The sequence below is a fragment of the Microcebus murinus genome, chromosome 6 (genome assembly GCF_040939455.1).
Source record: "Microcebus murinus isolate Inina chromosome 6, M.murinus_Inina_mat1.0, whole genome shotgun sequence".
NCBI lineage: Eukaryota > Metazoa > Chordata > Mammalia > Primates > Cheirogaleidae > Microcebus > Microcebus murinus.
The window spans coordinates 108691247-108831314 of record NC_134109.1 but is presented as its reverse complement, the minus strand read 5'-3'; the positions used below and the strand labels follow the sequence as shown (position 1 = coordinate 108831314).

The window sequence follows — 140068 nt, the reverse complement described above, 5'->3', positions numbered from 1 at the left end:
CTTTTACGTAACAGCATGGATGAAGCTCACAATGTTGAACAACAGAAGGCAGACACTAAGTACGTACTGTATAATTCTGTTTATGTGAAGTTCAAATACAGGGAAAACTAATTTATGACGTTAAGACTGGGGTGGGGGGAGGGTGACTCCAAGGGAGCCGGAAGAGACGGCTGGTCTAATGTAATCAAGAAAATGTGGCCGGGTGCGGTGGCTCACGCCTGTAATCCTAGCTCTCTGGGAGGCCGAGGCAGGTGGATCCTGTGAGTTCAGGAGTTCGAAATCATCCTGAGCAAGAGCGAGACCCCGTCTCTACTATAAACAGAAAGAAATTAAGTGGCCAACTAATATATATAGAAAAAATTACCCGGGCATGGTGGCGCATGCCTGTAGTCCCAGTCACTCAGGAGGCTGAGGCAGGAGGATCGCTTGAGCCCAGGAGTTGGAGGTTGCTGTGAGCTAGGCTGACGCCACGACACTCACTCTAGCCTGGGCAACAAAGTGAGACTCTGTCTCAAAAAAAAAAAAAAGAAAGAAAAAAGAAAATGTACAAACCTGATCTAATGAAAATATAAAAATTGTGAATCCAACACTTCAAGAATAAATACTCTTTTCAAACTTGTATGAACATTTACAAAAATCGCTATTCTTCCAAGCAAGTTTTAATAATTACCAAATAATATCCAGTCCACATTCTGACAACAACGCAATGAAATTAGTAACAAAAACAAAAGTGTCAGGAAAAAAAACACATGCATTTGAAAATTTAAAGGCATACGTTTAAAATAATTCATGAGCCAAAGAACAAATCTTTCAGAAATAAAATATTTAAAACTAAGTGACAGAGCAAACACTATCAAAATTGGGGGATGCTGTTAAAATGGTACCTAGGGGGACATTAATGGCTATAACTGCATATATTAAAATAAAGAAAGTTTAAAATTCATAGATTCAGAACTGAGCTCAGAAGGAAAGCACTGCGAGGTGCATGGTCTGGTCGGAGGGAGCCTGTACCTAGCGTCCCTACAGCGCCACCAGAGAGAAAATCATGATGTTGGTACCAAGGGGTCCTGGGACGCCTCACAGAAGAGTCCCACGCTCCAGTGTGTTCATGAAGGCAGCGAGGGGCCTCGGCGAGAGCTCGCAGTGGGCGCCGAGTATGCCTGCACACCTGCCAGACTCCACCTCCGCCAGCGCCGCTGTCAGGCTGGCTCCGGCCACAGGCCGGCTCTTCGCCGTCAGTATGGAGTGAAGACTCCGCTTGACTCCAGGTAACACCTTGCTCTGGGAACATCCGATAGGAGTGGCACCTACCAGCTGTGCGCTGAGACTGTGCCTGGTGCCCATCTGACCTGCTCCAGGTGACATCCCCTCTCACAATATCTCAGGACCACAGCAACTCAAGATGAAGGGGAGGAGACACCTGGTGGGACGAGGTTGGGAGCGATAACACTCTTCACGTGCACTTGGACAAACTGAACTGAACCAGGTGGAAGGTCCCTTAGTTGGGGTGGTATTAATGTCACTGCTGTATATGTCCATATGGAAACATGCATGGTTGTATGTACATGCAAAAAATGGTCTGAAAAGATACATACTACCCTAGTAGGAACGATTACCACCGGGGAGAGCTTTGGGGTTTCGGGTGATGGTCAAAGGGAGTTTCAGTTTATCAATATGTTAGTACAAGAACACATTCATATGCTACTTGTAATTTGATCAAAATTCATTTTAGAAAGAGACTTAAAGGAATATAAAATGTTAACTATGGTTTTTGTTGTCTGAGGGAATTATAAATAATAAATTTTTTTTTCTACAAAACGTCTGTGTTTTTCGGTTCCTATAACAGCACTAACGATAGCGCTTTCTGTGACACTGGAAACGTTCCCCAGCTCTGCCGTCCAAGCAAACAGCAGCCTCTAGCATGTGTGGCTGTCACACAACTGAAATGTGGCTAGTGGGACTGAGGAGCTGAGTTTTAGATTTTGTTTCACTTTAACTAAATTATAAATTTAAATAGCCACATGTGGCTAGTGGCTACTGTATTGGACAGTACTGATCTATAATGAGTCCATAGTACTTTGTTGCCTTATTTCCAAGTGCTATTTTTCCATTTTTAAAAATTCAGGTATAACAAATACAATAAAGTACACAAATCTTAAGTGGGTAGCTCGATGAATTTTTACATAGGTACACACCCATGGAACCACCACCTAGATCAAGGTACAGAACCTTTCTGCCATCTCAAGTAGCTCCTTTGAGCCCTCTCCTAATCCTAGGTAGTAACTTCCGACATTATTCCGACTTCTTTCACCAAAAGTTAGTCTTGCCTGTATCCGAACTTTTTATTAATGAAATCATGCATTACATATCCTTTTGTGTCTGTGCAAGAGCACTCAGCATGACATGTAGTTGGAGTTTGTTCTTCTTTGTGTAATATTCCATGATGTGAGTATGGCACAGGTTATTTCCCCTATTCTACTGTTGGTGGATATTTGGGTTGCTTCCAATTTGGAAGTTTTACAAATAAAGCCACCATGAACATCCTTGTGCTTGTATCCACCAAAATACTCTTCTGTCTTTTGATGGATATAAGCACTCATTTCTACTGGGTATATACTCAGGATGAAACTGCTAAGTCATAAGGTATATGTATCTTTTTTTTTTTTTTTTTGAGATAGAATCTCACTCTGTTGCCCAGGCTAGAGTGCTGTGGCATCAGCCTCGCTCACAGCAACTTCAAACTCCTGGGCTCAAGCAATCCTTCTGCCTCAGCCTCCTGAGTAGCTGGGACTACAGGTATGCACTACCATGCCTGGCTAATTTTTTCTATATATTTTTAGTCGGCCAATTAATTTCTTTCTATTTTTAGTAGAGATGGGGTCTCACTTTTGCTCAGGCTGGTTTTGAACTTCTGACCTTGAGCAATCCTCCCGCCTCAGCCTCCCAGAGTGCTAAGATTACAGGGGTGAGCCACCGTGCCCAGCCAGGTATATGTATCTTTAACTTTAATATATTGCCAAACAGTTTCCTAAGTGGTTATAGCCATTTGCATTGCCAGTAGCAACAAAAGAGAGTTCTGGTTGAAGCATGCATTATTTTTATAATCACGGGGGAAAAGGTTACTTCGAGAAATGAGAGACAGCAGGAGAAACCATTTTTATAGACAAATTAAAATTAGCAGGAAATTTAACAATATATAAAATTATATTGTCCCTCACTTAATCTGATTTATAGAGGTAATCGGAGGATGTTCAGCTTGGTGGCTAAGAGATCTGGCATTGGAGTCAGACGACCAAACAACAAATCTCAACCCTGCGAATCGCCAGTCGTGTGACCCTCAGCAAATTACTAACCTTCTCTGTCCTTGTCTGCATACTATTCCTCCAAGCAAGTTTTGCCTGCAAATTAGAATAATATCATCACCTCATAGGATTACTGTAAGGATTAATAAAATATGCTTATAAAATCCATAGTATATGCCTGGAATATGGTAAGAGTTCAAATGTTAGCTACTATTGGTATCATTAATAATTATACTATTAGGTGGTAACTGTTAGCATTCTTAGTCTAGATATTTGATAAGGTACCTTTATTAAGAAGCATTTGATAATTTCCCATTCCCATTCTCTCCCCATTTCAACACTGATCAATTCTTATGAAGTTCGTCTCTAATTTCTATGATCATGGCAGTTTTTCCTCTCAAGTGGTCAGATGCTTTGAATGGCTTTTAGACTCAATTTAAGAACCAGTTTGCAAGAGTGTTGCTAAGAGAAAATGCATCTAATTTGCCAAAACCAAATTAACTCCTAATACACATGGGGCTATGTTAAGCAGTAAACAGTTAATAAAAATATAAACACTTTTATTTTCCTTGTCCCATGTGGACTTAAACTTAATTATTAAACTAACATTCACTTGTCCAAACAAAGCACATATAATTAGCACAATTTTAAAAATCATACCATCTTCAAATTACTTAAATTACTTATTAAATCACAGGATGATACAAATTTCCAACTAATTTAAGCCGACAAGTTGGTTTCCTTTTCTATCTATCGTGGGGTCTTTGGACGGCTTTTAAAAATAATTCATATAAAGTCTCAGCAGCATTGGTCATATTTTGAATGAAATGCTAATATTGCAAGACATTTAAAAATTTAATCTCTATGCCAGCCACAGCAAATGTTTCATTATCAATATACTATTATTCTCTATTGAGTCCCAAGGCAAAATCTTGTGAGTGGGTGTGCTTCAAATGCAATCAGTTATTTGACACATTACAATTGAAATAGCTCTGCTTGCTCCATTCTCAATTGCTGGGCAGAATTTCTCATATTGATATCTTTCTGTTGGAGATTTACAAGGAAAAGGTGTTTGTTAGGTCAGACTTGACAATTCATGGTCGAGACAAGAGGCCTTTTTTATGCCCCGGTACCTGGGCTTGGCTTTTTGCGGAGTATGCGCCTCATCCCTGATAGGACAAGGGCCCCCAGTTTCCCTTGCTCCATGCTCAGGCAGCCACGGTCCTTTCTCTGCAGGTGATGTCTCTTGTTGTACGGACCGGACCGCAGTTCTGAGTGCCTCATAACTGGGGCCCCGATGTTAGCAAATCTGGGGTAAGGCAGTCATAGCAAGGTTCCATTCCCTTCCCTTTACCTACCAAAATGTATTTTCCCCAGATCCTGGAGGGACAACTGAGATCACACCACCACCAGGGAGTAACAGCTCAAACATGTATTGACTAAACTAATCTTTGGTGATGTTAGCTTTAGTTGTGGTGTTACCTGAATGTTATGGGTAGTGGGCTGCATTCTGGACAAAAGATCTGGAAGCAGAGGACCCTACCCCCACTGCTTCTTTCCCAAAGAAGCCCCACCTTCCTTTGCTCTCTTTTATTAATGGACTTTCTGTAGAGATCTTCCAGACAGTTCTCATTCCAGCTGATCTTCAGGAAATACTTAGAGGTGGGGGAGGCACTTCTTTCAAATCACCTCTCCGAAGACAGGTTTCTGATCTGATTCAAGGCCATGTCCTGGGCATCTGGTTTCTGTAGCTCACAGAATTACTGCTCCTGATAAATTGCTCTGAGTTCTGAGGCTACTGCTGTCATATTGCATTCTCTGACCATACCCCAGGTCTCCCAAATCACATTTATTTTTTTTTTTTTTTTTTTTTTTTTTTTAGGTACTATCTATTTTAGAAACCAAATCACATTTAGACACACACACACGCACTCACACACACACACACCTCGTTAGACTCCATTCCCACGTAGTATCCAAGTGAGTTTCATGGCAAACACACTGGAGAGAGCTGGGCCGGCACAGACCTGAAGCATGCAGTCAAGGCTGCAGATGGTGCATTGAGTGAAAGCTTGGGGGTCCTGAGTGAGGGATGGAGGTTGGGGTCACAGCTCCACACCTCAGCACCTTCTCACAGAGTGCTGCCAGCGGCAGCCAGGCCTGAGGGTGGAAGTAAGGGGAGACACATTTTAAACTGGGGTGTGGGGTGGGAGGGAGGGAATGGTGAGCCCCCCATCCCTGGATAAGTACAAGCCAAGGTTGCAGGCCCACCTGATAGGAACACCATAAAAAGAAATTAAACCTCAAATGGGTAGTTGAATTGGAACAACTGAAAAGAGAACAGAGAGGAACGAGGAGGAGGAAATGGAATAATAAAATTTAAAAGGAGATAGGAAGTCAGGCCAGAGGCTGAGGACCATTCCAAACATTTGGACAGAAGCTGGAGAGCTCCTTAGAGGGCTGGCATCTCAGTGGGCAGGCAGCAGCATCCCAACACTCTGGCCCTGACCTCGAGCACCCACTCCTTCCTGTCCTTTGGGCTGAGCCTGTAGGCCTGGCTTTGCCCAGGGAGCACAAGGTCTAGCTGAGCAGTATTTGCTCATCCATTAGGAAGCTGGGCCCTGGACAAAGAAGGGGTAGAATTCTCAGCTCCTCTGCGCCTTCCCTAGTGGGCACTCGGTACCTTAGGGGGTCTCCAGGAGGACCCCCAATCCTTAGGACAGGGACGGACAGGAAGGAGCACTTTTCTGCACTGGAGACCCATGACTAGAGGATTGGGTTGGACCAAAACCATTGAGCACTCAGTGGCCCAGCCAGGCCTATTCCCAGATGCAGTCATGTGGGTGGAGTCCTGAACCAATCCTAGGAATTGAGCCAGTCCCTGCCCCCTGCTCAAAAGCAGGGTTTGCAGGTAGAACAAAGCAGCCGTCTTCATAACAGATGATACTCCTGAGCTGTGTCCCAGGCAGTGGGGTGGGATGCAGCAGCAGGGCTTGAGTGGTGACCAGGAGCAGGGCTCTCAGGCTGTGGCCCTCAGAAGGGAATTTTTCTCTGCAGGAGCTTTGCTGGTCTGGGAAAGGAACCTGGGCTCAGGCTGCTGGAAGTGTCACAGCCACCACCTGTGCGAGGAGACAGGCCTGGGGCTAGGGTGGAGCCCTGGGCATCTGGACTTGGGCCTGTTCCCCAGCCTGGACTGGTCTACTTAGGGAGACCTGATACCCACAGAGGGTGAAAGAGGAGAGGTTGGAAGCAGGAAGAAGGGTGGGGAGGAGTGGACTCTGGACACTGTCTGCTCCTGTCTGTTCCTTTCCTCTTCCACCCCACTCTTCCCATCCCGCATGGGGGGATTCTCCGGAAACACATAGGCGCCTGGCCCAGCACTTCAGCTCGGCTCCCGGCTCCCTCTGTCTCCTGTTCCCCAGCGAGAAGCCCCATTTCAAGGACTGAAATGAGTGTGCTTTCAATCCTGATTCCACATGTGCACCCACCTTAGCCCACCCCAACAGCTGCCACCCCCCGAAACATGCTTGGCTCCCACGTTAATCGTGCCAGCTTGTTCTGAAGAATCCACTTTTCCAGTTCCCCCTGTTCTCCTCCAGGTCATTTACTGCTCTGTAGCTGGTGTTATTTGACTTGTGCAAGCCACAGCAGCCTTGTTCCTATGACTCCCGCCCCACTGGCTTCTGAGAGAGCTGAGAGGCTGATGCTGAGACTCAGAAACTAGGCAGTTAGGACACCGCACAGCCACACCCCGTCACCACGACATTCCCAGCCCGAAGAGGATGGTGTACACACTCAAGTGCAAATGTGCGAGCACACACACTCCCGGAGCTCCCAGTTCGGTGTCTGCACGCGCCCACCCCCCCCTTCTTATGACCTCTCCCCACTGCCTTCCAGCCCCCACCCATGTGGATTCCTCACCCCACCCCGAAGTTGGAGGCCCCCAAAGCAGGGCTTGTGCAAACACCTCACGAAATGACAGGACAATCAGACAAACACGGAATCACACGAAGGATCCCGACAGGAGGCTCCTAGGGGTTCCTTCCTTCTGTGGTTTCCTCCTTCGCCCCTCGGCCCCCTCTCTGTCCTCCGACAAAAAGCCACGGAGCCCAGCTGAAATCGATGCTTTATTGACAGTTTACATACGGACGAGTTTAGAAAAGGGCACGGTTCCGGGGCGGGGGCTACTCCGCCCCGGCCGCGCTTGTGCTGCGCTTCCCAAGAGGGCTGGTCCCGAGGACCGCACCTCCCCCCACCCAACCCCGACGCTTCCCTTCGAAACGAAGAAAGGGCCCGGCCCGCGTCGCCGGCCGCCTCCCCCCACCCCCCTACACGGTCACACTACAGAACACAGACTTTTCTCCTACACAGCTCGTCTAGACTACAGGCCGGCAAACACCGCGCTCGCGGAAGGGGCGGGAGACGCGAGGGCGCGGGGCTCCGCCGGGTCGGGTCCCTGCGCAGTCCCGCGCAGCCTCGGGCCTCCGCGCCGGCCCACGTCGGCCTCCGCGCGGCGCTTTCCCGCCGGGCTGGGCGCGGGCCGGCGCCGCGGGGCGGGCCATCTCGGAAACCCGCACGCTGCCCACGAGACTGGCCGGACGAGCCGGGCCTCCGCCGAGCCGGGGCGCGGCCCCGCGCGCTCAGCGGGAGGGCGAGACGGGTCGGGTGCGCTCCGCGCCGCCGACGCTCGCCCCGCTTTCCCGCAGGCTGGGACGGAGGTGTTAGCACCAGACCCGGAATGTCGCTGTCTTTGAAAACAACGAAAATGTGAAAACCTGGCGCGGGGCTGACAGGCGCCCCAGGCACCCGGCTCGGCGGGACAGAGGATTCGGTTCCCGCGGGCTTTGAGCTAAAACCTAGGGGTTGCGGGCTTCTGGGACATGCAGCCCTGAACGGGCGGAGTAGGGGGTCGAGGCCGGACCCCACAGCGCTCCACCCCAGGGACACCCACCGGCGATTCGGGGCCCTCCCCCCAGGTTCCCAACGTCTTCTTCGCCGTTTCGCTGGCTTCGAGGACAATCGCGACGGGAGTGGAGGGCACAGATTCCGCTCCGCCGCAGGGGTGTCCTCAGTGGGGCAGGGGCGGGACACTGCCGGAGAGGAGGACGACAGCCGTGGGCGGCGGGGGTAAAGTCGGCCCCTCCTGCTGGAAGCCCCTAGTAGTCAAGAATGGGGAGCGGTAGGGGCGGAGTGAGGGAGGGGGTAAGTCCTGTCGCCTAGGCTTCTGCTCTCAGGCACCCAGGTGGGGTTGGGAATGGGCTGGCGCCCGAGGGTCAGCCGGCCGTCTGCCGGTAGTTGCCGTTAATCTCCTGCGCGATGTTGACAGCCTCCGCGCCCAGGGGCAGCCGGTCGCTGTACTCGGAGCCCGCCTCGAACTCCTCCTGGTTGGCCTTGGACTGGGACTCCGCCAGTGAGCAGGCTGCCAGGCTCTCCTCCCTCTGCAGGCCTCCAGTGGGGGCCGCCTGCTCCGCGTCCTCGTCAAGGCCCTCCCCCGGGGTCTCCTCTGGCTCCTCGCCGCCCGCCTCACCGCCGGCCGGGTAGCTTTTCTCCGACTCGAGGTAGGAGGCACGCGGGTCGAAGTCGGCGGCGATGCGCTTCTCCATGGGGTCCGGGGCCTGAGGCCGCAGGATGAGCCGGTACGGCTTGCCGGGGTGCTTGGCCAGCAGGTGACAGCAGGCGGCGCCCAGCAGGGGCACGGTGGCCAGCACCAGCAGGAATACGCTCACCGCCACGATGACCAGCAGCGACGGTAGCTCCTTCTTGGTGGCAAACACCACCTGCACGTGGCAGGCCTCGCCCGCCAGCGCCAGACACACGGAGTAGTTGGTGCCCGGCCGCAGGCCCCGGAACCAGTAGGCGTTGACGCCCTCCTCCACCCGGGACCACTGCACTGCCGCCCCGCCCCCCGCGGGGCACAGGTACAGCAGGCGCAGGGGCCGTCGCCCAGGCCGCCCGGGGCCCCCAGCCCCGCCGGGCCCGGGGCCCCAGCGCGTCGCGAGCGGTGTCAGCTGCACCCGCGCCTCGCGCTCCGCTACGTCCAGCGCGATGACACCCAGCTCGAAGACGTGCGGCTTGAGCTCTGTGCTCTGGTTAAACGCGTGGTTGGACACGTACTGAGAGGGGTCCCCGTGGCCACAGTGCTGCTTCTCCGCCGGGTCTTCAGGAATCTGGTCTTCGGCCTCCTCTCCCTCAACTGCCTCCTCCTCCGGCTCCGCCTCCCGCTCTCCGAGGATGCTGACCCTGGCCAGGCCTGGGCCTTTGATTTTGCCCTGGGGTTTGGAGGGCAGGACGCTGTTGCCTCGGGTCTTGGCTGCGGACTTGCGCTCAGAGGTCGGGACCTGCCCATCGGGGTCTCCCCCCGCGCCAGGCGCATGCTTTGGGGGGCCGGCTGCTGCCACCGCTACGCGTACTGATGTGGAGTTGGCGCCCAGCTCATTGTATGCACTGCATGTGTAGACGCCGGCCTCCTTGGCGCTTAAGAGCGGCACCAACAGGGAGCCATTTGCAAGGGCCAGGAAGCGGGGGGTGGCTGGGGGCGCCGGCCAAGCGGGTGCGGGAGTCGGGGTTGGCGCTTCGGTCTGCGTCGTCACGTCCCCGTCTCCTTTCCCCTCCCCCTCCTCCGCCCTGTCCCCATCGACCTCCCCGCTGGGCACCGGCGGCTGTAAGACTACGGTGCCACCCGGAATCTGGAGTTGCCACTGCAAGCGAGGAGTAGGATGGCCGTCGGCTAAGCAGTGCAACAGGAAGGCCAAGCCCGCGCGCAGGGGGGCGCCGGGCGTCTCGGGCTGCGGCTCGGCGCTCAGACGCACGCTGGGCGGTGCGCAGGGCAGGGCGGGCAAGCGGAGCACCAGCACCCCCTGCAGCGCGGGAGGCGAGGCGCACGCAATGGAGTCCGGCTCGGGTAGGGCGACCCGGGTGCTCGCAGCCCAGGCCTGCAGCCACACAAGGCCGCATCCGCAGTGGAAGGGATTGTGATAGAGTTGCAGGTGTGACAGCGCGCTGAGCGCGTCAAAGGTGCCGGGCTCCAGAGTACGCAGCCGGTTGTTGTTGATGCGCAGCGAGCGCAAGTCGGACAGCGCGCCGAGTGCATCCCGGGGCAGCGAGCCCAGGCGGTTGTGGTTCATTTTGAGCAGCTGCAGCGCGCTCAGGTTACGCAGGTCGCTCCACGGGAAGCTGGATATGAGGTTGTGGCTCAGGTCGAGGTTCTTAAGCTGGCTCAGCACGGCCAGTGACCCTGACTCCACGGAGCGCACTTCATTGTGTGCCAGCCAAAGTGAGGTGACCTGCGTGACGTCGGTGAAGGCGCCGCGCCGTAGCACGGTGATCTTGTTGGCCGACAGACTAAGCGTGGTCACATTGGCCGGCAGTCCTTCAGGCACCTCGCGCAACTCCTTGTAGGCGCAGTCCGCGAACTGGTGAGCGTACTTGTCCACGCAGGCGCAGGGCTCCGGGCACGCTCCGGCCACTCCTAGCAGCGCCAAGGCCAACCACAGGGCCCAAAGTGGTGCCATCGTGGCTCCTGCAGACGGAAGCCGGAGGGGGGGAGAGGGGAGAAGGTGATTCACAGAGCCCCAGGCGCCTTCACCTATCAAGGACAGCCTCTGCAAACCAGTCTAGCTCAGGTCCCAGGGCTCCTCTATGCCCAGTAACCTCCTCTATGCCAGGATCCTCTCTTGGGCAGGAGTGCCAGGAGGTCAATAACAGTCTCCAAGTTCAATGGATGCTCCCTCTCACGCCCTGACTTTCTGCCAGTGTCGGGTTACATCGCTCCTTGTCCCCTACCTATCCCCTCACCAGGGAGCTGGCCCCTCCAGACTCCACTGCTTGCCGGTGTGCAAGCCCTCTGCACTGAGCCCCTCTTGGTGTTTCCAAGCCTTCGTTTAACCCGGTGAAAAGGATACACAGAAAGGATATTTTTGTCCATGACTGGCCGTCCTCCCTGGAACCCTTTGTCCCACACGCAGCACTCACACACATGCGTGCAGGCGCACAACAATACAAACAGACGCTGGGGCTTCGCCATCAAACTGCCAACTTCTGCAGGGGTTTGGAGGACCCAATTCTCTATCAGGGGCTTCACAACACACTTCGTAGACACACAAACACATAGCCCCCCAGACACGGATGCAATATACCCTGGAGACCTCTTTGTTCTCTCAACCGAACCCAGCATCTGTAAAGTGTTTTTCACCCTGGTACAAAGTGCTTTCCCATCCATTGTGAGAATTGAAAGACACAAGGACACAAGTTCTCACACGAACTGATCCACACACAGGAACACAGGAGCGCACTTGTGCCTGCACACAGCCCTCCTCTTCTGGGATCGAACCGAGCAGATAAGCAATACCGACAACTTGCCCCAGTGGCTTGAGGCAGGATCTGGGGGAGCGGACCTCCATGCTCTTCTCGGGCTATACCCTAAGTCGCCTGCCCTCGGCTGCCTGGCCAGCCTTCCGCACGGGGAGGGAGGTCCTCCTCCATGTCTTGGCCAGGTGCGCTCAAAGAACTGTCACTAAAGCTTCCAGCTGGGGTCAGAGGGCCTAGGCAGCTGGGGGGAAGGGCAGGGTTGGTTAGAGGAGCCCCCAGCCAACAAGTCATGGGTGGGGGTTGCTACTCGCTAATGAGGCTAGAGAAAATTCAAGATTCATGCCTTTCTCCACTGCTCCACCATGCCTGAGGGCCCCCCATAAAACCTTATCCCCAGTCACACAAAGGCACTTACACAGACTCCACCTCCACCTGGGGCTGCCTCAGGTTTGGCGGAGCCCCTCCCACACCCTATCTTTGGGAGCCCCTTTCCCCCTCCAGTGGGAAGACCCCTCCCCTCCGGGTTGCTCCCAGATGGCACCCTCCATTTTGGCGCCCTAGGCTGGACCTACCCCCACTAGAGTCGAGGTTGTGGGGCGGTTCCTGCTGCTTACCGGCTGTTCACTGACTCCCGGTACGCCCTCCTTGGGCTGCAACGCCTTGTCCAGACTCAGTGTGTGGGAGCAGGGACCACAGTCCAAGGACGCTTCCAGCATCTGTTGCTGCGGCTGTGAGGAAAACCGAGGAGGGGCAGAGAAAGGAACAGGCGAGTTTGGGGACTCCCTGGTCCCGAAGTCACACTTCTGTTTTTCCTTTTGCCTCTGTTCTGCACGCCCCCACCCCTTGCCTCCCAGCTCTAGGGATGCAGGTTGGAGAGAATCCTGGCGCGCTCCCGGCTTGGCGGGCACGCGCTCAGCCTCTCCCACTTCCTGCATCTCTACATTTGTTAAAGCCATACAGACCCTCCCTGAGGTCGAGGCGTCGGTCACAAGGGCGGTGGGTCCCACACCCACTGTCCTCAGCTGGGCTCTTCCCAGCCCACTGCACCCCCATAACCCACGTCCCCTATATTTACACACCCGCTGACATTGTCACTATCCCACATCTCACTGGCCCCTCATGTTCAAACACATTCGCACACACAGACCCTCCACAGTGGACCTGCACACGTTAGAATTATCCATCGTCATGTACTAATCTCGCCAATGTGCTGTGCTCGCGCCACCTTCGCACACATTTTCACAGGCACACCGTCACCCGGGACACTCGCCGTTCGCCCTCTTGCATGCACACACATTCACGCGCACTCACCCTCACGCGCCAGTCCCGCCAGCGCCCGTGAGCTCCGCTGCTAACCGAATGCGATCCGCTCTTACGCCCCGCAACACGTGAGACAAACCATCTTTGAGGAATTTGGGGGAAGGGAAGGCGCGCGGCTCAAGGGGGGAGGCGCGTCTTTGCCTTTAAACTCTTTCTGCAAACGCAGGCGGTGGCGCAGACTCGAGCGGGACCCGCCGGAGCTGCGCGCAGCCGGGCTCTCGCGGACCCTTCCCTCCCGCGCCCCTGCTAGCGCCTCCTCCCCGAAGCCTCGTTCAACACGATGCATAATTGATAGTGTTAGCAGAGCGCCTCACCCTCCCTACCATTTTTGCCTGGATCTGGGCTGACACAAGCCCTGTTCTCCCCCGCCCCCCGCCAGTCTAACCCAGGGACGAGAACGCGCGGCCCTGCAGGGAGCGCGGGGAAGGGACGCCCCCTCCCTACCCCACCGCCGCCCCTGCCCAGCCTCTCGAGCTGGAACTCTTTTATGTCTCGTCTTTTGTGGCTAAACCAGGGCCAGAAGCCCACTCCTTAATGCGCTGGCCTGTGCGCGCCGCAGAGTGGGGTGGGGCGGGGGGAGCTGGCCCGAGCGCGCCCAAGCTCCTCACTCTCAGGTCTTGCCAGCTCCGGGCGATGGGGCACCGAGGCTGCAGCCGACGGTGGCACGGACAGGGATGGTTACAACCGGCTGCTCCCCTCGAGCTTGAGCACCGCGGGCTGGGACTTAAGGCCGGGCGTTTCTTCTCTCCCCCCAGTATCTTTACAGCCTCGCAAACACACCAGCAACGCCCCCCCACACGCTATCCTTCAAAGCCGTGGTGGCCCGCCACCGCCCCCCGTCTCACACCCTCGCACAACAGCCGGCCGCAGCAGACTCGCTGCTCGCGACTCTCGCTCCCTATCTCTGACGAAACCCCGACATTTCTTTTAGTGACAAGGGGGCGGAGGCAGGGGGATATCGAGGCATTTGGCTAAAACCCAATTTCCTCCCTCCCCCCCTGCACTGCCTCCGGCAGCCCGGGAGAAAGAGCTGCCGGCCAGAACCCGAAAAGGGGACCGGGCCCTGGGAGACACGCCGAACCCCCATGCCTCCCGCCCTTTCGGGAACACCGCTCTCTGGGCACACGTGGTCCCCGGCCTCACCCGGGCTGTGGGGATCTCTCACGGTGGGTCGATGGCGCAGGTTTGGGGTTTTTGCGGAGATCAATACCACTATTTGAGTGCTGAACATTTTAATGAGCTGGGGGGGGCGAAGAGAGGGAGACTGGCGAGGTGCGCAGCATCTAAAGAGACCACCCGGCCGGTTCCGAGGCTCCTTTGTAAATTAAACATGAACAGACGGGTGCACGCACGCGCCGCGTCCCTGCCTCTCTCCTACTCCTGCTGTCGCTACACGCGGCTCAGCAGAGTTCCGAACCCAGAACTTCACTCTGCCTGCTCAGGTCTGGGTGCCCGGCCCAGGGGGAGGGTGCCCCTTGGGGGAAGGTGACTTTGAGAAGGGCCATAGGGTAAGGGCTCTGTGACCCGGACCCAGCGTGACACAGCGGAGAGCGGGTCCCTAAGGTTTTTAGGGCTTTCTGGGCCCTGGAGTGACGCAGGCGGCTGGACTGGCAGGGCTTTCTTTGTCTACCAAGCGAAGGGTGGGGGCGTCCTGCCGTCCGCGTCTCAGGAACCCTGAGGTCCGGGGAGCCTTGGCCTGGAAAGAGGGATCCGAGAAAGTGGGGCTCCAGTAGCGGGGACTTAGAGTCCAATCCCGGATGGGAGGCCCAGAGACTTCTCGGGCCGCAGGAGGGGCGCCAGGCACGGAGGCAGAGAGAGGTTCCGGCATGGAGCTCAAGGCTTGTGGACCCTCCCCTCCGTTTTCACCTCTTTTCCAGTTCTTTTTGCCTTCCGCTGGGACGCGCCGGCAGGCTTGGGGGGTGGGGGGACAACTGGGAAGGGACGAGGGACTGGAGGACAGAGTCTGGGGAGTGTAAGGGAGAATGGGCCCGCTAGCTAACTGCCCAGAGTTTCCCTGGACTGCAGAGACCGTCTCTGCAAGCCACCGGTAACCCCTTGGGACCCGCGGACCAAGAAAGACCCCTTTTCCTTGCTTTCTTGAAGGCGTTGCAGAAGCCGGGGATTCGGCCAAGAGACAGGGCTCCAGGAGCCTGGAGGGCGGCTGAGGGCGCGGTGGCCCCGGCGGCGCTGGCACAGTCTCCAGCAAACGCTTTTGTTCGCCGAGCCTACCCTGGGGGAACGACGCCCCTTACTCCGCCTTTGACGGAGCCCCAGTGCCCGCCTCGGCAGGCTGGAGCCCGAGTCGCCCGGGCAGAGTCCGCGGAGGCCGGGGCGGGAGCTCGGCGGAGGACGGCGCGCCGCGTCCGAGCCGCCTGGCGCGCGAGGCCGGTCTCGCGGCTAGCGTTCGCGACGACGCCCCGCTGGGGCTGGGAGCCTGGAGCGGGCGCCCGCGCGGCCGGGGCTTTGATCTTTAAAGAAACAGGCTCCAGTCGGTGTGTGGGAGTAGGGCCGGGCGGGCGGGGCACAGGGTTCCAAGCCGAGAGCGCGGAGGGCCCCACGTTCCGAACCCGCCGACCCGAACCAAGGCTTTGTAGCAGGGCGGTCGCGAGCCCAGGCAGACCCGGGAGCCGGGACTGGAGCCCCTGGCCGCTTTTTGTAGACCGAACTCTAACTTCAACATCGCGGACCCGGGAGGGGGCCGTGGAGGGATTGAACCCCGCCGCATCCCGGACTTGCTCCCCGCGGCCGGTTCGGATCGGGGCCGGGCTGGTCCGCGCGCGCCCCCTGCTGGACACCGCCCGCCGGCGCAGAGGCGGGCAATGGCGGCGGGTGCGGGGCGAGCCAGTTCCCTGGGTCGCGCTTAACAGAGGCCCCGCGGCCTGCCTTCCCGAGCCCGCCTAGCCCGCGTCCCGGGAATCTGCACCTTCCCCTCCCCGGCTCAGGTGCCGCCCCTGCTTCGCGTCCCACAGTGTTGCCAGCGCCTCCTCGAGCGACTGGTGCCTGGCACGCACCCTGAGCTCTGCGCTGCCGGGACAGGGGTCCCTGTGCACCTCGCCACCTGCGCCACGCGGCCGAGCACCTCCTCCGAGGCCCAGGAAGCCGCTGAGAGCGAGGGGCAAAGAAAACGGAAACGCCGGGAATAACAGATGTTTGACCGAATGTTTAGGACAGGTAACACTGCGCGGCCGCAACTGCGTTTAGAGCCGTATGTGCCTGTGTATTTGAATGTGGCACGTGCATGGTTTAAGGGGCTTGCCTCTGAGCAGGAAAGCCGCGGCGGGCGGGCATCAAACACCCCCAGCTCTGCAGCCTGCGCCGCCGCAGGCCTTCCGCGCCGCTGCCCTCCAGCCAGAAGCTCTTGAAAAGCTCGCTGCTTCCCACTCTCAGCTTCCGCAGCGCACACAGCGCGTACACGCGCACGGCTCCCCTTTTCTACTTTCCTTTTCTAATTTCCAGCCAAAAGATCACCCCTCAGGGGAGCCAGGCCCCGTTTATGCTCCCCCAGCCCCCAGCTCTCCTTCTCGTGCACTCTGTGCAGTGGTTAGGAGGACAGGTTCTAGCATCAGACTCCATCAGGTACTAGCTATGTGACCTTGGCCAAGTTACTTAACCTCTCTGTGCCTCAGGATAAAAAGAGTACCTATGGTTTTGGGTCACTGGGAGGATTAATGAAGTCAATGTATACAAAGCACTTAGAACCTGGCACTCGGTGCTCAGTAAATGAACTATTATTTTTTTCAGCAATAGCTGAATAGAATTAGCCATTATTATTGCCTTATAGAGTTGGGTACAGGCATAAGATGTTCTGCTGCACGCACCTCTACAGGGTTGTATCCTACCTTCCCCCCAGGGGAGGATCTTGGCTGTGGGCCCAGCCCTTTCTCTTCACCACCACCCCATCCACACACACAATGGGGCTAGGTAGTCATCAGAATGACTATTGTTATTTGTAGAGGTTTCTATATTCAGATACTTCAATCCAAACTCTGATGCTGTGGCTGTCCCCAGCGTGCCTGTCTGAGAAGAGAGACCTGCAGCTGCAGACTTGGTGGACAGTTTTTAATTAAAATCACATTCTGTTTAAATATTTATTGGGCAACGTGACTTTATTTTCTAGGGAAAGACAAAAATCCACATTTGCCTACAGGAAGACTGTTGATTTCAGAGGAAAGGAGCAACCTGTGGCAGTTTGCTGGAGGCCACCAGGAGGACTTTCCTGAATGGCTCACATGAAGCTCTCTATATTATTAAGAATCTGGGACCCAGCCCATGACCTTCCTCCCAGTGCCCTCACGAAATTAGCTTAACATGCTGGCAAGGCCTTTTATTGCCATCGAAATTAACAACAGCTCTTCCAGTGGCAGCTCATGTAATTTCCCGGGTTTGTGCTTGTCTCCCTGAAGGCGGCAACTCCTGCCTGGGAGAGGCAGCATGCCTGCATGCAGGGGCAGGTGCTGGCAATCCGCCCCAGCCCAGGCAGCACGGGTCCCCCCAGAGGATCCCAAGGCAGTCAGCCCTTTCATAGCAGGACTTACTGTGCTAAAGGCTGGGACAGGGTGACACTGGGGGTCATGAATGATGTTTCCATCTGCAAATAACAAGATTCCCACCTCAAAGGGCGGAAGCTATGAAGCGTGCTGTCTCACAAAGCAGGAAGCAAGGCTGGCCTCAGGCCGCGCATTCGGCAGCTCATTGCCATCAGCAGTCCCAGGTCCTTCCGGCTCTCTCCTCTGCCACCTTGACAGGGCGTCAGCCTACAGCTCGAGTCCCTTGGTGCCACTGGAGGACTTCAGCAGCAGCTGGGATAACATCCTTGCAACAGACCAGAGGGGTGGAAAGACTGCATTCTCTTTCACAAAACCACAGCCTTTCCTTGGGTCTGGACACATATTGGTGTAGGACTATTCATCTCTGAACCAGTCACTGGTGAAGGGGATGGAATTGATTGGCTCAGAGCAATCATCTAGCCTGAAAATGGATATTGAGGAGTCAACCCCAACATTCACCACGAGCAAGAAATCCCCTGTAAATAGAAGGGCTGGGGTTGCATGTTCAGAGTAACCTAATACCGTGTCAGAATGAACTGAAATGAGAGTGACCATAATTATAAGGAACCATATTAGGTACTTCCTTATCTGGAACTTACTCCAGTCTTTGTCCACAGACTGCGACCAGGATCAGCGTCAGGGCAGTGTGTGTGACCAGGTCCAGGAAACTCTCTTTGGTAGATGTATAAACCAGAGGATCCTCTGCTTTCCCAGAACTGTTTTATTTATTTATTTAAATTTTAAAAATTGCTTAAGAAATGGGCTCTTGCCCAGCCTGGCCTTGAACTCTTGGGTTCAAGTGATCCTCTGATCCTCCCGCCTCAGGCTCCCAAGTAGCTGGGCCTAGAGGTGCGCACCACTGCACCCAGCTCTTTCACAGAATTCTTAAAAGGATGAAAATCTGTTCTTGGAAATGCCTGTGTTGGGATCCAAAGCTATTTTGGGAGCAGTGGAAGCTTCAGTCTTTAGTTGGATATTTATGAACAGGAGATGTTTATGAACTCAAGGATGTCCCTACATGACTTCCCATCCTGAACATGTCTCCCAGTCCCATGGCAGAGAAGAGAGGCACTTTGCTGTCAAGGCGGGAAACAGGAGGAAGAATTCTCCCTGGTCTTCGGAGGAATGTGGGGGCAGGGCAGAGCAGAAAGCCCCGGCTGGGCTTGGGGCTCTGCCACCTGAAAGCTTGCTCCGGCTTCACAGACTTGCTGTGTGATCTTGAGCAGTTCCTTGCCCTCTCTTGCCTCAATTTCCGATCATGCAGTGGCAGAGAATGGACTAGATGTGCCCTGGGGCCTTCCAGGCCTGCTGTTCTCTGAGACCTTGGTTCTTGGGGTGCTGTGGCTTTAGAAGAAGCCAGTTTGCAGGTTGAGCTGGGGTTTCTGGGAAAGCAGGCTGCCATTTGACGGGGCTTCCTGCAGGAAGATGTCCCGGGAAAGCCTGGGACCATTGCGCCCATGCGTCCTCGTGTCCCTCAGCAGTGCCTGTGTTTCCCCTCCGGTCGCACTGTTACCAGCCTCATCTCTGGAGGCCATCAGCACTCTGGGCCCAGGAGATGAAACCTCCTTGCCGGACTGCTGTGCGCTGCTCTGTGGGCAGGGGCGTCCTGCTTCACAACACTTCCCAAAGGCCCTTTGCTTCATAGGGTTCAAAGGCAATGGCAGTGATATTATTAGAGATTAAAATCTGGTCGCCGAATACTTCAGGAGCCTGGTGCATCAACCAAGCAAGAACAAGGCTGCCACTCCTCTCTGCTCTGCGATGCCCAGTTCTCCATTGCCTGGTGCCGTCAAAGGACATGGAGAGAAGCCACCATAATTGCACATTTAGAGACTTCCTCCCCCTTGTGTGGCTCCCAGCAGAGTCCAGGAGGGAAGGGCCCAGGGTCTGCTCCTCCTTCAATCCCCAGACTCAAAGCTCCCGCAGGGCTGCCCAGGGCCTTCTGCTCCACTGTCCCCATCAAAGCCCAGAACAGCACAGGGAAGGCACGTGGCAGGATGAAATGAAACTGAATTTCCTCTCTGGGACCTTCAGTCTCTTGCTCTCAATAGGCTCTTTTCATTTGTTTTTGGAAATGATTTCCCAGAAGCTGACCCGAGACAAGGTTTTGCACACAAGTGGTTGATTAAGGAAATTCACCTGAAAAAGCCAGTAGGGAGAGGGGAAGCAGGAGAGGAAGAGAAAGAAGCCAAGCAAGGGCATGATTTCAGGCTTAGTCTCAGCCTCTCTGGCCTGCAAAAATGACACCTCAGTTTGTCCTGGCTCCAGGCAGTCAGACACTGGCTAAGGGCTGCCCCTGGGGGACGGGATACCCAGGCGTTTCCCTCTGTCTGTGCCTGTGAGCAACTGGCCCTAGTAGCCTGGAAAGATGCTGTGAGGCCTGCACCCACCGGGAGGAGGGCCAGACAGGGAGCGGTATGACAGCCTTAAAGGGTCCCAGACCTGGTGCATCAGAGCTTGAGACCTGGAGGTCCCTTATCCCCACCCCTCCACTTTACTAGATGGAGGGGAGACAGAGGCCAAAAGAGAGGTCACAGAGCAGGCGGGGCTGGGAAATGCCCCCAGCATGTAGCTTCTCTGAGATCCCCTCCCGGGCAGTCTGGGTCAAGGACATGCAGAGTTGGTGGCCATGGTGGGCGTGCTGGTCAAGAGGCCCTTGAGACTCTTGGCAGATGTGGCCTTGCCATTGGTGAGGACAGCTGTTTCTGGGGTGGGACAAGTGCCATTAGTTCAGGTCTCCTGTATTAACCCTGCAGTGCTTATGGGCACCAGAATCAGAGGCCTGCCAGCGTGTGGGCGAGACGGAGGCTGCGCCCTTGACCTGGAGTTATCTGTAACAGGACGCCGGGCCCACATCAGGCCTCTCGGAGAGCATCTCCAGCCGGGCAGCTGGCCGGGGCAGGGATTTGGAGGGAGGAGAGCCCTACCTGATGTGAATCTTGGCAGGTTGCTAAGGGACCTGCAATTTGGTACCCAGGTAAGGCCAGTTCTAATGGCTACATCTTGGGGACAGCCAGGCACAATTCAGGGTAAGGGGGTCCAGAGCAGGAGAGCAGGAGTTAGGGTGCTGTACCTACTTTTCCACTGGCTTTCTGTGAGACTTTAGAAAAATATGTCTCCCTTCTTGGCCTCAGTTTCCCCTCCTGTACTGTGTGGCTAAACATCCCTCCTACCTGCCTGCCTTATCTTGGGCTGGAGTCTGTCACATTTTCACTCCTCAGGCCCGTCCCTACCAAATGCAAACTGAGGAAGGATGCCTCAGTGCAGTGCCTCCCAGGAAGGACAACCTCCGGGCTCAGTCCTCTGTGAAGTGCCCCAAACAGGCTCCCGGGACGCCCGCGGAGTCGGGTTGGGAAGGGTGAACGCACACAGCGCAGCGTCCGCTGCAGCTCCTCTCCCTGAGTCCTTATCTCCAGCCCCAGCTGGGAACTTGACATATTTATTTGCTTCTCCCAGGGCCCCCTCTGTCCAACCCACATCTCCGCCACCGTCTGGTACCCAGGAGGGGACGAGTAGGGAGCGGACTGCCATAAATCCCTCCAGCCGGCAGCCAGCAGGGTGACCCTGTCTGGGTAGAGGAGACGGTTGAGGTGGGTTGGAGGGATGAGGATGGAGGCACCAGGAGAAGGAGTTGGGGATAGATTCACCCAGATCCTAAATGAACCAGGAGAGAGAGAGAGTGAGAGGGGGAAGGAGAAAGGAGGGGAGAGGCAGGCAGTGCTTGTGGTGCATTCTGGGAGTTGCGCAATGCCTTCTTCTCCAGAGTGTTGGATGTATAGTGTTATTTTTTATTGTGTTGCTGATTTGCTAAATTTTGTCCTTTCTATATGTGATGTCATTTAATCCTCACACTTTTAAAAATATGTATCACACCCCCAATTTGCATATGAGATCACAGAGGCTAAGCAGTTTGTCCAAGGTCACACAGCAAAGGTGGGATTTGAACCCAGGTCTCTCCAGAGTCCATATTCTAACTAACACATGCACAGTTCCTGCTCCACGCTGACTCTCCTAGTACACCACTGTGGGCCCAGCTCCATCTCCTGGACTGACTTATTGTACAATGGGTCTGCCCTGGGGCCAGCCAGGGCTGTGAGGCCATAGAACTACAGGAGAGTCAGCTCTGAGTAAATCCACCCGGCCGTCTGCACTCAGCCTGTGCAGCCACGCTGTCTGGACGATCAGACAAGCAGCAAAGGATTTCACAATATCTCCTGCCATACTTGTCTGACTGGCTAGCATTTTGGAAAATGTCTGTGGTTAGCTAGCTAGCTTTTGTCATCTACTTGGCTATCAAGTTTGGGATATTTATCATATTTACGAAAGGACTGTAGCATAGTCCAGGCAGCTGGTCTGAATTTAAGGAAGTTCCTTGAGCCAAGAATGAAGGAATTTTCCCTCACTTGCCAGCAGGTGCACCGTGAAAGGGTAGACAGACTTCGGAACTTCCTGTTTTTTGTGTTTGGTTGGTTGGTTGGTTGAGGTTTTTGTTTTTGTTTTTAGTATGGAGAGAGTCAGTCAAGATCTAGGCCCTTCTCTAAGCAGAGTCTCCACAAGCATCTGCTTTATTCAGGTCCAATGTGCCTGGAGCTGACACTTGGACTCAGAGACAAAAATAAATGATGGTACTGGCCCCATCCTTCCCCAAGCCCCGGCTCAGCTTGGGCCTGTGCCTGGGACCAGGACCAGGACAAAAGCCACCACAGGGGGCATGTCCTCAGAGATCTGCCCACACTCCCTCCATCTTCCTCCAACCTATCCCTCCACCGCACTCCCCCCCAACAAGGGGCTGGCACCACCCATGACCACTTCTCACCTGCATTGTAACTGGGGCTGGGCCTTGCCCTCAATCACACACCCTCAACAGAGGCAATACGCTTACCGAGGATGTCAGTTTGTTCTGGGCAGGGAGAGGAGAGCAGCTAACAATCTCAGTTATTACACTGGTTTCTGACCCTCCAAGGGACCACAGTCCATAAGCATGTCTGTGTAAGGAGGAAGTAAAACAATCTCTATTTGCAGATGTCATGTTCTGGTATCTAGAAAGTCCTAAAGAATCTACAGTGTATCCTAGCACTCTGGGAGGCCAAGGCCGGCAGATCACTCCAGCTCAGGAGTTCGAAACCAGCCTGAGCAAGAGTGAGACCCCATCTCTACTATAAATAGAAAGAAATTAATTGGCCAACTAATGTATATAGAAAAAATTAGCCGGGCATGGTGGCGCATGCCTGTAGTCCCAGCTACTTGGGAGGCTGAGGCAGCAGGATTGCTTGAGCCCAGGAGTTTGAGGTTGCCATGAGCTAGGCTGACGCTGCCACAGCACTCACTCTGGCCTGGGCAACAAAGTGAGACTCTGTCTAAAAAATAAATAAATAAAAAGAAAGAATCTACAGTGTATGTATGGTATTAAAATTTCATTGGGGGGAGGCTCAGTTGTCGAAAATGGCTCCGTAGGAGGAAAATAATGAAAAAAAAAAAAAAAAGGTTGAGAAACACTGCCCTAAAAGAAAAAATTAGAATTAGGATAAATTTAAGCATAGGCAGGTAGCTTTTGGGGACCTGCCTTGCACATCACCTGGGACTGACAGACTAGGAAGGCCCAGCAAGGAGAGAACAGGAAACCTGTCCCCAACACCCGGCCATGCACCCTGCAGTGTGGGCCACAGATGGTGCCAGTCTAGACACAGGCTCCCTTTGGACAAATCCCAGCTCTGCGGCATACAAGCTTAGTGACCTTGACAGCTCCTCAGCCTTGCTGCCCCCCTGTGGTCATCTGTAGAATGAGGATGCGGATGTAACCACATATGGTGGTTGAGAAGATTCAATGAAGTTACTTGTGCTAGAGGGTTAAGTAGTGTGTAGCACACAGCTACCTTTCTGTCCTGCTAGCCAGGAGCACCATCACCTGCTTGTGGCAGTGGCTGTCACTCCTGGTGAGGTCTGCCCACTCCTCAGTCCCTCCATTGGCCCTATTGGTCAAAGGAGCCGGGCAGAGCCCCTGACAGGTGCCTCTGGAAGAGGACTCTAGGGAGAAGGCAGGCTGCACCCGGGGTGCCACATTAGGGGCCTCCTCAGGAGCCCTGCCCATCTGTTCACAGTTTCATGGACTTTTCAGTTGCTAACGTCACAAAGACCCATAGCAGAAGAGTCTAATTCCACTCCTAACTAAATTCCTCACTACTTAAGCACCAAATGTGACCTTCCATCGGGTCTAACCCAAAGCCTAACCTCAGGCCTTGCCTGGATTTTAAACCCCCACCCCATCCTGACCCCGGTTCTAACCTGGGCCCTAACCTTAGCTCCAACTCTCGCCCCTGACGCCCCTGACTCCACGGGCAACCCAGTATTTCCCCTAGTTAGGTCATTCAAGTCATAGTCACAGTTTTGCTATATCTGTGTCTCTTCTGAGCTTGTAGTTAATTGATATTTGTCCTAAGTAGACCTTTAAAGAATCCCACTTTCGTGTCATTCTGAGTAATGCTATCCTAGAAATCACACTTTTGATAGGTTGGTTATTTTGTTTCTAATAGACGTTAAAATAAATATAAAAGGTTTAACGTTTTAAAAATGTTTCTCCATGTGCCACCTGCCTAAAGTTATCTTTCATGCACCAGAAGTAAGGGATGCGCTTTAGAAGGGTTGAGCTATATATAACAAAAATTAGCCAGGCGAGGTGGCTCACCCCTGTAATCCTAGCACTGTGGGAGGCCGAGGCGGGAGGATCCTTTGAGCTCAGGAGTTTGAGACCAGCCTGAGCAAGAGTGAGACCCGGTATCTAATAAAAAACAATAGAAAGAAATTAGCTGGACAACTGGACAACTTAAAATACATAGAAAAAAATTAGCTGGGCATGGTGGCGCATGCCTGTAGTCCCAGCTACTTGGGAGGCTGAGGCAGGAGGATCGCTTGAGCCCAGGAGCTTGAGGTTGCTGTGAGCTAGGCTGACGCCACGGCACTCACTCTAGCCTGGGCAACAGAGTGAGACTCTGTCTCAAAAAAGAAAAGAAAAGAAAAGAAAGGGCTGAGCTGCCGGAGCCTAGGCCGCCCACACCCGCGTTGCACATCCGCGTTGTCCACCCTGTCCACCCACGTTGCACACCCGCGTTGCACACCCGCCAGGCCCAGTGGGGCTGCAGTGCCCTCTGCCGGCAGGGCCTAGGAGCAGCCCCAGCTCGCTCCCCTCCCCCCCCACAGGGTCCCCGGTGTGCCACACCCCCGCCCCGCAGCGTCGCCCGCGTGCCACCGCCCCTCCGGCCTGGCAGGGTCTCCCGTGAGCCAACCCGCCGCCGGGCAGGTCCCCGTGTGCCACACCCCCGCCCCGCAGCGTCGCCGGCGTGCCACCGCCCCTCCGGCCTGGCAGGGTCTCCCGTGAGCCAACCCGCCGCCGGGCAGGTCCCCGTGTGCCACCCTCTCTGCCCGGACATTGGGTGCACCTCCGCCCGGGCGCACGCCCACGCTGCGGAGTTTCTTTGATTGTGAGCGCGAAGAGAGGTGAGAAAGGACGCTCCTGCTCCGCGCTAGGAGCGCGGCTGGGGACAGCCCGGGGTCAGCGCAGGGGACGGCGCGCTGCGGCGGGGCGGGGTTAGACCCAGGCCTGGGGAGGCCGGCCTCGCGGTGAGCCCGGGGTGGGACGGGGGCGCGGGGCGCGACAACCGCCGCGCGGGGCCAGGCAGCTGGGCGTGGCGCAGGTGGAAGCGACGGCCGCGTCAGGGTTGGAGTCAAAGCAGATTTTTCAGTGACTTTCCCGGGGGTGTGAGTGAGCCCTCGGGCCTCGGAGGTGCTGGAGCGGGAGCGTCCCCGCGTTCCGTGCCCACCGTCGGCGCCGAAACCGCCACCCGGGTGTGGCCGGGCACAGCGCCACCTGCTGCCCGGCCGCTCGGCGCGGCTCCCTCCCGCCCCAGCTCGGGGCAGAGCTGAGCTGTCTGCCCGTCCCAGGTCTTGCTCTTCACTCCCCTGAAGACAAGCCCATGCGTTGTTGTTGTTGTTGTTTGCTAAGATCTAGATGTTTATTTTCTCATAATTTATAAAATTGTTGTCTTGATTGTATATGAAATAAGATCTTAAATCTGTGTGGTTCTTTATATATTAAAAAAAATCTATCTTCACAAACATTTTCTCACTGGTTCACACAAAGAAGTAAAAAATGACCCACATCATCCCATCTTGCCCAGGAGTGCCCGAGGATCCAAGAGAGTTAAGCGTTCCAGACCAGGCCAAGGCCACTGAGTGAGGGTGGGGGCTGTGTCCTGACCTCTGGCCCAGGAAGCTCGTGGTTAGTCAAGGTGTAAAAACCTCAGATGTAACTCAAACATGAAACACAGGCGCGTATTTGGACTTGGTCTTTTGGTCAAAGGGTCAAGCTAAGAGAATAAATTCCAGGACTGGAACGTGGGCACTGCCACAGTTGGGTGGGGTTCAGGGTGGTGGCACTGATCCATTCCCATTACCTGGCTGCTCACCCAGCCAGGGGAGGGCAATTCCTATAATGCTTGTGCCATGGGAATTCTTGCAGGTATTAATAAAAGTTCCATCCGTGACAGCCAAGACAATGCATGACTCAAACATTGCCAATGTCCTGGGCCTCCCCCAGCTCCCTTTTTTTAGGGTTTTACTATGTGTTGCTCTAGGGACACAGACAATAGTACAAGATTATCCAAAAGACCAGTGGTGAAGTTCCTCCAGACCTGTCTCTGGTTCCTGGCTTCCTCTAGAAGGCAATTCTTTTATTTATTTATTTATTTTTTTGAGACAGAGTCTCACTCTGTTGCCCTGGCTAGAATGAGTGCCGTGGCGTCAGCCTAGCTCACAGCAACCTCAATCTCCTGGGCTCAAGCAATCCTTCTGCCTCAGCCTCCTGAGTAGCTGGGACTACCAGCATGTGCCACCATGCCTGGCTAATTTTTTCTTTATATATTAGTTGGCCAATTAATTTCTTTCTATTTATAGTAGAGATGGGGTCTCGCTCTTGCTCAGGCTGGTTTTGAACTCCTGACCTCGAGCAATCCGCCCGCCTCGGCCTCCCAGCGTGCTAGGATTACAGGCGTGAGCCACTGTGCCCAGCCAAGAAGGCAATTCTTGATGTTGAAGCTTCTTTCTCTCCATGTGGTTCTCCCCTTGGAGATGACTCCGAGGCAAGCCCACCCTGGGTCTCCCCACTTGGAATTGGGGGTTCACATCCTTGAGGTCCTCAGCACTGAGCAACAAGGAGCTCTCAGCTCTCCTAAGTCCTCAAAAGCCCCCACAAGGCACCATTGCACTGGGCGAGCACCCACTCACCCGTGCCTGGAAGAGCCCCCTCCTCTCCAGGCAAGAGGCTGCTCAATGGCTCCTCCCGGGTGGGCCACGCAGTCGGTAATTGGAGCGTCAGGCATTCAAGAGTCACATCTTTATTAAAGGCTGAGACAGTGGAGATAGGGCAGAGTGCCCCTCAACCACATCTGAAGCTAGCAAGCACGGTGCGACTGGAAGTCAGCGGGTGCCGCTGCCGCGGCTAGGCCGGGGGGAGGATGACAGGAGGAGCTGCCCAGGTGCTGCCTTGCCAGCTGCAGAGACTGTCAGCACAGCCGGGGGAGGGGTCCCAGCCTCCTACCTCCCCTTCATCCATCAGCCTGTTTCCATAGGATCCTCAGAGCCAACACTGGCTTTAACAGTCTGGCATCAGAATCTTATTTTAAATGCATCTGAGTTCCCTGTGAAAGCCAGCACTCCCACAGGGGGAACAGGTTCCTACAGATTCCTCAGTGGATCTTCAGGGCACCTCCTGGATGGGGCTGAAGCAGGGTACACAGATTTCACTGATGTGAAGGCTGAGGCCATCAGCCATTGAGGCTGGAGGCCTGGGCTGTTTGGGAAGCATCCCAGGATCAGGGAAGAGAGGGAGGAGGACGGGACAGTGGTTCTGCTAACGAGAGGGACAGGCTTGACCTGCTTGCGTTCTGCTGCTGATGTCTGGTTTGCCCACAAGGTTGGGGAGCAGTGGCATAGAATGGGAGCTAGGGTTCAAGGATGAGAAATCTTTTTGTCCACTGCCTCAGAGGCCTGTTGTCTACTCCTGAAAATCTAGGATGGCAAAGCTGGATGGGGGCTCTAAGACCAGGCAGCCCAATCAACCCATTTTACAGATGGGGACACTGGAGCTCAGGAGGGGGCCTTTTCCTAGGTCACACTCAATGCACACAGGCAAGAACAGGGACAGAACTTTCTCTGCTGTTGCACACTGCTTCCCCTCAGCAGTGTGGTCTATTAGAGCAGTGGTTCTCAAACTTGCACATGCGTCAGAATGATCTGGAGACCTGTTAAAACACAGATCACTGGGTCCCACCCCCAAAGATTCTGACTCCAGGGGTCTAAGGGAGAGCCCGTGGGCCTGCATTTTTAAGAAGCTCTCAGGAGATGCAATGCTGCAGATCCCTGGACTACAAGCTGAGTGGTGCGGGACATTCCTTGGGAGGACTGAGGGTGGAGGCTGTGAAGGGCCATGCTGGTAGGGCCATGCTGGTGGCCTGATGACCAAAGAGAAAGCCAGACTAGGCAGAGGCATTTGTGTGGCCAGGAGGAAGGAAGCAAGCTTTGAGGGTCAGACTGTGGAAGTGGGCTCAGGCATGGCAACCATCTTTGATGATGTGAGGAGGAGAGGGGACGTGAACAGAGCTGGCCTCCGGGCAGGCAGAGGCTGGGAGAACCCAAACTCAGGAGTGGCAGTTTGGTTTGAAAGGCACTTTGGGTTCCTGCAGGGTTGCTGAGGCTGCAGTCAGACCTCAGTCCGCTCTCTGTGGGAGCTGTCAGCAGGTCCCTTGAGGCAGTGGCTGGGGTCTGGGAGGAGCTGCAAGGACACCCAGGTGGCAGCAGGTGGGAGGGCTGGGGCAAGACTGGGGCCACTTAGGGAGCCCAGAGGTCGTGCCTTCCTCAGTCAGGACCTCCCTGGTTCTGGCTCCAGGAGGGAGGGGCCGGGGGTCTGGTCTGCCTCCAGGGTGGTGGGTGTTTGTACTTGGAACCTTCGTTGTAGGATTTTTAGAGAAGAGGAATTGGATCCCAGAGAAAGGGAACTGATTCTGGACCAAATAACAACTGAATACTGGGTACCAGGACCTAGGAATGCTGTGATGGGTGAGGCCTGGCTCAGAGAAACCCCATCCCTCTCTGCCCACCAGAGAGCCCAAGCCAGTCATCCCTCCTTTCAGCTCTTCTGGGAGGCCCCTTCTGCCAAGCCGTGGCCAGCGAGAGGAGTAGCGATGCCGTCGGCCCGTGCTGAGGCGGGCCCCTTCAGTAGGCTTTCAAAGTAGGAGCTCAGAGCCTGCAGTCTGAGGTCCGGCTGGGCGGGGGGCGACACAGCGGACTGCAGGCTCAGGTAGCAGCTGTACCTCTTCAGGCCCCCCTGCGGGTCTTGGCGGTATGCGCGCAGCAGCTCCAGGAAGCTCACGTTGTGCAGGGCCAGGAGGCGGGCCTCGGCCCGGGTCAGCATGGACACCCGCACCAGCGGCTGCAGGGAGACGAAGCACTGCAGGTTACTGAAGGGGTAGATGTGCTGGGCCAGCTGGGGCCCCGGGGAGACCTCGAGGAGGTGGCACAGGTCCCGCATGGCCAGCACGGTGGCCATGGCGCTGCGCTCGCTCATGTTTCTTGCCAGGTAGGTCTTGGCCAGGTTCTTGAGTTTGAAGCTGCTGGCCCCGGGCACGCACTTCTGGATAAGGGGCAGGGCAGCCAGGAAGCCCGAGATGGCCTCCTGGAATTCCCACAGCCTGTTAATGTCCTCCAGGGCCCAGAAGAAGCTCAGGAGGTCAGGCCCCCACAGCTTGTAGCAGACCAAGATGGGGCGGCGCATGGAGCTCAGGAAGCAGATGAAGTGCTGCAGCCCCACCTCCAGGGAGACGGCCTTGGAGTAGATGCTGAAGAAGGCCTCGGGCTCGATGACCACACGGAACTTGCTTTCCCGATTTACGGCTGCCAGCTGGCTAATCTTCTGGGCTGGGCAGGAGAGAAGGGCAGGGTGAGGGCCTGGGGGCATGGGAGCTGCTGGGGTGGAAGGAGGGGGCACCCCCAGGGCTGCCGACCCACCACCTAGAGATCCCACCAAGGAGCCTGCTGGCAGGAGCCAAACACCAGCCTCCCAACGCAGCTCTGCCCCTGGCTCTGCTGGGACAGGGGTCCGAGGGGAGGCTGGGCTGCCTCCAAACACCGTGCTCACCTGCCTGGGATCCAGCTCTTCCTACCCCACCACCGGCCCAGAGTTTGCCAAACCCTTCAGGTCCCTCCTGTCTTCTACGACTCCACCCGCTGCACCAGAGATCCCAGGCCCTTCCACCTTGCCCTCTACTGCACGCACTTGGGTCACTTAGCTGAGGAACCCAGCCTGTCAGAGACCTGGGAAGCACACAGCAGGCTGCCCAGTCCACTGCGCTCAGAGCATGGCCCAGAGCCTCCTGCTGCGGTCTGCAAATGACTTTCCTGTACCATGAAAACACGCGCTGCCTCTGTCTGGCTGGGCTAGCCCCGATGTTGAGTCCATGCCGCAGGGCACGGCCTACGGCTCCGGCTCAGGGAGGGGCAATGTAGGACTAAGGCAAACACTGGAGGGAGTCCGGGGCTTCTGAGACAAGGGGTCATGGCTCTCTGTGACCTTGGCTCTGCTGGCAGCCATGTGCAGCCACCTGTGGGATGGGCACTGTACTCAGCAACATGCAGGCACAGCCAGAGGCCTTGCTTGGATGACTGGTGTCAGAGCCATGGCTCACATGTTGTGTTTCTGCCTAGTGCTCCCTAGGCTTTCTGTCTACGAGAAGGACTGGTCACAGGTGAACTTGTGGAGGCACCTGCTCCCCTCACCCACACACACTTCTCACGCTGGTCAAGGCAGATGTCCTTGTTCAAACCACCAGCGAGACCCCTGGGGGCCCAGGTGAGCCGGAGCGCTCTGCCCAGTCTGGCTGCCATCCTTGGCCAGAGCTCGGGCTCTCCTGGGCCTGACAGATGGCTCTGCCTGCACTTCTTTCGGCGACTCAGGGACTAAGCTAGAAAGGGGTGGGGGTTGCCCTGAGAAAACCCACTTTCATTGTCAATCTTGAGGTCAAAGAAAACCAGGGGCCTGTCTTCCGCTTGGAGTTCATCGAGGTTCGCTTCCAGGACCCTGAGGGAGGGGCCCTCCAGCTGGAGGTCACTGGACTCGCTGCTGCTGTCGTCCTGCTCTCGGGAGGACTGCAACACAGAAAAACCCACAGGTCAGGGGCTCAGAGGGCCAAGGGAGCATACTGGCAAGGGGAGCGTGTGCCAGGAGCAAGTGTGACACGTGTGTGAGTGTGGGGCACACGAGCAAGCTGGGATGGCCTCATCTGCGTACACAGAGGGCGTGTCACTGGGAAAAAGAACGTGTGAGGGTCAGGTGTGTGAATCAGGGCACACTCCTTAGTGAGGAGGTGAGAGGGGGCGTTGGTGGACATGCACGTGCGGGAGTGGACATGGGTGTCAGGCATGCGTGTGCACGTGCAAGGAGGTGCGAGCGGAGCCCCTGCGGTGACAGCCTGTGGAAGTGAGGGCGTATGCAAGTAGGGAGTGCACAGGGGAGGGTGCTGCTTGTGGGGCTCTGGAAAGGGGCCAACGGCCACAGTGCCAGGGCCCGGGACGCCCCTCCTAATTTCATTTTTCTGAGCAGATTCAGAAAAAATATCACAAACTTGGGACAGGAGGAAGGAGCCTCAGCTTGAATCCCAGATGACTTTGGAAGGGGCCAGGAACCTGGCTTTTCTTGTCTGCAAAGCCAGCTGAGGTCCCTGCACAAAGGGGAGGGGAGGGCTATTTGGCTTCCTGAAGGCCCCCATATAGGCGGACACGCAGGTCTGTGGCAGTGAGAGAGCAGAGAAGCTCGGAGCCTGGAGCCTGAAGCCCTCTTGTCATTTATCATGGGCCGGGCTGCTTAGAGACGCCTGGGAGTCCCAGGCTCCTCCAGGCAAGGCCCCTGAGCCTCTGTTCTCTCCCACACTCAGGTCCTGGCAGGAGCACTGAAGGCCAGAGGAGGGGCAGCAGCTCCAGCTCTGAGACCTTCCCAGGGGCTGGGACTACAGAGCCTCTGGTGGTAATAAGCAGAGTCACTTGCTCATCATCTGCTCAGCTGCCACGCCCAGGTATTTAGTCTTTGGTGACCAGCTCAGAACCTCCTGTGAATGCCACCTGTGGAATTTAGCCAGAGACCAGGAGAAAGGGACATGGCTAGTGTCACAGGGCCAGCTGGGACAGAGTCCAGGGCAGGCCAGCACTAGGTCTTCTTTATGGACTGCAGCCTCGGTGAATTCTAGCCTCTGGCTAACATCCCTGACCTGGGAGACAACTGGCATGTTCCCCTGGCCTACACTCTTCCACTGTCCAGGTGAAATATTTGTTTTTAATAAAGCGTTAGCCAAGAGAAAGGCTTCACTGCCCACAAGTGAGTTAACTGTGGTGGATTTCCCTAGAATGGCGAGTGCGACTGGACTTGCACCCCACAGCCTGCTCCAGGTCCACCAGCTTCCTCCCAGTCACTGCCAGAAACACCCACTGTGACTCCACCAGAGCTGCTTCTGCCCCTTGTGCGTAAGGGTCACATAAGTCTGCCCAGCGTCTTGCACCTCCAGACTCTTGAGTCGGCCGTGCTGTCCAAAGCTGACTTCATGCGTTTTGCTCCAAGTGACCCCACCCTGCTATCTTGCCTTCGCGACTCCGTTTCCTCTCTGTGAGGAGCCTTCCACAAGGAGTCTTCCTCCAGGCTGCTAGCTGGGGGGCCGCAGTCTCCACCGTCTCCCACTCTGGGAGAATCCAGTGTTTCTCTCTCCAGGCTTCCCCAGGGAGCGGTGTTCTCACGTGGGCTGGTGCAGGGGCTGGGCTCCCTCTTGCCAACAGCTGAAGAGCCCTGTCCTTGCTGAGTCCATGCTGCCACCCTCTGGCGAGCACACTGGGCTTTTTCCTCTTCCTTCGGGCTTTTTGGTCCAAACATAACTGCAACAGTCCCTTTGTGGCCCCAAGTGCCTCCACCTGTCTCCTTGTGGCAATGTCCTTCAGGCCTTAGAGCCAGTCTTCTCACCTCCAGATCTGCTCTTCCAAGAGTAGAGTTCCCCAGAGAGCCACACAGCTGTCTGTTTGGGCTGCCTCTCCCATCTTTACACCAGGGTCATTGTGGCAGCCACCAGAACCTCATTTTGAGAGCCTTCCATTGTCCTGGGGCCAGGGAACTGTCCTTTGTCCTGAACTTACTGAAGCTGCCTTCAGAAACCCTGCTGGCTGCCTTAGCAAAAGGATACCCTCTTTCCACGGAGCGTATCAGTGGAGGAAAGGCTGGATCTTTCAACCCTGACTCCTCTTCCTCCAAGAGTCTTGCCCTTGGGGACTTCCAAAAAGTATGACTACTCCATGGAGAACCCACGACTCTCCCTTGGCCCACCTTAACCCCCAGCAGTACAGCTGGGGGTACCAGGGCATTTAAACAAGACTTTTCTGAAGACTTGGTTTGCCATCAGGGCATCTTCCCTCACTGGTCACCAGGGGACAATCTCTTATTCTGCCCCCAGCCCCCATTGCTCAGCTTCATTCCACAAGTCAGGATAACTAGGTGGCAGGAGTGAAGGGGAACATAGAAAAGGACAGTCATCAGAAAAGGCTGGGATTTGCTTGGAAGAGAAAAGCAATGGGGGCAAAAGGAAATGAGCAGGGAGCAGAGATCCTACCCATGTGGGAGGACAGGGAACGAAGGGGGAAAGCTCTGCATGCCATGGAGTGGGACACACAAGTGCCAAAGGACAGGGGAAGACCCGCTGCTGGTGGTTGTGAGTCGGAATCCTGGAATCTCTTTCATAGGGAAAGGAATTTCCCTTGCATTGAAAACTGCAAGTAAATGCTGGAATGTCTTTCTTTAATATACTTGGTTAATGGACTATGTTTCCTTGAATGCAAAGCTGCGCTCACACTGAGCCTCGTGGGAGCCAGGATTTTTTGGGACACACATGCAGCCAGGACACACATGCAATCTGTTCGCAAGCCCACCCATCCTACTTCTCGCCGTTGCAGGTCTCGCAGCCCAGCTGCGTTCCAGCTCCACACGGCAGGTGTCACAGCTGCACCGCCGGCGTTCAGAGGAAGCAGCTGGCTTGACATTTTGATCACCTTCCAAAAGTCTAGGAGGTTCATCTGGGAAGATTCAACCTCTCCTCTCTCCTGCCGTCTCATAGCGCAGCATCTAAATGTCACCTCTGTTCGAGGCCGCTGCGCAGACAAGCGAGCAGTATTCTCTGACGCAGATGTGCAGCTGAGCCCCCATTTCAGGGCTCCCTGACTTTGGCTAGGCATTAGTAGCTTTCAAAAACTCTGGAAGCCCAGGCTGCACCCCAGACTGATTCATTTAGACTCTCTGGGGGTGGGACGCAGGAGTCTGTACTTGTTCAAACTCCCCAGTGTATATGCCAATGTAACCGAGCAAGCGAAAAGAAAAAAAAGAAAAAAGAAAAAAAAGAAACTCCCCAGTGTACAGCCAGCTTGAGAACGACTGTCCTAATCACCAACTCATTCCATGTTTACTCATCAGCCCAACAGACACAAGCCAAACCCTGACAGTCAGCACCCGGCCTGTGAAGATATCTAGTATCTGGCATTGTGCTTATCCAGAGCCCCCAGCTCCTGACGGACTTCTGGGCACGCACGCTTCCGCTACCCCTGGGACCAGCTTGGCAAGACACACACACTGCTGCTTTGGGCAGATACAAAACCCAGCTCTTGCAAAGTCTTGAAGGCCCTGGAGATACCACGCGTGCTGTCAGCTAGCCTGCGGCCTCTGCCGCCCTTCCGCCTACTGCCGCAGCCCCTCGGCCCGCACCCCAGGCGCACACGCGCCAGCCGCGGCCCTCCCCGGGCCAGCCGCCTCCCTTCCTTCGCCACCACATCTGGTCTGCCTCAGGCTGCCCCTCGCCTGGGCCCCCTCCTGCTTCCAATTGGTTCTGCTGCTGCTGCCACTGAGGCACCGGAGCCAGTCACCTGTCACAAAAATGGGTGAGAACACCTGTCTTCTCTGCTCCGTGTCCTAAAGCAGGGGCCCCACGGCAGGGGCGTTGCTGACCCACACCTGCAGTTTTTAAGAAGTCCTCACACCAGGTCTCACACAGCCAGGCTTGGGACTTGCCCCCCACCATGACTGCGCCCTGCTGCCTCTCACTCCTCCTGTGCCACCCGTCTCCCACCAACCCGAGACACAGCTGAAGCCCAGGGTGCGGCCCCTGCGCGCCCTGGTGTACTTGGGACACCCTAGCAGGCCAGCATTCTGTCTACACCCTTCACTCACTGTGACGTCCACAGGGCGCAGAGCGGGCTAGGATGGGGTCTGCCAGCTGGGGGTACCTTGTGAATATCACCCTGCCCCCCTCCAACCCGGGGAGCAGCAATTTGCAGTGGGGGTGCTGAGGGTGCTCTAGGAGCGCCAGGAGTCTGGAAGGGACCTGGAAGGTGGGCGAGAAATGCACAACGGAGACCTAATTTGTTGGGGTCTTCAAATATATTTTTGACAGTTTGGGGCTCCTGTAATGGTTAACTTTTAAAACATGTGTCTAAAGAATACATACACAAAAGCAGTGGTCCCCTGGCTCTTTCCCTATGTCCCCAGGTCTGTTCTCTAAAGTAAGCAATTCTTCAAAGCTTGAAATGTGTGTATACCTCCTCCTCACTTAGCCTCAGACCTCCCCTGCGGACTTCCTCCCCTCCCCTCCCCGGTAAATAGGGCTGGTTTAGGTTCCTCCATTTGATTCTCCATGACTTCCAGTGGGACCACTAGCACGGACGCCTTCTCCACCCCTCCTTCCCAGGCTTCTACCCTCACCCAGGGCCAGTGGGAGCTTTAATTTTATCAAGATTCTGAGGAAGAAGTGCCCAGATTTCAGAAGAGTCCAGACCCTGGGAAGGCAAGACTCAAGAGCTGGCTGGATGTGACAACAGTCGAGGGGGCAGTATTCTGGGGGGCTCTGGGGCCGTGTAACTGGGCAGACAGGGGAGCAATCCCTGAGAGGAGAGGAAGGGACGGTGAGTCTGAGGGACCTACAGGGCATCCAGGTAGGATGTCGGAAGGCCACTGTCTATGCTGGCAGGCGGTGCCAGTGCGGGGCGTCGGCAGCCCCTGGGCAGGAACTGAAGCAGGGGTGTGGCCGAGATCACCCGGAGACTACACAGACTAAAAAGAGAAGAGGCCCAGAGCCCGAGCTGGAGGGACACCAACATCTCAGAGAACGGAGACCTGATAGGAGAGTGAGGGTGCCCAGAGCTGCAGGGGAGACCTCCCGGCCCCAAGGAAGCAATCTTCCCAGTGGGAGAGTCCCACGCAGCTCAAGAGTAATGACTAGTGGGAGCCTGGGCTTAGAGGCATGGGGACGCCCCTGGTGCTGGCGGGCAGGGCTCGCTGCCAAGGCGGGCAGTGCAGGGCAGTCGGGAGAGGAGGGCGAGGAGGGTGCTGAAGTGCAAGAGGGCGAGGCCTCGGTGTTGCACAGCGTTAGCAGACACAGCAGCTACGGACGGGCAGCTAGAGCGAGGCTCCCCAGGGGTGGGGGCTGGGCCATGACCACAGAGTCCTGGAGGGAGGCGGACGTCCCTTCCACCCTAACGGAAGGGACAGGGAAGGGGTGTGATGGTGACAGGTAAATCTGTGATAAGAGGCAAGATGCCAACCGTCCCCACGCCATCAGAGGGCTCCTGTCTTCTCCCTGGGGCAGAAGGTGCAGCCACCAGCTGTGGTGAGGGTCGGGATGTTGGCGGAGCAAGGGGGTGGAGAGCGAGCTGGCAGGGGAGGCGAGGAGCCCCCAGCCCGTAGGGGCAATCCTTTGCAGTTTCCCAGCAGCTTGGCTTTTCTCCAGCAGAGCTCAGCCTCCTGCTGGCAGCACAGAGGTGGCAAGTGACTGAATGCTTCCAGGATTTTCTGCGAGGCAGGGAGCTGAGATCCTGGCCAAAGACTGGCTGAAATGGGGGCTGCGAGCCAAAGGACAGGAGGCTGCGGGCAGAGTCTGAGGGCACAGATGAGAGACAGACAGCGCTGGGTGATGGCAAGGAGCAGGGTGTGGCCATGGGGCTGGCAGCTGAAGCAGAATGGAGGGAAGCTCCTTGAGAGGTTAGGGAGCGGGCTCAGGGTGGGGGGCGCAGAAGTGGCCAGGGGAAGGCAGGGCCTGGGTGGGAGAAGTCACCTAGGAGGTGGGGCTCCAGTCTTCCCTCCGTGAGGGAGGCAGGGGGCGTCTGAGACGAGCTGGAGAGTGGTGTCCATCCCAACAGCTGGAACCTCAAGGGCACAGGGGGGTGGTAAGAGATAGACATGGAGGGAAACCCCGAGGGCCTCTGAGGTTCTCCCCAGAGAACCAAGTTCCAGTGTAGGGAGGGAGGAGACAAAACCACCTGTAGGGAAGGGCTCAATCCGTCAGGGAGCTGGATGATCATGGAAGAAGGGTTCGCAAGGGTGATAGTTCAACATGTGTTTATTGAGCAGCCACGTCTGCCGGGTCTCAGGCTGGGCATTCCCTGTGGTCATGGGCTCAGATCCCGGCAGAGGCCCAGGGACTTGGGGAGAGGGGTGGGGTGTGGAAGGCTATGCCACCGGTGAACACAGGAGCGTCACAGTGAGAGGGAAGCTTCCTACTTGGGCAAAGAGGCCTGTAAGGGCGGCCCGGATCTCAGCCACGCCCTTGGCCTTCCCCTTGTAGCTGGAGAGGACCCTGTTCTCCCAGCCCAGAGGTCCACGTCCATTCATTCTTTGGTTCATCCCTTGACCAAGGGGTAATGAATGCCTACTACGCACAGGGCTTTAAGTGCACGGGCTGGGGCCGCTCAGCACCTAGGCAGGACAGCAAGAGAGAGCGCTCAGGGCGCTCAGATGCCTTCGCGAGCAGGGCCTGGCCCAGGGCGTTGGGGGCCTCTTGGGAGGGCGGGCCTATGGGAATGTAACTGGAGAGGCTTCTGGTGGGACTTGGGGACTCTGCACGGGGGCTCTGTCAGAATCCCCAAGGGGAACTGCTGCCCCAAGAGCCCGGGGTGCAATGCCTCCCCCTGAGCCCCCCAGGGAAGAGGCACCAAGCTGGGACGCCATGGAGGAGAGAGGGAGAGCAAAAAAGCGGCTGAGCCACTGGGACAAGTGGGAGGCTCGGAGGGCGCGGCTGCGGGACCGCCTGGCCCCTCGCACACGGAGGGGCAGGCCGATGGCCCTGTGCAGGTGGGCAGGCTGCTCCTGAGCGAGATGGTTGGGGGGCCCTGCGGGGGCAGGGGAGGTGGCCTGGACCACCTGGGAAGACCAGGGCCATTTGGGGCCATGATGCAATTGGAGGGGCAAGTGGTGGGCGCGGCGAAGGCGGGCGGCTCTTTGAACTCTGCGCAACGGGTGGCTGATCCCGCGGTGGACAGCAGCGTGCTCCTGGTGCTCCGCAGGCTGGGAGACGCGGCTGGGAGACTCGGCGTCAGAGATGGCGGCTTGGGGAAGCCAAGTTGGGGGGCGGCATGTGCCTCGGGGCAGGCAGGAGGCTCCTCGTGCTCTCAGCAGGGAGTGGGCTGGCAAGAACCGTGGTGGCTGGGCACTCTCTGTGGGCTCCGGGCACTTTCCAACACAGAACCTCAGACTGAGGGCTGGAAGGGGCCTCAGGGGCCACCCAGTCCCACCTTTCACTCTACTCAGATCCCTGTTCCCCAGGACAGGTAAAACCCAGCCTCCAGGAACCAACCTCCGGGGACAGGACGGTCACTACCCTTGGGGACACTTGTGTCACTATGGGATGACTTTAAAGTTCTTTCTTACATGGAGTCAAAGCTCGTTTGTTTGGGCCCTATCCAGGGCTGCCCCGCAGTGTCACACCCCTGCACTGGCCCTCGCTGGCTGCGTTTAACCAGAGAATGGATCTTGTCCAGCCCTCCGCAGGGAGAACTCAGAGGACAGAAAATGCATAAGGAAGCTCCAGACAAAGGCCTTGGACATGGCAGAGAAGAGACAGGGCTCTGAAAGGAAGCGTGCTATACAACACACATGGCTACTGAAGGCTCCTGCCCTGCATGCTGGGAGGGCTGGGGCGGTCCAGGCATGCGGCTGGCATTTGAAGACTGTCCCCAGGACAGCTTAGGACTCATCGTCTTGCTGGGAAGTCACCCCAAGTGCAAGGCGAGTCTGACAGTCACCTGCTGTGGCTGTGACCCCTGGGACCTGGAATGGGAGCAGGCAGGAGTCCTGGGCGGAACTTCTGGGCCACTCACCGAGTGTTCGGCGTCTGAGTCTTCCGAGCTGCTGATCACCACGACGCGCTCCTCTGAAACAGGGCGGGGAGGCAGGTTAGGCGCCGCCCAGGGTGCACGCGGAAGGGTGTGGTGCTCAACTGGGGGGGTCCTTGCGGTCTAGGGGGCTGGGGGCTGGTGGGTGCTCTGCGGGGACGTGAACATTCATTGTGTGTGCCAGTGCGCTTGGGCTTGACTTATACATAAACAGGTTTCCATCATTCCTGTCACGCCTCACCTGTGCATGTTTAATTAAGCTATTGGCCCTGAATTCCGAGTTTCCTCCCTGCACAGGAGCTTAACCACCACCTTGTGTGGGACTTTTTGCACACTGGTGCAAAAAGCCTGTGAGCTGGGATGTGTGAAGTTAAAAGACGATTCGCCCAGTATTCAAAACCCTGGGACTGCCAACAGCATGTGTGGGTTAGGGGCATCAGCGCTCAGCGTGTGACTGTGGCTGGAGCTCAGTCTAGGACCTCGAAGGAAGAACAAGGCTGTACTTGGGGTGAAGCGGATCCAGGAAAAACTCTTTCGTTCCAGAATTCTTTGGGTTGATTTCATCTCCTGCCCAAGGACTCTGACTCCCTGTCTGGTGTAGTCCACAAGAGATATCTCAGACAAATGGGATCCTCAGGTGGGTGGCCTTTGCGGAAAAATTTGGGGAAATGATGGGCGTGGACTCTGGGAACGTGCTAGGCATCCACCAACAGGCCTTTCTTGGGGAGACACGCCCTGCGTAGAGGCATGGCACCGGGCGCTGTACGGGGAATGTTTTGGGCAACGACTCACGCAACTGTGAGGGTGAGCCCCTCAGCCTCCGGCACTGCAATTATGGCAAAGCACACGGCGACTATCAGATCCTCACTACTAGGCAAACTGAGGGCTGTCCCTGCCCCATTCAGTGGTAGCCCAGGGCAGGACACACAGGGCCTTCTGCTGGCCTCGGTGTCCCAGGTGGGGTCAGAACGCAGAAGAGGGCCCCCGCGCCCAGACCCCAGCGGGTAGCTCACAGGCTGCTGTGCTACCCACCTCCCTACCTGCCTCCCCAGGGCTGCCGGTCGCATGGTTGCTGTTGGGCAGGTTGAAATCAGTTTCCGTGAAGGGGCTCCTGGGGCTGGGCAGCCTGTCCAGGCAGGGTGGCGAGACTGCCTTGGAGGTGCTGGGCCTGGGCTGCTCTGGGGAGCTCAGGGCCAACCTTGCCTCCTTCTCCTCCTCAGACTCCATCTTGATGAGCTTCCTGGGGCACTGGGTCTGGCAGGACTTCCTCTTCTGGGGCGTGGCCGTATTGGAGACCTCCTGCAAGTCGCAGGGCCAGGTCAGGTGCCTCCAGGGGGTGGTGGGCAGAGCCCATGACCCCTTTGTTCCTACTGGCCCTCTGCCATCACACCCTCTCCTCTCTCTCGGCCACGCAGATCATGCCTCTCTTCAGACCAGAAGCCCTCCCAGCCTGGTCCCAGCTGCCAACCACTGACCCCTGCTGGTCTCTGACAGCCCTGGGCGTCTCGGGTCCCAGTGGGCTGGGAGTGGCTCGAGCATGAGCCTCTTCCAGCCCAGAGGGAGTTCCCTGGCGGTGTAGCCAAGAGCAAGGGAGGCAAGGAGAAGGTGCAGAGTGGACACTTCCCGTGAAGAGCGGATGAAGGCTTGGATTCTCACTGCAGTGCCCCTCACTGCTCGGTGGAATCTGGGCCTTTGGGAGGGGAGGCAGGGGCGGCCAGAACCTTACCTCTCCATAGGAGGCATCTCTGATGGAGAAGGCAAACGTCGGCACAGGGTGTGCCCCCGGCACCGACTGCACCACTGCCACGGGCTGGGCTTCGGCCAGCCCCAACGCCTGGGCCGGTGCCTGCATCTGGACTCTCTGGGTCTCCTCAGGCTGCAAAGTCAGGAAAATAGAGTCAGAAATGCCCAGGCAGCAGGCCCAGGGCAAGGGACTCCAGACCTGTGGTTGGCCCGATCCCAGGGCCTCACCCTGTCACAAGTTCAGGCTCCCTGATCCCAAGCTCAGAGCTCACTGGGGGCAAGAAGTCCTTGCCAAACGCTGGGTGATGTCCCCTCCTTCTGACTCGAGTTGCTGGTGCCAGGGACACTTCAGTTCTTGCGTCCTAACAGCACTGGAGGGTACCTCAGGGATCACACTGCCAACTCCCCCGGGGACACGCTCAACAGCCAGTCCAGCTTACACACCTCCAGGGACAGAGTGCTCACTACTGCTGGAAGCAGCTCCTCCAACAGTTGCAAGGTCCTAACAGTGAAAAACCCTCCCAACTGAGCTGCACCTGGCCTCCCCGAGACCTTAGCTCTGCCTCGGTCACAAGTTGGACAATTACTCAAAACTCATCAGGCTTCAGTTCCTGCGTGTAAAATAAGAACAACAATGTCTATCTCATACGGTAATGTGGATGAAATGTGTTAATAGTAGTAAAACATTTAGAGGAACACCTGGCACTTAACGATGGTGACGATGACACAGATGGTGATAAATATTGTTTTCATTTCTATTCTGTGCCAGGCACTGTGCTAAATGCTTCATGTATCCATCTCAAATGAGGGAAGGCAGTTTCTCAAAGAGTTAAACATACAATTACCATAATTCTATGACTCAGCAATTCTCCTCTTAGGTATACACCCAAAAGACTTGAAAACAGATGTTCAAACAAAAATTTGTACATGAATGTTTACAGCAGCACTATTCACAATAGCCAAAAGGAGCAAACAAACCAAATATCTACCACCCGATGAATGGATAAACAAAACGTGGTACAGCTACACAGTGGGATATTATTCAGCTGGATGATACATACAACAACATGGATGTGCCTTGAACACATTATGCTAAACAAAAGAAGCCAGACACAGAACACATGTTGTATGATTCCCTTTATATGAAATATCCAGAACAGCTAAATCTATAGAGCAGAAAGCAGACTGGTGGTTGCCAGGAGATGGGGGAGTGGAAAATGGGGAGAGACTGCTTCTGAGTATGGGGTTTCCTTTCCGGTGATGAAAATATTCTGGAATTCTAGGTGGTAATGGTTGTACAAGATTGTGAATGTATGGGAGGCTGAGGCAGGAGGATCACTTGAGCCCAGGAGTTTGAGGGCAGCATGGGCAACATAGCAAGACCCTATTTCTAAAAACATTAAAAGATTGTGAATGTACTAAATGCCACTGAATTGCACACTTCAAATGGTTAAGCTGGTGAATTTTATGAAATATGAATTTTATCACAATAAAAAAATTATAGTTTAAAAAACAGGTGCACTCTATTGCCTATCACAGAGCAGGAAATGGAGACACAGGGACGTGAAGTGACTTCCCAAGGTCACACCCCTTAGCAGCCTGGACTGCTATGAATCAGGGTTTTCTAAGTGGAAGTTCCCCTCCTGCCCCTGCACGCCATCCGTCTTTTTCTTCTGTCGCTGGCCCTTCCTGTCCCTTCCGCTGTCTTTCTCCCTTATGTGAAACTGAAGCACACGCCAGACCATTCGTTGAAAATGAGAGAGTGGGCCGGGCGCGGTGGCTCACGCCTGTAATCCTAGCACTCTGGGAGGCTGAGGCAGGAGGATGGCTCGAAGTCAGGAGTTTGAGATCAGCCTGAGCAAGTCTCTACTAAAAATAGAAAGAAATTAATTGGCCAACTAATATATAGAGAAAAAATTAGCCAGGCATGGTGGCACATGCCTGTAGTCCCAGCTACTCGGGAGGCTGAGGCAGCAAGATTGCTTGAGCCCAGGAGATTGAGGTTGGTGTGAGCTAGGCTGACGCCACGGCACTCACTCTAGCCTGGGCAACAAGCGAGACTCTGTCTCAAAAAAAAAAAAAGGAGTTTAAAAGGTTTTGCCCTATCCTTGGTGTCTGGCTCTGCAAACGGCTGGCATGTAGAGGACCGTCTTTGCATGCAGGCCGTGAGCTCCCCGGAGGCAAGGCTGGCTCCTCTCCGGATCTGCCCCGCCCCCGCAACACCTCGCACCAACATGAATGAAGCAGGGGACACACGGGAGGGCTCAGTAGAGGGGAAAAACATGATAACTGATTTATAGTTGTTTTATAGCTTTAAAATAAGACATTTATTTTTTTCACTAAAGTATCGTAACATCATTACAAAAAGGGCCTACGAGAAAATAGAGGGAAAAGACTCAGCGCTGCCGCCTCAGCCAAACACTCCCACTGGTGTGCCCGCTGGTGTGCTTTCTCTTCCTGTCTTCCCGGCACATGGCTGCAACGAATGCAAACAGACCAGCAGTGCCAGGAAGGACAAGTGCTGGAACTGGAGGCCTGCCTCCTGCCTCCTAAGGCAGAGGCATGGTCTGAGAGGCCTCCCTCCTGGCATGGCTGGCGGAGCCACTTTCCCCAGGCCCGGCCCATCTCTGCCCGCTTCGCCCGGCCTCTGCACTGGCACTGCGCTGCCACTTCCTGCCCTCAGCGCCACCACAGCCCCAGCTGGAGACTGAAGTGAAAAGCAGAGGCTCTGCAAAGGGGCATTCCTCTGACGCCCCAACTTCAAACCGTCTCTTAGTTGTCAGTGAGAGGCCACATCTGCTCTGGCTTTATCAAGACAAAGCCATGTGAGCTCTTTTGTTCATTAACCGGCTGAGTGTGTGGATCCAGGGCACTTTATTATTTCATACTATTTCTTTGCGGACATTATCCACTGTAGCATCATTTGTAATAGCAAAACAGTCTAAATATGCATCAGCAGGGAACTGGCTGAATAAACCATGCAACATCCATTCGGTGGACCACTATGCAGCTATAAAAAGGTATCAGGAGGCCGGGCGCGGTGGCTCACGCCTGTAATCCTAGCTCTCTGGGAGGCCGAGGCGGGCGGATTGCTCGAGGTCAGGAGTTCGAAACCAGCCTGAGCAAGAGCGAGACCCCGTCTCTACTATAAATAGAAAGAAATTAATTGGCCAACTAAAAATATATATACAAAAAATTAGCCGGGCATGGTGGCGAATGCCTGTAGTCCCAGCTACTTGGGAGGCTGAGGCAGCAGGATTGCTTGAGCCCAGGAGTTTGAGGTTGCTGTGAGCTAGGCTGACGCCATGGCACTCACTCTAGCCTGGGCAACAAAGCGAGACTCTGTCTCAAAAAAAAAAAAAAAAAAAAGGTATCAGGAAAGTATCAGGAAGCTCCCTACCTACTGACAAGAATTCCAGAACACATCGCTGGGTGGAAAAAATCTAGGGTGTAATACCATGTATATATGGTATTATACTACCTTTGTGCACAAATAGAGTGGAAAAAGCAAGTACTTATAATCATATTTGCTTGTAATTACATAAAGAAATTCTAGAAGGACACATCAGAAACGAACAAAGACAGGTGCATGGGCGTAAGAACTGGACAAATGGGGCATGAGTGCGAGTGAGACGCCAGCATTTTCTGTATGCCTATTTCTGACCATGTGATTGTATTATTGATCAACAAATAAAACGTCTTCTTTTACTTTTTGAAACTATGTGTATGGGGATGCAGCACCCAAGGCAGTTAAGGGTTGGCTTTTAGTCTTGTTCCTAACTTGCTGTGTGTGGCATTGGGTAAGTCACACCCACTCTCTGGGCCTTACTGTCATCCTCTTTTTTAAAAAAACAGTTAGGCTCCATGCTTTCTCCTAGCTCTAAAACTCTCAGACTGTAAGTCCTGCCTCCTCTAGGAAGTCTCTCCTGATTGCCTCAGCCTACTGTAAATCATGCCATGACAAAGCTAGGAAGGCATACTGCCCCTCCTCCCATCAGAAGACCTGCTTTCCATGGAGGATTGGTCAGTCCTGGGTCCAGATCCTTGACAGGCAGGTACACGCAAACCCGAGTGACCGGGCTGGGGAGGAGACTAGACGGTAGGTCCAGGAAGGAACTGAGGGACCTCATCCTGATGGAGAGGACCATGCGTGCAAGCGCCAAAGGGGGCAAGTCAAAGGGATGCCACCGCATTTCCACCTAGGGAAGCACTTTCTAAGTCAGAGCAGTCCAGACGTGAGGCAGCTGCCTCAAGAAGGAGCAAGCTTCCTGTCCCTGGAGGTGTGTGCATGAAAGGTGGACAGCCGCCGGTCAGGGGTGCTGCAGAGAGAATGCCAATGTTAGATGGCATATGGGTGCCTTCCAACCCTGACAAACTATGTTTCTTAGATATGTGATGGCCCTGGAATCACACCAGCAGGATCCAGGCTGCTGGGATTGAGATCTGACTACTGGCCCCATTCCCTATTCCTCTCTAAGAACCGTGTGTGGGGAAGTAAGACAGAAGATCCACCTATGTTGACCCCAGGAAAAGGCTAACACATTTAAGGTTGGTGCAGGGAGGAGAGGTCATCTGCCACATCTATCAGGGCGGCTGCCGGTGACCACCTCCTTCACCACCTGTCCACCTCTGAACCTGGCCCAGGGCCCATCAGGAGCAACTCTGGCATTTAGGAGGCCAGAGTCAGCCAGCCAATCCTTCTTTAATGTCCTCCCATGAAAGCTCCAGTCCAGCCACTTGCTGTCTCTCTCTGAGGCACTCTCCCTGCAGATTCAGGGACAGCAGGACTCACAATCTGCTGATCTGCTGGGCTCTACTGCCTCCCCTTCAGACCTCAAACCCCTCTCACCGAGTCAATGTCAGAAGAGTCCCTGAGAGTGCTGGTAGCCTCTGGGCTGGCTCTCCTGGAGAGAACTGCATCTGAAGAACACAGAGAAGGTCACAGGCAGGTCAGGGACACCTCAGTGAGGAGCAGAGGGGCATCCTGACCTGAGATAGTGACAGAGAGAAGGTCCCTATTGCTTTTCCTGTTCTCCAGGGCATCTCACAGCACGGGGGAGCTGGACACAGCACTGGACAGCTCCAGGGAGAGGCTGGGTTGGAAGGAAAGCTCTCTCAACTGCGGTGGGCATAAACCCAGCCAGAAGGGAAAGAGAGGTGGCCTTAGAGTGTGCTTGCTTTTAGCTCCAAAGCCCAAGTGCATTTCTCTCCACCCCTGGGCCACCACCAAGGTGAAGTGTGGACAACCATAAAGCTCACTGACTCTCTGCATACACGGAAAGCTGTGTGATATTCTTCCTTACCTGTAGTCTGGTTTTTATTTAAATCTAAAATCAAATTTTATTTTAGTTGATTTAATTTTACTTTATTTAAATCTCTCATGCTTCAGAATAAAATAACTCTTCCCTCTGCCACTGCCAAGTTACAATACCCAAGGCTTGCTGTTTAAACTCTGTGGGGTCATTTCCTGGATATGGGGTAACAGTCACTGCCTAGGTGGAAAAGCACAAGTCTATGCCCACTCTAGGATTGTCCTTTATGAGCCTGCGTCCACCAGCTCCAGGAAGAGTAAGCCTGCTCCATTATTGGCTGCTGCCCATGTGCCTTCGGATTTTGCAGCCTCTCCCCCCTTTCTCAGTAAGGGTACACTGGCTGCTCAGAGCTCAGATTCCAACTTAGAGATTTAGTCAAAGAGCCCTGCAGGCCCTCTTGTGCACACTCTCTCCACTCATTTTGAAAGCCTCCCCTGATGTCTCCAACTCACGCTGAGCCGCTAAGACTCCTGGATTTGCATTGCAGAGCTGGGCAGTCTCATCTCCTATTCTCCAGCTGTGATGTGGCCCTGGCTCCTCTCCAGGTTGGACTGGACAACTCTAGAGATCAGGAACTGATCTGCTGTCTCCTGACCTCCCAAGTGCCCAGAACTAGAAGGGGCTTACTTCAGGTGGCATGTCAACCCTGGGGACAAGGGATCTCCTCCACTGAGTTACTGCATGCTTTGGGGCAAGTACTCAACCTCCCTAGGAGTTTTTCTTAGCCTCCCTCTGCCCTAGCCCCACATCCCAGTTGACTTGTCTGTTTCTGGGCACAGGAAGACTTCAGAGAACCTCCTGAAGTGGCCGGTCCCTCAGGGCTAAAATGACGATGGGATGGATTCTCAGTTTTGCAGTTTCTTAACTTTCACACGTTCCACAAGGGTTATAAGGTCACAGCTAATCTACACGGTTTATAAATTAGTAAAACGTGCCCCCTCTGCGTGGCTGCAGCCCATGTTAGAGCCTCCTCTCCCCCTGTACTCTGCACTCTAGAGCCTAAGACCTGACCAACCCAAGAGACTTAGGAAAAACCCAGTTTCCTTTTCAATGGAGATGATCTTTCCTGACTCTCCGTCAAGCCCTTAAATGCTGAGCAGGCGCCCACGAGGGTGGCTTACCTGTCCTCTGGGTGATGCTGGAGATGAGGTCCTGCAGGCGCGCCCTGAACTCGTCGAACCCGTCGGTGCGCACGGCGGCTTGCAGGTTCTGGGGCTCCTCCCGCTGCAGGCGGCAGAGCGCCTCGCGCAGGAAGCCGTGCATGTCCAGCACCTCCTGGTCCGATGCGTAGCGCTTCATCCTCCGCACGAGCGCGCCGCCGGTGCGGATGCGCTGCAGCACGGCGTCCAGGCTGCCCAGCCGGCTCGCCATCGCCTCATAGTCGCGCTGGTAGCGCTCGTTCACCGCCTCCAGCAGCTCGCGCTCCTGCGCCAGCACGAGCGCCACCACCTGGCGCACGCGCGCCTGGATCAGCTCCTCCGTGTCGGCGCGCGCGCGGGCCAGCTGGCCGACGGCCGCGCTCAGCTGCGCATGCGCCGCGCCGAAGGCGCCGTCCCGCTCCTGCAGCGCCTGCGTCATGGCGTCCAGCTCCTCCTGCCGCTGCCGGATCTCCGCGCTGATGTCGCACTTGAGCGCGCTGTGGTCGCTGTCCAGGAGCGCGCACGAGCAGCACAGCGGCTTGCGGCAGCCCCGGCAGTAGATGCTGCGACACACAAAGCCAGCCCGGTCACGGCTCCTGCCTTTCTCCCTTACGTTTTCGTTGTTAACTTCCTCCGCCCAAACTACCACACTTGGAATCATGGTATGTCCGAATGCGCGCTTTTCCCAAGTCAGTGTTTGTGGTTGTGCTGCCAGCAGTATCCAAAGTACCAATCAAACATCAGAGTATAAAAAGTTACTACAGGCCGGGCGCGGTGGCCCACGCCTGTAATCCTAGCTCTCTGGGAGGCCGAGGCGGGCGGATCACTCGGTCAGGAGTTCGAGACCAGCCTGAGCAAGAGTGAGACCCCGTCTCTACTAAAAATAGAAAGAAGTGAATTGGCCAACTAATATATATAGAAAAAATTAGCCGGGCATAGTGGCGCATGCCTATAATCCCAGCTACTCGGGAGGCTGAGGCAGGAGGATTGCTGGAGCCCAGGAGTTGGAGGTTGCTGTGAGCCAGGCTGATGCCACGGCACTCACTCTAGCCTGGGCAACAAAGCGAGACTCTGTCTCAAAAAAATAAATAAATAAAATTTTAAAAATATGTTAAAAAAAAAAGTTATTACAGCAATGACTTCAACATCAGTGAAACAATGCAAAGATACACAAAAAGAAAATAATCTCTTTCCACCATTTCTGAAGTCCCCTTCTCCACCAAGGCACCAGGTGAGCATCCTGGAGTGCACCCTCTGCACCTCTCTCCACTCAAACCGCCTCACACAAACACTGACAGCGCTGGGGCTCGTGGGTTTTCACGATGTGACACGTATCGGCCCTCCCATGTAACGTTAGCAAGAGCCCCTTAGAATTATTGAGCTCCTCGTTTCACAGATGAAGAAACAGACTAACCGATGTTATAAAATTGGCCCAAATACTTACAACAATTTTGGGGGTTGAGGTTTATTCTAAAGAAAATGGCCCTCTCGAACTCCTGACCTCAAGTGATCCTCCCGCCTCGGCCTCCCAGAGTGCTAAGATTACAGGTACGGGCCACCACGCCTGGCCTGTAGTAACATCTTATACTCTGATGTTTGATTGGTACTTTGGATACTACTGGCAGCACAACCACAAACACTGACTTGGGAAAAGCGTGAATTTAGAGACATACCATGATTCCAAGTTTGGTAGTCTGGGCAGAGGAAGTTAACAATGGCCCTATCATTACTTTGTAATTTCCTCCTCTAATTTGACTTTCATTCAGGATATCCCTCTAGGTCTATAGGCACAGATCTGATGCATTCTCTTTGATATCCCCGTTATACTCCAGACGGGCCACAGTTGAGTCAATCATTTTCCTTTTTTTTTTTTTTTTCTTGAGACAGAGTCTCGCTTTGTTGTCCAGGCTAGAGTGAGTGCCGTGGCGTCAGCCTAGCTCACAGCAACCTCAAACTCCTGGGCTCGAGTGATCCTTCTGCCTCAGCCTCCCAAGTAGCTGGGACTACAGGCATGCGCCACCATGCCCGGCTAATTTTTTATATATATATATCAGTTGGCCAATTGATTTCTTTCTATTTATAGTAGAGACGGGGTCTCGCTCTTGCTCAGGCTGGTTTTGAACTCCTGACCTTGAGCAATCCGCCCGCCTCGGCCTCCCAAGAGCTAGGATTACAGGCGTGAGCCACAGCGCCCGGCCTAATCATTCTCCTTTTGATAGACATTCAGGTGATTTCCTGTTTGTGCATTTTATTTCTTTTCTTTTTCTCTATTGTTTCTTTGTTTGATGCTAATATGAACAATGCTTTAGTAATATCCACATTGTATAGCCTAATCATGGACATATTTTGTTTCTATGTAAATAGATTACAAATAATAGGACTGCTAAATCAAAGAATGTGTTTACATTTTAATATTTTTATTTATTTAACATATTTTAGCTAGCAGACACTTCCATAGCATTTCGTATGTGTCAGACACTATTATAAGCATTTGACAAATCTTAACTCATTTAATCCTCCTAGTAATCCAATGGAATAGGTACTATTATTATCCCTATTTTAAGGATGGAAAAACTGATACAAGTGGCAAAATATGAATAAATTGTCCAAGGTCACACAATAAGTAAGTGGTAGAGTACAGATACAAACTGCAGTATGCAGAATAATGGTCCCTAAAGATGTCCATGTCCTAATTCCCAGTACCTGTGAATATGTTACCTTACTATGGCAAAAGGGTCTTTGAAGGTGTGATTACATTAAGGATCTTGAAATAAAGAGATTATTCTGGATGACTTGGGTAGGTCCAATGCAATCACAAGAGTCCTTATAAAAGAAAGAGGGGTGAGGCGAGAGGGTGAGAGGAGATATGATGACGCAGAGGTCAGGGTGACACTATGTTGCTGCTTTCAAGACGGAAGGGGGATGTGGACCAAGGAATCTGGACAGCATCTGGAGTTTGGGAAAATCAAGAAAATGGATTCTCCCCAAGAGCCTCCTAAAGGAGCGAAGCCTGCTGACACCTTGATTTTGCCTCAGTGAGACCCATTGCAGACTTCTGACCTCGAAAACTAAAAGACAATACATTTGTATTGTTTTAAGCCCCTAAATGTGTGTAAGTTGTTACAGTGGCAGTAGGAAACTAATATAAAACCCAGGCAGTCTGGCTCAGAGTCCACACTCATTACCATTGCAATGCTGCTTCTTCAAATGTTACCAGGAAAAAATATTGGTAGTTACTTCCCCAGAAATGTTGCTGGAATTTGCCCTCACCAGCAATGGTAACAATAAGTCAGCCCACCTGAGGCCAGGAGAAAGGGTCTTGGCTGGGACAGCCTTGAGACCAACTTGTCCCGGAATGACCCTGCTGGCCAGCCTGACTGAAATACAGTGCTCGGCAAGGAGAACCTTAGTTAGAAATTCTAAGCAGTTGCGAAGGGAACCGATGACTCTGCAGAGGGCAATTTGGCAGCATCCACCAAAATTACAAGAGCATTTATCCTTTGGCTTAGCAGTGCTCTTTCTAGGTATCTACTCTGCAGCTCTGTCTGCACACATCCACAATGACATCCGTACCATTTATTCACTGCGGCACAGTCCGTAATAGTAAAGAATAGCAAAGAAATAACCCAAGGGTCCGTCACTAGGCAATTAGTTACATAAATTAAGATGCATCCAAACAATGGAATACTATGCAGCTGTAAGAAATTGACGAAGCTCTTTATGTACCGATATGAAAAGCCTCCATGGAGAAATGAGGTTAATAATAGGAGTATTGAAAGGATTAAATGAGTTATTATATATAAAAAGGTTAGAACAGTGACAGGCATATAACAAGTGTTCAATAAATGCTAGCTATTTTTGTTATTATGATACATATTTTAAGTAAAAAATCAAAGTGCAGAAGTGTATTGGATGCTACCTTTTGTGTAAGAATTGAGAAAAATAACATATTCATATTTGATTGTATTTAATAAATAAATACTACAAGGGCACACAAATAAAAATGGATACAGGATGGGGTAGGGCAGGGGTAGAGTGAGACATTTCACTGTATGCCTTTTTAGACTGCTTTCATGTTTGAACCATGTGAATGTATGAATATATTACCTTTTTTAGTTAAAAATAGAATATTAGTAAATGTGGGCAACTCTAGAGGGCGTAGAAATAAAGGGAGGAGAACAAGAAGCAGTTGCCATTTTCCTGCTGCAGACACACAGGGGAGGGGCTGCGTCTGATGCTGGGCCCCTCCTTGGAGACAGCGCGCCCAGCTTGGGGGCGCCTCAGGCAGCCTGGCTGGACAGAGGGCAAGACCTTCTGGACAACCGCAGCCTCTTCCTGCTGGGTTCTATTTCTAAGCTCCTTCCGCCCTGAATGGGGTCTCCCTAGGGAAGCAGCCCTGCTCCCCTCCAGACGGAAATGGACGCTTGGCAGCTGGGCAGCGCGAACCAGACCCCGGGCCTGAAAGCCCGCCCTCTGGTAACACTGCAGCGCAGACCCTGAGCTCAAGTGACCCGTGGAAGGGCTGCCGCCCAGAGCCGGAGTGACTTAGCGGAGTGGCTCCTTAGCTCTCGTTCAAGGGCCATTCACTGAGCACCTAATGTGTGCCTGGCACTTGGGGGGAGGCAGAAGTGAGGTGGGCACCTGCCCACAGGAGCTCCACAGTGAGAACACACACTTAACCCAGACACAGAGAGCTGTGCGTCTGGAAAGCAAAATGGCAGTTAATTGCTCCTGAAACACCACTGAATTAATAAGAAATTGCTCAGCAAAGTGGCTACATTACACATGAATTAAGTGAGAAAAAAATAGCTGAATTCTATCTCAGCAAAGCAAATAAAAAGAAACAGGAGCAAAAACTCCATGATCCCACTGGCAACAGCAATTCAAAAGACGCCACAAAATGTGACCCGAACAAGAAATATGTAGGACTTATATGAAAAAAAATGACAAGACCCACTGAGATATAGAGAAATATATCTCTTTTCTGTCTAAAAACAGAAAAGTATATCAAAATCCTGATTAAAGAGACTAAATATTATAAGATTATTAATTCTCAAGTTAATATAAATGTTTAAAGCAATTTTAATCAAATTATGAATGAGATTTTGAAACTTAGCCAAATGATTCTAAATTTCAGATGAAGGAATAAACAGTAGAAATAGCTAAGAAATTTTTGGAAAATCAGTGTAAGGAAGGGGAACTTTCTCCACCAGCTAACACATTACAGAACCGCCATTATTAAGCAAGTGTGGTACTAATCTAAGAGTCAAGAGAAAAACCAGAACAGACCAGATAGACCTGAAACAGGTGCTGGCATCTATAGGAACATAGTATTTTATATAACAAAGAAAGCACCCCAAACTAATGGACATTGTGGGGTTTTCAACAGCTGAAATCAGGGACACTGGCTGGGGCAGAGGCGGCGGCAGGAGTGGAGGTAGAGCCTCGCTCCTTGCTTCACACAGAGACACGGTTCCGATGGGCCGCAGAGCTAGCTGTGAGAAACAGCGCCATGAGAGAGAAACTGCAGTTGACTATTCGCTGCCACGACGATGAAGACCTGATAAGCACTGAAGAAATGGAAGAAATCATATAATCAAAAGACGCCACTGCCTAAAAATTCCAAACTATATATTCGTGACTTACTATCACATAAGAAAAGCCAGTCGTCCAACACTAACTGTTGCTCACTTTGTTTTAGATCATCACGGAGTTAGCAAGAAGGAAGGAAGGAAGTCGACAGTGGTATCAGTTACCTCTTTCTCCTTCTCCCCTTTTCACCTGTTTAGATTTTCTAAGTTTCTACAGTCAATTCTAAGTAAAGAAGTTTGGACTTTAAATAGGAGGCAATGGGAACCCTCAAAGAACAGTTTCCCACCTAGGAATTACAACAAAGTTCTTTCTCTTCTTCCCTAGTATATATTGTTTCACTTATTCCTTGTGACTGTTCAGTGAATGGACCACATTGCTATTTTTTCTTGTTTGTTTTTTTTTTAAGAGATGCGGTCTCGCTATGTTGCCTAGGCTGGACTCAAACCCCTGGGCTCAAGCAATCCTGCCTCAACCTCCCAAGTAGTATATTTTCATAAAAGCCTCAACGTGTTTCCTGGGTTCTCAATCTTCCCATCCCAAAGATGCCTGTGCCTAAACTGTGATGCCGGAAATGGTACGGGTTAGCTCTTCCAGTTCTTAGTTATGAAGCCCTGAGCAAATTACTTTCTCTCTCTGGGTCTTAATTCCCTCATCTGTAAAATGATAATGAGAATGCAGGAAGCATTACTACAAGGAAAAAGACAGGCTGGTGTATGCGAAGGCAGAGTGGAGCCGTGAAAGAAGAGGGAGCATCACACGGCGCGGAATTAGCCCTGCCGTTGAAGCGCGAACCTCGCAACGCAGGAAGTAAGTAAATAGCACTATTGAGGCTGTCCCCTCCCCAGAATGGTCAGGACACCCTAATCCAGCCACATCTTCTGCTGTGACCAGGAGCATGCCACTTCTGTTCTAGGAAACAGGTAGCTTAGCGATGCAAGAAGGAAAAATGCTATGAAAACAGGACCAGTGGAGGAGAGCTGGCACCACAGCAGGACTTCTGGGAGGGCCTGGCTTGCCCAAATGGCAACCGAAAAACTCTCCCCCACCGGCCCCACCTCCAGGCAGCAACTTGGAGCTTTCACTTTGGTGGAGTGGCAAAGGAGCAGCTCTTTTGGAAAATCAGACAACTACAGAGTAGTTAAAGGGCTCTATCAGTCATTTACCCAGTAGTATGAATGCATTTAAGAAGACTGGTTTCCTGCTATCTCCTGGGTGACACAGTTGAGGAAACAAGATTTCTGAAACCAGGAGAAGAGATGGGTGATTCTAAAGCCTGAAATATTTCAAGAGAGTGAATGCATTATCCCCACTGACTCCCTTCTAACTATACCTTGGTTGAGAAGGAGTGTCGGAGAGGAGACACAGGAAGTTAGAGAAGCAGCCAGGGAAGGGTGAGAGGAGGAAGCACCTCCCGTTTCATGCTCCTGTCACATGCTGGCCCCACGCCCAATAATGAGGAAGAGAAAGTTTGTGTGTTTCCTTCCCAGCTCTTTTCTGTACAGGTCCCAGCCCTAAGACGCATGGCCGGCGTACCCATGGTCCACAGTGTTCCATGGGACCACATCGCTCATTCTCTAGGTAGCAGGTACACTGCCAGGGGTTCCCTGTTTCTCCTGCAATCTTCATGTTGGAGAATGGCAACGCCTTTCAAGGCCACTCAAGCCGGGGACCATGGGGCCATCCCCATGCCTCCCGCTCCTCTATGGCTTCAATGATAATTCCTCATTAGGTCTTCTGGATTCTACCTTCATTTACTTAAAAAATGACCGAGTATCAACTATGTCCAGGCATGGGGCAAGGATGTGAAGATGAGTAAGGCAGAACCCTGATGCCCATATCTGCCACAGCAGTTCCCACTGCTACTGCCTTTGTTCTTGCTTGAGTTATTGCCTATCTCCTCGGGCACTGTACCGAGGAGATAAGCCTCCTGCCTCTGGTCGCTCCGGCTCCAACCAGCTCTGCCCAGTGCCACCACCATGGTATTTCTAAAACATGATTATCCTCCTGTGCTGAGGTGATGGCAACAATGACCCTCGTAAGTGCAACCAAAATAGTATTGAGAGTGAGAGATTTTGTAAGCATCACATATGTTGCATATTAATAAAGGAGATTCCATTTTTGGAACAAAGGTAGATCACCTGGGGAAAGCCAGTGACTTTTATAACAATACACTACAATTTACATAGTACTGAATATTGGTAAACATCAACACAATTTAGATTTACACTACAATAAATGTTGTAAGAAATAAGAAAAAGTTTATCACATACATAAGTACAATGATTATTAAGCTATTTTATTTAAATCTGATCTATTTTTAGTAAATGAGATGGCAAGAGATGGAAATACCACAAATAATCAATTAATTAAAGCCATGAATAAAAAAATATTTGATGATTAAGGTAATAATAACATAATACTATCTTAGTTAAGTAACATGTAGTGAGAACAGGCACCTCTTCTATTCAATCATGCCTATCTTGAAATACCACACCAACTCTAGTAGCTTTGGCAGGCAGAACATATCCAAATTGCAAAATATGCCACAGCAGGAATTTGTTGCAAAATTCAAAGACAAACGTTAATTATTAAATGTTAATGGAATCTGGTGACATAGAAAACTCCTTATGTGACAGAAATAATTCTGATATTCTCAAATACCTTTACAAAAATGTATATAAAATGAAAAATAATTTTTACAAAACTTTGAATGTATATGGTAGTTCTGATCTTGGTTACTCATTCAGTAGGCATTAAATAAATAAGTTCCCCCTCCCAAACTGTAGTAACACTATTAGATTACTAATCTGAAAACATTTAAAATTTATAAATTAAAAATTGTAATACTAGTGGTAACAGAGCAAGAAAAAGAGAAAAATGAGAAGGATGAAAAGGAAGATGGACTAGGGCTATACATTATAGCCCTTTGACATGGAAGCAAAGCTGAAAGGGTAAGATCATCCTGATCTTTCACAGCAGACTCACTACCATCTAAAATGGAAGTATTTCATTAAAAACAAACCATATGGGAGGCTGAGGCAGAAGATAGCTTGAGCCAGGCTGCAGTGATCCATGATCACACCACTGCACTCCAGCCTGGGTGACAGCAAGACCTTGTCTCTTAAAAAAAAACAATCAAAGTATATATACATATATATATATACACACACACACACACACACACACACATATATGACTTCAACCTCTTGATATCTTAGTAATTCTTTTCTTTCTTTTCTTTTTCTTTTTATGTAGAGACAGGGTCTCGCTATGTTGCCCAGGCTGATCTTGAACTCTTGGTCTCAAGCAAGCTTCTGGCCTTAGCCTGTCAAAGTGCTGGGATTACAGGCATGAGCCACCACCTTCTTAGGCCTAATTTTTCTTTTTGTGCTTAATCTTAGAGGGATATTTTAAGGAAAATAGTTTAAGATGAAGAAATATTTCCTTGAAGTTTCACAATTCTAATTTTCAGTGTCTTTTGCTTCTGTCAAGGAAAGTTAAGTTTAACATTGCTTAAGAGATAAGATCTCGCTGTGTTGCCTGGGCTAGCGCAGTGGCGCAATCATAGCACACTGTAACCTGAAACTCCTGGGCTCAAGGACCCTCCTGCCACAGCCTCCCAAGTAGCTGGGACTATAGGCATGCACCACCATGCCCGGCTAATTTTTTTTTTCTTTTTTTTTTAGAGATGAGGTCATGCCCAGGCTGGTCTGGAACTCCTGGCCTCAAGTGATCCTCTTACCTCAGCCTCCCAAAGTGCTAGGAATATACATGTGAGCCACGGTGCCCTGCCAAAATGCTTACCTTTAATGGTATAAAATACACTCTGACTAGCCAAGTGTGGTGGTTGGCACCTGTAAACCTAGCACTTTGGGCGGCTGAGGAGTGAGGACTGCTTGAGGTCAAGAGTTCCAGACCAGCCTGAGCAAGACCGAGACACCATCTCTCAAAATTAGGTTGGCCTGGTGGCTACTTGAGAGGCTAAGGCAGGAGGATCGCTTGAGCCCAGGAATTTGAAGTTGCAGTGAGTGATGATGATTCCACTGCACTCCAGCCTGGGTGACACAGTTAAACTCTATCTGTTAAAAAAAATAAAATACTCTGAGTTCTAGACAAACAACTTGCAGAATCTTTTTTGCAATCTTTTTTGCAAGAGGTCGTTGGCTGTGGGCTGCCTGATGTGCAGCCCAGCAGGAACAGGAAAGGGGTGCCTAGTCTGCAGTCAGAAAACCTGTGTATCCTGTTCTGTCCTGGCTCGGACAAGCTCTCCTTTTGGGGCAGCTCCCATTAACTCCCTGGCCTCTCACCTCATTTGTACAACGGGAACAGTTCTTTCTTCCTCAACAATCTTACAGCAGGGCCTGGAATTATGATGATAGCACAGGAAAGAACATCTCAAAAGGCAGGATGGTGTCCTACTGTGTTGCCAAGGGAAAACTTTCTGTTAAAAAGAGGCTGCCCAGGTACCAAGGAGCTAGGGTGCTTCGCTTGAGGCTGGCTTCAAACCTGTTCCCTGCACTTTTGTTTCTGCTCTGCACACCTAGAATATATTTTCTTCTTTGCTTTCATTTTCAGTGGCTACTGGACATTTTTCTAAGAAGTATTACAGGCACATTCCTCTTTCTTCTTGATCCATTATGGAACTGGACTCTCCTTTTAGGGAGCCACATCCTCTTGCTCTCAGTCCATGAGCTCTAGGGGAGTGTGTGACTCAGGCTCAAGCCAATCTGCGTACGCCCCAGCAGCCTGAGAGACCCTCGCACGCACGAAGAGGAACTTGATCCAATCAGAGACTCAGTGAAACTTGGCATGGAATGCAGGGGGAGACTCGCACTCTCGCCCCTTGAATTTGAGGCTGAGGGTGCATGACCTCTGGAGCTGCCACAATCCCCCCGCAACCATGAGGGCACATCATTCTATGTATGTTTTCTATGTATGTTAGTTGGCCGATTAATTTCTTTCTATTTATAGTAGAGAGGGGGTCTGGATCTTGCTCAGGCTAGTTTAGAACTCCTGACCTCGAGCAATCCACCTGCCTCAGCCTCCCAGAGTGCTAGGATTACAGGTGTGAGCCACCGCGCCCAGCCTCACATATTATTCTAACAAACCTACCTTCGAGGCTTTTCCATGAAAAGAAACGCAGCAGCTCCTGGCTCTGAAACCAGTCCCCTGGGTAAATTCACAGAGAACTCAGAAATGGGTCACTGACTGTCCCTTCCATCATGTCACCCAACTCTGGGCAGCTGCCTTTCTTCTGCCATGTGTGCTCTTCACAGGCCAAGAAGCAATCCCAACACCGCCATCAATCCCTGCTAAGATGCAATGTACGGGTATCTTCCCAGAGGACACCAGGAAGGGCTGGGACTAGGGGTGGTAGCAAGATGTACAGGGTGCAAACTCGGGGAGACGCTCACTGTGGGTTCACAAGGGGGAGGCAGGTGACAGCCTCCTTGAAGTCTGCACCCTTGGCAAATGGCTTGCCCCCCCCTGTAGCCTGGTCCTAAGCAAGCCCATCAGCATCTGTCTTTTCCATTTCTTCTTCAGCCAGCAACTCTTCCCCGCCCTGGCCCTAGCTTTGCCACTGCATGTCCTTGGCCTCTGCCCTGAACTCTCCGCTGAGCTGTCCCCTGTGTTTCTCCCCAACCTGTCACCAATCTTTCCAGCTTCTGGTTTGGGGAACTCTTCTCCCAGTTTATGATCTCCTCACACCTCTTAGACTTGATTAATAGTTTTTTTGTTTTCTCTTCTCAACTACAGTTCAAGCTCTTTCTGGCTACAGGCTTTGATGGCCCTGGATGAATTCCCCCAGGCCATCTGGCAAGCTTTAGGATCTGGCATCCAGGCACAGTCGGGTCTCAGCTCCCCCTGCAGTCCTAGACCTGCATCACTCAGTGTAGAAGACCCCGCCCAGGGCTCCTGAGCACCTGTGGTGTGAGACCCTGGCCCTCTCCCCACCGCCCCACTCTGCTCCCTTGCAGCCCAGCCCACCTGCACCATGGCCTCGGGCTCCTAATGCTGCTCCCTTTCCCCTGGTCCAGATTCTTCGCTTCAGTCTCTGTTGGATACACACCCAACATATGGTGGTAAATCCCTTCAAATTTTTTGTGGAACAGGGTGACATATAAATAAGTATGCCACCAAAGAAATAAATACTGGTCCCTGCTCCCACACCTGCCCACTTTGTCACAGCACGAGCACAGCGAGGACCCGGTCCTCCCACAACATCCGCCAGCCGGCTTCCAGCCGGCCCCAGCGCCACTCCCACCGCACCCTACAGGACACGCGCTGGTGAGGGGAGCAGACGGCAGGAAAAGGAGCAAACTCAGAACACTGCCTGTTCTGGAAACTGCAGGATAGAGCCCTAACTCCTTTCAAGCACACGGCAGGCGTCTGACCCCAGCATGCCGCCCAGGCGCTGCCTTCACTTAGACCTTACCCTGAGGCCCTGAGACGCGCAGCCTCACTGGCGCCTGTCCTGCACGCGTGCTCCCTCCTCTCTGCGGCCTTTCCCTTCTCACACGTCATGCTCAGTAAGTGCAACACCTCCTGGAAGAGGCCTTCCCCACCGGTCTAGGTGGAGCAGGTGGCCTTTTCTGAGTTCACTGGCCTTTGTGCCTGTCTTTCTTCCTCCTTCCGCCTTTCCACACTGACGGAGCACATACCGGATGTCAGCCCTGTGCTGGACAAGGGCACTGGCAATGGCAAACACCACCCAGAACACAGTGTGATAAGGGCAACTATCAAAACATGGACACAATAGGCCGGGCGCGGTGGCTCGTACCTGTGATCCTAGCACTCTGGGAGGAAGAGGCGGGAGGATCCCTTGAGCTACGGAGTTCAAGACCAGCCTGAGTAAGAGCGAGACCCCGTCTCTACTAAAAATAGGAAAATTAGCCGGGCTTGGTGGTGCATGCCTGTAGTCCCAGCTACTCAGAAGGCTGAGGCAGGAGGATCGCTTGAACCCAGGAGGTTGCAGTGGACTATGATGACCCCCTGGGTGACAGAGCAAGACTCTGTCTCAAAACAATAACACAACAACACGGACACATTAGACAGCACGGTGACACAGGCCTCCTCACAGTACTCTGTAGCCTTGATTGCTAGCTGCCCATCCATTCCTCCACCATGACCTCAAGGACGGCGGGGCTATACCTGTTCATATTTATACTCCAACCCCTAGCGGAGAACATGCCACGCAGTAGGCATGACGTGAACATGGGCTGAAAGCATGGACTCCACAGGCGTGTGATCAAATGCCAATGGCCCCCAGGGCAGACATTCGCAGGCCAAGTCCAGGATTTAAAGCCACCACAGGTGTTGCTCCCCAAGGTGAGCTCTATGTCAGCTCAGCATCAAAGGATGGGGTGGTTTATTACTGACTCGTGACCAGAAGGAAGTTATAGGTTATTTACAGCATGAGGTGTTGCACAGAAAAAATAAGTGTTTCCATTAGCCCCTGATAAATTGTGAAACAATATGAATCGTGTGTGTGCATGCGTGTTCGGGATTCTGTAAGCCATGACCATGCTCAAGGGACAGGAGTCGCGCTCTCCTGCTGGCTGGACCAGGCTTGGCCACTGTATCTGACGTAGGGGATCAAAATATGCCACTTCGGCATGCAATTACTTTGAGCTGGAGGCAAATAAGAATCAATAGATACAGAAAGAAGCCTCCTCACGGCTTCCTTTTCTGACTGAACGCAAAAACTTCTAAGAAACAAGGACTGCCCGAGTCCTCTCCCCAGGGGACTTTCATGGCCAGGAGGACAGCGGAAGGGAAAGCGGGCACTGGGGTTCACTGGCACACGCCAGCCCCGCTCCTTTACAGCCCCTATGCGCTTTCCCTCCCACAATTTCCTCACCCGTCAAGCCTAAAACGCCTTTCCTTTATCTTGCCACTTTCCAAACATTTTTTCCTTTTCTTAAGATGTTAAATAAGCCGAGGTTCTAACCACCTTTTCAAGCTGCTCATCTTTGGATCCTCCCATGTATGAGCACGGCACACATGCGAGATGCACATGCTAATAAGCTTCTGTTTTTCTCTTGCTAATCTATCTCTCGTTAGTCTAATTTACAAGCCCCTAGCAGAGAACCTAAAATGTGTAAAGGAAAAAGATGTTTTTCTTCCCCCACACTGGGGAGAAATCCACTCAGGACTCCCATAGTGGGGGGCTCCTTATAAGCTCCCACCCTCTGGGGCTCTGGGGGTAGGCCCTGCCTCGCCGTGAACTGTGCTTCACACACTGGCCGCCAGCCCACAGCAGCCGCTGACGCTGCAGTCTGGACACCAGCCTGTACGTGGGTGACAACGCAGACCGTAGGACCTACGGAGGGAACCGGCAGCCAAGATTGGGGCCGAACTGAGCAAGTCTCTCGGCCCTCACTGAAAAAGGACAGTACAGGGAACATAAAATTCTATAAGTGCCAAGTGGGTTTTTCAGGGAGGTTCAAGAATGTACTACATTAGAAAACAAGAACAGGCTGCTAAGAAAAAGCATCCTGGGGCACTGGCACTTAAAAAGATAACATCATTACTGGGGGGAAAAACTACTCAACACAGATGGTAAATAATGAGTGTCATTTATTTATTTATTTATTTATTTTGAAACAGAGTCTCACTCTGTTGCCCGGCTAGAGTGCTGTGGCATCAGCCTAGCTCACAGCAACCTCAAACTCCTGGGCTCAAGCAATCCTCCAGCCTCAGCCTCTTGAGTAGCTGGGACTATAGGTGTAAGCCACCCAGCCTGGCTAATTTTTTCTATTTTTTAGTAGAGACGGGATCTTGCTCTTGCTCAGGCTGGTCTTGAACTCCTGACTTCAAATGATCCTCCCCCTTGGCCTCCCAGAGTGCTAGGATTACAGGTGTGAGCCACCACGCTGGCCCATAGATGGTAACCAGTAGAATGAAGTCTGCTGAAAAAAATGAGGCAGAGAGCTAGAAAATCAATTCAAGGAGCTCTCTAAGAATCTGAAAGAAAAAAGGCAAAGCAATAGAATTAATGGGGAAAAAAGATAAAGATGTAAAGGATGGATCTGGAGTCCTAATAGCCATATAACAATACTTGTAAAAAAAAAAAATGAAGGGATATCAATACATAAAAAAGTAAAACACAATTTTCCTGAGTGAAGAAAGACTTGAGTTTTCAGAGTAACAATGGTCATGGAGGATTGCTGAAAAAAGAAAAAGACCTCTACCTGGATATAGATTTACCAATGATTTCCAAGAAGAAAAAAATTATATAAAGATCCTTAGCAAACAAAAACAGATGCTCACAGGGAAAAATAATTAGACATTAACTGAATTTCTCACCTGCAAACCAGAGACAGAAATTTATGAAGCAATGTATATATATTCCAAGATGAAAGAACTGTGATTATGACCTCAGAATTTTACACCTTGTTAAACTTTCCTTTATATGTGACAACAAAAGAAACACCTGCAAGTTAAGACACTTAAGATCTCAGAAAGTAAACTCTAAAAAAATTTTTTTTAATTATTTGATGTGGCCAGGTGTGGTGGCTCACGCCTGTAATCCTAGCACTTTTGGGAGGCCGAGGCGGGAGAATCACTCGAGGTCAGGAGTTCAAAACCAGCCTGAGCAAGAGCGAGACCCCGTCTCTACTAAAAATAGAAAGAAATTAATTGGCCAACTAAAAATATATAGAAAAAAATAGCCGGGCATGACAGTGCATACCTATAGTCCCATCTACTCGGGAGGCTGAGGCAGAAGGATGGCTTGAGCCCAGGAGTTTGAGGTTGCTGTGAGCTAGGCTGATGCCACAGGACTCTAGTTCGGGCAACAGAGTGAGACTCTGTCTCAAAAAAAAAAATTATTTGATGTGGTATTCCTACCAAATGGAAAATTAATCACATTGAATAATTCAAGAAAGGGAAAGACAAGCTGTAGGAAACATTACTATGAGCAATGAAACCAATTAAAGTCTAGAGTTATGGCTAACAGGTGAGTTGTAATGTGATCACGAAGCTTAGTAACTATTAAGAAAGGATGTTGAAAATAAAAAGTTTGGTAATAATCTGGGTAAAAGTTCACATTTTTTTCAACTAAATCTGAAAGGAGAAAGGGAAAGAGGGGAGAAGAAAAAGTATACTAAAGGATTTGTCTTCTCTGGGAGAATGCTTATATTCTATTCTTCATGGTGGTAGATGAAAAAGGTTCTAGTGTGTGTGTATATAAAATACACACACACATATTAATTCCATTATATTGGTAAAATAAAATGGAAGGAAAGGTAGAAAGTTTGAATAGAGATACACATACACAGTAGAACCTACTTGTATATATGCATATATGCATACAGATAAATACATACACATGTATTTTATATATATATGTGTATGAATATATATGTATGTTTACTGTACAACAAATATAATTTTTCAAGTCCAAAGATTATTGCTAGGAATTTGCTAGTCCATAGAAGGCTATATTAACTGACCATACTGTAGATATTAATATCAAATAACAGAAACCAAACATTACAAACCACTTGAAAATTTTAGAAGATTCTTCTTTAAAACTCTTTAAGAGAAAATTTTTAAGAAAAGACTGAAATGGTATTTGAGAAATAACTATGAGAACACTGCTTATCAAAATTATGGCATGCAGCCAAAGCCATATGCAAAGAAGTGACACCTTAAACATTTTTTATTAATAAAAAAGATTGTAAATAAATGAATTAAATGTTCAAGAAGCTACGTAATGAACAATGACAAAAATTACAAAAATTAGACAAAAAACCCCAAAATGATTAATTAGAAAGAAGGAAAATATTAATATCAGTAAGCAATCTAAGGACAGACTAAAAGCTTATATAGTACTTTGAAAAGACCATTTAAAATATACAACACTAGAAATAAGAAAGTGGGTATGATTACAGGTATAGAGAAAATTTTTAAATTATGAAAGACAACTCAGGATGAACTAGAAAATCTTCCAGAAAATCTGACTCAAGATCCAATATAGATCAATACCATGGCAAACATGGGAATCGGTCTCAAAAATCTATTCTTTGAAAAAAGCAACTGTCCCCAGATAGTTTTTCAAAAAATTTTTATAAGCCTCTATTTCTTATGTTCTTTAAACTGCTCTAGAACAGAGAGACTGTAATAGGATTTTAGTATTTACTGAGTACTTAATATGTGCCAGGCACTATGCTAAACAATTTAAATATACCGTCAGCCCTCAGGATCTGTGTGAATTCAACAAACTGAAGATCAAAATATTGGGGAAAAAAAACAATAAAAAATAACAGTATAACAATAAAAATAGGCTGGGCTCGGTAGCTCACACCTGAAATCCTAGCACTCTGGGAGGCCAAGGCAGGCGGATTGCTCGAGGTCAGAAGTTCGAGACCAGTCTGAGCAAGAGCAAGACCCCATCTCTACTATAAATAGAAAGAAATTAATTGGCCAACTAATATATATAGAAAAAACTAGCCGGGCATGGTGGCACATGCCTGTAGTCCCAGCTACTTGGGAGGCTGAGGCAGGAGGATTGCTTGAGCCCAGGAGTTTGAGGTTGCTGTGAGCTAGGCTGATGCCACGGCACTCACTCTAGCCTGGGCAACAAAGTGAGACTCTGTCTCAAAAAAAAAAAAAGAGAAACCAATAAAAATAATACAAATTTTAAAGTACAGTATAGCAACTCCTTATACAGTACTACCATTGTATGAGGTATTATAAGTAACCTAGAGATGATTTAAAGTGCACGGGAGGAGGTGCGTTGGTTATATGCAAATACTGCACCGTTTTCCCATCAGGGACCTCTGTGGATTTTGGTATCTGTGGGGGAACCCTGGAACCACTCCCCTACAGACACTGAAGGATGACTGTATTACCATGTTCAAAGAATGAAAACTTACAAATTCATTAAAAGAGATTAGTGTAAAATGGGTAAGAAAACCTGATGAAGAAGTCACACACATTCATACAAAAATTGATTACATTTATGAATACAGATGATAGCATAAATAAAATTTACTAGATGAAACCTAACTATAAATTAAGATAATAGTATATCATGAGCAAGTAGGGCTTTTCCTCCTGGAAATTAAAGAATGGTTCAACATAAAGAAGCACACTGATTTAATTTGTCATACTAAAAGGTGAAAGGACACCTTCATAAAGTCCAAAAAGACACCTATTTCTGAGTTAAAAATAAAACAAAATAACAACGACAAAACTATTAGTAAACCAGGAATGGGACGTAACTTTCTTTTCTTAATGTGATATTTAAAAATTATCTACAGAAGTCAACAATAAACATCATACTTAACAAGAAAACATAAGAAACGTTCTCATTAAAGAAAGGAATTGGGAGTGTATCCGTTCACTCATACTGAAGGCTGTGCCTCCCCAATTTAAAGAAATTTTTAAATAAAAATACAGGAACAAAATAAAGTTGCCTTTTCTAACCACTATTATTCAATATTGTTTTGGTGGGTCTAGACAATGAAATGAAGCTATAAAAAGTGGTAATAGGTACAAATTGTGGAAAGAAAAAAAAAAACCCAATTTTTAGATATGATTGTTTGCCTAGAAAATCCAAACAAATCAACTGAAAAACTTACTAGAACTAATAAAAGAGTTCAATAAAGATGGCTAAATATAATATTAAGATACATAAATTAAGAGCATTAGTGCAGTGGTGTTTACAACTAATTGATCACAACCAGTTACAGATTCCTTTGTTCCTTCTCTACTCCCACTGCTCCACTTACCCAGCCTTAAAAAAAAAAAAAAGAAAGAAAGAAAAAATTAAACAGAAAAAAAAAATTTAAAAAATATATATGTGAATAAAGGTATAAAATCTCCCCAGATTTAATGCAATTTCAATCAAAATCCCCATGAATATATAAGTTTTGAAACTGCATAAATTGTAAGGAAAAAAAAAAGCCAAATTATTTTTGAAGAAGAATGGGGAAAAGCTACAGAAATCGTACAGCAGTAAGGATCAGAGCAGCAATGGTCAGATCATTGGCATGGAACAGAGATTTACAGACATACGAATGACTACATGGGCGTTTAGTAAAAAGGGCATAGAGTAGACTATCCAATAAATGTTTCTGAGAGCACTGGATTTACATTTGGGGAGAAAAACGAAGTGCAGAGTCCTCTCTTATACCATGCACAAAAATAAATTCTATATGAATTAAAGATTTAATTATAAAAACAAAACAATTATTAAAAGAGAATATGAAAAAGAATATTTTTAATATTGGCATGGAAAAAGCTCCCCTGGGGGGCATCAAAGCCAGACACCATAAAGGAGATTGATGGATTTGACTACCTTAAATAAAGACTTATTTTATTTTATTTTTGAGACAGAGTCTCACTTTGTTGCCCAGGCTAGAGTGAATGCCATGGTGTCAGCCTAGCTCACAGCAACCTCAGACTCCTGGGCTCAAGCAATCCTCCTGCCTCAGCCTCCTGAGTAGCTGGGACTACAGGCATGCGCCACCATGCCTGGCTAATTTTTTCTATATATATTAGTTGGCCAATTAATTTCTTTCTATTTATAGTAGAGACGGGGTCTTGCTCTTGCTCAGGCTAGTTTGGAACTCCTGACCTCGAGCTAACCGCCTGCCTCAGCCTCCCAGAGTGCTAGGATTTCAGGCAGGAGCCACCGTGCCTGGCCTACCTAAAGAGTTATTTTAAACATGATACCGCATACCAAGTGAAACCAACAAACGGTCAACATGGGGATGGGGGCGGGGGAACATTTGCACTGTAACTGGCTTTTACAAATAAAGATACTAATTTCTCAAAGAGGGGGAACCAAGCAAAGGACCTAAACTAGCAATTCACAGATGAAGAAACACAATGGCCAATAAGCAAATGAAAAGCCACTCAACTTCACCAATAAGCAAAGAAATGCAAATTAAACTAGTAATAGCTGCTGTTGAGGAATCTGAGAGGAAAGCTAGTTCTGGCAGTGGAGGAACATATCTGGAAGCAGGTATGTAGCACTGGGCTGTGGCAGGAACCAGTGAAGAACACACTGGCTTTGCAAGTGGATTCCTAGGCAGCCGTACACAAAGAACTTCATACAGCAATCTACTTCTGGGTGGTCAAAACTTCATAGTTATGCTAAAAGAGGGGAAAAGAAGACCCTATGGGACTACTCCTATCTGGGTATATATTAAAAAACCAGCTGTGTGACAAACTCGAAACTAGTAACAATGGTTATCTGTAGATGGGAGAAGTGGTGGGGATTAGGCAGATGGGAAGGAACCGAAGATTCTGCTGTCTCTAGCCTTATAAATTTTGTAACCATGTGACTATATTACCTATTTAAAAACTGAATTAAAATCAGTTTAATAAAAATAATTGTAACTTCACTCTAGCCTGGGCAACAAAGTGAGACTCTGTCTCAAAAAAAAAAAAAAATAAAAATAATTGTAACTGGATTTGATTTTTTTTCATACATTTGCAGATAGCACTCCTGGATGTTACAGCTTCGACTTTTCAGATAGAAATTATTAATAAAACTACATTCATCTGATCCTAGAATCCAGCCTTACTGAGATTCCCTTGGGCTCACAGAAAATTCAACTCTAAGACTTTCTAAAGGGCAGTTTGGTAACATGTATCGAATGTAAAATTTTCATATCCCCTCACCCAGCAACAGTACTTCTAAATATATATCCTAAAGAAATTACTGGATAAAGGTGCAAAGATGATTGTGCAGCATTATTTATTACAAGTAGAAACTGGAAAGTATTACTATCCACCGGCGTGGGGACTAGTAGCATAAATTGTGGTCATCTCTACAGATGGTGTATGTCTGCGAACCACATTTTGAGCTGTGAGGCCCTAGAAGTTCCCTGATCCCAGCTGTGACTCTGCCTGGCTCTCAGGATGCACCACCCCACACCGCGCCGGCCCACTCACCTGGTCAGCTCAGGGGTGCGGTGGTTGGGGTTGGAGCAGAAGATGTTGTTGGACTTGCGCGTGCCATCCAGGAACTCATGCACCGACTTGCTGCGCAGCTCGGCCAGGGGCCGGGCCTCGTGCTTGAGGAACCACTGGTGCGCCTCGAAGCACTTGCCACAGAGGAGCTGCTCACACTCAAAGCACCAAAAGTCTGCCAACTCTCTGCAGCGGACGCAAACTGCCCTCTCGTCCATGACCTGCCGGTGCACCGACAGACGCCGCTGCAGACTCTCGAAAAAGACGTTATCCAGGGGTAGCAAGTCAGAGCCTGGGGGCCAGGGCTCCTGGCAGATGGGGCACTGCGTGACCGGCACCTCCAGGCATCCAGAGCACAGCGTGTGCAGGCAAGGCAGCAGCTTGGGGCACTTGGCTTCCGCCTTACAGCGCTGGCAGCGCAGGAACTGGAACTCCTCCTCCTCCTCCTCCGTGGATTGCTGGGAGACCAGAGACTGGGGTGAGGCCTAGAGAAGTCCCAGGAGTCCCTACCCACCGGCTATCCACCCCTGTGGCTGAAGGCTAGAGTGAGACCTCATATTCCATTCCTACCATTGGATGATGCAAAACCCTGGCTTATCAGCACCTCAATGCTCCCATTTACCCAGGCCTTAGAGCACAATTTATTGACCACCTACTTCCCACCAGGCACAGGACTAGACCCTGACATACAGGAATGTGTAGGATACATCCTGCCTTTAAGGAACTCAGTACCAACCTCATATATAGTGCTTAACAGTTTGGGGGTTCCTCAAAGAGTTAAACATAGATCCACCATTTGAGCCAGCTATTCTCCTAGATACAAACCCAAAAGACCTGAAAACAAGGACCCAAACTGATACTTGTACACGAGTGTTCATGGGAGCACTACTGACAATAGCCAAAAGGTGGAAATAATCCAAGCATCCACAGATGAATAGATAAACAAAATGCGGTCTACCCATATAATTGAACATTATTGAGCATCAAAAAGGAATCAAAATCTTATACATTTGACAAGGATGAACCTTGAAGACATTATGCTATGTGAAAGAAATACTGTATGATCCCACTTAAAATAAGTATCTAGAAAGTAAGTTCATAGAACAGAAGGTAGACTGGAAGTTACCATGGGCTAGGGGAAGAGGGAAGTGAGGAGCTACTGCTTTGCTGGGACTCAGGACACACCATTCCAAAATATGACGGTAGGAGATCAGAATATGCCACCCCAAAATATTCTTCTGTGGCATATTTTGAGCTGGTTATTCTGAGAAACTGCAGGCCCAGGAATAGCGCTGAAAAGCTGTCCTTTTGTAAAAAAAAAAAGAAACTTACATCTATAAAGGAAATCTACATTAGTAAAAGTATCTGCATCAGAAGAGAGCTGCTCCAAGACAACTTTTATTACCTGAGAACTTTACTCACCACACGGTTCCTCCTCAGCCCTCTCATAACCTGTCTCCACCACCCCCAGTAGCTCCCAGCCTCTGTTCCCTTCTGCAGCTCAGAAGGCTACCTAAGTTTCAACCACCGACTCTTCTCAGTTTCACATTTTGTGGGACACCCAAGTGTATGTATATAATTAAATATGGGGTTTCCCCTGTTAATCTGTCTTATGTCAGTTTAATTCATAGCCCAGCCAAAGAACCTAGGACAGAAGCCATTTTTCCTCCCCTATAGCTTAAAGGGTATACAGAGTTTCTGGAATGTTGAAAAGTTATGGAAATAGATGGTAGTGATGGTCACACAACACTGTGAATGTACTTACTGCCACTGAATTGTACACTTAGAAATGGTTAGCATGGTAACTTTTACATTACATATATTTTACCGCAGTAAAAAAAATGCAAAAAGAAGGCACTTAAATACAGTACCTGGCACATATGAAGTGCTCAAAAATGTTAACTAGTATTGTGAAGTAATATTATTCTTAATTATAATGATGCTAATAATAAAAATGGCTGTAATATAATGTTGTTTGTACTTTCTTGAAGGGGCTGGAAGGCCACAGACCGAGAGACCTAAGTAGTCCGTTTGGGGCGCGATGGCGGCGGGAGGAGGGCAGGAAGAGCATTCCAAGAGGATTTCTGAGAAATCACAGGAGCCGGGAGGCCTTGGCCAGTTTCCCACCTCTGATCTGGGAACTTGGTTTTAGTTTCGCCATGCCCGGGGCATTCCCCTGGCTCCAGGCCAGTGCCCCAAGGCTACAGCCTCCTTTCTCTCCCATCTGTGGTCCTTCATCGGAGGCAGCAGCCGAGTGGCAAGGTCCGGAGTGCGCAGGGGAACCCTGCCCCGCTGCCCGGACCCCGCACTTCCCCGGGCGCTCAGTGGAGAGCCGCCAGCCACAGGCCGCCTGCCACGCGCCCCGGTCCCCCCTCTACTCATCCTTCCCTCCCGACTCCCGTCCCAGACAAAAGCGTCTGGAGTCTGCTCTTGCCTCTCTGTGTCACTCTTTGAGGCACTAGACAAGTCGCCCACTAGACCCTCTCTTCTCACCCCTTCCCCTACACAGCACAGCCACGGAGCCCAAGCCCACCCCGAACTCAACAGTACCTCCGCAGGGCTGTGGCTGGGGCTGGGCTGGCCTTCCGCGGGGGGCTCCGGGGGCGGCATGGTGGCGTGTGGGGCGAGGCGGGCTGGCGCCGGGGCCGCGGGGACCCGGCCGGCGCGGACTCCGGCTGCGCGGGCTCGGCGCAGTTTCGATTCTCGGTTTTGCTGCGGGAGGACGGAAGGAAAAGCCGAACTGGAGGCGCGAGCCAGGAGGCAGAGCCCCACGAGCTTCGGAGAGGGGCGGCGCCGGCCGGGGCCCGCCCCCGAGAGGAAGTGAGACCCGAGCGGGGCGGCCCCGGGCGGAGAGGCGGGCGGTCGGATTCGAACACCCGCCCGAGCCCGGAGGAGGCCGAGAGGCGCAGGCGCACAGCCCTCCCGGTCCGGGCACGGAGGCAGAGCTGGCCGGGAGGGCGGCGCCCCGGCTTTGATCCGTTTGTGCGGCTCGCGCTGGCACAGCTTTGTGCCACCTCCAGCTGGCAGCCGGGCACACAGGGATGAACCACACGCGGACCCTGCTTTCCCAGAAGCCCCCAAACGGAGGTTTTCTGGAAAGTAGATCCCTCAGCTGGGACTTGAAGGAGCTGTGGGAATTCACCAGGGATTCAGGGATTCCTGAATGTGTGGGGGGACACTTGCAAAAGGCATGGAGGTTTGAAACAAGAAGGCCTGTTCGGGAACTAAGTTTGGCCATTTTTATATTTAAGAGGGGACTCGTGAGAAATTATGGCTAAAGGGTGAGCTGGGACGAGATCACAGCCAAGATGGAATCAGTTCTGTGGGTGATAGAGTGGGTGAAGGGTTTGGAACCAGGGACATGTTGGGACAGTCACTCTGACAACCTAGGAGCAGGTGGCTTGGTCTAGGATGCAGAGGAGGGACCCGAGTCAGACACACTGGGAGGACACTGGGTTGCAGGAACAGGGTGTTACCTTGAGTGGCAGCTGGAAAGGCTGGTGAGTCCGAGGAGGCAGGGAGGGAGGGGGAGAGCTGGCAGGCAGGTATGAAGAGGTAAGGAGAGAGTAAAGGCCAATGGCAAAGTATGCTAGACCCCAGCTGCTGAAATAAAAGGGGCTCAGCTCCAGGGGGCCTTACTGGGCCAGTGCCCAGCTTCAAACTTCAAACCATCCCAACCACTATGCTGGCCCCTGTGTACCCATTCTGTGCTCTGTTTGAACTTAGACTAGAAGGGATGGTGAGGGCCTTGCTCTTGTAAAGCTTATAGTCTGGGGGATAGAGGCGCAGGGGTTGGGAGAGACCCAACTTCCCGGGGACTGTGAGAGGCCTCAGGAACCTGCCCTACTCTGCAGCCTGGTAGGTACCCCCCAGGCCTTTAGAATCAGTCCACCAAAGTAGGAGAGCCAAATATGGTGGGCAGCCACCTGCAGAAGGGACCGAAAGTGGGCCGTGGCCGTATGGGGGGCTGGGGTGAGGGGGCTGGCTGAGAAGGCAGCACTGGGAAAGCTTTTGATAAAGTTGGCAACCAGGTATGAAGAGGTGAGGGAGAGCAAAGTAGGTCTTCTTGGCCAATGGCAAAGCATGCCAGACCCCCAGCTGTTGAGATAAGAGGGGCCCAGCTCCAGGGAGCCTTACTGGGCCAGTGCCCCAGCTTCAAACTTCAAACTTTCTTTGCTTGCTTTGGAAGACAGCCTGCTCCCAGCCTGCCCCAACTTCCTGTTGGAAGTTAACACTTCTCAGAGTAAATTCACGATTTACATTTGGGTTTTCTCAAGCCGTGGAGAGGCAAGTTTTCTGGGTACCTAGATCAAGGGGTAGGCTGTTTGTGGACCTGCAGGACTGAGGGACTCACCTCTGCGATGCCCTGAGGCCCCCGCCCTCCTGCAGCTGTGTGCTGTGCCCTTCCTCCTCACTCTGCCGTGCCCCCTGAGGTCTGCACATGAAATTTCTCTTTTTTCGCCAGAGTCCAGGCCGTCCCGCTCCACCTTGACTGCAGTGACCTGGTGTCATCATTCAGCAAATAAGTACTGAGACCTGCTTTGTGCCGGGCCCTACTTGCTGAGTTGTGGGGGACCCAAAGAGGAGTAACTTGCAGACCACGCCCTGGAGAAACCCTAAGTCTAGATAAGTAAGGCACGCCCCCTCCAGGTGTGCGCTTAGAGAGGCAGGGTGATGAAGGCTAAGAAGGCTGATGACAGCATTTCCTAGATTCTGGAGACATTCCTCTTAAGAAGCTCAGCTTCCCCTCCGGCTTTTCTAAGGCCAAGTAGGAGCAGGCGATGACCCCTGGGGGCTCCCGGGAACGCAGGCCAGGTCCCCGGCCCGGGCCGCAGTTCGGTCCTCCCATCACAGGGGGCGCTGTGCGACGGCGGGAGCGAGCTGGGGACGGTCTTCCCCTCCTGCGCCCTGGCGGCGGGCGGCGGCGCAAGAGAAGCCGGAAGCCGCAGCCAGCTGGGGCCGGGCGGTGCGAAGGCTGGCTGGTCAGGGCGGGCACGGTGCAGGGGCGCGGGGCGTGTCCCCTGTCAAGAGCCATGCTCGGCAGGTCTGGGTACCGCGCGCTGCCCCTGGGGGATTTTGACCGCTTCCAGCAGTCGAGCTTCGGCTTTCTGAGCTCGCAGAAGGGCTGCTTGTCCCCGGAGCGGGGCGGCGTGGGGACAGGGGCCGGTGAGTGGCCGCCCAGCGCGGCGGACTCAGGGGGGACCGGCCGGCACCCCCAGGCCCGAACTCTCGGTCTCTAACCCTCTCGGTCTCTAGCTTCACGGGGCACTGGAGTGCTAGCACTGGTCCGCCCTCCCTGGGGTCACAGAGCTGTGGCCTCAGAGCCAGCGTAGCTCCCATCCTCCAAAACCTGCCCCACCACATTTCTTCTTGGCTCTTATCAGCCCTTTAGACCTGGCCAGAGGTTTCAGGTTCCCATTTTTCATAGAAAGAAACCCAAATCTAGGCAGACAAGGCCCACCAACCTCTCTAAGGGCACCTGCCACAGAGAAATGGAATAATCTTCACCCTAGGGGGCACCTCTAGAAGCCCTGGGACCAAGCATCTCCCTGTTTCCTGAGGACAGGGCATCCCAGATACGTGGACCAAAAGGGCAGGCCCTCAGCTGCCAGTTGTGTCTGGCCTGGTTTTGTCTTGTCCCTTGGCGCCCTCGGCTGATAGGCCATATCCCAACTCTCAGCCTCACCACCAAACCTTGGCGGATTTGATCCCTCCCTGGCCCTCCTGTGCTGACAGCTTCCCCTATCCAAGGATGCTTTTCCTACAGAGGCCCCAAGGATCAGAGCCAGGAAGAGACTGGGAGCCTCAGTACCCTGGGGCCTAGAAAGCCCAGAGGACATGGGCTTCCTGGAAGGATGGAGCAGAGGCTCCTGCTTCCTATCTAGGGTTGGGAGGAGAAGGAAAACAGCAAATAACCTCCTCCCAGATTCTGGAGCTGTCTCAGCTTTACTCCTGTCCTGGGCTCCTGATTTTCTAGGGTCTGGACCTTTGGCTTGGATGAGCCTCATCTTCCTAGTCTCCCCTCCCCAACAAGCTGTTTGAATTGAAATATGCATTTTTAATAGTCCATGGGGCATTAAAATGGGTGAGGGACAGAAATCATCTGTGGCTCCTATGATGAGAAATTAATGCTATATCCCTGTAGGCCAAGGCATCTCTGTAAGGACTCCTTGAAAGCAGGCTTCTGGTAGAGGGCTGATGGTAGAGGAGGAATGTGTAATGCCATCAGCATTCAGTTCACCCCAGCACTTTTACACATGCCCAAGTGCTCCTGGGTCTGTGCCAGGTATGGGTGGGCAATATAAATTAGATGAGGAGACTGACTCCTGCTCAGTCCAGTGAAGAGAGCATCACATGGATTGGATTCTCACATGGATTGGATTCAATGGCTGTTGCCTAGCAGAGAGTGAGGCCTTGTGAGGGTTGTTGGACTTGGAACAGATTAGTGTTGATGTCTGGGAGGAGGGAACAATCCCTAACTAGAATCTGCCCAAAGATAAGGGGGCATTGGGTGAGGGGCCAAATTGAGAGCTCTGAGAAGGAGGGAGCCTCTAAAGGGGAAGGCGGGCAAAAGGTACACCCAAGTTGACTCTACTTGCAGCGTTTCTGCCAGGCCCAGTTGGTCTTCCCTGACTGCTCTTTTCTCTTGCCCCCAGATGCACCCCAGAGCTGGCCTTCCTGCCTCTGCCATGGCTTCATCAGTTTCCTGGGGTTCTTGCTGCTATTGGTCACCTTCCCAATTTCTGGCTGGTTTGCCTTGAAGGTAAGGCTGGCAGGGTCAGTCCCCAGGGTGGTTGGGCCACACTGAGAGCTTTGGCATTGATGAATGAATTTCCCCATCCTCTGCTCCACTTTCCCCATACATTGTATTATTGCACCTCTGTGAAATGGGCTAGGCAAGGATTGTTCATTCCCATCTTTCAGATGAGTAAACTGAGGCTCAGACTTGTCCAGAGTCATACTGGGAGCCAGTAAGGGGTAGAAACAAGTCTACTTAAATTCCCAATTTCTGGATCTGGACACTGGCTTTAAGGTATGCACAGATATCTTTGCCAAATCATCCTCCCTCTGGGTTAGACTAAATTAGAAAAGAAAACACTCAGTCTGGCCCAGCAGGATTTAATGCATAATAGGAATTCAAGCCTGGTTTCCAATACAGGGTGGTGCAGTTGGGAAAAGGATGAATACTAGAGCTATAGTTCAGCATCATACCTAAAACCTGGGGTGAAGGTGGAAGATGAGGCAGGCCTTGCCCTTTGTGTGGCCCTAGGCAACAGTCAACTTCTCTAGAAAGCCTCTAGGAGGGATTCCTTAAAAGTTCCTAGATCCTAGTCCTAAAACTGCCACAGAAACAAATGCTGTGTGACTTTGGGCAATTTGCTTTGCCTCTCTGGGCTTTCATTTCTTAATTGGGACATAATTGCTTTTCTAAGGGCTCCAAGGACCTGAAGATGGGTGGCAAAGTCCTTTGCCTGGGGGTGTTATTAGAGTAACCCAGCCTTTTTCCCTAACTAATCCATCCAGGGCAAACAGCTTCCTGGGGTGAGTCATGTCTAGCTCAGACTGCAGAGGTGAAGTTTCTCTAAGGATCAAGTCAGTGCAGTGTGGTGGCTGAGATGCATGGCCTTTGAACTGGTTTCAGACTTTGCTTATTTCATTTAGGGGTTGTGATTTTTGAGCAAGTCACCTAACCTTTCTGAGCCTTGGTTTTCTCATCTAAAAACAGAATTAAGGATACCTGACTATCCTTAGGATACCTGGGCAAATGTCATTGCCAGCCAGCTGACCATTTTCAACCCTTTCTCTTGCCACTGTGGACAGATCGTGCCCACCTATGAGCGGATGATCGTGTTCCGCCTGGGCCGGATCCGCACGCCCCAGGGCCCTGGCATGGTTCTGCTCCTGCCCTTCATTGACTCCTTTCAGAGGGTAGATCTGAGGACACGAGCCTTCAGTGTCCCTCCCTGCAAGGTGAGGGGCTTCTCAGCTGCTCTGGACAGAGGAAGTGGGGTCTTGTGCAGAGTATATTGTGGGTGCCAGGACCTTGGCCCCTGGAGGGGAGGGAGAGAAGAGAACAGAAAATGGATGGAGGCTAGGAGAATGTCCTTGTACCTTACCCCTAGCCCCACATACTTGGGGACGAGCTAGCCGCCAGGTGGGTGGGTCATGCTGGGTGGCCCCAGTGGACCTGGCCTCCCTGCAGCCCCAGCCCCTTGAGTGTCTCCTCTCTCACGGCCTCCCCCAACAGTTGGCCTCCAAGGATGGGGCTGTGCTGTCCGTGGGGGCCGACGTCCAGTTTCGTATCTGGGACCCGGTGCTGTCGGTGATGACTGTGAAGGACCTGAACACAGCCACGCGCATGACAGCCCAGAACGCCATGACCAAGGCCCTGCTCAAGAGGCCGCTGCGGGAGATCCAGATGGAGAAGCTCAGGATCAGCGACCAGCTCCTGGTAGGCAGCTCCACACGGGGCGCGGTGGCTGGCACGGGGCTGGCTCCACCTGCAGTCACTGTGAGCAAAGCCTCATGGCCCTCATGGCCTCAGTGTACTCCATGTCCCCAGAGTGTAACCACCTCGAAGAGCCAGCATCGGGGTGGGGCTACGAGTTGAGGAACAGAAGGTGGGTACAAACCATAGCGATCTTGGGCAAAAGTTCCCTGAGAAGGGGAAGTGGCCCCAGCAGAAATGCTTGGGGCCCTGCCTGTGGCTGCTGAGATTATACCCTTCACTGCTCTGCCATGATGGCACTGGGCCTCTGCAGTCCCCCTTCCGGATCTGATTCACAGGGTAGGCAGGTGGTGAAGGAAACGACCCGCCCAGCCCAGCTACCTTCTGGGGAATTCCACGCTCAAGGTGTAGCATGTGCATTCTTGTGGTTTTGGTTTCCTTTTGGGAACAGAACAAAGGGACAAGAGGACATTTGGATCTCTTTCCTGCCTTTTCTTCATGAGTATGGGCAATTATCTACATGAATTCACTTTAGCCCTTCTACTACAAGATGGGGCAGAAATAAAAACACGTGGCAGCATGTGTGTGGCCTTATAGCCGCTTCAACTTGTGCCTCCTCCCATGTCCTGACAGGGGAATGTGGGTGAAGTTTTTCCTCATTGCTCTCCGCTCTGCTTTCCCCAGGGGAATTGGGGTAGAGGCCCAAGAGGGAGTGGGATAAACACCAGTTCTAGAGGCCCGATCCCTTCAGGAAGCAAACTGGCAAGCAGTTAGCTAGGTGAAATTCCTGCAAAAATACTATTTGTGATCCTAACAATAGCTGTCCTGGTATAGCATTTCTTGGTTTACGAAGTCCTTTTGTCTGCACCAGTATGTCTCAGCTTTACGTTGTTGCTATAAGAGGGCTGGTATTACTGTTTTATTTTGGAGGGAGGAAACTTGCCAGCCTCCTTCCTTGGCCCTCCAGGGTCCCCATCAGGGGCCCCCCACCACCAAGGGGATGAAGGAAAGGCCTCAGAAATAATTTGATCATGCTCAAGGGCAGAGTGGAGCCACAGCCAGACCACCTGGCCTTCTACTCCCCCACCCCGTGCAACCCAGAGTTCAGTATAGCACAACTCAGATAACAAATAGATAACAATATTTATCATAAAACCACATCTCATATTCACCTTTAGGAAGAGAAAATTGATCTAGGCCTGTTGCACATTGCTTTCATATGAGAGAGGCAGTTTGGGGAAGTCAGTTTCACACCAGGACGTGCAAGTCATTTAGGGCCCCTTGTCCAGACTCAGCTGGTCCCTGGTAGAGTGATGTCAGTGCCTGTGGTTAGAACAAAAGCTTGGCAAATCCAGCACACCACCCTCAACACCTGGTTCAAGTGTACATTTCTCATTCTTACTCTCCTTTTCCCCTACTCTTTATCTGGAGGGACTGCAGACTCCCCACCTCTCACCTGCTAGACGCTCCTTAGCCACCACCCACTCCTTGCCCACTAGTGCTCCAGGTGGCCACTTCACCCCTTCAATGCCCTCCTCCAGCCCCCGCCCTGTCGCTGTGCAGCACAAGAGGAAGGACTTGAGGATGAGCACTCTTTCAGCCTCCTCCAGCTTCACCCCTTCAAACCCATCTACTTCTGCACTGTTCTTCTGCCTCATTTCCTGCATTCTTCCTCCCACTGAGTCCTGTCCCCGCAGTTCTCTGGGTCCTCTTCCTCTCCCAGGACACCCTTCCTCCCTGTTCACCGTCTTTCCTCTCCTTTCTGCATAGAAATGTGCCTCCCTTTGCCCCAGTCTGCTCCCACCCCCTCTCCACTTTCCTCCCATGAGGCTTCCATCCCACACCCCACTCTTAGTCTGGGTTTCTCAGCTGCTGAGACAGCACTGGCCAACATCATGGTGACCTCCCCCTTGCCACCCCAGTGGGCACTTCTCAGTTCTCAGCTCCTCCCTTACTTCAGCTCACGGCAGCCCAGCCACCTCTGCGTCCTCCTCCTCCTCCTCCACTCTGTGACCTCATCTGTGACCTCTTGGGAAAGCTCATCCACCTGGGGGGTCCTGCTACATCTGGACACCACTTATTCACAGCACTCTGCTCCTGCACTCTGGGCCTGTTTCTCCAGCTGCCTACTGGACAGTTGACCAGCCTATAGATACCTCAAGCTTATAGTATTTAAAAAAAAGTATTCCTGTCCTCCCACCCACTGTGTGTCCTCTCTAGGTGAATGCCACGCTCACGGTCCATTCAGGAACCCGCGCCAAACACTGACTCCTCCCCCTCCCCACAGCCCTCCCGTGAGGCACATCCAGGCAGCGTGGGCCCGTGGTCATGCTTCCCCAGCATCTTGCTGGAGCTGGGTACGGTTGGCAGGGTTGTGTCTCCCTCAGTGCATCTGGGCTTCACGGCCTGTCCCTGTCCTGCACCTGATCTGCATCATGTCTTGGCTGCAGCCTAAAACGATGTCCTGGTCTCCGTGCCTCCACCCTCCGCCCCTCCAAGTAGTGTCCACACAGCAGCCAGCAGGATCTTTCCAGAAAGCAAGTCTGCTCCGTCACCTCCTTGCTTAAACTCCTTGCTGGGGCTCCTTGGAATGAATCCAGGCTAGCAGGAATAACCCGTCTCTGACCCCTCAGCTGTCTCCCGTCCCCAGCCCACACCTGAGGATCTGACTAACCAGAACTCTGGTTACTCCCAGCTCCTTGAATATTCTAGGTTCTCCTGTCGAGGCTTTCACACATGCTGGTCCCATTGCCTGGAAGGGTCCTCCTCCACCTGAAGAATCCCCCCTCCTGCTGGCTTCACCCCCTCTGCTGGGGCTCCCCACCGCCCTCCCTCCTGCCTTGGCACTTACCATAGGTGCGTGGTGATTGCCCTCTGCCGGCATTCCTGGCTGGGAGCTTCTCAAGGGCTAATGTGGTGTCTCTGGCCACGGGTGGTCGTACTGGTCTGACCAAAAATGTTGCTCAGGAAAGGTTTGTTGAATTAATTCATTTCTCCCAACACTGTCCTCCAGCTGGAGATCAATGACGTGACCAGGGCCTGGGGGCTGGAGGTGGACCGAGTGGAGCTGGCAGTGGAGGCCGTGCTCCAGCCGCCCCAGGACAGCCCAGGCGGGCCTAGCCTGGATAGCACCCTCCAGCAGCTGGCCCTCCACTTCCTGGCAGGCGGCGCCCCTCCTCCTGGGCCAGGTGAGGAGCCTAAGGGAGGAGGGTGGAGGTGCTCCCACACTTGGTGTCCAGCACAGACTTTGCTACTTGTTCCCTTAACCAAGCAGTGCCATTCAGTGCACAGCCCAGGTGTTCAGCCCACTCTGATTCTAGAGGTGGCCAGAGCTAAGGCAGTGAGAAGAGTCCAGATGTCTGCGAGTGTGTAGAGGCCTTTGACAGCCTCCGTGGGAGGAGGTGACAGCGCCAGAAGGATAGCTGGAAGGAGTTTTACATGTGAGGCCGGAGCAGCTTAAACAGGGTTGGGGGTTTAGGCTGAAAATCCAGGGGCAGCATTTTAGCAGAGGAGCAGGTTGAACAGAGGCCTGAAGGGGATATAAGAGAAAACTGCCACAAAAGGCACAGAGGCCCCAGTGAGTGATACTGACCTCTTTCTCTCTGCCTCCCTCCCCACCCGTTGGCCACCCCCAGCGGACACCTTGGAGATGGTGAGTGAAGTTGAGCTGCCTGTCACTCAGGTCGGTGCTGGGTCCAGCCCGAAGCAGCCTGTGGCCGAGGGGTTGCTGACTGCTCTACAGCCCTTCCTGTCCGAGGCCCTGGTCAGCCAGGTCGGGGCCTGCTACCAGTTCAATGTTGTCCTGCCTAGCGGCACCCAGAGTATCTACTTCCTGGACCTCACTACAGGTGCGGCTGCCCTCGGTGCCCTCCTTGCCACCCAGGTTGCCCTCCCCCATGGCGCTGTTTTAGACCATCCCTGCTCCTGCCAACAGTTAGGGGCGAACCCACAGCAGTCAGGCTCAGACACCATTTCTAGATAGCAATAGTCCAGGCCTTGGTCTCCTGCTGTCGGCAGGACAACTCTGATGGCTGGGCTTCTAATACCAGGGGCCCTGCAGCAGGGCTCTGTGCGGAGCACCTTTGGTGCGTTACCTTACCTACATCTCACCTATGATTTAGAGATTATCATCATCCCTGTTTCTCAGATTTGGAAACCGAGGCTCCAAGTAGTCACACAACTGACAGGACCAAGCCCAGGGTGTTAGCACCTGAACTCTTAACCAGTACTCTCTACTCCTCCCAATGGGACAGGATAAGCCCTGCCTCCCCCATAGCTGTCCCTCTACTAATACTCAGCTTTGTTTTCCCCCACAGGGCAAGGAAAGGTGGGCCATGGGGTACCTGACGGCACCCCTGACGTGGTGGTGGAGATGACGGAGGTAGACCTGCGGGCCCTGCTGTGCAGGGAGCTGCGGCCCCTGGGGGCCTACATGAGTGGGCGGCTGAGGGTGAAGGGTGACCTGGCTGTGGCCATGAAGCTGGAGGCTGTCCTCAGGGCCCTGAAGTAGCAGCCTTGGCTGACCATCCTTGGCTCAGCCCTGAGCCTGGCACCAAGCCAGGGGTGCTTCTTGGAGGAGGAGGCATTGGTCTGTACTGTGGGGAGTTTCAGGCCCAGCCAGTAGCCCACAGATGGAGGCTGGGAGAGGCTGGGTCAGGCTGCCCTGTGCTTCTCCAGTGTTTCTCTGGACAAGCCTTTGCCTATCCCCGTGCCCAGGGGAGTGCCCCGCCCTGAGCTGAGTAGTGAAGTGATGACAGGAGAGCCAGGCCTGCCCCCAGCAGGCTTCCTGACTGGAGAGGCAGGACCCACAGAAACAGCCTGCCTGAGCTGACTTGGTCCCGGTGTGAAGGAACAAGCGCGTGGCTCAGGCTCTAAGCTCCAAGGCGGCATCATGGGGGGTGGGAGGAGAAGGAACAGCCTCCAAGAAGAGGCCACTGCAGCCTGGCGTCTGTCTGGGGATTGGGCCTGCCGCCTTCCTGCTTGCAGTCCAGGCCTGGGCCAGTGGGGAGGGGCCATGGGGAAGAGCAGGTCTGCTGCTTCCCTGGCGCTGCTCCCCAAGTTGCCTGGACTGTCTCCCAGGTCCGTCCTGCATGCTGATGAGCTGGCTCAGGGCAGCATGAAGGAGAGCCCTGCATCCTGTGCTTTTTACCAGAGGTTCACCAACCTCAGACAAATAAATGTGTTTACAATGTATAGGAGAGAAGTGGTGGTGGTGGTGGGGCCCTTCGGGGTGTGGGGTGGGCTGGGGAGCCCACAAGGTAATGCTCCTCCTGCTGGCCCAGGCAGGGACCAAGGCCCTGGGGGCTGGCACAGACCCTCACAATATTTGAAATTCTTCCTGAGCATCTCAAAGCCCCTGGGAGTGGAGGTGGGGTGGGGCAGGGTGGGGAGCTCTCTGTTCCTCTTTGTAGCTGGGGAGCAGGGTCGCCAGGAAATCGAGGTGCAAGCATGCCAGAGCTGGTCCTGCCAACGTGTGGTAACTTAATGGTGGGCAGGCGGGGGCACATAACCCATTCAAGAGGGGAGTTGGGGCCACTGTCAGCTTCTCCCCACATACACCCCAGTCACCATTGTCCACTGGCTGAGGGAAGAAAACAGTCATGGAGGCCTGGCCTGAGGAGCCAGCCCGGATTTCTGCTCCAGTGCCCCAGCCCACACCCTTGTTCCCCAGGGAAGGGGGTGCTGTGGCTTCTCTAGTCTAAGAAAGCTAGCTTACTTCCTGGAGAGACTAGTGGGGAGAGCAAAACACAACCACGAAAATTAGAGCCTCCCCTTTAAGAACAGCCCTCAGCGGGTCCTCTGGCCCCTCCCCACTTCCCCCACGGCTCTGTCCCCCTTACAGGTTCCAGCTCGGTCCACACGCCCCTCTGTTCCCTGCCCTGCCACACGCTGCCTTTTCCCTCCGTGGGTCCTCCACATCGCCTGAGGCCCTCGCTGAAGCCCAGCACAGACCCCACTGCCTTCACCAGCGCCACTGGGGGCCTGTTCCTAGAGCCCCTCCCTCGAGTCCCAGCCTGCAGCACCTGCTGCTAACCCCTCTGCTCATCTGGGGGCCTGCTGCGTCCTCCCGGGCTTTCCAGCAGGGCCTGTCTGTCCGAAAACCGCCCTGCAGTCCCCACCGGCCACACCGCGGCCACCGGTCGAGGCCCAGTGCAGCATGGTCCTCTGTGTTCTCGCCCGGCACCCTTCCACCGCAGCTGTCCCTGCGCAGTCCGCGCCGCCTGTTGCTGTGCTGTCGCGGGGGCCTGCGGGCCGCGCCGGCGGGATTCCCTGCGCCGCAGCCGCACGCAGCGCACGGGACGGGACGCCGGGCCTCGCCGGGAAAGCGCGCGCCTGCGCGGGGACAGGGTGGCGGGAAAAACGATATCGAAACGTAGGGAAACCGAAACTCCCGAGATGTTCTCCGTGGGCGTAGGAAGTCAACGTTTACGGGAAACCGAAACTTTCCCGCTGTCTGCGTGAGTGGAGGGCGAGGCCTCCCGCCAGCCAGGAAGGCGCCCTGGGGAGGGCGCGCACGCCCGGGCCAGCACTCCGGGACTGGGACCCGCGGGAGGCAGGATGACAGACCCCAGGAAGGCGCCCTGGGGAGGGCGCGCACGCCCGGGCCAGTACTCCAAGACTGGGACCCGCGGGAGGGAGGATGACAGACCCCAGGAAGGCGCCCTGGGGAGGGCGCGCACGCCCGGGCCAGTACTCCAAGACTGGGACCCGCGGGAGGGAGGATGACAGACCCCAGGAAGGCGCCCTGGGGAGGGCGCGCACGCCCGGGCCAGCACTCCGGGACTGGGACCCGCGGGAGGCAGGATGACAGACCCCAGGAAGGCGCCCTGGGGAGGGCGCACACGCCCGGGCCAGCACTCCGGGACTGGGACCCGCGGGAGGCAGGATGACAGACCCCAGGAAGGCGCCCTGGGGAGGGCGCGCACGCCCGGGCCAGTACTCCAAGACTGGGACCCGCGGGAGGGAGGATGACAGACCCCAGGAAGGCGCCCTGGGGAGGGCGCGCACGCCCGGGCCAGTACTCCAAGACTGGGACCCGCGGGAGGGAGGATGACAGACCCCAGGAAGGCGCCCTGGGGAGGGCGCGCACGCCCGGGCCAGCACTCCGGAACTGGGACCCGCGGGAGGGAGGATGACGGACCCCAGGAAGGCGCCCTGGGGAGGGCGCGCACGCCCGGGCCAGCACTCCGGGACTGGGACCCGCGGGAGGGAGGATGACGGACCCCAGGGGTTGAGTGTGGGCAGGGAGGGCTTCCCTGAGGAGGTGACGTCCTGCACAGCGCAGCCACGTGGGCGATGAGAAGGGACGGGAAGGACGTGTGGCGGAGGGAAGCGCCTGCGAGCGCAGGGCTGAAAGGCAGCCGGGCGTCTCTGCTTCGGGAACGGGGAAGGGATCCTGGAGCGTGGGGCGGATGTGTGTGTGCCCGGGTCGAAGTAGTGACCGTCGTGGTTTGCCGAATGTATGACTCTACTGCACTAGACACTTCATGTATATTACTTTTCCTTGATAACCTGGTGAATAATGATAATAGTTATGTTATGCTAGTCAATATACTGATATGTGTTATTTTTAAATAACTTTGAATTTTGATTGGCTAATGTACTCATATGGTTCAAAAATTTTAAAAGATTAAAAAGACTTACTATGAAAATTATCCCTCATACTCCGGACGTCATCCACATGTTTCTCACACCTTCCTCCCTGCTATTAGTATCTTGGTTATTCTTCGAGAAATTATTTTTTTTTTAGAAAAAACATATATACAAGAAAATCCAAATATATACCTTTTGGGAGTTTGTTGTTGTTTTTATATAAATGGCAACAGACACACAATGTTGCTTTGTTCACTTAACATTACCCACTTGAAGATCTTTCCATGTTAACACAGGCAGACTTTCTGTATTCTTTTTCCCAGTTACATAGGATTCCATCCTGTGGATGTATCATAATTCATTTAATCTGTCCTGTATTGATGGACATTTAGATTATTTCTTGTGTTTTGCTACTTGAAACACTGTTGCAGTGAATAATCTTTAACATGTGTCATTTCACTTGTCGTTGAGTTTATCTATTAATATAAGATAAAATCCTACGAGTGGAATTGTGATTTAATAAATATTGTCAAAATGTCCTGTCTGGGAATTATACCAATCTACACTCCCATCATCAGTGACTGAGAGTGCTTTTTCTTATAGCCATGCCAATACAGTGCGTCATTAAACTTTTTCCAGTGTACATCTCCGCGCCCTCACAAGCCCCCTCCCTGCCGGGCCAGAGCTCACCACCTCCCGCCTCAGGCGACCACAGACCTTCCGCGGCCCTGCTGACCACTCGCAATTAACGCCTCTAGTGGGTGTGACTGATAGTGTTGAGCTATTTTCATGTATGTATTGGGCATATGTCTTCTGTGAAATGTTGTTCAAATATTTTGCCCACTTAAAAATGGGCTGTTAATATTATTGAGCTTTAAGAGTTCTTAATATGGGGCTGGGCACGGTGGCTCACACCTGTAATTCTAGCACTTTAGCACTCTAGGGAGGTCCAGGTGGGAGGATCGCTTGAGCTCAGTTAGAGACCAGCCTGAGCAAGAGTAAGACCCATCTCTACTAAAAATAGAAAAATTAGCCTGGTGTGGTGGTACGTGCCTGTAGTCCCAGCTACTTGGGAGACTGAGGCAGGGGGATCCCTTGAGCTCAAGAGTTTGAGGTTGCTGTGAGCTAGGCTGACGCCACGGCACTCTAGCCTGGGCAACAGAGTGAGACTCTGTCTCAAAAAAAAAAAAAAAAGATCTTGTTATGGCTGTGTACCGTGGTCCATGCCTCTATGCCTGTAGTCCCAGCTACTCCTGAGATGGGAGGATACCTTGAGTCCTACTATTTGAAGCCAGCCTGGGCAATATAGTGGGGGGGAGGGAGGAGGGAGGGCGACAGAGAGAGAGAGAGGGAGAGAGAGAGATTTCTTAAAATATTCTAGACACAAGTCTTTTAGCAGGAATATTTTCTCCCAGTCTGTAACTTGTCTTTCTAGCTTTTTAGTGTTCTACTTGAAGAGCAAAAGTTTTAAATTTTGATCAAGTTCAATTTAGAACCTTTTAATGGTTAGAGGTTTTGTGTCCGGTCTAGGAAATCTTTGCTTATCCCAATGTCTTGAAGGTTTTCTTCTGTGCTTTATTCTAAAAGTTTATAGATTCAGCTGTTACTTGTAGGTCTATGATCCATTTTTGAATTAATTTTTGTGTTTGGTGTGAGTTAAAGTTTGAGATTTGGGTTTTTTTCCCATGTAGATATCCAAATGCTCTGTCACTTTTTGTTTAAAAGCTAACTTTTCACCATTGAATTACCTTGAAATCTTTTTTTTTTTTATCTTTCAGTTATTTAATTAGGTTCTTTGTAAAAATTTAGAATACCAATCTGTGAGGATAAATTCCATTTGTCAGGGCAAACGGAGATCGAGATCGCAGATAGCCCTGGAGCTGAGGAATTGCCTTGATTTTTGGTAAAATTTGGGAGTCCACGGCTTTCTGATCCACTTTGCGCTGTTCTGTAGTCTCATATTTCTCCTTTTCTGTGTCGAGGATCTCACCCTCCTGGTGTCTGGGCTTCCGCAGCTGCTTCTTCTTGAAGTAAGCATCGGTGAGATGCTTAGGGATTTTCACATTGCTGCTATCAATTTTTGTGGTGGTGGCGATGACAAATTTCTGGTGTGTCCTTCGCAGAGGAACTCGATTAAGGGACAGAGGTCCAGTCACAAGTAACAAGCCACTGCCGAGTTGCTTCAGGAAAACCACCCTCTTGCCTCTGTGGCGTCTGGTGAGGATGATGAGGATGGTCCCGGGGGTGATGCTCGCTGGCAGTCTTCTCACGTGTTGACTAAACGTTTTTTTGCCGTGGCTCAACAGCTTTCGAGGCACATCTTCGGTTGGATAGTACCTAGGCATTTTGCGGAGTCTAACCACCCGAGTGCCACCATTCTCGTCACCACCAACTGGTTTTGTAACAGTGGCGAGGACCTTCTCCTTCTTTTTCTTTTCAACCTTGGATTTAGCCACTGAGTATTTCCTCTTGTGCATGGCCTTCCTAGAGCGCATGGCAGATCGGGAATATCGGCCCTTTCCTCTGACGAGAACAGGATTGCGCTGCAGTGTGGCTTCCCCTTCTTAACCTTTTTAGCCTTGAGGTTAGCCTTTTTCACTTTGCCACCGGCACCAGCCTTCTTGGCATCAGCCTTCTCGGCTTCAGGTTTCTTCTCTTTAGTATCTGGCTTCTTCTCAGCGTTTTCCCCCACCATCTTGCAAGATGGGAAAGAGAGCTACCTTGAAATCTTTTAATTTGTATTTCTCTTATTTTGAGTGAGGTTGAACATCCGATAATATGTTTAGGAGTCACGGGCTTCCTTGTCTGTGAACTGTCATTTTATCTGCCCATTTTTCTAGTGTTTTTGTTTTTGACATCTAGGAGCTCTTATTATGTATTAGTGAGATTAGCTAGTTTTGATACTAGCTGTAAACATCTTTTTAGCTCAATTTGTTGGTTTATTTCGACTTTGCTTATAATGTTTTCCTATGAAATTCTAAAAATGTATTTGAGTTGATAGATATTTTATGACTTCTGGATTTTAAGTCATAAGAAAAAACCCACTCTTCATGGGGAAGTCCCAACCCTCTGAGCATAAGGTTGGTTCCCCTGACAGCCAGCCCCCATCCAGGGGTTATGTAGGGATTCCAAAAATCACCTCATTAGCATAATCTCAGGTGTGGTTATAGATACCAGATTGTCTTTCACCTTAATGTTTGCTCTACTCCACAGCTGTTTCAGGAACCAAGGGCAAAGGCCAAATATTTTAATGAAAGATACTCTTATTGTTCTAGTCTTTTAGGAAATTACAAGGGTTGTAGGGGCTGTGAACCAGGAACTGTGAGTGAAAACCAAAAAATATATATCATATTATCACATTAATTTAATGTATTTTTACTTCTAATATTTCATCTTTAGTGTAGTTATATTAGTCATATCGTATGCCAATGGTGATAACTTTATCTCTTCTTTTCTGATACTTTATATTAAAATGTAACAAAATAGTCAGCTCTTCTCCCATAGATATGTAAATGTTAAATTGAGCATGGGGAATATGTAGCAGAGAGAATGGCCTAAAAAAATGGCAAAGAATATTTTCTTTCTCTTTAAAACTTCCTCCACTCTTTTTGGGAAGGAAGACCTGTGTCCCTGCCTCAGGCAGGTGGTCAGGAGGGGCAGGGGAATGTCTCCTGTTCTTTGTGCTGCAGAGATAGCTCAGCTGAACTGTCAGCTCCATCCCAGGCCCACTCCTGCCTGGGGAAGGTCTGGGTGGGCCTCCCAGGTGGGCTGAGGTCATGGCTTTGTCTCCAGCAGAGATGGGAGATTAGAATCATTAATTTTAGTTAAACAACAGAGCCTTTAGAAGCTCTGTATTTCTGCTTATGTACAGGAATTTGGATTTTGAGATGATGGTCTACCATTTTCCTCCTTTGCCAGCAAAGTAATAAACATCTCTTTCCTTCTCCTCAACCACTTGTCCTTGTTTTTCTTCTCCAGTCCCATGGGCAAGTGCCATGCTTTTGGTAACAAATTTTGGTGTCCTTGGACGGCCAATAAACACCCTAGTGAAATGGCACCCCAAAGCAGGGGAGAAGCCCTGGGCCAAGCCTTGGGTCTTCCCTGGCAGGAGAGCCTTCTTTTTGGGGTGAGAGAGCCTGGGATGGTCCCAGCAGCTGCTGGAGCCTGTTTTAGCCCCGGGGAACTCCTGTTTCTCTCTCCCCAAGGTAGATGTGGCTCCCTACAACCTGAACTGAGTTGAGGGGAAGGAAACAGATGTGGGAAGTTTTCAGATGCCATGACCATTTTTTTTTGTTTTATAAGTTCCCCAGGGTATACCCTGAGACCCTAATTTCCCCCATTTAGGAGGTTTTCGTACCTTCCTGTTTTGGAGGTATGCCTGGTTTTTGAATGTGTGCCATTTGGGGGTGAAATTGCAGGGATGAGTGGAATTTGGAAGCTTGGTTTGGATTCAGAGCTCATTTGAGGTTTCCAGAGAATAGGGGGACTAAGCCACCATTTGTGGAGGGTTTAAAACCTCCCAGCCCTGTGGCAGGGCAGTCGTTGGAGCCCTATAGCAGGGCATTTTGGGGTGGCCTCTGCCCCCTTGGATTCCTATTTGCTGGATAGCCCTGACATTTGGTGTTAGGGGTTCCCTGTACTGTTTTGTGTGTTTGTAAAGTTCTGTTGCAACATGACAAAGTTCCATCTAAAAGTCCCTTGGGAAAAATTTTGGCTGAATGATTAACTTATAGCTACAAACCTATGTGTAAAGAGAATGGTGTTATTCTAACCCAATACACGTGTTGGAGTGTGAAAAGTGTCTGTTAAATGAAACCTTACATTATACTGTTTTATAACTGGAAGTATTTTGTCAAAGTTCAGGTAAATGAGACAAGATCCCATATGTATGGGGTAGGAAATATTCAATTTCCTTGTTTGATTCAAGGTTGGATATTTCATAATGACCCAATACAATGTTAAAGGTCTGGGATAAAATTAATGGTGTAAGAGACAGCCCTCTAGTGGCGGTGGGTGGGATATTCATGATACGTTGTTAAACCAGCTCTGCGTCTGCTGCTTGGCTCCAGCTGGGGCAAAGCGACAGGTGGGACCCCAGCCCTGGAGGCAGACCTGGCCGGAGAGGGGACCAAGGAGCAGGCCTGCCACTGCGCAGGGGGAAAGGGGGAAGAGGGAAAGGCAGGGAGGGAGCACCTATTACCAGACCGCCCCCACGTCCAGGCGCACTGCAGGGCCGGAGTTGGCTCAGCCTGCGGGAAGGCGATGCAGGCTGGGCTCTCACTGACGGCCGCCAGAGAGGCTGGCAGCCGCTTCAGGGAACAGCCCCGACAGGGAGTCCGAGTCTGGCCCAGAGCAGCGAGCTCGAATGCCTGCCACAGCCATCTTGACCCCGGGGGGACTGGAAGGCTTTGACTTGAGCTCTCCAGCCCCACACCCACTAGGTTACGACTCAGGGTTTGGAACGGCCTCTCCCAGCGGAAAGCTCAATTTGGCCAGGGGATGCCTGTAACCAGAGGAGGACAATTTACAGTTCGTGTGCTTTTTTTGTTTTTAAAGGAAGGACATTAGAAAGAGCATTGCCCAAAAGTCGCAAAAGCCTCCAGGTAGCAAGAAGCCCCAGGAGAGAAAATGTTTTTTCAAGTCAGATGGCAAAGGAGGGGGCCAGAGCCCCCTGCCTCCACATATCCCCACAGGAGCCCTGGGAAAGATTGAGAGTGGGGATTAAGTGGGTGCCAACCCACGTGGACAGATGCGGTTTGGGGGGTTCCTTCCTCAGGCCACGGCCCTGACCCCAGTTCCAGCCACGCCATGCGCCTATGAGCCAGACAGGGAGCGGTCAGTGAGGGCCCAGGTGCCAGTGAGGCAGCCCTAGGCAAGTGGCTAAAAAACTTTTAAATGATACCCAGTTACATTTAAATGGCAGGATCTGGGAATGCGTTGCCTCCTGTGTTTAAAAGGGCTTTCCTGCCTGTTTGATAGAAGCTTAACAGGGGACTTGTGAAACCTGCAATCAGACAGATTTGTAAACTTGTGTTAACTTATCTGGGGTTCTTAGGAATGGCGTCTGGACCCCAGACTTCGGACTGATGGTAAAGGCCTTGTACAGGGTCCTTGGGACTGTCCCTGCTTTGGTTTTGCCTGAGGCTGGGAGACATCCCAGGCCAGTGAATGAAAAATATTCAACCATTGAACAATATTTTCAATCCTGCCACCTCTTTGCCAGCCAGAGAGAACGAGCCTTTAAAAAACATGACTATTTAGAAATTCTGGAGGCTACACATTCCAGCAGGATGGGTCTGTCAGACCAGCTGATGCCAGAGCCAGATCGGGATCTTTTTCACTGATGGAACACCTTAATGGACAGCAACGAACTGGATGTGTGGTGATCACAGCAGGGACACTGCCACCTGGGACTTCAGACCAGGAAGCTGAGTTGCAGTTATTGAGAGAAAAAAACGTAAACATTCATACAGACTCTAAATATCTTTTATTATTGTACATGCTTATAGCGACATTCGAAAGAAAAGGGGTCTCCTGGTGGCAGGAAATAAGAATATTAAGTATGCCACTGAAATAATGGCCTTGACACAGGCTGTGGCTGAGCCCAAGCAGATGGCCAGCATGGCAGGAAGAGGCCAGGCCGCTGGCAGAGCTGCGAAGGAGGCCAGGGGGTGCGATCTGTTCTCGGGGCCTCGACACCCTGGCTAGACTTAGGCCCTGGCTCTGACATTTGGGGTGGCACAGCTAAGTAGAGACAAGATTCTCATGGGCTCATTCTAACACCTAAAGCTTTGGTTTGGCCTCTTAGGCACGGGCATGAATACACACATGAGAGACATGATGCCTTAAGGGATTTGGTGGGACCTCATTTGGGAGGACCCTGTGTGCAACAAACTGTGTGCTCGAAACAGTCCACAAAGCAAAGACAGAGAGGTGACCAGCTGCACAGGGAGCCCACATGCGGGGTCAACCCTTTCAATGATCGGCAGTTTTCAGGCCGGGCAGAGGCCCGTCCTTCCCGAATGGAGAGCGTGTCTAAGGTTCCAAGGCGGGCTCCCACCAGGAGCTGCTGGCCAGGACTGGGCCTTTGCCGAGATCCTGCGCATGTACGGAGCAGGAAGAGGCCTCGGAGGATGATGGGATAACAGACATGAGCAGTCCAGGTGATGAGGCCAAGCAGGGGAGGATGGCGTGTTGGTGATGGTCGCCGTGGACAGGCAGCCGCGGAGACGGCTCAGCAGCTTCCTGCTAGGTGAGGATGTCGGCAGGCATCACGGCAGCGTGGCGAGCTGCAGCGGCCTGAGGCCAAGAAGGAAGGGACTTGGGAACCAGCGCAGACAGACGAAGCTCAGACAGGGAAGGTCAAGCTGCCTGTGTCCTGGGACTCCCCTTCTCGCTGCTGCCCTGGCTTCCAAATATTGGCTCAGTCTCTGGCCTGACAGCCCCATTGTGGAAGGCCCCGGAGGCCAGGGATCCCCGGGCATTTCACAAGGTGACTACTCTGTGGTGGTGTTATTTCCCCTGGTCTACACCTGGATCCACTGCACAATGTCCTGTGGTCACCCATGAACTTCTTTGAGTGGAGCCTCAGTGGGAACCTGACGAGACTTTTCTCCAAGGAGCTGGACGCGGTAGACTTGATCCCGCAGGTCATCAAGGTGGTCCTTCCTCCATACAGAGTGATCATGGACCCTGTTTTGAATCGCAGGTAACACAGCAAATAAGCAGGGTCCTACATCTAGAATTGAAACTACACGCAGCCTGGAACTGACGCCGGAAAGTGAGATAGGGTGTTACCCCTTGCCCTCCCTGGATAAGGGCACCCCTAGAAACAGGCTTAGGCTAAGCCCCTAAAACCAGTTTATGAGATACCCTTCCTAGCACCCCAAGCTAAATACGGCAATATAACCATGAGTAAGACACAAACAGCGGAGTAGAGCAGCGAGCCAAATGAGCAGGTCAGGTGCCAACCACTATGCATGAGTGTCCCTCTTTCACGTCCACCCCAGTTGGAAACAGAAAATTGGAAGGGATCCTATAAAATGCCTCTAATAACTCACACCTCATAAAATTGTCAGAAATGAAACCCTGGGCCCATCACACCTGAGTAAAGAGGAGTCCCACGGAAGAAGAGCATCCACGCCCCCAGCGGAGGGGCAGCCTTCAGGTGATCTAAAGTGACTGTTTAAGGAAAGAAAAAGATGAAAATGTTAATATTTTTATGGGCTGGCGTGGTGGCTCATGCCTGTAATCCTAGCACTCTGGGAGGCCGAAGCTGGAGGATTGCTCAAGGTCAGGAGTTTGAAACCAGCTTGAGCAAGAATGAGACCCCGGCTCTACTAAACATATAAAGAAATTAATTGGCCAGCTAAAACATATAGAAATAATTAGCCGGGCATGGTGGCGCATGCCTGTAGTTCCAGCTACTGGGGAGGCTGAGGCAGGAGGATCGATTGAGCCCAGGAGTTTGAGGTTGCTGTGAGCAAGGCTGACCCCACAGCACTCTAGCCTAGGCAACAGAGTGAGACTCTGTCTCAAAAAAAAAAAAAAAATTTACTAATCTTTCTTTGATTGTTGTTTTTTCTGTCTATAGGTTGGAGAAACAGCTCCTTAGGAGGATTTCTCTGGGCTTTTGCCTCTTTTGTTTCTCTGTCATGCTGCTGGTTTGTCCTCCTAAACCTTGTTCGGTGCTGTATGTGATTTCTAAATTTACGGAAGCTGGTCTCTTGGGTCACCTACAGGGTGCAACTAATAGCTCTGCACTCAGAGGACCCACATTTCTTCCTAGCCCAGCCCTGCATCGGACATTGTGTGCAAGGCGAGGTCCATTTTGCCTTGCCGATCCTCACTGTTGTGGTTATTGCTTATGATTTTTGTCTGTTGTTGTAAATATACTGCCAAAGCTTTGCAATGACATAAGTATAAACCTTCCATCTGAAACATCGCTTCCCTTCAGCAGGAAGTAGCATGATGGCTATGTCGCCCCTCCTGCCATAGATATGGAAGGGTAAGATTGAGGGGGGTATGTAACAGGGCAGCTGTGTCTCCTCCTGTAGATAAGGGAACATAAAATAGATCATGGGGAATATGTAACAGAGGGAATGGCCTGGTAGGAAACCAGCAAAAGATGCTTTCTGTCTCTTCAAAATTTCCCCCACTCTTTTTAGGAGCTGAGACCTGCATCCCTGCCTCCAGGAGGGGCAGGGGAATGTCTCCTGTTCTTTGTGCTGCAGAGATAGCTCAGCTGAACTGTCAGCTCCATCCCAGGCCCACTCCTGCCTGGGGAAGGTCTGGGTGGGCCTCCCAGGTGGGCTGAGGTCATGGCTTTGTCTCTAGCAGAGATGGGAGATTAGAATCATTACCTGTGATTAAACAACAATAGCCTAGAACCAAGGGCACTCCCGTCAGAAGCTCTGTATTTCTGCTTATGTACAGGAATTTGGATTTTGAGATGATGGTCTACCATTTTCCTCCTTTGCTGGCAAAGTAATACAGTTCTTTTTCTTTTCCCTCAGCCACTTGTCCTTGTTTTTCTTCTGCAGTCCCACGGGCAAGTGTCACGCTTTTGATAACAAAAAGACAAAATCACAACAAATTTAGTTTAAATCTTAATTGGTTTTATTTGCAATTTAAGAATTGGACATCATTTAGTTCTGTAAAATAAAATGAGTATTTCACTGAGCTGGGCAAAGGAGGTTGTTTTTATAGATAGGAAAGGGCTGAACAAAGCAGAGGCAAAGAACACGGAGAAGATTGGTAGTTTCAAAGTTACTTTCCTTGTAAGGCAGAAACAAGGAAACAGAATAGTAGAAAAATAACTGATTGGTTAAGATCAGGCTGTTGCAAGAAACTTTTTGTTATAAGGATTCAAGGCAGATGACTTCATGCCCACGCTGGTTGAAACCGGCCTGTTTGGCAGTTTGGCCGTTCACTCTCGTCCTTCTCATTTCTTGGAAGGTTGGATAAACATGCCTTAGAGTCCGACTGGTGACATGGAACTTCAGCACGAGTGACCTCACTCTGGTTTGGTCTGTGGGGCCCAGCGCGGGAGCTCAGTCCAAGCCAATGACCTCCTGTAAGTTTTATCTGACATTTAAAATGGTTTCCCTCGTCTCACTGCGCTGGCATGTGTAGGGGAGGGCATTTTTAAGATGGAAGTAGTATGACAGGTCACCATGCTGAGAGGAAAGGCCAGTCCATGGAAGAGAGAGAGAGCATTCCAGACCAAGAGACGGGACTGGGCTGCTGAGCCCTGGTGGACAGACTAAGGAGTGACACCTTGCCCTGGAGAAGGAAGGGGGGAAATGGGGGGCAAACATGTGGGTGAAGGTGGGACATCTGGGTGGTCCATCTCCTCCCCTAGGCTCTGGGCTGCTCATCACCTGCAACAGCTTCAAGGGTAAGAAGTGCTAATGGAAAACGCTTTGCCATGGTCACTCGCACAGGCCACCCTGGATCAGCCCCTCAGTGGGGTCTCCTGGCCCACAATCAGGGAGTGAGTGTGATGAGGAGGTGGGACTGGGGAGATTTGTTTATGTGTTGGAGTGGGGGAGGCTGGGAGGAGAAAGCGTTTGGTTCTTTCTGGTTCTTGATTCCTGTCCTGGGCCAAGTGACATCCAACTAGGACAGCATGTCTTTTGGTGATGGCCAAAGGCCAACATCCTCAAGACAGGTGAGGACAGCTGGGAGTGACAAGAGAAGCTGTAAACTGGTAAGGGGATGGTCCGGGAGAGCCTTAGGGTGGGAGACAGTCAGAGGGCAGGAGATTGTTGATCCCCCCAGCCCATTGCACAGATGGGAAGACTGAGGCCCAGAGCAGACCTTCCTAGAGGAATCGGAGGAATACCTAGTTCCTGAACGTGCTCATGGCTTCCAGCCCATGACTGTGGAGAAGTGGAACTGGGTTAGGATAAAGAGGGTCTCAAGATCCTGGGGCTTCCAGCTGCTGTGCCAAAGCCGACTCCACTGTATGGGGGTGCGTACAGTGGAGTCGGCTTTGGCCTCCTCCACACTCAGCTGGCAGTGTGTGTGTGTGTGTGTGGGGGGGTCGGAATAAAAGAGACCCTTCGGGCCCTGAGGGTTTTCCCCCCACAGATCCCCTCTGCCGCGAGCTGCTTCTCCAGGCTGGGATGCCAATTTGCTGTCATTGACTCGACAGAGCCTGGCACAGTGTCTGCTGTATACTAGGCACTAGCAGCTGGCTTTTAAAATTAACTTGTTAATTATTTAACTTGTTAATTTGTTGAATAAGAGGAAGGCACAGATGTTGAGGAAGTTAAAAGGAGGGATGGACAGAGGGAAGGACAGGGGAGTGGGGAGAGCCCAAGGAGGAAGGTAAACAAAGAAAGACAAAGCAACTGGGAGACAGGCACAGAGGAATGGCGGGGCAGGCCAGGCTGGGGAGACAGAGCACAGGGCGCTGGAAAGACGCGCTGTCAGAGCTGCTCTGGCTGGGGCTGTGCCTGCCTTCAGCCTCCCTCCCAGCCTTGGCCTTCGCGTTGCACGCGAGAAAGTGGCCCAAGAGCCCTGAGGCTCCCTGCCAGCGCTCGCCCCATGGGCACCCAAACCACTGTGCCCGCTCACAGCCACGTGGGCCACCTCGGAGGGGCAGAGTCAGCCCCGAGGAGAAGAGGCCAGGGGAGGGGCACCCAGAGGCCTCCCTGGGCCAAGGCTCCCAGGTCTGAGTCCCCGTTTTCCTGAAGGGAACCCACAGAAGCCCAGGCCCAGGCTTGTGGCGCCATCTAGTGGCAATATGGGAGATAGCTGTTTTCCTCATTCCGCCCGGAGTGGCTTTTGCGGGCCGGGAGGGGTCCTGGGGCAGCCAGCTACTGTAGTAGGGTGAAAGGGAAGAGGGGAGCCAGGGAATGTTCTCCTTGCCTGACCTTTCCAACATGCACACGAACACCCCCGTTGTACCTGGTCCAGTGGGCTTGCCGGGTGGGGGTAGGGAAGGAAGAGAGGCTTTGGCCAGGAGGAATTGGAGGAGGCTGACTAGGGTGGCCAGATCATGGAGTTAAATCTGTAAAATGAGGCATTTGAAGACCTTCCTAGGACCAGGTGCTATTACTTTTGAAGGTTCTTTCCCACATCTTATCAAATATTAAAATGCGCAGAATTCTTACATTAAATATAACAGATTACTGTAAGATAACAGGAAATGACTTTTGTATGCTTGCTTTGGAAATTATTTGACGAAGGGTAATTCATTTATGGTACAATTACCCATGAGTTCTCAGCCCTCCTTGGGCGCTTATTTGCTTTCTTCAAGTACAGTCATGCCCCAGATAACGATGTTTCAGGTCAAGGATGGACCTCACACACAACAGTGGCCCCATAAGACTATAATGGAGCTGAAAAATTCCCATCACCTGGTGGCGTCGTAGCCATCCTACATCACAGTGCAACGTGCTGCTCATGCAAATCTAAGATTCGATGAAGAAATGAACCCAGCAAAGCACCGTGGACATATTTCTGAAAAGACTGACGCCTCCTCAAGAAGAGCCTCAGGCAGGTCCTGCAGGCGGCGCTGGGAAGAAGGCACGGCTACCATAGGCGATGTCAGCCCTGTGCGCGCTGTTGCCTGGAGAGCTTCCAGTGCGCCCAGATGTGGAAGACGGCGATGGTAAGGATCCTGACCCCACGTAGGCCTAGGCTAATATGTGTGTTTGTCTTAGTTTTTAACAAAAAGGTTTTAAAAGTAAAAAAAAAAAAATTAAAAACATAAAAGCTTTTAGAATAAGGATACAAAGAAAGAAAATATTTTTGTATAGCTGTATGATATATTTGTGTTTTAAGCTAAGTGTTATTGCAAAAGAATAAAAAAAAATTTTAAAATTAAGTTTATAAAGTTATATAGTAAGCTAAGGTTAATATACTATTAAAGAAAAATCTTTTAAAATAAATTTAGTGTAGAGTAAGTGTTTATAAAGTTTATAAAGTGTTTATAAAGTCTACAGCAATGTCCTGGGCCTTCACGTTCACTCGCACTCACTCACTGACTCTCTCAGAGCAACTTCCAGTCTTGCAAGCTCCACTCATGGTAAGTGCCTTACACAGGTGTACCATTTTTTATCTTTTCACTATATTTTCACTGCACCTTTTCTACGTTTAGATTTGTTTAGACACACAAATACTTAGCCTTGGGTTACAACTGCCTGCAGTATTCAATACAGCAACACGCTGTGCAGGTGTGTAGCCTAGGAGCAGGAGGCTGTGCCCTACAGCCTGGGTGTGTAGCAGGCCACACCGTCTTGGTTTGTGTAAGTGCACTTGATGTTTGCACAACAACAAAGTTGCTTAAGGACTCATTTCCCAGAAGGTATCCCCATGGTTAGGCCACAGATGACTATACTCGAAGAGTTAAAAAGCATCTAATCTATAAATTCTTTTCTAAATGTAATGAAATTCTTATAAACACTACATTTAATAATTAAAGAAGCTGATATAGAATTTTTTTTTTTGAGACAGAGCCTCACTCTGTTGTCCAGGCTAGAGTGAGTGCCATGGTATCAGCCTAGCTCACAGCAACCTCAAACTCCTGGCCTCAAGGAATCCTCCTGCCTCAGCCTCCCGAGTAGCTGGGACTACAGGCATGCACCACCATGCCCGGCTAATTTTTTCCATATATATTAGTTGGACAATTAATTTCTTCCTATTTATAGTAGAAACAGGGTCTCACTCTTGCTCAGGTTGGTTTTGAACTCCTGACCTTGAGCAATCCCCCCACCTTGGCCTTCCAGAGTACTAGGATTACATGTGTGAGCCACCATGCCCAGCCCTGATATAGAACTAATGACATAAATTAACAATCAATGACACTTTGTGGGCATTTGATTAAACATTTATTAAATTTGGATTATTCCACAGTTTTTGCATTTTGAAGGCAAGACTTTTCAGAGGGTTTTAAACATTTATGTAGGTCCTTGTGAAGCTCAAGAGTTCTGGGCATGTCCCTTGGGACAACCTTACCTGAAAAAAAAGTGGCCCTGATAATACCTACCCATAGGAAAGCCATAAAGAATGGAAATGGGACAAGAGATGAAATCATTTAGCACAGTGTCTGGTAAACTCCAGGCACCCGTGGAGAAGAGTAGATGTTGATAAATGTATCTGCACATGCGTACTTATTCATTCATTCATAAATGTTTTCCTGGGCACGCAATATGTGCTGGGCAAGGCAACGTCTGAGGTGTTGGGGAAACGGTAGTGAACAAACCCAGCCACGAGCACTGTCCCTTGGAACGTACGTTCTAGCTGGGAGAGCGAGATGTGAACAAGACGATGAGAAACAAGAACGGCACACAGTGTATCAGAAGGCCACCAGTGCCTTGGGAGAGGCCTGGCGTGGTCTGGAACAGCCAGGAGGCCAGCGTGGCCGGGGTGGGGCGGGGAGTGGCAGAAGGCGGGGCCAGAGGGGAAGGGGCCCAGCTTGGGTGGGCCTGCTGGGCCGCTGTCAGGATGTTTGCAATGGGCAGCCACTGCAGGGTTCCGAGCAGAGAAATGTTAGGGACTGAACACAAATGCACAGTGACCAGACCATGTGTAAACTAGAGCTCTGACCCATCCCCTGCAGCAACCTGCCCAGGAAACCGACCCTTTATCAAAGACAAACAGCCCAGGGAGTAGCCTGCTCTAAGTCAGAGTTGCGGGACCCGGATTGCGGTCCCTAGCAACCATCCAGGAAGCAAACCAATAGCTTCTGTAACGTCAGCCCCAAATGGACAGGACTTGACTAAAAACTGACAGCTTCCAACCTGAGCAAGAGCAAGACCCCATCTCTACTAAAAATAGAAAAATTGGCCGGACAACTAAATACATAAAGAAAAAATTATCCTGGCATGGTGGCGCATGCCTGTAGTCCCAGCTACTGGGGAGGCTGAGGCAGGAGGATTTCCTTGAGCCCAGGAGTTTGAGGTTGCTGTGAGCTAGGCTGATCCCACGGCACTCTAGCCCAGGAAACAGAGTGAGACTCTGTCTAAAAAAAAAAAAAACTAAACAAAAAAACAAAAACAAATTGAAGCTTCTCTCATTTTTGTCCCCACTTCTAACTTAGGGCCAACCAGGGAGAGCCAAATGTGCACCCTACCACCAACCAGTCTCAGCAGGTGCCCCTCCTGATTATCCCACCTTCAGCCTCCCATGCCAACAGTCTCCAATCGGGTGCCCCCAAAGCCTTTCCTGCTTCCCACTATAGGGCTTTCCCACCCCTGGGTTTGTCTTCAAGTCCTTACAAAAGCAAAAGTAATGGTGGTCCACTCCCTTGCTATAGCAAACTCTGAATAAATAGTATTGGTTTGAAGACCAACCATTTGATTGGTCTTCGTTTCTTTCCACAAATGACAGGATCTGTCTCACATTTTACAAAGCTGCTCTGTTGAGAACAGGCTTTGCATAAAGCAGGGAGACCCATTAAGAAGCTGTTGCGACACTCCAGGCAAGAGATAATAATGACGTGGGCCATCCCAGCAGCACAGGAGCTGGATTTGGTTATATGCGTTTTACATTTTTTATTTTGGAATAATTATGGAGTCATAGGAGGTTGCAAGGGATTGTGCAAGTCCCACGCACCCCTATGCTAGCTCCGCCCCCGGCCAACATCCTATATAACAACAGCATGATACCAAAACAAAGAAACGGACATTGGCATAACCTACAGAGTTTATTCAGATTTCAACGGTTATACAAGCACTCATTTGTGTGTTTGTGTGTAGCTGTGGGAAATGGAAAATTGTGTATATAATGGATAAAATATTTGGTCTTTGTCCCTGGTTCCAGCACAGAGCTCCTAAAACCCTCTTAAAATCTCCCGAGTGGGGCCGGGCGCGGTGGCTCACGCCTGTAACCCTAGCACTCTGGGAGGCCGAGGCAGGCAGATCGCTCAAGGTCAGGAGTTGGAAACCAGCCTGAGCAAGAGCAAGACCCTGTGTCTACTAAAAATAGAAAGAAATTAATTGGCCAGCTAATATCTATAGAAAAAATTAGCCGGGCATGGTGGCGCATGCCTGTGGTCCCAGCTACTCGGGAGGCTGAAGCAGGAGGATTGCTTGAGCCCAGGAGTTTGAGGTTGCTGTGAACTAGGCTGACGCCAGGACACTCACGCCACCCTGGGCAACAGAGTGAGACTCTGTCTCAAAAAAAAAAAAAAAAAAAACCTCCCAAGTGGTAACAAGCCCCTTTCAATCATATCCGAGTGTATGCTAATGAGGTGACTATTAGCGGGACCCTAGATAGCTTCCAGATACAGCCTAGTCACCAGAGTGGCTGAGCCTTGATTGGTGATTAGAGGGTGGAACTTTCAGCTGCATTCCCTGACCTCCAGCGAGGGGAGAGGGGCCGGAGATTGAGCCCCACCGCCAATGACCAAGGATTTAACCAGTCATGCCTGCGTAATGGAAGCTCCGTGAAACTCCTAAACGACGGGGTTGGAGAGCTTCCAGGTGGGTGCACACGTGCAGACACGGGAGGGGTGGTGCCCAGAGCAGGCGAGGAAGCCCCGAACTGCCGTCCCCTCCCTCTGTCCTGTGTGTCTCTTCCATTTGCCTGTTTCTGGTTTGTATCCTTTATAAACTAGCAATAGTAAGCAACGTGTTTTTCTGCGTTCTGTGAGCCATTCTCACAAATTATCAAACCTGAGGGATAGCGGCCATGGGAACCTCCAAATTTGTAGTCAGCAGGGCAGAAGTGTGAGTAACCGGGGATGGGTACTTGTGACTTGCCTCTGCACAGGGGCAATCTTGTGGGACTGAGGCCTTAACCTGTGGAGTCTGACACTAACTCCGGGCGGTTAGTATCGGAATAGGACTGTTGAACACCCAGCTGGGGTTGGGCAATCAGAAATTGATTGGCGTTGCAAACGTCACCACTTACTCGGTGTCAGGGCAAAGACCACGAGTAGATCTGTGTGGGCTTATCACACGTGTAGCCTTGAGTAGCCACCAGGGCAAGCGGACTCTCCACCGCGCCACCGCCACCACGGCGCTCCTCCTGCTGCCACTGTAGCCACGCCCTCGTCCCTCCGAAGCCCTGACGACCACCAGGCAGATCTCCCTCCCTGTAACTATGCTCTTCGCCACCAACGCGCAAATGGAATCACGCAGAACGTGCACTTTGAGGCCGACTTTCTCGCTCAGCAAGAGTTCATCCAAGTTGTTGCCTGTATCCATCCATAGTTCGTTCTTTTTTGTTGCCAAGTAGTATTCTGTGGTATGGATGTACCACAGTCTGTGAGCATTTTCTGGTTTGGGGCTATTATAAATTAAGCTGCTATGAACACCTGTGAGCAAGTTCCATCGTGAAAGTAAGTTTTCATTTCTCTGGGACGAATGCACCAAAGTGCAATTGCCGGTCCTATGGAAAGTGGTAAGCCCAATTCTAGTTTTGAAAAGAACAGGTTATATTTTGAGGGCAGAGCCCACAGGATTACCCAGCAAACTGGATGTGGGGTCGAGGGAGAGAGGAGTCAGGGATGGCTGTAAATGAGCAGACACACTTGGAACCGTGCTGGGACGCAGTGAGGGCTTGGTAAATGTCAGCCACTCGAGTGGGAGGACTGGGAAGGCCACGGGCTCTGCACAGCAGGGACGGTGCTAGCGGGCATGAGGAGTCACCGGCCGGCCGGCGGTGTGGGGAAACCCTGTGTTCTCGCGTGCAACGGTGAAGAGAGGAGCTTCACTTTCTCTTAGGATGGAGAAAGCCACAAGAGAATGCCACTCCCAGTCTAACAGTGAGAGGGAGAGACAGCCCACCCTGGGTGGTGGCACAAGCATGCAAGAGGGGCCAGCTGCTGTGGCCGGAAACACCGCCTGCGTCCTCAGGGGCCTCTTGGACACCGCCGAGCGCAGGGCCAGGCCTGCTCAGGGAGAGGCAGAACGAAGACCCACTGCTCTGGGCAGGACCAAAGCAAACAGCACGGGCCCCGTGGGAGGGGCAGGACAGCTCTCCGGTCTGCGACTCACGGGAGATAGAAGGTGCCGGCGAGGGGCAGGAGACGTCGAAGGCCACACACTCTGACACTCGGGCACACGCACGGGCTTTGCAGAGGCTGGGCCAGGAGAACTGCGCAACGCCCCAGTGCCCCCACACTCGGCAAACACATAGCCACAAACTGCCCATTTGGCGAAGCAACCGCACCCAGCCTGGGGTTGGGGGGCGGCGAGCAAGAGCACAGAGGGCCCTGGGGTGCAAGTCGGAGGGGCCGCTGAGAGCGGACGGTGGAGCCCCAACGCGCAGAAACCTGGGGCTCCAGGCTTTCCGTGGGAAACTCACCTTACATCTAGAGACCAAGACAGGCTAAAAGCAAAGGAGTGGGAAAGAGACATGCCAGGCAAGCACTAGTCAAAAGAAAGCTCAAGTGCCTGTGTTAACATCAGACGAAGCGGACTTTGGAACAGAGAATGTTTCCAGGAAAAAAGAACAGCACACAGAGAGGTCGATTCATCAAGCGGATGTGACAACTGTCAAGACGTGTGTGCTGGAGGACAGAGTCTCAGGACCGTGCAACCAAGACTGACAGGACGGAAATAGACAAATCCGCTCCGCGCCAGAGTTTGGTAGGAGGAGGAGGCAGAAAATCAGTCTGGGCACGGTAGCTTGAACAACCCTATTAAGCAACCTGATCTGACTGTCATTTATGGGACACTCCACCCAACAACAGCAGAATGCACATTCTTTTCGAGTACATGTGGAGCTTCACCAGGGCAGACCACATTCTGGGCCATAAAACAAAATCTTAACAAGTTAAAAATAATTGAAATCATGCAAAGTATGTTTTCTCACCATAATGAAATTAAACTATAAATCAATAACAAAAAGATATCTGGGAAGTCCTCAAATGTTTGGAAATTAAACAACATACTTTTAAATAATTTATGGCTCAAGGAAGAAACCATGAGGATAATTAGAAATCGTTTAATTAAATAAAAGTAAAAATACAACATATCAAGATTTTTGGACACAATTTAAAGCAGTGCTTACATAATATCTTCGTGACCTATTTAGGTAAAGATTTTTAGATTGGACGAAAAGCACAACCCATGAAAGAAAAAAAATCTGATAAATTGGCTCTTACCAAAATTAAAAACTTCTGTTCTTCAAAAGGTACTAGTAAGAAAATGAAAAGACAAACCACAGATTGGGAGAAAATATTTGCAAAACATGTAATTGATAAAAGACTTGTATCCAGAAGAGATAAAGATCTCTTCTAACTCAATAATACGACAAACAAGCCAATTAAAAATGGGCAAAGGATTTGAATGGAAACTTCATCAAAGAAGAGATATGATGGCAGGCAAGCACAGGAACAGACCCTCAACATTATTAGTCATCAGGGAACAAAAAGTAAAACCACAATGAAATACGGTTGGTTCTCATATCTGTGGATTCCATAGCCACGGATTTGACCAACCACAGTGCAAATGCAGATCAGAGCTATTTGAAAACAAAATAAAAACAATACAACAATAAAAATAATATAAACAAAAACCAATGCAGTGTAATAATTATTTACATAGCACTTACATTATATTTGGTATTATAAATAATCTAGAGATGATTTAAAGTGTACAGGAGGATGTGCGTGGGTTATCTGGAAATACTGCACCATTGCATCCTCTGATTTCAGTATCCACAGGGGTCCTGGAACCACCTCCCGCAGGTACCGAGGGACAACTGTATCACTGTAGACCCACTCGAATGGCTGTAAAAAGAGGATGCGGTGTGTCTGGCAAGCATGCAGAACAATAACCACTCTGAAAAAGTACTTGGCAGTTTCTCATACAATTAAACATACACTTGTCATATGCCTCAATAACTTCATTCCTGAGTATTTACTCAAGAAAAATGAAAATATATGCCCACACAAATATCTGTGTGTGAATGTTTGCAGCAGTTTCCCCCATAATGGCCCCAAACTAGAAACGATTCAAATATTCTTCTACTAATAAGTGAAAAAACAAATTCTGGCAATTTCTGCAACGGAGTACTACTTAGCAAAGAGAAGGGAGCAAAACACTGATAACACAACATGGATCAATGGATGAAGCAATGGATATGTCAATTAGCTTGATTTAATCATTTTACATTGAATACATAAATCATAATATCATTTTGTGCTACATAACTATTTACAACTATAATGTGTCAATTTACAATTAAAAATAAAACTTAAATTAAAAAAAGCATTATGTTAAGTGAAACAAGCCAGATACAAAAAGGCTACATACTGTATAATTCTATTTATATGAGAGTCTGGAAAAGGCAAACTGCTTGGTGGTTGCCAGGGGCTGGGAGTGCAGGGGAAGAAAATTGTCTAAAAAGAGATATGAGGGGACTTTTAAGGGTGATGGAAGTAGTCTACATCTTGATTTTTAGGAGTATTTATATCACTGCATATATTTGTCAAAACTCATGAAACTGTAGACCTAAAAAGCGTGAATTGCATTGCATGCAAAGTCATCCTCAATATACCTGAATTTCAGTGAAGAAGTGAAATAGACAATGGCTGTGAATCAGAAAGGAGATGGCATCTGATGTCACCTATCCCTGAAATAGAGTCTAGGGACACAGAGTCCCGTTTCCCGCGTGGCCCAGGTGCAGTGCCGGTCCGTCCCCTGCTGAGGGGTCCCAGGTTGCGGGGACCCCAGGCAGAGGCTCAGGTCCCTGCTCTCTGCTGGCATGGATGCACTGCCAGCTGGACCAACCTCCGCGGGCCCAAGATTCGGTTGCACAGGGCACCACAATGCACAGGGCATTGTCCCCCAGCTTTCAGGGAGAAGGCAGAGAAGGTAACCACCTATTAATTAAAAAACAAAACAAAACAAAACACTTAAGAACTTCTCAAAAAGGAAAAGAAATGACAATTTATCAACCTAACAGGATATTCTGGCTAACCATGTTGCTAGCAAGCCACAGTCATCCAAGCCGTAGCCTTTTTGTGTTTTTGCACGCTTTGCCCACCTGCTTCATTTTACTCTCTCTGCTTCCTGAGAGGGGCATTTAGGACCACACAAGTGAATGTTGTGTCCGAATTGCCTGGACCAGGATACTGAGTTCCAGTTTTGCCCTAGCATGGACTTAGGGTAGAAGAAGGCAGGCCCAACAGTGGCTGCATTTGACAACGCGGTGGTATGGGATTCCACATGCTGGCATTTTATCCAGGACTTCTGCATATGTAGCAGGAGTAAAATTAGTCTGTGGTTATCAACATGAGGTTGGGTGGGACAGGATGGCAGTCTTTGTCAGATTTTGGTGTCAGGATTATGTTAGCTTCATCAAATCAATTCAGAAGCACAAAATCAATTCAGCATTTCCCCATATGCTCTGGAAGATTTAAAATAACATAGAAATTCTGTTCTTCCAGTTTGAAAGAACTCACGGTAAAACTCTCTAGCTCTGGTGTCTCTTTTAGAGATGATAATTTTAAAGTTTCTTTTGTGGTAATTGATCTTTTTGTGGTTTTCACTCGTTGTGCAATTTTGGCAATTTAGAAATATATTCCTAGAGAATATTGTTTAATGTTGAAACACTCCAATTTGTAAGCATGTACTAGTCTCTTTAAATTTCAAAAGTCACCTCCACGGCTGTGTTCATATTCCCTTTCAATCTCGTATTTTGTATTAATATTTTATTGACTAGCTGATGGTTTATCTATTTCAATTTGCCTACTCCCCACCCATAAAGAACATTCTAGGTCTGAATTATACTACTTCTGGGAGGAATTATGCTTCTCCTCGCCCATCCCCATTTTGAGCTGCTGTTTCCAGGGCCCGGGTGTGATTCTAGAGAGCTCACGGAGGGAGGAGAGGACGGTCGGATGGTGCTCAGCCTCTGTGTCGTGCCAGAGCACAGGCCAGTGGCTTCCTATCTGGGCCCAGGGCCCTTGAGGGTCTGGGGCAGCCATGGCCCCGTCTCCAGAATGTGCCTGTGTGCGAGTCCTGGCTCTCTCATGCCGAGGGAACTGGGGCCAGTCACCTGACCTCTCGCGCCTCAGCTTGCCCTTCACCCTCTAGAGTCATTGTGAGGATGGGATGGGTTATGTTGGTATAGCATTGAGGACAGGGCCTGGCACATGGCTAGGGGTTCCAGAAGCTAGCTAGTGTCATTATCATTCGTACCCCTGCTGGGTCTTCTTCTCTTCCCTGTTCCTGGGAGGTACCTGTGGTCCCCACTCCAAGGGCCAGAATCCAAAGTGGCTTCCACGAACCCAGGCACATGGCAGGGGTGGCTGGCGGATGTTCGCCCCAGCGAGGAAAAGGGAAGGAGCGGGTCAGTAGGAGGGTGGTGGAGGCGGGCGGAGGAAGAGGCTGGGAGAGCTTCCCCTGACTATGGCTCTGCTGGTGTAAGGACAGTGTCCTGGTCCTGGCAGTGCTGCAGGAGGGCCAACCTGGGCACATGGCTGCGTGGTGTCCTCGTGTTCAGGCTTTGCAGGAAGCGCACACACCACTCGTGGAGGACCAGTGGATGAGCCAGTGTGTGGTGACCTGGGGGACTGAAGACCGCAGGCCCCTCTCTGATGTTCTGGGTCTTTTAAGGCCTCCAGGGTGGGAGTGAATGACTCAAGATGTTGAATTTCCCACCTGGTAGCCGGGGGGACTCAAAGCATATTAAATTTGATTTTGAAAAAAAAAATGCTTTTTAAGAAAAGTGATTTCACATAACTAGGGTCAATGGGGACCAGCATCCATACCTGCCGCCTCTGCTTCCCACGCGTTGCGTTTTGTTATTTGCGCTTTTCTAGGACTTTCTCATCCTGCTCAGTGAGTTCCGCTCTGACTTCCAGGGTGGCGTGTGTCATACGCACCCTTGGGTCCCAGGACCTGGCTGTTCTCCTAAACCGCGGGCACAGGCCCTGGCGAGGCTCCTGGGGGGCGGGTAGCGCCTGGCACCCTCTCTGGCCAGCCAGGCAGCCCTGGCCACAGTCACCGCGCCCGTGTGACTGGGCCGGGGGCTGCGGGAGGTGTGCGCTCCCCAGCGCACGCTGTGGTGGTGTGGGGCAGCCGCGGGGCAGGGCTGGTCCTGGGGGCGAGCAGCAGGGCTGTGTGGGTACCCGAGGGGCCTGGCCTGGGAGCCAGAAGCAGGCCCTGCCCAGTGCCGCAGGGGTGCTGTCCACAACCCCCATCTAGAGCGAACAGGGAGAGCGGGGCCTCCCCCGGAGGTGCCCAGGCTTCCTGGCCACGCCGGCCGGCCTAGGGGGTGTCGGGAGTGAGGCAGGCGTGACGTGCACAGAACCAGGCCGAGAGACATCCCTCAGAGAGAGGCTCGGGGGGTAGGGGGCCCAGGTTCCTCTCTCTCCGGGGTTACTTTGGAGGCCTTGTTTTCATGAATCTGTGGATATCGTTACAGGCCACCATCTGAGGACGAAGAGCTCTGCATCCGAAGGTCAGGCAGGACACCAGGCCGGCTGCCACTGACGCCTCCCTTACGGCGGCTTCCCTAACACAGCCTACCCAGGCTCCGCAAAGCGTGGGCCTTTTGTGGGGCGAGAGGGGAGCAGGATGGGCGGCATGGTAGCCTGCAGCCCTCCGGCAGGGTGCTGCTGCCGGGCTAGGGGCGCCCACGGCACGGTGCCACAGGCACCTGGAGTGCGGGAACGGGGGGAGGCCACAGCTGTGGCCAGACGGTCTGGGCCCGTCCATTGTGCGGGCCACACAGCCCGCCCGGCCCGCCCGGGACCCAAGGCGCCCGCTCCCATCAGTAAGCCCTTCTGAAGGTTCCAGGCCCAGCCTCTGGCACTGGCCCCACTTGAAGCCTCCGTCTAGTATCCCCCAAGCCAGATAACGGATGACGCCCAGCCCTTGCCGGGCGCAGCCACGCAGTCTCCCTGCTCGCCGCCCTGCTCTGGGCTCTGTGGCAGTCCCCTGCTGCCGCCCTCCCTCTCCTTCTCCACTGCCCAAGCCCTCCCTCCCCTTCTCGGCCAGTCAAGGAGTCGCACTGGGGCCCAGGGTGCCCAGCCCCTTGGGACAGGTGGGGAGACTGAGGCCCACTGGAGGGCAGTCAGGGCCCCGTCACCTGCATTGCCACCTCTCTCTGTCCCTCTCTGTCCCTCCTGCTGTCACTTAGCAGACCCTGTGGCCAGACCAAGGAGAGGCCACCTAACGCCAGCGTCTGGGGAGGTGGCAGGTGGTGCGCTCCTCAGCACTGCGGCTGCGCAGGAAGAGGACGGGAGGGATACTGGGCAGGTGACCCCAGGCCTGTTGCAGCCAGGTGGATTCCTCACGCCGTGCCGAGGTGCACTGGTGGAGACCTTCGGTCTGTGCAGCCCCAAGGGAGGGGCTGGGTCAGGAGTGGAGACAGCACCTATGTACCCTTTGTGTGTCCCGCACACTGGGCCCATGGCAGGGGGGAGGGGAGGCCACACAGTGCACCCCTTAAACAGGGGGAGGGGGATGGTTGGGGGAGGCTTCAAGGAATTGGGGTTTAAATCAGCCCTTGAAGGGACAGACGAGGGTGAGAGGGCCAGGGGGCCTGAGCCTCTGTGTCATGTGACCTGGCCTCCTGTGGGCCCCACATGGCCCTCCAGGGGCCTGGCTTGGGGGAGGGTGCCAGGTGATGCTCTCCCACAAGTAAGCACTGGGGAGGGGCTCAAGCCAGGTGACAGTGAGGACAGAGCAGGCTGCTCCTCCCCAGGGACACAGCTAGACACACCTCAAGAGGCCCAGGCTAAGGTTGGGAGAGCAGCCTCTCCCTGCCTTCCTACTCAGCCTAGCACCTCCTGACAGCCATGGCCCTGCCAAGCCCCTGCCATCTTTGAAATTTTTTTTTTTTGAAACAGAGTCTCACTCTGTTGCCTGGGCTAGAGTGAGTGCCATGGTGTCAGCCTAGCTCACAGCAACCTCAATCTCCTGGGCTCAAGCAATCCTCCTGCCTCAGCCTTCTGAGTAGTTGGGACTACAGGCATGTGCCACCATGCCCGGCTAATTTTTTTCCTGTGCCAGGAGAGAGTTAAACCCTGTAGGGGCTGCAGGCATGCCCCTCCACCTTGCTGCCCAGGCTGGTGAGTGGCCCGAGGGCTCCAGGGGGCTGGGGCCAGGACACTTCTGGCAGCACAGCATGGCTCCAAGAAGCCCTCCCTCTCCCCCTCAATGGAAGACCTAGCTGCTGCCAGGGACTCTGAGGCAAGGACAGCATCAGAGCCACAAGTGGGGAGAGGTGGCACCACAAGTGCCACCTTCTCCTTGCAGGATCCCTGAGTAGAGATGGGCTGCAAGGCCCGTAGTGATCTGGGTGGATGGGTGCCAGCACCCTGCAGCCCACCCAGTCTCCCCTACAGCAGCGGGTCCCCGGCTCTCCACGCCAGTGTGCCAGCCATGCAGGAGGGCATGGCTGCTGTATTGATGGGAAAACTGAGACCTACAGGTGGAACATGACTTGCCCACAGCCAGTGAGCAGGAGGACTGGCCCTGGAACCCAGAGCCCTGGCTCTTGGGCCAAGTCCCTTTCCCTTTCTCACTGGTATTACTCCCGTGGGGACGCGGCAGGGTGCAGAGGCTCCCTGAAGGCTTGTGGGACAGGAAGGAAGGGGCAGGCACCCCACCTCTTCCTGACCCGGCCCAGTGTCCAGGGCCTCTGGATGCCACAGCTAGGCAGGAGGCGGGCGCTGCATGGCCACGGGCCTCCCTCCACCTCCCACCCCATCCACCTCCAGGCACACCTCTTGCCTTTGCCCAACGCTGTCCCCTCTGCCAGGAATACTCTTCTCCCACCCTTCCTGGAGGGAGGCCACCGCCCATGTGAAGGCTCCCAGCGGCCCCCAGGTTCTGTCTCACTAGGAATGGCATTTGCCCACTGCCATGTGGCTGCGAGCTCGCTGGGAGCAGGGACTGTGATGCTCCGTGTGCCCGCATGGTGCCCAGCACTCGGGAGACGGCGATCGCAAGGAAGTGGGTGGCCGGAGACGGTGCCCGCTTGGCAGTGCGGGTTGTCCCAAGGTGTTAGTGGAGTGTGAGGTGCAGGCTGAGGAGGCCCTGGGCTGGTGGCACGTGGTCCTCTGCCCGTGTGCTGGGCTCGGCCTCACAGCAAACCCCCGCTGAAGGGGTGGTGGCTGCCCCTGCAACGTTTGAAGTGGGAGGATGAAGCCCAAGGATATCCCCGGGCCCAGCCTAGCTGTGGTCAGGCAGCAGGCCATTCGCAGAGCCACAGAGTAGAAAAACCTTGTTTTATTCGTCCCAGAACTGGGCAAACTTGCTCTGCAGTATGGCCAAAATATAAAAAATAAAAACAAACCAACAACCGACAAAACAATGTCGTAGAGAAAAGTTAAGTACAAAATGGGTCTGGCATCCGGAATCCCTGTGGTTTCGGTCCACGTTCGTTCGCTCCCTGAGGCCGGCAGGGACGGATGCCCCTGCCTGTGGGTGGGGCTGGGCCCCTCGGCAGGAGGCCCGTGGAGGCAGGGCTTGCTCTGGGAGGGAGAGATTGGTCGGAGCCTCGAGGAGGTCAGGATCTGCGGGCGGAGAGATAGTGGGTCAGTGGAGGCCCCACGGCCCAGGCCCCACGGCCTCCACTTCCTTCAGGGCTCTGGGCACAGGGCAAGGGGCCGACTGCTCAGCCCCGCTCCAAAGGAGGGTGTCCTGAACTCCCACCGCCCAGAGCACGGTCTCCCAGGTCCCCCACCCGTGCCCTAGCCCAGGCCGTTTTCTAGGCCATCAGCAGAGCTGCTACTGTCTGGAAATACTTTCTTGTTTTTCCTAACGCAATACTTTTTTTAAGCCTCCTTTTTCCTTTCAGAAGCATGATGGAAACCCACAGGCGTCAGTCCCGGCCTCTCTGGGAACGCTCCGGCGACTTCCTGTGCACTGGCCCAGCCACTGCCTGCGGTCGGGGTGGTGGAGACGCTCTCATAAGGCCTGGGCCGTCCAAGCTCTTACGTAAAGAGCGCTCGGAGGGAAGGGCCTGGACGCTGCTGCTGCCCACAGGCCCCGGGAGGAGGCAGGGCTGCTCTCTGCCCGCCCTTTGAGGCCCACACAGCGCCTGGGGCCAGGCGGCTGCTTCCACCCCTTCCCGGGAGCAGGCGGCCGGAGGGGATGTGGCCCCCTGCCGCCCCCCCAGTCCCAGCAGCCCACCTCGTTTCCTGCATACCCTGCCTGCCTTCCTCCTCTTCCTTCCCTGGAACTGCCTCGGCCTCCTAGGCGGCCCCTGAATTCCCAAAGGCGGCTGATATCTGCTTCTACTCGCAAGGAACTGAATCTCTGCGCTGAACCAGACGCTGCTGCTCACATTTTTAATACTCGTGCTGCGGTCAGGTTAGTGGTGGCAGAAATGAACCCTGACCCTGGTCATACACTGAGCCCTGGCCCTGATCATATACTGAGCCCTGACCCTGGTCATACACTGAGCCCTGAACCTGGTCACACACTGAGCCCCGACCTTGGTCATACACTGAGCCTGACCCTGGTCATACACTGAGCCCTGACCCTGGTCATATACTGAGCCCTGACCCTGGTCATACACTGAGCCCTGACCCTGGTCATACACTGAGCCCTGGCCCTGATCATATACTGAGCCCTGACCCTGGTCATACACTGAGCCTGACCCTGGTCATACACTGAGCCCTGACCCTGGTCATATACTGAGCCCTGGCCCTGATCATATACTGAGCCCTGACCCTGGTCATACACTGAGCCCTGACCCTGGTCATACACTGAGCCTGACCCTGGTCATACACTGAGCCCTGACCCTGGTCATACACTGAGCCCCGACCCTGGTCATACACTGAGCCTGACCCTTCTCATACACTGAGTCCTGACCCTGGTCATATACTGAGCCCTGACCCTGGTCATATACTGAGCCCTGACCCTGGTCATATACTGAGCCCTGACCCTGGTCATACACTGAGTCCTGACCCTGGTCATACACTGAGCCTGACCCTGGTCATACACTGAGCCCTGACCCTGGTCATATACTGAGCCCCGACCCTGGTCATACACTGAGCCTGACCCTGGTCATACACTGAGCCCTGACCCTGGTCATATACTGAGCCCTGACCCTGGTCATACACTGAGCCCTGACCCTGGTCATACACTGAGCCCTGGCCCTGATCATATACTGAGCCCTGACCCTGGTCATACACTGAGCCTGACCCTGGTCATACACTGAGCCCTGACCCTGGTCATATACTGAGCCCTGGCCCTGATCATATACTGAGCCCTGACCCTGGTCATACACTGAGCCCTGACCCTGGTCATACACTGAGCCTGACCCTGGTCATACACTGAGCCCTGACCCTGGTCATACACTGAGCCCCGACCCTGGTCATACACTGAGCCTGACCCTTCTCATACACTGAGTCCTGACCCTGGTCATATACTGAGCCCTGACCCTGGTCATATACTGAGCCCTGACCCTGGTCATATACTGAGCCCTGACCCTGGTCATACACTGAGTCCTGACCCTGGTCATACACTGAGCCCTGACCCTGGTCATATACTGAGCCCTGACCCTAGTCACAATGAGCCCTGACCCTGGTCATACACTGAGTCCTGACCCTGGTCATACACTGAGTCCTGACCCTGGTCATACACTGAGTCCTGACCCTGGTCATACACTGAGCCTGACCCTGGTCATACACTGAGCCTGACCCTGGTCACACACTGAGTCCTGACCCTGGTCATACACTGAGCCCTGACCCTGGTCATACACTGAGCCCTGACCCTTCTCATACACTGAGCCCTGACCCTGGTCATATACTGAGCCCTGACCCTGGTCATACACTGAGCCTGACCCTGGTCATACACTGAGCCTGACCCTGGTCACACACTGAGTCCTGACCCTGGTCATACACTGAGCCCTGACCCTGGTCATATACTGAGCCCTGACCCTGGTCATACACTGAGCCTGACCCTGGTCATACACTGAGCCCTGACCCTGGTCATACACTGAGCCTGACCCTAGTCACAATGAGCCCTGACCCTGGTCATATACTGAGCCCTGACCCTGGTCACACACTGAGTCCTGACCCTGGTCATACACTGAGCCCTGACCCTGGTCATACACTGAGCCTGACCCTAGTCACAATGAGCCCTGACCCTGGTCATATACTGAGCCCTGACCCTGGTCATACACTGAGCCCTGACCCTGGTCATACACTGAGCCCTGACCCTGGTCATACACTGAGCCTGACCCTGGTCATACACTGAGCCCTGACCCTGGTCATACACTGAGCCCTGACCCTGGTCATATACTGAGCCCTGACCCTGGTCATACACTGAGCCTGACCCTGGGTCATATACTGAGCCCTGACCCTAGTCACAATGAGCCCTGACCCTGGTCATACACTGAGTCCTGACCCTGGTCATATACTGAGCCCTGACCCTGGTCATATACTGAGCCCTGACCATGGTCATACACTGAGCCCTGACCCTGGTCATATACTGAGCCCCGACCCTAGTCACACTGAGCCCTGACCCTGGTCATATACTGTGTTAGGGATCGGCTTCCTGCACCCCGCCAGGCAGACGAACAAAGACACCAAGGATGCAATCACTCAAGAGGAGCTTTATTTTCTGGCTAGCCAGGGTCCGAGCCCTCGAGCCCCAACGCAGTGGTCGCTCTCCTTGGGCAAGGACCCCGACCTGAATTGTGGGGTGCCTTTTATCCCCCCCCCCAAAGGGCCCTAGCAAGACACAAACTAATTACACGCTGGCCATGAGCTGACCTTTGAAGTGATTAATTTTCTTTAAATTCTGCGCGATCCCTGCGCATCCCACCTCCCTTTTGCCTTTCTTCACAACCCAAGAAATAACCGGAGGTATGAGTATAAACAGATGTGTGCTGTTCGCTAATTGCCTCACCCTACTTCACACGAAGGGGGGGAAATTCCTTTCTTGTTGTGCCACTGAGACGCTGCCGAAGGGCCATCGAGGCGCCCCCACAACTGAGCCCTGACCCTGGTCATATACTGAGCCCTGACCCTGGTCACACTGAGCCCTGACCCTAGTCACACTGAGCCCTGACCCTGATCATATACTAAGCCCTGACCCTGGTCATATACTGAGCCCTGACCCTAGTCACACTGAGCCCTGACCCTGGTCATATACTGAGCCCTGACCCTGGTCATATACTGAGCCCTGACCCTAGTCACACTGAGCCCTGACCCTGGTCATATACTGAGCCCTGACCCTAGTCACACTGAGCCCTGACCCTGGTCATATACTGAGCCCTGACCCTAGTCACACTGAGCCCTGACCCTGGTCATATACTGAGCCCTGACCCTGGTCATACACTGAGGCCTGACCCTGGTTAAGCACTGAGCCTAACCCTAGTCACACTGAGCCCTGACCCTAGTCATACACTGAGTAATGACCCTAGTCACACTCTGAGCCCTGACCCTAGTCACACTGAGCCCTGAGCCCACTCTCAGGCCGTCATACCTGCCACCTGTTAGCAAGCATACACGTGTGGGGAAAGACGTGTCTCTGGACCCTGGGATCTCAGTCACCATTCCAGCTGATGGGCAAAGCTTTTAAGCTCTAGGACCACTCTTTTTTTTTTTTAATGGAAAAGAATGGCTTTGATCTGATCAAATACTTTAAATTCACATGGAATGGGGTGGGGTTTCTTTGTGAGCTTGTAAGCAGGGAGTCCCTCTGCAAAGTCCCTCACGTGGGGAATCAGGAAAGGGACAGCAGCAGCTGAGGACCCTGCCCAGCAGCCATATGCCAAAGCCTGACCCCAGATTTTATTAACTTCCTCTACAACAGGGACCTAGGGCCTAGTGATGGCTCACCCATTCCAGCCAGAATCACTTCAGATCTGGCACTGTCTATTCCAATCCATTCCGTGCAGTCACTAATGACCACACTGTGTTACTGTGTGCTGGGCTCTTAAACACGCAGACATCAGGTCTACAAATCCTCACCCAAGCCTATGTGGGAAGTGAAAAAAGTAGCTCAGAGAGGTGAGGTGAATTACCTAATGTCACAGACCAAGGAAGCCACAGAACTAGGATTGCAGAGCCCATGAGCTTGCACCAAACTACTCTGCCTTCTCCTGGTTTCCACTTGGGAAATCTTTGGGAGCCCCGCGATCCGGCCACAGATCGACACCCACAGCCTGAGCCCCACCACGAGCACTCAGCTTGGGGTTGGCACAGACAAGGCTCCTCTTGTTGGGCCCAGCCGCAGCTGTTTGGCCACCAGAGCAACCCAAAGTGCAGGTATCTTAGGTATTTCAGGTGGCCTCGCCTGCTCCCCAGGCAAGAAAGGGGTGAGGGCAGGGAGGGTGCTGGGCAGCACTCACTGGACAATTTTGCAGTTGGTTGTAGAGACGTAGCGCCCTGTGTAGTGAATGTTGCACCTCACCACGTTGTTGGTGAAGTCAGACTCCAGAACGATGTACTTCGGGTTCACGTGCACCTGTGGAGGGAGCCCAGACAGAGGGGTCTGGTCAGGGAGACTGCACTTCACTGGGTCACCAGGGCAGGGGGTGGCCAGGCAGACAGACCAGCATACACGGAGGTGACAGAGGGAGGGAGACGGGGAGATGGAGAAGGACGATGTGAGGCCAAGAGACGTAGAGACAGGGACACTCCCAGAGAGACACGGACAGGAGAGAAGGGGCAGCTGGCGGTTCAGGAAAACATCATCGGTCCCATTTATCAGAAGATCACAAGCCTCCCTGGAGCCAGAGCCTGTGCCCAGGGGGCCGTGCACGGGGCGTTTGGGGTCAGGGAGGTCGGGTCCCGCCTCAGGTAAGGCAGGAATGAGGGGCCGAGCAGGACTCGCTGCCCAGCCTCCCTGACTCTGAGGCTCACAGCTGCTCACGAGCATCCCTGTCCAGGCGACCCACTGGGGGACTGTCTGATGCCAGACAGCAGTCCCAGCTCTGGAGCCCGAGCTCCGACATTCACCGAGATGGCGGTCCAAGTGTGATCTGTGCTTTCTGCCTGGGAAGGAGCTGTGGGGACGCAGCACTTAAAAGCGTTGGATTAACTGAGGAAGGGGCCAACACTATCTGCAAAATGTCTGAGAGCATGCGATGATGTTACTTTCTAACGCCAGTGCACTCCTGGAAGGCCGGAAGCACGTACTGCTTACGCGGTCTGTGCGCCCAGCGCCTGGAACTCAGGGGGGCCTTCCCACGTGCTCGATGGGTCGCCGTGTGACAGAGGGAAAGAACACACCACACCAGACAACCCCAGGCCCCAGGTGAGGCCCTGCAGAGTTGCACACACAGAGCCTACAAGGAACCCGTCTGGCGTAGGGTGGGCCCAAGCGAGCTGTAGAATGACCCCTCACCGTACCTGCATGGAGGAGGCTGAGGCTTGGCTGTGAGGCCATGATGGCGAGGCCTGCACGGAGGTACCAAGGTGGGCTGTGCCATCACACACTTTTCTACCTGTCCCGTCCCCCCTCCCCGCTCAAGGGAAGGGGCGGAGGAGTGAGTGTACATTGGGGTGGGAGGGGTCCAGGCTAGAAGGGGCTCTTGGTCACAGGAGCCTTGGCTTTGCAGGGGTCCCCAGGAGGAGCTGCGGTCTCTCCCATCTCTCTCCCAGATGGCACGGAGTCTGCCCCGCCTGCCCCGGGGGATGAGCCACGGGGCTCTCCGCGTCCTCCTTGCTCTCTGGTCCTCTGTCACTTAGGGAAGATGGTGCACCACCTCCTCTAGCATCACCACAGCTGGGCCGAATGTTCCTTGGGGTCTTTATGGAAAGAGAGGCTATGTCTTCGCCAGACCTAAACCTTCAGATGGAAAGTGGAAACCTCGGGTGCCGCCCCAGCGGCTGCCTCAGCTGGGCCACTGGGGGGAGGGGAACACGCCCAGAGGCTGGAGCTTCTTTTCAGAAGCAGGGGACATGCAGCATGCCCGTCAGTCAGGTCGCAGGACGTGCCCAGACCGGGAGGCTCACCTTGAGGACGTAGTTTCCAGGCTGCACATCTGTTATGTCGATCCACTGGCAGTCGATGTCCGCGTTGTAGGTGTCGTAGCAGCCTGGGCTCAGGCCCTGGGAAAGGGACAGGTGGAGAGCGTGGGGTGCTGCCCACCCTCAGCTGCTCAGGGTGGTCTGCCCCTTCCCAAGGCCACTGGACCAGAGAGAAGACAGAGAGATGTAACAGCCAGGTGGGAGGGATGAAATGAGGGCAGGAGGACGCCAGGGGGAGAAAGACGGAACAATGGACAGAAAGAGACAGACTGGACAGACGGACAGTCTGCAGATGTTGGGTGGACACACAGGCAAATGGGACATCACGCTATCCAGACCTGCTGCCACGTGCCTTTCTCTCCATGAGCAGACACCCCTAGAATGATGCAGGAAGGGGCCTGGGAAGGGAGGGGACAGTCCCTACAGGGCCCTGTGGGGGCCTGAGGACTGGTGAGAAGACCTTCGCTTTGCTCAGAGCTGAGTGGCCACATGCCTTGGCACTAGCCTGCCTCAGCCTTGGCACTAGCCTGTCCTCAGCCTTGGCACCGTTCTCTGCCTCCCCCGGCCCCATCCTCTGGCGCCCTGAGCCCTGCCTCTCCAGCCCCACCTGCGTGTGAGAGGTGCACGCATAGCGCTTGAGGTTGCCGAAGTCACAGGTGCTGTCCTCCAGGCAGAAGCTGGCCTTGTGGCCCTCAGCCACCTTCTTGCCCGTGGCTGCATCCAGCAGGTCATAGTGGCTGAACTCGTCCATGCTGTGGTAATGTCTGGGGGCAGAGGAGGGAGGGAGGAGGGAGAAGAGGGCCTAGTCTCCCCTGGGGCCTCTCACCCTGTCCCTGTCCTGGGATGAGCCCAGGTAACCCTGCTGTGACACAGCCTCCTGACTGGCCTGGGCTCCCCCGTCCCAAGCCCCACAGTGCAGCAGCTCCAGTGCCCCCCACCTAGCCAGGTCACCGAGGAAAGCACCTCCTTAGGACTCCTCGCTTCCCTTTTGGGCTCCTACCTGTACTGGCCTCCCTGGGGCAATGCCCTGTGTTCTAGACATTTCCATCCCTCATAAAAACCAATCCTTCTGCGTCCCCCTCTCCAGCCCAGCTTTGGCTAAAGTTCCTCTGAGCAACTCCTGGTCCAGCACTGGATCCGTGGCAGATATGACCTCCCCGGGTCCCCCCAGCCGCACCTGTGTCCCCAGAGCGCTGCTGGGGGGAGGGGAGCTTAGGCACCAGGCCCCCGGCCGAGCCCCACCCCACTCACTGGTGGCAGCTGTGCCACTCCCAGGTGTGCCGTGGCCGGTTGGGGAGGAAGTCCGCCGTGCCCTGGTTCTTCACGCGCTGGGGGAAGCGCAGCAGCACCCGCACATCGTAGTCGGTGGCTTCGGGGGCGTAGGCTGTGCTGTGGGGACAGGTGGGGAGACCGGATGGGGCTGGGGTCCAGTGACACTGGAACACAGCACGGGCCACATCAGCCCCTGGCTATTGGTCCTCCGGCACCCCCTTTCCCCGAAATTCCTCCCATCTGACCCCACCCTGCACCATGGCAGAGGCTCAGGCCTCTTCCTCTCCCTCCTGACCCCAGGAGTGCCTGGCTGTCTCCTTCCTGGCTGCCACTGCGTGGCTGGCACCGCCAGCAGGGTCTTTCTAAAGTAGCATCAGGCCTGGCAATGGCCCTCGGAAAGTCCCCGATGCCTCAGGCCCCTAGGGGCAGGGACACAGAAAAACCTTTGAAGGGCAATTTAAAAATAGCCCTGTCCAGGGATTCTGGTAAGTCTTCCCCACTCTAGACAGGACCCTACTTGTTGGCAAAGCATGATTGTCTCAGGCGTGGGCCTGAGAAAGGGGGCTGCGTTCCTTCGGTCAGAGCCTCTGCGTGTTCCTGGTCCCATCTGCCCTTCTGACCCCTACCCATCACACACCTGGGTTCCTGATTCAAAGTCTATTTCCCAAACACATGGAACTCTTCCTCTCATCCATGCTTTCGCCCATGCTGTTTGCTTGACCTAGAATTCCAAAGCTCGTCCAGCCTCCTAGACCCAACCCAAGTCCCCTCCTCTAGGAGTCTGCTTTGATTGCCCCACTTAGGGGACTCCTGATGCCTGTGGCTCTACGGCACTGCCTGCAGCACAGCCTGTTACCACCTGCACCCTGCACTGGGTTGGGTGTGACCAGGCCACCTCTCGCTGACTGCATGGCTTCAGGGGCCGGCAACCCGCCTTCTTCCATTCAGGGAGCATGGTCCCCGTGGACTGCTTGCTCGCAGTCCACTGCTGACCGCACATTCCCAACTGAGGCAGGCCTTGCGAGAAGAGAAGGGCAGAAGGAAGGGTGAGGGACAGCAATGAGAGGAGACGCGCGTGCGTGCACACACACACACACACACACAGGCTATAGGAGCAGGGCGGCTGGCTGGAGGTTCCTCCCCTCTTTAGCTGACCGCTGACAGCTGCCCTGGCTGGCCTCAGGGGCACCTCCCTGGAGCTCATTAAAGTCTGAGTCCCAAGGCCAGAGGCGAGCAGTGGCCAGTCATGGGGATTAGTGCTCTCTCTAAGAGTATGTCTGGACAACAGGCGCCTCAGACTCCTGTCTGCCAGGACGTAAGGCACCCAGCCTTGTCTGGGGCAGGCTTGGAATCTGTCTGTGTCTGGGTTGAAACAAAACATTCTCCTTCCCTCTGTTCAGTTAAACCCTGCCTTTCTGTTCGGCTCCGCACACTGTGGGAAACCATCAGGGTCTAGATCCTAGGTCCAGCTTGGCCACAGCTGGCAGCGAGACTTGGAGCAAGTCCCTTCCCTTCTCTGGGTTCCGCCTGTGTGTGGGCCGGCACCGGCCTGCGGGCCATACGCAAGTGATCGGAGGGCCCTCCCGATCCAGGCCTCCAGTTCTGCGGGGTCTCGAGGTCTGCGCTCCTGCGCCCAGCCCCTCGGACGCCTCAGCCCTCGCCCACCTCTCCCTCCTCTGATCTCGCACAGCTCTGGCCTGCGAACCACTCACTCAGGCTCTCGCCCCACTCCTGTGGCTTGGTTCTGTCCTGGGCCCGGGCGAGGGCACTTCCTCCCGCTGGCCCAGGAGCAACTCCAGGACAGAGGCCGGGGCCGCCGCCTCGCCCCATCTGGGGGCTCGGGTCTGGGCACTGCGGACGCTCCACGGAGATGCAGTGATAGTTTGGCTTTTACTAAAATGCTTCAAACTGGACAGGCTGCCAATGAGGCTGTATCACTGGGGGAGTCACAGCAGGGACACTGTGCCCTCTTCTTGTGGACAACTGGGCCGAGGGAAGACCCGCACGCGCAGGCAGCTGCGTGACCAGGGCCGGTTCCCGGCCTGTGGGGAGGTTAGGAGCCTGCGCCAGAATGCAAATCAGCGACGGTGCAGAGCACCCTGCTTGGTCCACTGACGCCTGTTGTTTTAAAAGCAAGCCGTTCCCAGGGAAGGAAGCAGCCAGTTAAGTTACATCGGGGCAAACTCCTTATCTTGTCACAAACTGGTAACAGTCAGTGGTCAGCTTCTCTGCGTGGCAGTGAACCATTAGAACCATTACCAATAGGGGCTCTAGAAATGAGGAAATGCTGACATTCCAAAGGCAGCAAAAAGTAAATAGAGTTCCAATGTAAAAAGAAAACAAAGCAAGTAATTAAGAAAAATGGGTGCTTTCAACACAGACGGGTACAAGCAAAGCAGCAATGCGATCTTTAACTGGCTCTTTTCGCACAGGGACGTATCCCGACACGCAGCACGTGAGCAGAGCTGATAAACGCAGAAGCAAGCTCTGCAGGAGGCGGGAGCTCCACGGACAACGAGCCGGCTGCGCCCACCTTCTGGGTGCACATAAACTGGCCTCCCTGCCCACTCTCCAGTGCCACACAGAACGGGGCCTCTTTGTCACCGTGCCCACTGTGACCAGGCAGAGACAGCCTGGGCCATTCAAAGCCACAGCTGTCCTCTGTGGACATGGCTCCACCTGCGGCCTCTATCCCGAGGGCCTGCTCACCCTCTGGACTTCCCTGTCCTGGTGTGGGCACTCCTGGGCTCCCCCTGAGGGTGCTGCTCACCAGGCAGCTCTGATCTGAGAAGTCTGAGCTCCTTTCGTCGCCCTCCAGCTTCCCTCAGGGCCCGTGTGGAGAGGGAATGCCCGCAGAGGCAATGTCCGTGCACAGGGCTGCGCAGCACACGGAAATGCTGGACGCCTGCTCCTCCCGCCCTCCTGACCGAGTCCAGGCAGGCAGGCCTCGCAGAGCAAGCGGTCGGGGCCTGGGAGGCCTGGGCACATGGCCAGGGTCACCGGCCTGGCTGGCAGGGCACTGGGGCTGGGCAACTCCCAGGGACTGTCCTGACCTCTCTGCTTCCTCCTCAGCCCCTTACCTGGCCAGACACTTCTCCTCCGCGGCACAGCGCAGGGAGTACAAGTGGGCTCTCTGCACGTAGGTGGACGCTTGCACGTAGTTGGGGTCCGGGACCAAGTCGGGGAGACCTGGAGAGGGCAGTCGAGAGAGGGGGTACGGGGGAGGCGCACAACACAGAGAGGGTCAGGCCGGCCACTGCGCATGCCCAGAGACCACTCCCCCCCAAACACCCACCGCCGTTCTCCCTGGGCGCTGGGCCCCGGCTCGGGCGTGGGGTCAGGGAGCCAGGCAGCAGGGGCTCGCTCTGCAGCTCCGCGTGGGGGCGAGCTTGGACGTGAGCACGATCTGGGGACAGGGTGGAATTTAGAGCCAGAGAGCCGGAAAGGGTGTTCTTGGCAGGGGGAACTGCATGAACAAAGGCCTGAAGGCAGGACCGAGTGAACCAAGTAATTTCCTGACAGACACTCCCTCCGTGTCCTTATTCCCCCAGCCTCTGGACACCAGCCCCTAGACGCCCTCTGCTCCTCTCACCGCTGCAGCCAGTGTTCCGCGTGAACCACCACGACAGCCCTGGGCTTCTGGCCCGAAGTGGGCCCCAGAAGCCTTGTGGGCAGAGCCAGGTAGACGCTGGCTGGCAGGAGTCAGGGAGGGCAGGAAGGGATGGGCTAGAAGGAAAACACTTCCCCAGAGTGGGTTGCTGACAAGGCGGGATTCGCAGTCTGGGCGCCAGCCCGACCTGCTCATGATTCCTTTCCTCCTGGCACGGCCCTGCTCCCCCATCACCTGCCACCACTTCCTGCCATCGGCCCCCCAGCCCTGACCACAACCTCCCCACTTGCAACCTCCGGTCGCCAACCTGAGGGAGGCCCTGGCACCATCCCTTGCAGGCCCCGGGAAGTCTGGAGCCTGCTCCAGCCCATGATCACTGGTTCCCCAGGACATGCCAGAGCCCGGGTCTGTCCACCCTGCTCTGTCCCCTCCGCCTTCCCCACAGGGCAAGCACTAGTTCAGCTAAGAGTTATTAGGAATAAGCAGAAACCAGACTCGGTGTCCAGACCCCATCCTGTGTCGGAATAAAGGAGAAGTGACCTTAATGCTGGGAGTGCGGGGCACGGGCGGGCTGGGAGTGGGCAAGGGGATGCCAGGGCCTGGGCCCTGTCCCAGCTCTGCTGCCCACTTAAAGGGGAATGGGCCTGGGGCCTCTACGCGCCTCTCCTCTCCACCTCTGGGATCTGTCCGGTAAATGATAGAATGAGGCTGTGAGCGCCTCTTAGCTTCTTTCAAGCCCTCTGCTCCTAGAGTGGGGAAGGAGGACAGCAAGCAAGAGGGCTTGAGCGATGGGGTTGAGTCTTGCTGCCAAGACCCTTTCATCAGCTTTCAGGCCCACGAGACGAGGCAGAGAAGGGGAAGTCTGGCTCCTAGGCTTTGACAGAGGCATCGGCCTGTACACCCAACACACCCCCAGGTCCCCAGCCCCTAGCCTTGCTCTCCCTGGGGCTTGGGTCATGGGGGAGCCCGGTCCAGACAGCCAGGGTGACCTCACCTACTGGGAATGAAGCAGCGGCTTGGAGGACGAGGGTGGGTGAGGATGAGGTGGCTCCTGGCTGATGGGGGACTTCTTGGCCAGCCTAGGCCCTATTACTTGAGCCTCCAGGAATGTTTGCAGTCATCTCCCATGGGACTCTTGGCCCTCAAACCCAGCTGGGAGCTGGTTCTCACCCTCTGGTCCCCGGAAGCCTAGGGGCTGGGGGATGAGGACAAGAGGCCTCTCCCTCAGCAGCGTGCAGGGGCGGGGCAGCCGGGCCTGAGGCCTCGAGGGATCAAGCATTGGACACCAGACAGCCTGCCGCCCCCACCCCAGGCCCAGTTTCAACAAATACTGCACAGATGGCTCCACAAAGCTTTTCTGGCCTGACCCTTCCTCTTAGGCCATTTCATGAGCCGGCTATGCAACCCAGGGCCCTGGGAGGAGCCAGCTGAGTAAGAGGCCAGGGGGGGCCAGTGAGCGCTGATGTTGTTCCTGGCGTCCGATTGAGCCTTGACCATGTCATAGACTGAGCCCTGACCCTGGTCACACACTGAGCCCCGACCCTGGCCACACACTGAGCCCCGACCCTGGTCACAGACTGAGCCCCGACCCTGGCCACACACTGAGCCCCGACCCTGGTCACAGACTGAGCCCCGACCCTGGCCACACACTGAGCCCCGACCCTGGTCACAGACTGAGCCCCGACCCTGGCCACACACTGAGCCCCGACCCTGGTCACAGACTGAGCCCCGACCCTGGCCACACACTGAGCCCCAACCCTGGTCACAGACTGAAAACTGACCCTGGTCACAGACTGAGCCCCAACCCTGGTCACAGACTGAGCCCCGACCCTGGTCACAGGCTGAGCCCCGAACCTGGTCACACGCTGACCCCCGACCCTGGTCACAGACTGAGCCCCGACCCTGGTCACAGACTGAGCCCCGACCCTGGTCACAGACTGAGCCCCAACCCTGGTCACACACTGAGCCCCAACCCTGGTCACAGACTGAGCCCCGACCCTGGTCACAGACTGAGCCCTGACCCTGGCCACAGACTGAGCCCCGACCCTGGTCACACACTGAGCCCCAACCCTGGTCACAGACTGAAAACTGACCCTGGCCACAGACTGAGCCCCGACCCTGGCCACAGACTGAGCCCCGACCCTGGTCACAGACTGACCCCCGACCCTGGTCACAGACTGAGCCCCGACCCTGGCCACACACTGAGCCCTGACCCTGGCCACACACTGAGCCCCAACCCTGGTCACAGACTGAAAACTGACCCTGGTCACAGACTGAGCCCCGACCCTGGTCACAGACTGAAATCTGACCCTGCTCACAGACTGAGCCCCAACCCCGGTCACACACTGAAATCTCACCCTGGTCACACACTGACCCCCGACCCTGGTCACACACTGACCCCCGACCCTGGTCACACACTGAAATCTCACCCTGGTCACAGACTGACCCCCGACCCTGGTCACACACTGAAATCTGACCCTGCTCACAGACTGACCCCCGACCCTGGTCACACACTGAAATCTCACCCTGGTCACAGACTGACCCCCGACCCTGGTCACACACTGACCCCCGACCCTGGTCACACACTGAAATCTCACCCTGGTCACAGACTGACCCCCGACCCTGGTCACACACTGAAATCTCACCCTGGTCACAGACTGACCCCCGACCCTGGTCACACACTGAAATCTCACCCTGGTCACAGACTGACCCCTGACCCTGGTCACACACTGAAATCTCACCCTGGTCACAGACTGACCCCCGACCCTGGTCACACACTGAAATCTCACCCTGGTCACAGACTGACCCCCGACCCTGGTCACACACTGACCCCCGACCCTGGTCACACACTGAAATCTCACCCTGGTCACAGACTGACCCCCGACCCTGGTCACACACTGAAATCTCACCCTGGTCACAGACTGACCCCCGACCCTGGTCACACACTGACCCCCGACCCTGGTCACACACTGAAATCTCACCCTGGTCACAGACTGACCCCCGACCCTGGTCACACACTGAAATCTCACCCTGGTCACAGACTGACCCCTGACCCTGGTCACACACTGAAATCTCACCCTGGTCACAGACTGACCCCCGACCCTGGTCACACACTGAAATCTCACCCTGGTCACACACTGACCCCCGACCCTGGTCACACACTGAAATCTCACCCTGGTCACACACTGACCCCCGACCCTGGTCACACACTGAAATCTCACCCTGGTCACAGACTGACCCCTGACCCTGGTCACACACTGAAATCTCACCCTGGTCACAGACTGACCCCTGACCCTGGTCACACACTGAAATCTCACCCTGGTCACAGACTGACCCCCGACCCTGGTGACACACTGAAATCTCACCCTGGTCACAGACTGAGCTCTGAGCCTGGTCACAGACTAAAGCGTACAGACCGAATCCTGTTAGCTATGAACAATTCTGAATTTCAGCCTCGTTGCTGTGTGTCCTCAGATGATGTGCTAAAGCTTTGTACTTAAAAAAAAAAAAAAAACCTTAAAAAGAAATTGCTTTGACATCCTCAATCCTTTTTGATTGAAACTGAGTAGGGCAGGGGTGTTTATGAGCTCCAGGGCTGGGGGGAGGGACATCTGTAGCATACCACATGTGGGGACTCGGAGCCAGACTAAGGACAGACTGCTCGGGGCTACTGGCCACAATCGCAGCCCTGACCCCCATCCTAGACGACCACCGTCGCCCTCTCACTGTTGGGGAATCTCGGCTCAGGCAGGCGCCTCTCGCACTAGGGCGTCTTCCCTGAGTGGCGACGGCACCCCGGGCCTCACATACTCCCCGTCTCAGGCCCGTCTGCACCGATCTGCACCTAGAGTCCAGCGCAGCTGCTGGTGTGGCCGCCCTCTGCACTGTGCTCTCTGAGCGCAGGCCCGAGTCCCACCTGAGCCTCAGCAGGGCCAGCCACGGTGCCCAGGGACGTGTGCTTTGGGGATGACAGAGGGCCCCAGTCCCCTCGGCCTCTGTCCAGTGAGCTTCTTTAACGATCAGGGGCTCAGTACATGGCTGTCGAGCACCCACAGCATGCTCCACACCCTGTCCTCCAAGACACCAGGGCACAGGTGCCTTTGGAAGTGCTGGATGAGACTGAGGCTCAGAGAGGGCAGGGGTTTGTCCAGGGTCACACAGTGGGCCAGGGAGGCCCCAGGAGGAGACGCTAGCTCCTGACCTCCTCCCAGGACTCCTCTTATCATTCTTTTTATGAAAGTAAACTTTTGAGTATTTTTAAAGGTATAATCTATATATAGTTGAATGCACAGATTCCAGGTGTACAGTTTAATAAGTTCTAACAAATGTATGAGGCCATGCACCAGTCGGGCTATGGACTGTTTCCATCCCCCCAGCCCCTTCCCAGTAACCCCAGCCCCTCAACCACCCCAGGCAACCACGGATCTGCTTCTCCATCACCAGAGATTAGTTTTGCCTTCTCCATGGGATCACTCTTACCATTATTTTAAGTTTTCTTTGTTCCATATCTCAGGCCATCACTGGGGCCTTCTGTGTCCCCCCAAATTGCCTTCCCCCCTGCCCGGCTGTGCCCCCATACCCTCCTTCCCCTGGGAGGCAGCGGCTTGGGGAAGCCACTGGAAAAGAGCAGCCTCCGGAGTGCAGGCCAGTGCCCCTTGCCCTCGCCCTTGGGATCCCCTGCCGAGGTCCCGAGGAACAGCCAGCCCCTCCATGGCTGGCATGTTTTTTCAGGAAGGAGCAATGCCTCCTTCTCCGGGCTGCTCTCCCAGGGGACATTCCGTCCACAGCCAGGCTTGCGGGCTTGGGATCCCAGCCCCTCCACGGGGCTGGAGGTAGGGGCTGTGTGATGTTGGAAGGGGCAGGAGGAAGGCTTGCCCTCCAGGCAGGGTGGCCAACGTTGGGTACAGTCCAGTAACAACCAGGCGGCGTGATCAGGCCCCCACCCCAAGAAGTGTGCATTTTAAAGAAAGATCCTGGAGAAAGGGCCTTTCTGCCTACTCCAAACGCAGGAGGAGCCGTCAGTCATGGAGACATAATTTCGAGGAGGGCTGGGATCTCTTTTTCCAGCACACATGGAGTCATCCAGCCCTCAGCCCTCGAACTGGAGACTCTAAAAAGCGGGTTCCAATGAGAACTTTCCCCAGAGACTTCTGCTTTTATAAATGCAGAGAACTGAATTAATCCTAATTCTCAGTTCAGAGCAAACCAACCATGATGGTTGGTCTACTCAAGGCCCATTTCTTGTCTTATCAAATTTTCTTTCCCTTCATCTTTATCCCGACCCTCAGACATGTCCGTGACCATCGGTGCTGTCTGCATAAAACCTGCGGTGCCCTGGAGGTGGGTATGCATTTTTAAAGTATGGATCTCGTTCTGTTTCCTGATTTTGCAGTCAATGTAAACCTTTAAGATCTGTCCACTTCCCAGCCTGCCTCGCTCACCAGGATTCCACAGCGTGCATCCCCGCGCCGCAGCTGGCCAGCCTCCCTCCCGTGTAGACTGCCAGGTCGCCTCCGACTCCCGCTCCACAAACGTGCTCTAGTGAACCACGTGCACAGGCCCCTCCCGGACCTGGCGGGCCGTGCGTCCAGCTCCCGGCTCCCCTCCCACCTCCACCGAGCCTCCAGCACTGCAGGTGGGGGGCCGGGTGAGGGGTCTGACCACACTGGGGCCGAGGGTCTTGCTCAGACTACCCAGGGAGGCCCTGGTCACCACCAGCGTCCTGCCTCCTGCTCCCCAGAGGGAGACAGGAGCCTGGGTTCTTACCCTACTCGGTCACAGACCTTGTGTGTGGCCCTGGGCTGACTGCGCCCCTTTGGGCTTTACAGCCTCTATTTGTCCTCTTCTAATTGTCCTCCACCCCCCTTGAGGCCTAGAGCCCTGTGCTGGCCCCCATGGGTGCTATTCCCCAGAAGATGTTGACCTTAGGGATTCATGGCAGGGAAACTGAGTCAGAGGGCAGCAAAGACTCTTGGGATGGCCAAAGCCAGGCTGCTCGGCTGGGGAGGGGCTGGCGTGAGTGGATCGGGTGCGGAAGCCATTCCGCAGGCAGCCAGCCAGCGCTGGTCTGCCCGCCGTTCAGCTGTGGCAGGCGCTCAGCCCCTCCAGGGCAGTGAGGGCCCAGAGCCGAGGGGAAAGGCCCTGTGTTCTGCGTCCCTGCTCCGCCCTGGAGCTTCCTCTACGGGGACCCCAGGACCTCAGCAGGAAGAACCTGTCACACTGACTCTTGGGGCCAAGGTGCTCAAGACAGGCTCACCCTTTCTCCTGCTCTAGGCTGGGTCTGGAGATGCTGACAGCTTCCACGCCAGCCCTGGGGAACCCAAGGATGACGACCATGTGCCCCTTCCCTAGCTGGATCCAACTGGGGCCTTCTCAGGAGTACGACTTCAAGGTGGGTTTACCATCTTGTCCAACCTCCCGATGCCCCTTTCTGAGGCTCAGTTTCCCCATCTGCATAATGGGGGAGATTGGACTAACTGTCCTTGAGCGCAGGTTGGATGGCTTGATAAACACTTGTGGATTAAAATACTTTCTGGGAGCTATTTAGTCCATTTTCCAACCTTGGGCAAGAGCCTGAGACCTCTCACAACCTCACAGACGATACTTCAGCAGTCAGGAAATTCTCCCACCGTCTGATCTAAATCCTTCCTGCTTCATTAGGAATCCGTTCCCTCCTGCCCAGCGGTTCTTGGAGGCTGCCCAGCGCCAGGGGCCCTGTGGCTACATTCCTACTGCTTGCCCACACCTCACCTGTTTCCCTCTTGGCTTCCCTTTTTCAGCGGGCTCAATAAACCTCATCTCTGAAATCTCCCCTCCCAGGCCGGCTGCTCGCGAGGAGCAGATGATGGAAAGTGGACTGCGGAAGAGCCCTGGAGCGCCGGAGGATAAACAAAGCCCAGCAGGAACCGGTCAGTGGGTTGTGAAATATGTGCTGGGCAGGGTTTTGGCCAGCGCAGCCGGACTCCGGAGGACCCCTAGGTGGGGGAGCAGCGGGAAGCGCCACTGAGCAGGGCCTGGAACGACGATGAGCTGGAGAGTGCCTCCGGGGGCGGGGCTGGCCGCTGGCACCCCAGGAAATGATTATCCTGTAATCAGGACATTGAATTGTCAGCACAGGCCTGCTGGCACCACACCTGTTGGTGAGAGCAGACAGGCGAGGTGGCTGCAGTCTGCTTTGCCCCACCATGAAGGGGCAAACCCAGCCCAGCAAATGAGCTATGCCGGCCATAAAGGCAGGGCCAGAATCTTCAGTGGCTCCCCACTGCCCACAGACTCAAGCCCAGAAGTCTCGGGGTGGCAGCTAATGCCTTCTGTGTTCTGGCTTTAACCTGGCCTCCAGAACTCTTAACCCTATGGGTCAACAGGCAGGTCCCTAGCAGTAGACCCTGACCTTTCCTACCCCTAGCCTCTGACCCCATGATGCCCTTGTCCTGGAGTTCCCTGCTCAACATCACCACGGCCCCCACCTCACACACAGAGCCAGCCCTGCTCATGTAAGTCACACAGCCTTCGGGCCCTGAAGCCTGTCATGTTGGCCCTGACCACCCCTCCACCACCCTCTGCACCCGCTTACAGCATTCACCTGCCCCCTCCCCCCCAGAGTCTAGTGGCAGTGACACATCACTCTGTGCACAAGGGGGTCTGCCCATGTGCTCGGTGGAGCCAGCTGCCCAGGAAGCGGGATGGGCAGAGCGGGGAGGTGGCCGTGGTTACCCACTGGGGAGGTCAGCTCCCTTCTCAGGCACACCTAGGTGCCTCTCTGCACACCTCTCGCACGTTCATTCCCCCTGTAACACAGCCCTGCCCCCAAAGCCCACCCAACCTGCACAGGCCCAGCCTGCCCCCCCCACCGGCCCTCCAGAAGCCTCCCCGATGCTTCGGCTGCCTCAGAGGCTCACTCCCTGCCCTCAGATCCTGCACAGTGACCTGATATTTTTATCTTTCTTACAGAGCCTGTTCTGCCCACAGCCTTCTCACGGCAGCTCCTGGAGCTGCGCCTTCCAGCGGCAGGGCCACAAGCCACTGCGTTGTCCCTGACCCTCTCTCTCACCCCCACATCCGACCACCAGGAGTCCCAGCAGCTCTGCCTCTAGGATATACCCCAAAGCGGTCTCCTCCCAGGTTCCTGTTCGGCCTGGGGCTCTGCCGCAGACTCTTCTCCGTCTCCCTGCCTGACTCCACACTGTCTACTCCTGGCACAGCAGTTGGCTCTGTTCAAATGTCACTGCTCAGCTCAAAGCCTGCAGCGGCTCCCTGGTGCACAGAGAGGAACAGCCCAGTTCCTCACAGTGGCCCCCGAGGCCCTCCACAGCCAGCGCCCCGTGACCTCTCTGACCTGCCTCCTGTCATGGCCCCACTTCCACTCCACTCCACTCCGTTCTAACCACACTGGAACATTCTCGAAAGCCCCAGGGAATTCCTGCCTCAGGGCCTTTGAACTGGCTGCTTCCCCTGTCTGGAACCCTCTCTTCCTGCAGAGAGCTGCACGGCCCACTCACATGCCTCTTGCACACTTCTGCTCAAATGTCACCTTCATAAGGCCTGCCCTGCCCACCTCTGCCACTGCCCCTCCCTGACCCGCCGCACCTTCCTTACCTATCTCTATTGTTCCCACTGCACTCACCACCTTCTACTATTTACCTATTTATTATGTTTATACATGAAAATATAAGACCCACAAGGGCGAGGAGTTTTGTCTTTCTTTTCCCTGCTGAATGCCCAGCTCTAGACCAGTGCAGCACACAGTGAGGCGCCCAATGAACATTCCTCCTGAGGTGGTGTGTGCTCTCTGCCAGGCGAGAGCCCTGAGGGCAGAGGCGGGCAGCGCGGTCCCGGCCTGCGCCCGCTGCTGGCCCAGGTCTCACAGGCACAAGGCAGGTGCTGGGAGCCGGAGAGATGGAGGGGCTGGGGCCACTCTGCATCCGCTTGCTGGTTTCTTGCTGCCAGGCCGAGACCTTGGTGAGGCAGGGATGGGTCTGGGGTGCCCCAAATCCCCCGTGCCCAGCTCAGGGCCCAGCACCCGCATGCCCTTGGCGAGTGTGTGCGTGAATGTCCGCATCCCACAAAGGGTCTGGTGGCATCTGCCCGCAGGAGCACAGACTTCATTATCAAGCAGAGGCTGGAATTGATTCAAAAAGTCCTTTCTTTTGAAAAAAAAATTATCTTGGGGCTTGGAAAACGCATGGTTCCAGCTGGCCCACAAACGGAGGGAAGGGTGGGTTGTCTCTCAAGGTTTTGATGGCAAAGTCCTCTCAGACATCGACGCACCCACCCGAGCCCCTTCCTGCTCTGGCATTCTGTCACCCCTCAGCCCGTGTCCAGGTGATCCTGAAATGCCGGTTTCTGGGGTGCCCATCCACAAGGGGAAGAGGGACCCAGGCCCAACCCCAACCCTGTGGTTCTGAGTTCAGGCCCTCTTGGTCCAGCTGCCTGTGGCGAGGAGGTGTTTGGGCCAGCGCAGGGCACATGTGCGAGGCCTGACTGCTCCCCGCAGGAATGCTGGGCACAGCAATTGGAAGCAGGTGTGGGCTGCCTGGGCCGACCATCCGCCCCCTCCCTCTCCTGCCCGTTCCAGCCACTGCCCTGGGGAGTTTTCCATGTGTTCTTGGTTTGGAAAGGAAGTAGGGTGGACTCAGGCTGGAGCGACTGGGGAGGGGTGCCCCTTCTGAGAGCAGAGGACAATGTGAGATGGGAACCCCTGGGGTTAGGAGACAGGGAGGAGAGGTGACAAAAGGCCAGAACGCACAGGCCAAGTCCAGCAGTAGCCTGGCACCAGTAACGGCACTAATGGCTCCCCCTGCCCCGCCACCGTCCCCAGTGACTGTGGGGCCTGCCAACTTGAGGCAAAAATCCAAATTTTGTTTTTTTCAGGGGGTTTAGACCTGAGAGAAACAATGAAGACTAAGACAGGTGACACAACTATAAAATACCCTTCCCTGAGGGGCAGAGCAGGCTTAGGCCAGGGCTGCCTAATGGAGGGGACAGGCAGTCTAGGTCCAGCTTGGCCACTGATGAACCCTGAGACCTTGGGCAAGTTACTTAATTTCTCTGAGCCTCAGTTTCCTCATCTGTAAAGTGGACATAATGGTATCTATCTCACAAGGTTGTTAGGGGGATTAAATGAGAAAAAGAAAGGACGAAAAGAAAAGAAAATACTTGGCATGGTGTCCATTCAATAAATATCAGCCTTTCTTCTTATTTAAAAACAGGGCTGTCTTCTTGCAGGAACAGTCCAGTCTGAAACCAGGAGAGAGAGGAAGTGCCTTGCGAGGGAGTGATAAGAGAGGAGACAGGAAGTCTGCCTGGGGTGGGCCGCTCAGGACAGCACTTGTTTGTTCAGGCACTAATGACTCTCCGTGGACAAGCATGGAGGCAGGAGGCATGGAGGCAGGAGGAGGACTCGGCCCCTCTACGGCTCTCTCAGCCTGAAGACTCAATTTTTTTCCGAAGGAGCGGGGAAGAAAGGAGGGATGCTGATCTGTGCTTCTGGCTCCAGGGCAAGTCACTTTACCTCTCGGGGCCTTGGTTTCCTCATCTGCAAAATGGGGACAGTAGTGGTAGGGCTGTAAGGATTAAGTGGCTCTAACTGTAAAGCTCCAAGAACAGCACCAGGTGCTCAGTAAGCACTATGTGAGTGCTTGTTCGGTAAACATTCCGAGTCTGGAGTGAGAATGGCAGGGCTTTACCCTACACCACACTGGGGGGCACTCTTTGCTCCCAAAGTCTTTCCCACCCACTGTCCCATCTCACTCTGCCACAGCCAGTGCCCTGAATACAGAAGACAGACAGTCAAATACCTGTCGAATGAGTGAATAACCAAATGAGTGCATGAATGAATGTGGTGTACAGGCCAAGCAAACGTATTTCTAAAAATAACATATGGTTGTTAAGAACTTAGGACAGGGAGTCACACAGACTCAAATCCTAGTTTCACTGCTGAAAGTCAGCAAGTGAACCTGCTGCCTTATCTGTACAAGGGGACAGATAACAGCACCTGGCTGGGAGCCGGGGACTAAAGGAGACGACGCACAAAGTGCCTGGTAAATGCGAGCATGATTCTACCCTGCACGCAGTGGGGCGCTGAGGCCCAGAGAGGCACAGCTGGCAGAGGGCTCACACCTGTGCCCTGCACACCCCGCTTGCAGGTTGAGCATGGCATCCTCCTGGGTCACCTCAGTTTGAATTCTGGCTCAGGTGCACCCTGCTGTGCCACCTCCCTAGGCCCCAGTTTTCTCATCTGCACCAGGGAAACCATAATCTCCCCTCACTAGGAGGCTGTGAGGGACAATGAAACCGCACATTGAAGCCACGAAGCTCAGCAGGTGCTCGTCAGCAAATGGCCAAGTTGGTACTATCATCCCTGCCTTGGGGTTCCAGCTCTGGAAGCGAGTTAAGTGGAGGCCTGCTTTGGTCCTTCCCTATATCTACTCCAAGCCCTGCAGAGGAAGGCAGGTGACCTGTAGGAGCAGGCAGCTTGGGGGGCAGGCCCAGATGAGCTCATGGCCCAGGCAGCAGGGGTGGTAGTGGGAGCCAGGTCTGCTCTCAGGGACGGAGGGTCCCACTCTGGCCTCGTGGAAGCAGGAGGCTGTACAGAGAGGGGGGTACCTTAGAAACACCCTTGGGCATGTGTAGGGAGATGTCACATCTCGGCCCAGGAGCTTGCAGAGTCCCATGGGGGCTGTGGAGGCCTGAGAGAGGAAGGAGGAGGAAAGGAGAGGAAGGAGGAACCTCTGGTTCTGGAATGCTAGACTGAGACATTTAGATTTGTCCTGAAGGCCCTGGGGAGCCACAGGATCTTCTTGAGCAGGGAGTAACCTGGTCAGCACTGCAAGGGTCTATCTGCTCCACATGTAGGATGGACTGGAGAGAAAGAGATTTGGAGCAGGGGACCAGGGAAGAGGCAGCTGCTGTTCCCTCCTGGCCTCCAATTGGCCATGTGAGGACAGGAATAGAGGACACATGCCAGGCAAGGCTGGCACAACCATCGAGATGCCCTGGGAGGATGCCCAGGGCAGCCTGTTTCATGTTCCTTTCACAGGGTTGCCAAAGCCTGTGAGTCAAGCCGGAGATGGAAGGGGAGGCCCTGGCAGAGGAGCTTTGGCCTTCTGGGGCCAGGGGTTATGTGCTTAGTTGGCACTAAGACCCCCAGCTCAGAGAAGCTGAGGCAAGAGCTGGGGCAGGGATGCCAGGAGAGAAGAGCCCGGTGATGGTCCAGGGAGAGGTCACATCACGGGAGCTGGCACGGCACGGGACACAGAGCCGGGCCTGGGAACCAACCGGCCACCCTCCAGGCTTCTCTTGGGGCATTAGCTGTGACAGTCAGGCAAAGTATGTGACCCTCTCTGGGCTTCTGTTTCCTCCTCTCATCCCTTCCAGTTACACGTTTCAGAGTTGGAGACAATGGAACTGCAGGAAGCCTGGGGTAGTCCCAGCACCCAGGGTGGGCAGAGGGTGCAGGCACCCAAGGAAGAAATCAGGCTCAGGACAGGCACTTGGAAACCACCCACCCATGGAGGGATGTGGGCGGTGCTCACATGTGTTTGGTGTTGTGAGGACACATCCACACCCACACACATGTGCAGGCTGCCAGCGCTGCCTCAGACCCCTGAGTGTGTGGCCAGGAGGAATGAAGTCAGTCTCGGGGAATCTGCCTTGGGCTCCCAAGCCAGGCCTGGGGGTCTGATCTCAAGTACAAGGCTTGGCCTTCCCTGGGCTGGGATTTTCCATGGTCCCGGCCTAGCAGGGTGGGGAGGGAGGTACCAATGATGGGGGAGACTACTGCTCCCTCTCTGGCCTCCTCATGAGCCCCAAACTGGCCTGCACCCCCAAACACACTCCCACCCCACACCCTCAATGATTAGGGCGCCTGGCGGGTGCTGACGATCGCTTGCAGCAATGCTCGGAGACCTCCTTCTCTGGGAGTCCTCCTGAACCCCAGCCCTGACCGAGGAGGAGCTTCCTCTGGGCTCCCAAAGCCCCTGGCCCGCCAATGCTTGCCTAATCCCAGCACTGAGAAGCCCCGCTGCTACGCTTCCCTCAGGGCAGGGCCTGGATTAGATGCATGTCCGCACACTTGGCTTGGCACCTAAGATACTGCCTTTCAGGAAGAAAAATCTTTGACCCAAAGTGAACTGTGGGGCTCAGGGGCAGGGACCAGAAGCCCTGCTAAGCACCCAGCAACCCCACTCCAGACAAGGCTTTGCCCTGCCCCATAACCTCGGAACCAACTGGCTTCCTTAAGAACTAACAGGCCAAAGAGGGGCCCTAGAACACTCACTGGCTTGGAGCCCAGACGCTGAGTCCCAGGCCTGGGCCTGCCAGCGTTGTGGCATTTGAGGCCTCGGTTTTTCTCCTCTGCCCAGAGGTGGGGCCCTTCTGCCTGAGCCTCATGCTGAGGTCTTGCATTCTAAGAAAAGCTGCCGCAAAAGTTCAGCACCCTGTAAGTAAAATACCCTCTCCTCCATGGGGCTCCAGGAGCAGTCGCTGCTCGGCTGTGATAGGAGGCTCCTTCCAGGTGAGGACCGCGGGGGCGGAGGCACCCTTCCTCACGTCACAGAGGGACCGGCGTCTGACGCAGCCTGGGCTCCTGCTGGTTCTCAAAGTGGGATTCAGCACCCAATTAAGGGCTGCACCTTGGTGTGAGAAGTGGGTGCTACCGGTGGGCACTCTTTTCCCCTAGCCCTGGGCTCCAGCAGTCCTCAGGGAGACAGGAGCCACCCCAGCAAGCTCCCCTCACCCAGGGTCAGCGTGGCTGGAGACAGGCATCATCCCAAGGCTGCGCCTCTAGCCCTGCACCTGTGGTCCCGCAGGGCTGGCCCTCACCCCGCGGGCCTGGCACAGCAAGCTGGGTGGGAGCAGAGGATCACGGATGGGGGAACTGACTCCAGCCTGAGAGAGGCAGGGTGGGGGTGGACTGAATAAGCATCAGGGACTGAGTGGAAAACCTTGACCAAAAAGCTGACTGCCCCTAAGGAAGAAAAGCAGGAAGGAGCATTCCAGGAAGGGGTGGGGTGGGGCAGACCCACCAGCAGGCCCTTGCCACGGCACCTTCACCTCCATCTGCTCACGCACGTGTGGGCACCGCCCCCCACTGCAGCCTCACGTGCAGATGGCTGGGGCCATCCCAAGACTGGGTTGTATCTTCACTCCCTGAGAAGCCAGAGGGAGACCTGTCCAAGCTGCCTGCTGGGACCCTCCCTTCGGGCCAGGACCAGGGTGAGGGGAGTGAGGCAGTGAGGCCCTGCCCTGGAGTGCAAATTTATGGGGGCTCCAAAAAACCTCAGTAGCCAAGATAATATTTAATGCAATATTTTTAAAACTCAAAATTAATGCCAAAAAAATCTGTGAGCAACAAGATATCCAAATTGCAAATAAAGACAGGATCTATACTGATGATTTTTCAGTTTGCCTCAGCTCCAATATGGCTCGGTACAGCACTTGTACTGATTCTATTTAAAATATGAATATTTTGGCCGAGCATGGTGGCTCACATCTGTAGTCCCAGCTACTTGGGAGGCTGAGGCAGGAGGATCTCTTGAGCCCAAGAGTTTGAGGTTGCTGTGAGCTGTGATCATGCCTCTGCACTCCAGCCTGGGTGCATGACAGAGCAAGACCCTGTTGCTAACAAAATAATAATAAAATACAATAAAATTTGAGTATTTTTTTCATCATGGATATTTTTGCATTAATTTTGATTTTTACATAATTCATTGAGATATTTATCTCCATTACTGAGGTTGGGGTACCCCTCGAATTTGTGCCCAGGCCAGTGCCTCACTGATGTCTCTAATCCTGGCCTTGCAGACACGCCCCCTCAGGGAGTTCTGGCCATCTAGTCTGGGCTCCTGCCCAGGGCAAAGGCCAGCACTAACCTCTGGATCACTCAGGCCAAGCTCACAGATGCCCAGTAACAGGCACTTGCCACACCTCCCCTTGCTGGCCGGGCAGATGCAGGCTCTGACGCTCCCTGCCTCACCTGTGGGCTGGCACAGGGGCACCTCCAGATGTGGAAGGAGGTGCCCTGATTATAAGGAGGGAGAGGCAAGGAGAATGGCTCCTTCCCTCTGTCCCCAGATGACCCAAGCCAGGTCTGAAAGGTGTCTCCTCCCAAGGCCCAGGTGGTCCCTCTGCCCCCTACCCTCAAAGCCGGGGTCGCAGCCCATGACTGCCTGGCCAACCCCTGGCACTGATGACGCGTGGGTTGGGGGGAGGCGGGCAGGCGAGATACTGTGGGGCTGTTGGCTAGGGTGGGGTGCGGAGGGGGGTCCTTGCTTTAGCAGCTCAGGGGAGGTATAGGATGCAGGAGTGGGCCTGGGCGCCTCGAACAGTCCACCATGACCAGGAGCACTACAGAGGGGCCCGGAGCGTCGGGCCGTACTCACCGCGACCGTTCTGGTTGGGCCGGTACACGCTGCCCACGCTGAGGCGGCCCTGCTGCGCGCCGCTCCGGTCCCCGCCCGGCGGGGGCGCGTCGGAGCTGCGCACCGGCAGGTAGGGCGGCTCCAGCACGCGGAAGGGCGGCTGCGGCTCCACAGCGCGCGGGCTGTAGGCCTCGGGCGGCACGTTGGCGTAGGGCGGGTACCAGCCCAGGCGGGGGTCGCCGCCGTAGGCGCCCCCGGCGGGCTGCGCCGCGTCGGGGCTGGGGTCGGGGTAGGCCTGCTCCAGGCCCGCGGTGCCCTCGTGGTACAGGCTGTGCGAGTAGCGGCGGTCCAGGCCGTCGGGGGGCTGCGGCTGCGGCGCGTAGGGCCGCTCTGGGGCCGGGTAGAAGCCCTGGGCCGGGTACTCGGGCTGCTCCTCGCCGCCGCCGTAGTCCTCGTAGCGCGCCCGGGGCTGGAAGGGGTAGACGACGCCCGCCGAGGCCACGGCCGCCGCCCCCGCGCCCATGCCGCCGCCCGCGCCGCGGTAGTACACGTAACCCTGGTCGTAGGTGCGCGACGCGGGGTCGTAGTTCTCGTACTGGCTGACGAAGGGCGCCTGCGGGTAGGGGAACTGCTGCGGGTAGGAGGCCGGCTGGCGGTAGGTGGTGGCGAAGGCCGAGGCTGAGACCGAGGAGGCGGAGCCCCCTTGCCGTTGCTGGGAGACGGAGGTGCGGGCCCGGGCCATGCCGGTGCTGTCCCCGACGGCCACCTCGCGCCAGTTGTCGGGCACCTGGCCGAAGCCGAATGGGTGCCGCGCCTGGCCGCGCACAGTGTCCGAGCCCACGCGCCCCGGTAGGGGCAGGGACGGCGCCTGCCGACGCCGGGGGCCCCCGTGGCTGCGCCGCTGCTGGGCCTGGGGCGCGCCCGCCAGCAGCACCCGGGAGCTACTCTCGGCGCGCGGAGGCCCGGCCGGCACGTACTCTGAGCCCGAGTTGAGCAGGCTGTACACCTGCCCATTGTTCTCCCATTGGATCAGCTGCCGCCAGCGCCCCGGGTCCGAGCCCTGCCCCGGCTGTACCTGCTGCCCGCGTACCAGGACGCACAAGCAGGCGCCCCACACCAGGGCCTCCAGCTGCCAGCTGGCTCGGCCCAGAGCCATGATGGGCCCTCTGCAGAGGCCTGGTGGACAGAGAGGCTCTCGGGAGTGGCCCCCGGTGCGTGCTGCTTTTCCCACGGCCTCGCGGACAGGACGGCTCCTTGCCTGCCCCGGCTTTAGCTTTGTCCATCCTGGCCTTGTCCCGAGCGGGACGGCTCCTCCGATGACAGCATTTCGAGGCCAAGGGGTCAGGGCAGGGTAGGGGCGGCGCCCAGCGCTGCGCGAGGCTCTCCGCAGGGCACGGAGCGGGCAGGGCCGCCTGGGGCCTTACATGGCCGGCCGCCGGCTCGGCTGTCCGCGGCGGCGCTTTCCAACTCTCAATGAATAAGCAACAGGCTGGGAGCGCCGGGAGGGCAAGGCTGCCTGGTCCGCCTGCTGGGGCTCCTCCGCGGGGCCCTAGGGCCCGCCGGGTTTTAGCTATGCGCGGGTCCTACGGCCGTGGGGCTACCTTAGTCCCTGGAGCTCCCAGCCAAGCCGCAGACTTGCCGCTTCCAGAGGGAATGAAGCAGGGAGTAAGGGGGGCCTCTGGGGACTCAGACCTGGTGAGTGGGGCTGTGGCAGGCAGAACAGGACTGGGGCGTCAGCACCACCCTGCCCCTTCCTCTCCGCTCTGGACACAGCACCCTTGGTCTCCACTACTCACTGGCTTCCTGTTAGGGCTGGAATGGGCCCGACTTCTGAGTGCTCCAGCCTCTCCCCAGGTCCCGGGGTTCCCTCTTCTCTTGTTCCCAAAGCCAGTGCCAAGAGACATCCTCCTGTTGGTGGGCCTCCTTGGGGAGGTGCTGAACAGGGTCTGCGCTCTCATTCTGGAGCCCAGATGCACCTCAGTTCTTGGGCCTGAGTACAAAGGGACCGGAGCTTCAGCTTTTCCCGCTTCGCACACCTCTGGGCCTTCCTGTCCCAGTCTGAAGAGTGGGCTGTGTCCCGGGGCTGAACGGGACTTGTGAAATCATGGGGGAGATCAGCTCACACGCCGCGTGGGTTCTGCCCTGCCTCTCGCGATCCTGCCTGGCCTGGGAATAACCTGAGTGTACACATGGATGCAGTGACCCCAGGGACTGCCTTTGACATGGGACAGGGATCGTCAGGCAGAGAAGCTTGTAAGCATATGACGGCAGAAGGGGGATTCAGGGCTTCTGGCCTAGTCCTGTGGCTGTGGTTAAGTTGCTGGTGGCTTTGGGGAAGTTACTTCCCCTCTCTGATCCTGTTGCCACATCTGGCCAGTGGAGTATTAGACCAGATGATCCCTGAGAGGCTTTGGGAGACTCTCTGTTCCCCCTGGGCGTGGAAGGGATGGGAGGAGTCTGAGAAGTTGCACTCTGAGTGCTGCTCTTCAGGCCTCCCCTGCCCTGCCGCCTTCAACTTCTGGGAACTGGGGGGCATCATTTCCCTCTTGTGCTTATAAACAAGGTGGGAAGAACCTGCCCTTAACTTGGCCCCTGCAGATTCCCTCTCTATTTTGGAAACTCCTGGAGCCCACCTTTGGAGGAGACAGCCAGAGGAGACATTGGATGTAGACCACTGGACTCCGAACCATGGACCCCTCCCCCAGCCCCCAGGCAGCGTTTGCACCCATCCTGCTGTTCTTCAGGAAGGAGGCTTGATTCAGGTGCTGGAGCATGTGTCTGCCCTTTAAATGCCCATAATCCAGCCAGGGAGGGGGGAGCTTCCCACACCATTCCTGGCCAGCAGCTATTCAACACTGACACCTTGGCTCCCCGGCATGGGGTCTGGTCTCTGACTCCAGATAGGATTCCTACAAGGCATGACTTGGTGGCCAAGGATACCAGGCAAGATGCTGGGCAGGGCTCACCGAGGGCCGGGACCTGGAGGGTTAAGCCTTCCCTCCTCCTGCTTGCCCCCTGCAGTGTTGGCCTCAGCTGCCTGGAATCCCAGGGGTCCTGTCGGCCCTCCCTCCCGCCAGCCAGATGGGCAGCCGGGCCAGGAGAGGAGGAGAAGTGGAAACAGGCCTCAGGATACTGTAGACAGGGAGGGGCGAGGAGTGGAGGGAGGGCAGAGGATGGCTATGAGGGTGGAGAGCCCCACTGCCCTAAAATGGAGAGGGCAGGACCCCTCTCCTCCAGCCAGGCAGCGGCAGGGCGGCCTAAGGGCTTTGGGTATGGGGGGACCAGGGCACGGGCTACCCCACTCAGCCGGCCTCTGCCTCCCAGCCAGCTCTTGGGGCGAAACCTTACCCGATGCTGGCTCTTGCTCCTCTTTCTTTTTTCTTAATAAGGTCGAATCAGAGCATGTCAGAGGAGCCAAGTTTCCTGTTAGGCTCTGTTTGAATAAACTCTGCTCTGAGCACAGCTTGGGCCTCCTCGCAGCTCCCATAGCCAAGACTGGCCCAGCCAGCCGCC

At 53.7% G+C, this 140068-nt stretch overlaps 4 protein-coding genes, 1 long non-coding RNA gene and 1 pseudogene across 18 annotated transcripts; 1 reads left to right on the top strand and 5 right to left on the bottom strand.

The window, feature by feature from the left end:
• Positions 1 to 7420: 7420 nt before the first annotated feature.
• Positions 7421 to 13119, bottom strand: ISLR2 (immunoglobulin superfamily containing leucine rich repeat 2). 2 transcript variants are annotated; one of them, XM_012748273.3, is made up of 3 exons: positions 12921 to 13119; positions 12224 to 12337; positions 7421 to 10821 (listed from the first exon to the last, which is right to left on the bottom strand). In XM_012748273.3, exon 3 carries the CDS (start codon positions 10811 to 10813, stop codon positions 8576 to 8578), a length of 2238 nt encoding a protein of 745 aa, XP_012603727.1. In that variant the 5' UTR covers positions 10814 to 10821; positions 12224 to 12337; positions 12921 to 13119; the 3' UTR covers positions 7421 to 8575. The 2 variants fall into 2 exon arrangements, with proteins under 2 accessions (XP_012603727.1, XP_020141670.1); XM_020286081.2 differs by lacking the exon at positions 12921 to 13119 and having other exon boundaries at positions 12224 to 12472.
• Positions 13120 to 26846: 13727 nt separating this feature from the next.
• PML (PML nuclear body scaffold) lies at positions 26847 to 70174 on the bottom strand. 10 transcript variants are annotated; one of them, XM_020286080.2, is made up of 9 exons: positions 69969 to 70174; positions 67401 to 67864; positions 46878 to 47458; positions 45294 to 45364; positions 40428 to 40577; positions 39742 to 40000; positions 38687 to 38739; positions 30520 to 30667; positions 26847 to 29440 (listed from the first exon to the last, which is right to left on the bottom strand). In XM_020286080.2, exons 1-9 carry the CDS (start codon positions 70026 to 70028, stop codon positions 28653 to 28655), a joined length of 2574 nt encoding a protein of 857 aa, XP_020141669.2. In that variant the 5' UTR covers positions 70029 to 70174; the 3' UTR covers positions 26847 to 28652. The 10 variants fall into 10 exon arrangements, with proteins under 10 accessions (XP_020141669.2, XP_012603683.2, XP_012603685.2 ...); XM_012748229.3 differs by having other exon boundaries at positions 67401 to 67876; positions 69969 to 70172; XM_012748231.3 differs by lacking the exon at positions 69969 to 70174 and adding an exon at positions 68545 to 68651 and having other exon boundaries at positions 67401 to 67876.
• Positions 70175 to 72350: 2176 nt separating this feature from the next.
• STOML1 (stomatin like 1) lies at positions 72351 to 81060 on the top strand. The gene is made up of 7 exons (XM_012748243.3): positions 72351 to 72584; positions 74075 to 74181; positions 75240 to 75389; positions 75667 to 75870; positions 78881 to 79055; positions 79503 to 79715; positions 80184 to 81060. The coding sequence occupies exons 1-7, from the start codon at positions 72452 to 72454 to the stop codon at positions 80375 to 80377; spliced, it is 1176 nt and encodes a 391-aa protein (XP_012603697.1). The 5' UTR covers positions 72351 to 72451; the 3' UTR covers positions 80378 to 81060.
• LOC142871524 (uncharacterized) lies at positions 75386 to 82251 on the bottom strand. 4 transcript variants are annotated; one of them, XR_012919806.1, is made up of 4 exons: positions 81891 to 82251; positions 78719 to 79396; positions 77040 to 77190; positions 75386 to 75469 (listed from the first exon to the last, which is right to left on the bottom strand). It is a non-coding gene; the product is annotated as an uncharacterized LOC142871524 (long non-coding RNA). The 4 variants fall into 4 exon arrangements; XR_012919804.1 differs by lacking the exon at positions 75386 to 75469 and adding an exon at positions 75870 to 76018; XR_012919805.1 differs by lacking the exon at positions 75386 to 75469 and having other exon boundaries at positions 76992 to 77190; positions 78719 to 79418.
• Positions 82252 to 85227: 2976 nt separating this feature from the next.
• Positions 85228 to 86155, bottom strand: LOC105862154 (large ribosomal subunit protein eL6 pseudogene; annotated as a pseudogene).
• A 23434-nt stretch (positions 86156 to 109589) lies between these two features.
• LOXL1 (lysyl oxidase like 1) lies at positions 109590 to 138127 on the bottom strand. The gene is made up of 7 exons (XM_012748252.3): positions 136577 to 138127; positions 120667 to 120775; positions 117566 to 117703; positions 116922 to 117078; positions 116300 to 116395; positions 114691 to 114806; positions 109590 to 109897 (listed from the first exon to the last, which is right to left on the bottom strand). Exons 1-7 carry the CDS (start codon positions 137709 to 137711, stop codon positions 109891 to 109893), a joined length of 1758 nt encoding a protein of 585 aa, XP_012603706.2. The 5' UTR covers positions 137712 to 138127; the 3' UTR covers positions 109590 to 109890.
• Positions 138128 to 140068: the final 1941 nt, after the last annotated feature.

Bases quoted from the DNA above. Each gene is read 5' to 3' on its own strand.
- STOML1 (XM_012748243.3), top strand. From the start codon at position 72,452: ATGCTCGGCAGGTCTGGGTACCGCGCGCTGCCCCTGGGGGATTTTGAC. The intron at 72,585-74,074 runs GTGAGTGGCCGC...TCTTGCCCCCAG, and splicing joins CGGCGTGGGGACAGGGGCCG to ATGCACCCCAGAGCTGGCCT. The intron at 75,871-78,880 runs GTAGGCAGCTCC...ACTGTCCTCCAG, and splicing joins GGATCAGCGACCAGCTCCTG to CTGGAGATCAATGACGTGAC.
- PML (XM_012748229.3), bottom strand. From the start codon at position 70,028: ATGCCGCCCCCGGAGCCCCCCGCGGAAGGCCAGCCCAGCCCCAGCCAC. The intron at 40,578-45,293 runs GTGAGAGGGGTT...CTGACTTTGCAG, and splicing joins ACTCTTCTGACATTGACTCG to CCTGAGGAGACCCAGAGAGT. The intron at 30,668-38,686 runs GTGAGTGGCCCA...TCTGTGTTGCAG, and splicing joins ACTCAGACGCCGAACACTCG to TCCTCCCGAGAGCAGGACGA.
- LOXL1 (XM_012748252.3), bottom strand. From the start codon at position 137,711: ATGGCTCTGGGCCGAGCCAGCTGGCAGCTGGAGGCCCTGGTGTGGGGC. The intron at 120,776-136,576 runs GTGAGTACGGCC...TGCCCTCTCCAG, and splicing joins GCCCAACCAGAACGGTCGCG to GTCTCCCCGACTTGGTCCCG. The intron at 116,396-116,921 runs GTGGGGCTGGAG...TCCCTTTCCCAG, and splicing joins CGTGCACCTCTCACACGCAG to GGCCTGAGCCCAGGCTGCTA.
- ISLR2 (XM_012748273.3), bottom strand. From the start codon at position 10,813: ATGGCACCACTTTGGGCCCTGTGGTTGGCCTTGGCGCTGCTAGGAGTG.